The 144,179-nt window shown below is 38.6% G+C and overlaps 3 protein-coding genes and 1 long non-coding RNA gene across 5 annotated transcripts in view; 1 reads left to right on the top strand and 3 right to left on the bottom strand.

The window, feature by feature from the left end:
- CBX6 (chromobox 6) overlaps window positions 1-3,662 on the bottom strand; it is a 4,523-nt gene extending 861 nt beyond the window's left edge. The window contains exons 1-5 of the mRNA XM_070947057.1: window positions 3,572-3,662; window positions 3,372-3,415; window positions 3,076-3,141; window positions 2,776-2,842; window positions 1-108 (exon numbers count right to left, since the gene is read on the bottom strand). The exon at window positions 1-108 is cut by the window's left edge and continues 861 nt beyond it. Coding sequence (XP_070803158.1) covers window positions 1-108; window positions 2,776-2,842; window positions 3,076-3,141; window positions 3,372-3,415; window positions 3,572-3,640 — 354 coding nt within the window. The 5' untranslated portion in view covers window positions 3,641-3,662. The remainder of the gene's footprint in view (window positions 109-2,775; window positions 2,843-3,075; window positions 3,142-3,371; window positions 3,416-3,571) is intronic.
- Window positions 3,663-15,591: 11,929 nt separating this feature from the next.
- On the bottom strand, window positions 15,592-39,120 carry CBX7 (chromobox 7). The gene is made up of 6 exons (XM_070947132.1): window positions 38,741-39,120; window positions 36,850-36,893; window positions 26,849-26,914; window positions 25,475-25,541; window positions 24,448-24,790; window positions 15,592-21,554 (listed from the first exon to the last, which is right to left on the bottom strand). The coding sequence occupies exons 1-6, from the start codon at window positions 38,807-38,809 to the stop codon at window positions 21,397-21,399; spliced, it is 747 nt and encodes a 248-aa protein (XP_070803233.1). The 5' UTR covers window positions 38,810-39,120; the 3' UTR covers window positions 15,592-21,396.
- A 50,961-nt stretch (window positions 39,121-90,081) lies between these two features.
- On the bottom strand, window positions 90,082-124,229 carry PDGFB (platelet derived growth factor subunit B). The gene is made up of 7 exons (XM_070947549.1): window positions 124,140-124,229; window positions 104,526-104,622; window positions 101,657-101,746; window positions 100,902-101,107; window positions 94,368-94,503; window positions 94,048-94,215; window positions 90,082-90,402 (listed from the first exon to the last, which is right to left on the bottom strand). The coding sequence occupies exons 1-6, from the start codon at window positions 124,227-124,229 to the stop codon at window positions 94,079-94,081; spliced, it is 756 nt and encodes a 251-aa protein (XP_070803650.1). The 3' UTR covers window positions 90,082-90,402; window positions 94,048-94,078.
- Window positions 121,979-141,108, top strand: LOC139319626 (uncharacterized). 2 transcript variants are annotated; one of them, XR_011600631.1, is made up of 6 exons: window positions 121,979-122,109; window positions 127,465-127,618; window positions 131,339-131,730; window positions 132,609-132,700; window positions 139,771-140,008; window positions 140,087-141,108. It is a non-coding gene; the product is annotated as an uncharacterized lncRNA (long non-coding RNA). The 2 variants fall into 2 exon arrangements; XR_011600632.1 differs by having other exon boundaries at window positions 131,339-131,739.
- The last annotated feature ends 3,071 nt before the right edge of the window (window positions 141,109-144,179 follow it).

Below are 144,179 nucleotides of genomic sequence, written 5' to 3'. Positions count from 1 at the left end.
CCGGTGCACTGCAGCACTGGAGTGCAGTTTTGGTGAGGATGTGCTAGAACTGGGCTTGACAGAAAAATGTACATCCCCAATGTGTAGGGCCTCTGCTTGGGCCCGAGCCTGCAGTAGATGGGATAAAATGAAAAACATAGAGTTAGATTGGAATAAAATATAATCTATGTGCTAAAGTCCAGGATCCTTAGAATTGGGAACACAATTCTAAACACAAAGCCAAAAAAGATGAAGTGAAGAATGAGTTCTGGATTTCTAATACAGCTTCCTTGTAGTTCAAATTAACAAGGCAGTTTTTCCTAAACTTAGTCTAACCTAAACATGATATGGTTACACACAGGGAAATCCCAACAGGACTGTATGAAATATATTTTGATTTTTTAGCATACTAGGATGTTAAGGAACACAAAGAATCAAGGGTTTATGTTTACTAATTAAGAATGACACTAGATTAGTTAACTTTGATGCATACATTTGAACCCAGCAATACAGTACAAATTAGTTTGCCCAAATGAAAAAAAAAAACACAAAGGCTTACAAAATTAACAGTTCATAGGACAAGTAGTTTCTGTGAATACACTGTTAGCTAAAATATCCTGACATCACTAGTTTTCGTGTAGACCCTTTTTCAGACCATCCAAAGAAATCAGTGATCTTAACTACTCACTAGAGAAGTGAGACATAAAATATATATAATTTTATTTATTTATTATTTATACATTTATTTATTTATAAATTTATTTGCCATCTATCTCTCCGTGGGGTTACTCTAGGCAGCCATACTAATATCTGTTGGAAACAATGTCAAATTTGGATAAAGTCACTATTAAACAAGAAACAGAGTTTCAAGTAGAAATATTTAACCATTAAAATGTAATTTATTAAAAGAGCCTGTAGTACAGTGGATTAAACACTGTTATTAACATCTGCTGCTTGCAATTGCTGCAAGTTCAAATCTCACCAGGCTCAAGGTTGACTCAGCCTTCCATCCTTTCAAAGGTAGGTGAAATGAGGACCCAGATTGTGGGGGCAATAAACTGACTTTGTATAAATATACAAAAGTATGAAGGCTATTGCTTAATGCATTGTAAACCGCCCTGAGTCTCTGAGTCTCTGAGAAGGGTGGCATATTAGTTAAAGCGGAAAAAAAAAAATTATGTCATACAAAATTGTTAGGAATATACTGTAGGCAATTTGCTACAAATGTAAGATCTGGAAACTGTTTTGATTTTAATCAACAAAAATCTATTTGGACTCTTTGATCCATGGATGACTAGCAACAGGCCATAGACAGATTAAATATGATCTTCTAGATAGTGTCAATCATTATGATGTCTAGTCACTTGAAAATGAATCGACTCCTGCAAAAACAAGTAATGTAATGAAATGCACTTTTCCAGGATTTGCAAAAATATTATTTCTGATCCTAAAACATTGTAATCTACTTAGCAGCAATCATTAATCTTTTAGACAGATCTTCTCTACTTAATACTATGCTAGAAAAGCCACAGATTAGCATATAGAATTAAGACTGTAATGGCATCCAGTTAATGTTCAGGTTAAGTCAATTATAGATACTCCTCACTTACTGTTCAAAGTTATGATGGATCCCACAAGCTAGAAAGCTAGAAAATCCCCGCCACAGAAAACCGGTTCTGGAGTTCTTATGGTGCTATAAACCCTTCCCCTCCCATGGTCACATAGCCACATTTCAGGCATTTGGCAACAGGTTCACCTTTATGGCTAGTTGCAGTGTAGCCTGGTCACATGACTGCAATTTATGGTTTTGGCAGTTTCTGGCTTTTTCAGCCAGTTTCTTGCATAAAAATGCCCATAGGAATAAATGGATTTGCTTAACAATTGTAGCATTTGCTTAAGGATGCCATGTTCACTTAACGACCACTACAAAAAATATATATAAAATCAGGTTGGCCACATGGGTGTCTCGACTTTACAACTCTCATGATTAAGCATGGAAATTCTAAGCTCAATTACAGTTGTAAATTAGAGAGGGCAAGTCTGTCAAGATCCTTTTGCAAAGCTTGTCTTCTGGGGTTTTGTCTATTCCTGCCAGCTTAGTGTCTATTATTCCTCCATCTAAATCATTTATGAAGATATTGAAGAATACTGGGTCCAAGTCAAAACCTTGTGATACCCCATTGCTTACTTCCCTCCATGCAGTGGGATAACTTGTGAATGTTCAAATAAGTAGTAAAGACTTTAATTTATGCTGATCTATGACCATAATAAACCATTGGTTTTTTATTTAAATGATTTATAAAGTTGCCCATCTCACAGTAGTGCCTAAAGTAGCACACAATGTCCTTGTAATTTTCTTGACAACAAATAAAAATTATTTACTACTTCTGGCATTTTAAAAAATCTGTGGTTTTCTGGTGATCTCTCTTCCAATGATAATTAGGAGTAACTTCTTCACTTTTTTGAAATCAAACAGCTATCAATTCAAAATAAGGTCAATTTTTAAAAGGATGGCAAATTAAAAAGGATGGCTTATAGCCATTGGTCAGTGCCAGTTCAATGACACTGAAATGTAGGATTCAGTGAAACAAACTTCTGTTTTGTCATCACACCGATCACAACATTTAACACATGACAGTTTGTAAGATTTATCAGTTAGAGACTGTATTCAACCATAATGAAGAAGACCAAATAGCATTTGATTTTTATCTATTCCTTTTCAATTCCACTTTTTAATATTTAGACAACAGAACCCCAAAACCTTAATCAACCATCAAGTTATTAAACAGAAGTTACCTTTAGCAGAAAAGTTTTAGGTTTAGGTCCTCTCTTCTTAGGTCCATAAAGCTCACGCTCACGTTCCCTTGTTGAAGTGGGAAAAAGAAATGAAACTTTCTTTATATAAAAAAAGAGCCCAAACACAAACAATTAAAAAGCAAACGTTTAAAAAAGAGAACGTTCTTCTAAAATAAACATTTTAACTTCTTCGGGAGAAGGGCGGTATAAAAATTAAATAAATAAATAAATAAAACTTCCTGACTACAGGAAATAAAACCACAGCAATCCCTCCTCTGATTTTCAAGACTTCCAACTCACTTTTGCTCAAAGGCTGCAATCAAGCGAGAATCTAGGATATTTTCCTCGGGTTCCCAGGTGCTGTACCTGCAGAGATTCAGACGAACAGAGCGGGTGACACGGTGTTCGTGTGCACCGAGGAGTTTGCGGGGCGGATGGGGGGGGGTGGTGGAAGGGGGACGGGAGAAGAGACAGGCAGCAAACCGCCCACTGGCCCCGTGGCTCTGATCTCCAAGAGAGGAGGAAGGCAGAGTGCCAGTCCGGCCAGGCCCCAAGAGGCGGGAACGGGGCTTCGAGCCTGGAAGGTAGCAACTCACTTGATGGCCCAGCCTTTCCATTTCACCAGGTATTCGATGCGTCCCTGCAAAATACGTGGGCGGAAAGGTAGGTAGGTAGGTGGGTGGAAGGGAGGGAGGGAGAGCGGAAAAGAGGGGAAAGGAGAAGAAAAAAGGGAGCGCGTTAGAGAGGGTGGCAACGGCAGCGATCCCAAGACGAGCCCCGCCGGCCCGCAACTCACCTTACGGATCCGCCGCTTGATGATGGATTCGGCCGCAAAGACCCGCTCGCCCACTGCAGAGAGCTCCATCTTTGCTCAGCCTCAGCAACAGCAGCACCCACAGCCCATAATAATCCCGCCCGCTCCCTCGCCTTCCCTTTCTCCCTCTCAGGGCTGGCTGGCTGAGTGACTGACTGAGGCGGGTGGTTGGCGGCGGCGGCGGCGGCGGCGTTCCCGCGACAGCGGCTACTAGAGCGATTGAATCGCGCACACGCACGAGGGACGAGAATGCGCCGGCGCACGCGTGCAGGCCATCTTCGCCTCCGCGCGCGCCCGCCGAACGCACGCGACCAGGGACGCGGCGGGAGGAAAGGGTACGTGACGAGAGCCAAAAAAAAAAAAAAAAGCGTCTCCCCCCCCCCCCACTCCGTTTCACGTTCGCTGCCGCTTTGGAGAGTCCGTGCCTCCTTTCGCCCCCACCCACCCCGGGAAAATGCCGGCAGGGCGCAAGCGCGGGCTCTTAAAGGGTCCGCGCTGTTGACTTCCTAGCACAAAAAAAAAAAGAAAAAAGGAAAAAAAAGAAGGGGGACGTGGACGTGCGAAGAGCGAGAATAGGAAAGTACAGCGTGGACTCGCTCGCAGGGGTAGTGCCCCCTCCTCTCCCCCCTCCCCTCTCCCCCAGTAGGTTTCCTGCTAGTCTTTCCATTTTCTCAGCGGGCGCCTGTCATTATTCATAGCTGTCATTTCCTGCTCCCTCCTCCTCCCCTGTGCAGTGGTGATCTTTCTCCTGTAGCAATTAAAAAACAACTTACGTTATTCATATAAAATACAAATGGGTGTTAATAGAAAGTATTAACTACCAGGTAGGTCTCTGCTTTAGAGGCATGTAAACTTGTTCAACCCAGTTAGCCTGAGATTCAAACCATGTTTTCGATTCTCAGCTTGTCTTTGCCGTTCAGAGTCCCTGCCGGGAGACGAGGTAGTTGTAGTCCAAAACATTTACAAAATCGAAAAAAGTGGCTTCAGCAAAATTTATAACGAGCTTCAAGGATGGGATTTGTCATGTTGCCTACAGGTTTTATTTGATCTTGAAATTCACCTAACAAGCAAAACAAAGACCTCTTAGAAACCTGTATCACAGATATCGGTAAAAACAGAATAGCCTTGCTCTTACCACGTTGCTATAATACATTCTCTCTCCCTCCTAAATAGTAATCCCCCCCCTCCAATCCTACTTCTGGGCATTTATTTGCTGTATCTTTATTTGTTGGGCATTTATTTGCCTTATAGGCTGCATTGTGGGAAAACAGGAGAGAGAATAAAAACAACAAAAACAACAAAACAAATGAAGATTTCAGCTATTCATATTACTTTCCCTTTAGCCATCAATCCATAGTGAGTAAACCAGCCAACCATTTGTTGTTAAATAGCAAATTCTGTGCTTGGACACATTAGGGAAAAATGGAAAATAAAGCAGTGTAAATAATATCATTATATAAAAGTGCAGTGAGCCTTTATCTTGAATACTGTGTTTAGTTTTGAGTACTGCATCTGAAAAAGATCTTGGAAAGCTAAAAAAAAAAGGAGTGATCAACATTTTAGGATGCTCCCTTGTTCCTTGTATACTTTTATTTTTTTTTTAATCTTACTGTTTGTACTGTATGTGGGTATGTCATTTAGGATTTCTGAATTGGAACAAAAACCATGTAAATAACAAGTACAACCTTTAACAGGAAGAAAAAATAAGTAAGAGGAAATCTTGTATTTCCTTTTTCTTCTTTCTTTCCGGTTAAAAGCTGGATCTCTACACATTTGAATGGATGCCTTCAACCTCTACTTTGTTAAGGAAAAGAACTTATGTTTGTATACAAGTATACAAAATTAAATGTCAGAGATTCATCATTGGTAAAAGGTACAACTTATTTACATAATATATAATTTAGAATGTGCCACCATCAAATATAGTGATAAATGCCAATTTAGACTATTTTAAGGGGGAACTGAACAAATTTCAAAGATATGATTAATGTTTTAGTACTGTTAGCTATTTGTGGCTCCCAAAATTGTCGACAGCCTGGTTTGTGTTTGTGAGCTTCTTGACCTAATTGTCTATAGATATTTTGATCTATTAGGGCTACTCATAAGTCTTTAATTCACAACTGCCTTTTTAAGGTGTGTTTGGGAGTAATCTGTAGTAATAAAAATTCAAACAGTTTCTGATAGAATAGAATATAATTTTTTATTGACCAAGTGTGATTGGACACACAAGGAATTTGTCTTTGGTGCATATGCTCAGTGTACATAAAAAGACAAGATACACTCAGCAGGAATCACAAGGCACAACACCCAGTATGATCTATCATATTTGATTAATGCATGGACGTGATCAGATCCAGCATGTAATTGTAACCATATGCATCAAACTGGACACATCACATGGTGGATAAAGCTCTTTAAAATCCAATAGTGATCTGGTTACATAAACTACAATTTGTAATTCAGAAAGTGTCACCTAATGCTTAAAAACAGTACACACTTCTTTATGTATAATGAAGTGGTTACTGTCATGACTTGCCCAATTTCTTGACACCTTGTATAGCAATTAAGTGCACTGATATGCTTCAAAGATATTTGACTACATTGCCAAAGCAATCAGCACTCTGGAGAGCGCTTGGCACCTTGTTTTGTTTACAATCTGTAAATGCTCTAAAAAGAAAGCACAAAAGGAAATTAAACTTGCAATCACTGTAGTATGAAGTTGATGAAAGAATTAATGGATAAAGGTTAAAGGAGCTATTTAGGGCTTTGTACAGCCTAAAATAATCTGGAGGCCCTCAAATTCTTCACCTGAGGAAGAATCCATATACAATACATGGATTAAAAAAAACACCTTAAACGAATATGAAAAAAGAAAAGACTCAACAGGTCTCAGCAGGTACCCTAAGCCTAACAGCGCCAGGTTTAAGGGTCCTCCAGGTCTCTTGCAGCTATGCATAACTCCAGGGGGATGCTGTTCTAGAGGACAGGAGCTGTAATAGGATTACTGCAAGATTATTATATGTGCAGAGGTGGAAAGATCTGACACTACCCACTATGGTTGGTGAAATTTACAGATCTTGTTGAAATGGATAGACTTCTTTGATTAGAGAAGATATTATCTACATTTATTGGTGACTGGAAGCCTCTTACGCACTTTTCACATAAAAACGAATACAATGAAGTGGTGATTTATGGCTTTGATGATCAGACAGGCTAGATTATAGAAAAAAGAATATTTTGTAATTTTAGAGAGATTAAAACATACTTCTACTTAATAACTGCTATGCAGAATTTATTTATTAATTATTTATTAATTAAATTTCTATACCGCCCTTCTCCAAATAGGACTCAGGGCGGTGCACAGCCAAAGTAAAAAACAGAGCATACAAAATTTAAAAACAGTATTAAAATAATTAAATATTTTGGCCGTAAATTAAAACAACCCAATTTAAAATCAATTTAAAATTTAACTCAAGCCAGCCCAGCTAGTTGAAATAAATAGGTTTTCAGGGCCCGACGAAAAATCCAGAGGTCCGTTATTGTACGTAACTCTGGGGGAAGGTTGTTCCAGAGGGTGGGCGCCGTCACAGAGAAGGCTCTCCCCCTGGGGGTCACCAGCCGACATTGTCTGGCGGACGGCACCCTGAGGAGGCCCACTCTGTGCGAGCGTACTGGCCGGTGGGAGGCTATTGGTGGCAGAAGGCGGTCTCGTAAGTACCCCGGCCCTAAGCCATGGAGCGCTTTAAAGGTGGTCACCAACACCTTGAAGCGCACCCGGAAGACCACCGGGAGCCAATGCAGCTCGCGCAGGAGAGGTGTCACATGGGAGCGCCTCGTCGCCCCCATAATCCCCCGCGCGGCCGCGTTCTGGACCAGCTGGAGCCTCCGGGTGCACCCCAGGGGGAGCCCCATGTAGAGAGCGTTGCAGTAGTCCAGGCAGGAAGTGACTAGTGCCTGAGTGACTGTGCGTAGAGAGTCCCGATCTAGAAAGGGGCGCAACTGGCGTATCAGGCGAACCTGATAAAAAGCCCCCCTGGCCACGGCCGTCAAACGATCTTCTAAAGACAGCCGTGCGTCCAGGAGGACGCCCAAGTTACGAGCCCTCTCCGTGGGGGCGAGTGATTCGCCCCCAATAGTCAGCGATGGCGTCAGCTGGCTATATCAGGACGCTGGAAGCCACAGCCACTCGGTCTTGGAGGGGTTGAGTCGGAGCCTGTTTCTCCCCATCCAGGCCCGCACGGCCTCCAGGCACTGGGACATCACTTCAAGGGCATCGTTGGGGTGGCCTGGGGTGGAGATGTATAGCTGGATGTCATCAGCGTACTGATGGAACTCCACCCTGAAGCCACGGATGATCTCACCCAGCGGCTTTACATAAATGTTGAGCAGAAGGCGCGAGAGGACCAACCCTTGTGTCACCCCACAAGCAAGGTGCCTCGGGGTCGACCGCTGCCCCCCCGTCAACACAGATTGCGACCGGTCAGAGAGGTAGGAGGAGAACCACCGCAGAATATTGGAAGCCACTTCATATTTTTTTCTTTTCTACTTTTCTTCAACTTTTCTCTTTTCTTGTAGTTTTTTTCTTTTTCTTTCTTACTTTATATTGGTTTGTAATAGTTTTTATTTATTTATTTAAATTTACTATTTCCTAACCACCCATCTTTTATGGGGGCTTTTATTTTCTTGTTTAAGTCTTAATAAAAAATTATTTTAATTTTTAATAAAAATCATTTTCCATAGTGCTTCCCACTTCAAAAAAGTTGATAGCATTTCATCCTTTCCCTCAAAGTAATAGAACTTTCTTTCATAGCTTTCCAATTTTGTTTAATTCTACAGAATAAACAAAATTGTTGTAATAGAGCCATAATGGCGAACCTATGGTACGTGTGCCCGAAGTGGCACAGGGAGCCATGGAGCCTGGCATGGATGGCATTGCCCGTTCCTCTTCCAGGTTTCTGGCATACATGAGCGTGTGACGATCAGCTGGCCTTTTTGCATGCGTCAATGCCGGAAACTTGAAGAGCTGGTCTTCCTTTTTCCTATGTGAGCATGCACACTGGCCAGCTGATCGTCACGTACACATGCGCTCCAGAAACCCGGAAGAGTAGCTGGCTGAAACCGGAAGTTCATTTTTTGGGTGTGTGCAGCTCCTCTTCTGGGTTGCGGCCTAGGCACATTCGCGCTCCCTTTTCAGCACTCGGTGCCGAAAAAATTTGCCATCATTGTAATAAGGTTTCAGGTCTGGGCACAGCACGGAAACGGCATTGGTCGCGTTGGTCGATGATCTCTGGAGGGCTCGGGACAGGGGTTATTCCTCTGTTCTGGTCCTATTAGATCTCTCAGCGGCTTTTGATACCATCGACCATGGTATCATGCTGCACCGGCTGGAAGAGTTGGGGGTGGGAGGCACCGTGTTACGGTGGTTCTCCTCCTTTCTCTCCGACCGGTCGCAGTTTGTGTTGGCAGGGGGGCAGAGGTCGACCTCGAGGCCTCTCATTTGTGGAGTGCCGCAGGGATCGGTCCTCTCGCCCCTTCTGTTCAACATTTATGTGAAGCCACTGGGCGAGATCATCCGTGGCTTTGGGGTGAGATACCACCAGTACGCTGATGACACCCAGCTGTACATCTCCACCCCAGGCCACCCCAACGATGCCCTTGAAGTGATGTCCCAGTGCCTGGAGGCTGTGCGGATCTGGATGGGGAGGAACAGGCTCAGGCTCAACCCTTCCAAGACTGAGTGGCTGTGGCTCCCGGCATCCCGATATAGTCAGTTGACTCCATCACTGACTATTGGGGGCGAGTCTTTGGCCCCCACTGAAAGGGCTCGCAATCTGGGAGTCCTCCTGGATAGGCAGCTGTCTTTGGAGGAACATCTGACGGCTGTTACCAGGGGGACCTTTTATCAGGTTCGCCTGATTCGCCAGTTGCGGCCCTTTCTTGATCGGGATTCCCTGTGCACAGTCACTCACGCCCTCGTCACCTCTCGCCTTGACTACTGTAACGCTCTCTACATGGGGCTCCCCTTGAAGAGCACCCGGAGGCTCCAGCTGGTCCAGAATGCAGCAGCGCGGGTAGTGATGGGAGCAACATGGCGCTCCCATGTAACACCACTCCTGCGCGAGCTGCACTGGCTCCCGGTGGTCTTCCGGGTGCGCTTCAAGGTGTTGGTTATCACCTTTAAAGCGCTCCATGGCATAGGGCCTAGCTATCTCCGAGACCGCCTGCTGCTACCGATGACCTCCCATCGACCCGTGCGCTCCCACAGAGAGGGCCTCCTCAGGGTGCCATCAGCCAAACAATGTAGGCTGGTGGCCCCCAGGGGGAGGGCTTTCTCTGTGGGGGCTCCCACCCTCTGGAATCAGTTGCCCACGGAGATAAGAAGAATCCAGGACCTCAATGCCTTCCGTCGTTCCCTGAAAACCTATCTTTTTCAGCAAGCCGGGTTGGCTTAAGAAGAAATTTTTAAAATTTTTAAATCCTTTTAATTAGTCTGCGATTTTAATTTTTTTGGGCCAAATTTTATATATATTTTTAAATGTTTTAATATTTGTATTCTATGTTTTTTATCTTGGCTGTACACCGCCCTGAGTCCTCAGGGAGAAGGGCGGTATATAAATTCGAAATTAAATTAAATTAAATTAAATTAAATTAAATAAACCAATAGCACATTCAAATTATTTTGATTAGATATGATAGCTGACTTAAATAAGTCATGGCTTAATAGAGCCCTTGGTGGCACAGTGGTTAGAATGCAGTACTGCAGGTTAACTCACTGTTTACTCCAAGAGTTTGAGTCTCACTGGCTCAAGGTTGACTCAGCCTTCCATCCTTCTGAGGTTGGTAAAATGAGGACCCAAATATGCCGACTCTGTAAACTACTTAGAGGGCTGTAAAGCACTATGAAGCAGTATATAAGTCTAAGTGCTAAATGATCAATAACATCCTGAATTCTGATGTAGAAGATCAGTGATAGTTTTGTCTACCCATGCCAAAATACATTTTCATTTGTCAGTTTGTTCTAGTTCAGCAGGATTAACAAAATACTACAAGGGAAAAAAGGAAAGTTTTTTATTGAAAAAAGAAATTGGACAAAATCTTTTCAGAAAAATATCTAAGAGAAAGATGGGTCAGGTAGTTACAATACAATTAATTGGAGATTAACCCATATTTACAGTCCTAACTTTTGTGACAGGGAGTAAAGTAACATGTTTTCCTAATCAGAAGATCAGTCTTCTCCCCACCCCCCAAAGGAATAAAAAAAGTTTGCCAAATATGAAACTATCCATGTTTTAATTAATTGGTAGCTAGTTTGAAATATATGTGCAAGTACTGTGTTGCCTTAATTCCCCCCCACCCATTAAAAAAAATATTTAGGCTGCTGTGTTAATCTGATATCTCATGAAATTTATAATTATTTTGAAACAAACATCTACAAAGCATTTTTTCCCTTCTGTTCAGTCATGTTCAATTATCAGAGACTGCCTGGACAAGTCTGCAGAAAATGTGATAGCTCCAAGCTAAAGCATATCCCATGTCCCAGGTTTAATTTTTGCTACTGCCATATTTGTTTGGAGAAATTCCTGCCTGCATGTACTTCACATTTTACAAACATCATTGACAAAATGTAAAGAGGATAAAGAAAATGATGGGAAGATCTTTCAACTGGGTGAATTTAGCTTGAAGAACAGATTAAAGGAAGATACTGTTGATTTCAAATACATGAAAAATTGTTAATATACAAAAAATGAGCCAGGAAGCAAATTCCAGCTAAAATTTAGTGAAAACTTCCAGAGCGTTAAGAATTGCTTGACAAAAGAGTTGATGATTTTGGCATTTAAGTAGAGGCTGGAAAGCTCTAGTGAAGATGTAATTGCTAGAACTACAACCAGGTTGCTACCAGTAGGTTTGAGAGACTTGAGACTATTTCTCAAGCTTCTTCCAGTTCTGCAGTTCTATTGTAAAGATGCTCAGCTGCTTACTGAACTGTAATTTGCTGGCAACTGCTATTCAAAATTGTCATAAGGGCAATGAGACTTAACGGCTTCCACTTCTGCTTGGCATAATATTAACCATTCTATTATATTATCCTATTGTCTCTTCTTGTAAACATTTAAAGGCAGCCTATTTATTTTTATGTGATCAGTAAGTCAGATCATCATACCCAAGTTTAAGGTATCCAATCAATGCTTAATCATGAAGCAGATCTAAGGATCATCTGTTTAGTCATATGAGGTAATCAAGTAATTTCAGACCAAGTTGTATGAGTAAGAGATCCCCATATATTCATAAAATGTTATGCTCTTTTCCAGAAGAGGGACAAAAGCCACATTAGGTACAAAACTCTGGTATACTATTTAATATTACTGCACCAACTAGTAATGTAGGTTTTCTTGGCTAGAATAGCCAAATTTGAATAGCCATCTGACAGAAATGCCCACAAGATTGGAACTAAATGACATTCCGTGTCATTCACTGATAATTGGATGACCTGATCTGAACTACAATACTTGCTAAATTAGGCTACAGTAAAGCAGAGTATAACATCTTAAACCAGAGCAGGCCCTAAATTGTAATGGAACATATTAATCCAACTTTGTCTTCATGATTGGTAGAAAATTTACTTACCTCCACAATTTATCATCTCACATAGATTGGACAGAAAAGAATCTAGGATTAATTTCTCATTCTAATGTTTAAACATAGAAATGGAAAATAAGGGAGACCACAAAATGGCAATAGTTCAGCATCTTCCTTCCCCTTGGCCATTTTCTACTACCATGCTGAGGTTAGATATGATCACCAACAGTGTCTTTATTTGAAATAGAAGACAAAACAGCAGAAAATGTCCAATCAAGGCAGAGAATTATTATTAAGCTGCAGCTGAGTATGGTTTTGTTTTGTTAATTAATATATTGTAAAACCAGATTTGTCGAGCATACTAGATTGAAGAACTACGGTAGTTCAGTGTAGTGTTAAGAAGCTGGAGTAGAAATGCAGCCCATGAGTTCTTGTCTTCCATTAGGATTAAAGTCTGGTGGGTGACTTTGGGCCATCAGCCCATCCATCTCACAGAGCTATTGTAGTAGTAAAATAGGTGAAGGAAGGGTTATGTATGCCACTTTGAGTTGTAAAGAATAAATGTGAAATATAAATCTTAGAACTCTCGATTTTGTGGACCTAGTGTCTTCCTTTAATTTTGCCTCTTTCTCCAGCATGGACATCAGCTTTCACACAGACACCCTTGTTCTTTGTTTTGTCTTGATTGTCCTCCGTCACTACACATCATTTCACTTATTCTAAAACCTGGCCAAATCTGGCAATTGCAGAAAGTATACATCTGAAATCAATGCTCTACAGCAATTGTTGGCAAAGATAATTGTATTTTTCTCTTGAGGTGGGATGTAGCTTCCATTTGGCACATGTCTAAATATCAAGGTAGTGGCTTCGCCATGTGATGGGAATGTTGGAAGAAGTGTTCTGTGCATGTATTATTCAGTGGTGGTCCCGGTTCGCACTGGTTCCCGCGAGCCGGTAGCGGTGACGATATGATGTCATCGAACTGGTTCTCCCCCCGCCCCTCCACACACACACCCGCGTTATTCTTACCTTTTATTTGGCCCCACCCCCAATCTATTGCTGCCTCCTGAGTCCCAGCTGATGGCTAGAGGGAAAAAAACTGTTTAAACTCTTGCCACAGGGCTGCAAAGGGCCGCCCTACAGCTGATCAGTGTTAAAAGAAAACAAAGAAATAGCTATGCTAGGGAAAAAATGAAACTGAAAGTAAAGCAGGCTCTGCTGCAATGTGACAAAATGAGGCAGGGAGAGATTTCTTTTTCTTTTTGCTCACCAAAAAAGGTAGGTGCAAACAATGGGAAATTTAGGGCAAAAGAGGAGAATTCAAGATTTTAAAACACAAAAGAAAAAAAAGCTCTATTTAACTAGGGAATTGTAATAATTGAATAATTGAATATTCATGTTCATATTAATTAATATACAAAAAAGATAGTTATATAACTAATTGATTTATATTAAAATGTTGAATTTGTATTAAACAACTGTAATATTACATAATTAACCAATGTGACGATGGATATAAAAATAGACAATGGGCAGGGGTATAATATAGAATAGAAGGGAAAAATTGAATTTGATTAAGATTAGAGATGAGGATGAAGGGTAATAGTTTTTTTTTTTTTTAAAAATAGATGAGAAATAAATGTGGCAAAAAAGAAATATAGAAATTGTAAATTTAATTGAAATGACTAAACACTGTTTAAATTTGTGAACCGGCCAAATACTCTGTTCAAAGAAAATACATTGTATGTTTGTATGTGTGTTTCTAATTATTGCTATTTATTCATATTTGTTCTCTTTTATTCTTTAAAGTTTAACAATTCATTCTTTATCTTAATATCTTTATATTTGTTTGGGGTTGCCTTTCTTCCCTTTCATCTTTTTTATTGTACAGCAATCTTTCTCCTCAAACCTACCACCTCTCTCTTTTCTTTCCTTCTTACTTTCTCTTCCCCCCTCTTCTTCTCCTCCCTACTTCCTCTTCCTTTCTCCTTCTCCTCCTCTCTTCCTCCCTCTCTTACCCTCACTCCTATTCTAATTTCCCTTCCCTTTCTCCCTTCCTCCCCTCTCTTCCTTCCCTCTCTTCTCCTTCCTTCATCCCTCTCTATTGCTGTATCCTTTTGTGCATATGGATTACTCAGAGGGCTGAAAAAGTTATTTTTGACTGGTCCTTGCACTTTTGACCAGTCCTCGAACTTACGACTGTCTTCACATTTTACGTTTTTCGCCCTATCTTGTCACCATGGTGAAGAGGTGCACGGGCATAAATGTGAGGATGGTCATAAGTGTGAGGACCAGTCAAAAGTGTGAGGACCTGTCAGAAATGACTTTTTTCAGCCCTCTGAGTAGTCCCTATACACATAGCCATGACCAGCTAGCCACGCCCACCCAGTCACATGACCCCCCCAAGCCACACCCACAAAATAAGCCACACCCACAGAACCGGTAGTAAAAAATTTTAGAACCACGACTTCTCAATAATAAGAACTTCAACTGAACAATAATGAGTGAAACATAACTATAACATAAAAGGAAATTATTTGCAGGAAACATTGGAGTAGGCAAAATCTAGCACCTATCTAGTTACATGCTACCAGGAGGAAAGCTGAAGAGCATGTTCCCTGCAATTGTGTGTATGGGAAGAAAGGCAAAAGGAAACAATCTCCAATAAACTATCTCTTTACACAAAGAGTAGGCAGAAGAGAAAAACACTTAACTCTTTATCTGTGCCCTACTGCCCCCTTGTGGTCATGAGATGCTGAAGAGTCAGTTCCCACCCACCTTTTCCCCTGAATCTGGAGTAAAGTAAAAGTCCCAGAATTCTAAGATACTTGCTCATCCTAGAAATTAATGCCAACCTAAATAGATATCACTTGATTGGGAGATTGATATACAGAGGCTCAGTATACAACTATTCACAGTGTCCAGGGAAATGTTTGGAAATCCATGTTAAAGTAATCCCCTTTCCTTGGTTTTACTCAAAGACTGACATGATATATTTAGCATTTTCAACTCCTCCTCCTAAACCTCAAGTGATTTGCAAGTCCATGGCAGTTACCTTTTGCAATTATCATGCCAACCTACCACTTTGGATTTTTTCCAATTTCCACAGGACTTGAAACAATATGTATACAAATATTTCATACAAATACACTATAGAGCAGATTGGATGGCAAACAACTGTAAATGCCATAGCTTTGCACAGGAATTAAGTGTATGCTGCCTCACCTCAAAATCTAATACCCTCTAAATACGTTATATTGTCCTGGCACTATTCTACAGTATGAAGAGAAGACTGGCAGTGAATGGCAGTGAGAGGAAATAAGTATTATATACATCCACAATCCAAGTCACAGATGTTTCCAGAAAATTGGCCTAGCGTAGAACTGTAGACAATGGAGATCAAAGGAAGACACAGAAACAGGGTGTTAGCTAAATGTCAGTTCTCATTTAATGCTCTTAGATAGCCTTATTTGCAACATTTACCACATAAATCATCTAAATAAATAGATGTTGTACAGTCTTTTAACCATCATCGGTACAAAAATAAAGCCACACATTGCATCAATTAAAATTCGCTCTGTCCTCCTTGTTTGTATTACAATCTCTGTTTCGCAGCAAACACTCACAAAAAGGCATTAAATCTGCAATTTCTACATTTTTAATTTTTTGTTTGGAATTTGTTCCCTGAACCCTTCCCTTTCCAATACATTCAATTAGTCTGTACAAAAATCCCAAGAAGCTCATTCTGTGCAAAGGAAGCTTTTGTGTGCAAAGGTAACTTGGGCACTGGGGTCAGGAAAATATCAACTCAAGTACCATGCCATTAATAAGGGATTAACCTCCCCTCCCAAAATAATACACAGAAAAATAAAACAACACACCTGGCCTGTTTTTCTTCCATCCATCAAATACATTGCCATATCTATCCCAAAGAAAACAAGACTATAGGAATAAGCAATTAATTCAAGGCAGTCACTCTGACACATCAAGCAGTGCAAACAACAAGAACACAGCTCAAACCCTCTTAAATGGGATGTTCTTGGCACTAACATGTTTTCTAAGTTCAGTAGATAATAATAATGCCCTCTTTTGATATTTTAAATTTTTTCGATTTTGTGGTATTTCTGACCACACTTAAAAAAAAGGTTACCAATGAAAGACTGTAACAGCCATTAAGAAAAAGCTGCTGTTTATATCCCATAAAATAGCTGGATGCAGCCCCACATCTCTAATAAGTTATTAAAGTGCAATTTGTTAGGGAAAGGTGAACTTTGAAAAATATGCATTAAAATATACATCATATATACAGACATAAATGGAAGAGTGTCACAAGGCTGCATTTGACTAGTGCGCACAAAGCTGGAGGAATCTATCAGAAAAAACTTATTGCTGGTATCTGGAAAGTTTTTTTGAGTTCAAGGGAAATTTGGAATTGTTCTAAAGAACAGTCATTCTCTTTTTTCTGAAATGAGGAACCTACTGTGCAGTTAGGTCTGAAAGGCTAATCACAATTTATAAAAGGACAGCAGTCAGGGATCTACAATGGCTAATTTTTTGTCTTAATAATGCCATTCCTAAATATATCGAAATAAGCATTTACAGTGCAATCCTACATTCAGAAGGAAGCATCAATGTGCTCACTAGTATTTATTCCCAGTAAGATGCATAGGGACTGCACCCTTTGTATCAACTTTTGTGTATTTTAGATTGGTTTTGCCATAATACAAACCTGCAAATTGGTTGTCAGATGTACAGACACACTACATTACAGCCAAATAAAATCATTAGTGCAAATATATTTTGTATCTCTTCCCACTGAGGGTATGTGTGAAGTTTAGTTGTGCCAATTAAAATCTGTATTTTTGATATATTAAAATTTCCCTTCCTCCAATAAATTCTGTTCACTGTTAAGCTTTAGACTAGGGCTGAAGCCCAATATCTATATGGGTCTGAAATTATAAATTTTTCAGGATTCTTCAAATCTACTTTAAACTTGTATATGATTAATGTTTAGCTCCAGTAGGTGATGAAAATTTGCCTTTTTATATTAGATTTTTCATACTAAGGGGCTGTCTCTTTAAAGAAAGTTTCCTATTAATGGAAAGGAAAACCTAGTACATGTCAACATTTTTAATAAGTTCATATTTCCTAACATTTCTTAAAGAATGCCATACGGTCTTGTGCAACTGACAACCCAAGCTCATCATACAAAAATGATTGTATAGTCATATTACAGCTGCTTCTATTTCATCATCAATCTGCACATCAAGAAACATCAACATAATTATACAATAACTTGTGGTAGTCTTCAAAACTATTGCATTTTTTTCTTTAATCCTTCAGTGGCTTAAGGAAAAGAATCTTTCTCGCAAGGAACAGCATCTATTAAGGTACTATATTATTGGAGGATATCAAATTATACACTTATGTTAGATTTCCTTAATACAGAACTTCATCTCTCTCTCTCTCTTTTACATTTACTCATATCTCTGTTGTTATCTATCTTAAGAGGTTACTTTTCCAAATCATGCTGAAAATACAAACATGAAACATCAAATGATCTTACCTTCTCTTTGGCACAAGGCATTAAAGCATATGCACAAATAGCATATATACATCTTAGCTGCAGCAAATTAAATGGCCCTTTCTCTACATACTCGTTCTCACATAAAATACATGCACACCAAAAATATGAACAGCTCAACTATCTATGCATATAGGAATTATTAAACAGGAAAAAATATACAGCAATAGGATTAGATTTCAAACTGGACTTGGACTAACTTTGTGACCACTGAACAACTTTAAAAATGTTGGTACTATACTAATCACTTTGGCATATTTTTAAATGGGAGAAACTAAAGGATCAAAAAATCTACAGCCATAATAATGCTACATTTTGCTGAAGCAATGCATCTAATCCTGAATAGTATAGCAAAATGTTACTAGAAACTGAGAAGCTACAAATTTTCTACGTGTCTTAGAAACCAAAGAAAACATTACCAATGTAATGTACAATATAATGATATAATATGAAATGTATATTCATTAATCATACACATACATATGACAATGCTATTCTTGAAGATCAGCTTAAACTCAACTTATACTCAACTTTTTTTATTGGAGGAAATGGTGCATTTTAAGCAATGTAACATGAATTAAACTGCATCTTCTGCTCTCTTGAACTAACACCATTCCTTTAGCAACTGCATATTTACCAAAATTACTGTTATTTATTCCCTTAAATCATTAAATCTATAATAAATTTATGCCATCATCACATGATAAGTTTGAGTTGAAGGTGATCAGGTTTTATTAATTTCAGTTTCCAGCTTCACTCACATAACATACAAATGGAGTTTGTTTATCATGCTAAGCCATGATTCATTGCCTAAACTCTTTGGGGAAAGCATAGCTTTCATATTTTCTCTGGGACTCATATTAAGAGCTCAGAAGAATTGGGCTCTTATTATGTTAATGCTGCCTGCAATCTAATGTAGAATAAAGGAGGCTAAAATAGTTCAGAAAGGTGGGAGCTGAATATATTCCTTCCCCACTTTCAAGAAATCAATCTTCCTTTGTCAGTGTGAAATAATGTGAAACTATCCCAATTTACACCTTCTGACCCATAATGACACCTCTTCCTTTAAAACTTCTGAGAAAGAAAAAAACCAGCAGCTGTTGCACTGAGTATCAACAAATAGCTTCTTTGAATTGGCAAGTAACAACTTTGTCCAAATTACTCTTCCAGAATTTGACATCAGGTTGGTAGTAAAAGCCTTGATGGAAGACTAGTTGTAGAAGCCTCACATGATTTTAACATTTAACATTTCTATTTTTATAAATCTCTGAATTAATTTAATCAATCAAAGGGAAAAAGCATTTTTGTGGGATAAAAGTGGAGAGCAGTAAACAAATCAGAAATGATTAAAAGGTGCATTAGAACATGCTATACACATTGGTTTTTTGCTTTTAATCCTTACTCTCTCTCTCTCTCTCTTTTTTTTTTTTGTAAAGCAAGACATCTTCATTTCAGATGACTTAAATTCTTCAAAAACTAGGGTTTGGACTGCAGTTCTGCCTTCTACCATTCCACTGTCACTTTCCATAGGAAAATTATTTTCTAGAGTTCATCTGTTCAAGCAAACTTAAAAGAAGCACGTATTCACAAGAACATATGCTAAAGCTATACAATTTATAGGTACAACAGTTTCTGTAAAACAAAACAAAGCATTCACAAAGAAGTCCAGCACAAATTTCAAGGTACTAAAGTGCAAGACAGAGTCCTATATAACTGCAAGCAGCTTCTCCTGGCAGAGATCTTCATAAAATATTTGTACAGAAAAATATACAGAAGTACCAACATGAGGAAAAAATCAAATAGTGTAATTTGGAGAACAAATTAATAAAATTTTTGTCTCATACTTATCTTTCAATCCATTTCTCTGCTCTAGTATTTCTGATCCTGTATTGGATCAGTTAGCACAAAAAAATCAGTATCAATATGCCACTATTGATTAAATTTCTAAATAAAACTGGTAATTGTTTTGACTCTACTAAAAAATTCTTCACTCCATCAACTACTTCCACTTTTAACTCATGCAACATTTCCATATTGTAGATGCATGAAGTTCCCCATCCACTTGAGTAAGAACAGAATGTTAATGCAGTGCTCCTCAAACCATTTCAAGCCTAGCAAAATATTGTTTCATACACACAGTTACACACAGTCCAAATGTCCTTGTAAGTGTACATATCTTAATAGTATCAAACTGACAACCAGATGTCCAGTGAGGCTTGCCTAAAACAGAATCTGGTTTCAAAAAAAGTCTCCCAATTATTTAGCTATTTAAAGAGTTAAATACACTGGACAGTCCTTGTGTGCATGTGCCAGGTAATTAACTGCATAGGGAACAAGAAACATATATAAAGCTAATTAAAGGAGCGAAGTTCTTGGGCTCAATTTTTTATTTTAGAATGGTTGTATCTTTTCCTCTTGGGGTATGTTTGGTGTACCAAATCAACAATGCATGTATGCTAAAGCATGTCCACTCTTTATATCCATCTACAAACCTGTAAATGGATATAAGCTTGAGTTTCCAATAAGCAATTCAAATTTCATATATCAAGAACTCACTATATATCTAATTAGATATTAAGCCCTCCTATTGCATATTACAAAGGCATCTGAAGTAAGACAAAATTTTTGGGATCTGCAACAATTCCACCCAAGCTGTCTTCATACTCAAGGACACATGGAAACAAGTTTATGACTACATACTGTAGGGTTGCCAGTGATAATTATTGAGGAATTCCTATTCTGAAAAGATGCAGGCTTCCTAGGAAAAGACCATAAAAACTACTGGGCTTACCTCATCAGAGAAGTAACAAGCTAGGCTTCTCTTATACCTGTATGCCTGATTATAGCAATACCTTTTTCTTGTGCTCCTGTTACTAATAAACCACAAGCAAGGAAAAACCCAGCACAATTCTTTGGAAGCCCAGTATACCAGCTGTAGTTGCTTCTCTAAATTATAGCATCTCTGGAAGCGCTGTGGATGGCAGCAAGCCCCATCATTAACAGTACTAGTAAATGAAAAAGCATTAAGAACTGAAAGGCAGACACCCAAAAGAAAAAGGGGAGTAATATTTTTATATATGCACCTGGAGGGAAGCAGATCAGGGAAGCAGTCTGACCTAGAGAAGTTCACTTAACTTGGAAGAGGTCAGGGATATTTATATTTGGCCTCTTTCCTATTTCAGACACTGAGCCCTTAACTTTTGAGTGCAGAAGGTATATGCCATAACTAAGAAATTGACATCATTCCACAATGCACCATGAAAAAGAATCTTTGCCAGTGAAAAAAGCTTCAGTTTCCCAGACAGACGAAGCAACAACAAACAAGTAATATATCTATACACTCTTTTTCTATCTATAGTAACAAATGAAGGGGGGAAAGCACAGGTAATCCTCACACTGCTTTGTGTATTTGAAAGGTGAATATAACCGAAAAGAATATCAGTATGACCATTTGTCCAAAAAATTAAAATGCTTTGTAAACATTTGAAAAGGGATTCCCCCCCCCCCCCTCGCACTCTCTTTTTCTAAATAGTATCATTGAAATTGTAATGAAACCTGATTGGGAATGCAGGAATAACTCAAACTCAAAAATTCCCTTAATGAGGAAAGACCAAGAGAGAGAAAGAAAAGTTAACAAACAGCAGATTTAGAACTGGATGCTCCGGTCTCGGAAGAAGCCTTCTGCCATCTGAGCTTCTCTGAAAGTCACGGTAATGGAGTTTGCGGTGATATCTGTAACTGTCACTTCATTTGGGGGCAATGCAGGGCTCCAGGAAAAAGGACCTTCTGTTGCCTCTGGGCCCACTGTGGAAAAGGGAGAGGGCAGAAAAACAAATACTGTGATGAGGAGGAACAAACTGAAGGAGAAAAAAAAAAGGTCATGCCTGCTCATGAAACAGATCAACTCTTGTAGAATAGATACACATAACTCTAGGAAGGAAAAGGTAGCAGGATCACAATCACATGCCTGCACAAATACAACAAATACGTAATTGTGCAAATACTGCTATAATTCCAGCAATTCCAATCAAGGCAGTGCAATGCAATCAATTACATTAGCGTTTATCTATCCCCAGAGAATTTCCAAGACTTTAAAAGGGAATATTGTACAACTGAATTCAGATCCCACATACCTTCTCCCCAATCCAGTGATGCACTAGCAAAGTACTTTCACTCCAATTGTATTTATACTGTGAAACTAAACACCACAGGGATGTTTTCCAGTGTCTTCCATTAATACTTAATACAAGAAAACAGCAATTGCACATGAAGATCTAAAAGAAGGACTGTTTATTACTCTTTACAAAACTCTTAAAATGCTTTCTTTTTGAGGGTTAATTGCAAAGGCATAGGAATTAAACAAATTCCTCTTCACAGCCACAGCAAACTGAATTTACAATATGTTCTCTAGCCTTCTCTTGTTGGTCTTTATACAATGAAAACAAGAGAAGAGGAAATTTCTCATTTTCTGTTCTTTATCCATATTGCACCATTCAATTTTACTTGGGGATAGAATAAGAATATGCACCTTTTAAAATGGTATTTCTGGCTTTTCAATGGATATTTGACTGGGGTCTATAACTATATTTCTATAACTACCCTGAATTTTTTGGGCCCATTCCATCCAAGTGGCATCCAATGGCATTCCTTATGTCATCCCATCCAAACAGAGGTCAATTAAAAAATATAGTTACATATCTCTGATCATCAACTATACTGGAGATGCATTTCCTACTGATTTTTTGTGATTTTTTAAAAAAAGCAAAAGCAGCACAGATAGGATTTATGCACTTGTACGTCCACTGCCCTCAAACCAAATCCCAGCTCTGCCCACCTATACATAGTATAAAACATTAAGCTCTTGAGTTAAAATAGTTGACAATAGATAGCAGAACTTGATTGATCTTAGAGGCACTTGAATGAGAGACCTTAAGAAACAGAATTGTAGATCAGGTTGGAAATTGAATAAATGCCCAAGAAGAAAATAACGCCAAACCATTCTCACAAAGATGCCAAGAAAAAGCATGCTCAAAGGAGACTTTGCCTTTTAGTAAATTCTAAAATTAGTACAATTTCAGAAATACAGTTCCTATGGATATGAATGCAGACTTTGCAATTTGTGGATGATACCTGGTGAAGTAATTTAAGCATTCATATCCATATGTGCTTTTAAGCATAACCAATCAAATGACAATATCCAGAAAGCAACCCTGCTTCACTCATAATATAGCACGTTATCTTTGCAAACAGTCTAGGTCCTGATGTGAATATTTCATTTGAAATCAAAGTTATATGCATATAATAGCTTCACTAGGAGTTAATATACATCAGTCACTCAGTTGTTTCATACTTTGCATAGAATAATAGGTAATGTAAACATAAACACAAAACTGCCCAAATATAAAATGTCTTATTAACGAAAAGTAAAATTCATATATACCTACACTAAAAACTTTGAATGAACCATTTATAACATTCTTGATTCCTCACAAGCATAAACCTATAGTTTTGCAGAAGTGCTGATCCAATTATTTCAACCTGGAACTGTTCAGATGTGCTGGACATGCTGGCTGGGATATGGGAATTACTGTCCAAAGTTTTTGAGGGCATTTGGTCGGCAGCGTAAATACCTCAATGTTTACTTCTAGTTTTCTTTGACCATGACTTACAAATCTTTTAAGTTTTATGAGAAAAGGGAATAACTTTCGTAGGGTACATTAAAGAAGAGCTAGCAAAGAAGATCAGTGTATTTTGTCTGTCATATTAGAAATATTTTAGATAGAATATGCAAAATGGTGTTAAGAGCTCCTACCAAAAGTGCAGCTTGAATCATCCGTAGGAAAAAGCATTTGCACCTGTGGTATCTGTTGGCAGCAACTGCAAGGCTACTCTACAAATGTCACCTGACCTAGCAAGCAACTGGCTTTCCATCAGTCCAACCAACCTTGTTGACCTGATGCTTGGATTTAAAGGGCTTACAGCTCAACAATATAGACAATCCTTGACATACAATGGCAAATGGGACCAGACTTTCTGTCGCAAAGCGAAGCAGTTGTAAAGTACAACTGCATCACTTAGTGACAACAATCCCTGCAATCCTGGTTACCATTGTTAACCGAATCCTGCCAGCTTCTCACAACCAAAGTCAGTGGGGAAGCCAGCAAGAAATTGCAAATCCGAAGCCAGCAGGTAAGTAAGTGGTTACTGCCAGGTGGGAGAGGGAGCAAGGGGTTCATAAGAATGAAATGGCGTGGGTGCCCGAGAAGTATGGTGAGGGTTGGAGAGGGTGCACGGGGCTGCAAGGGTGCATGAGTAGCAGCACAAAGACAGAGGGGCTGAGGAAGAATGCACAGGTGGGGAAGATGTACCCCAGTAACTTGCAACCTTCCCTGCCAGCTCCCCTATTGACTTTCTAGGGGTGGCGTTACTGCAACAATCAGAACTCTTGAGGACCATTCATAGCTACCATTTCTTCAGTTCTGTCATAACTTTGAACAATTGCTGACTGAATTTGGTTTGGAATGACTCTTCTAACTCAGGCTGCCAAAGAACTGTGTGTGCCTAAGAGGTATGAATGGCAAATTAAAGATTCCGTCCCCATTTATATACACAGAATGTCTCAGTTTAAGAGAAAAATCACAGGCCACCCAGCAAGATGAAGTTGGTATGGCAAAGCTGGGGATAGTTCCAGGCTTACCTTCCTTGCTAGCAGGTTGCGTTGCATCATCCCAATCATTGGGTGGCTGCCTGTCCTCAAGGACCACAGGCTCCTTCAAGAAGAACTCTCGACGACGATTCCGATTCTCTAGGCTTGACATGCGGGTGAACTTCTTCCGTGAAAGGCGAAGGTACTTCTGGTTCTTGCTCTGTTTCCGAAGAGGAAAGGGCAGGACCGCTCCCCCACTCTTCTCAGACAGTTCTGTCTGCCCTCCCTTGGCCCCTGCCAAGTTGTTTCCTCCTCCCCCAAACCTCCGGGACAGAGAAAAGCAGAGTTTCTCTTTCCCTTTGTGGGCACTCCTCAGGTCCATGCTATATAGTCTCTGAAAATGAAGAAAAGAACGCTCAGCTCAAAAGGTCTGTGATGCAGCTTGGTTCACACAAGCCACAACTTGCAAAAATTCTAGGTTCTTCCAAGGCCCTGGGCTTCCAGCTCCCCAAATTCTACTCGGCCAAATGGTCTATAATTCAGTGTGTACATTTCATGAGCTCTACTTGAGCTTATTTCATGAGTAAAAGCATTAAGGTTTATCTGCACAAGAGCAAAAGCTTCCATTGGACAATGACTGTCACCAATGGAACATATAAAATTGCTCTGAGCTATGGGCACAGTATTTTTTTTAGTTAAGATGTAATTAAAATTAATTTTCCTTTCACAATGTATATGATTAAAATATAAGATGAGAGAGAAAAGGAAGGTTAGCTATCCCTAGAAATTGCTGGACTACAGCTCCTATCTTTCCTGTATATGTTAGTTAAAATTGAAAGAAGTTAAGAATCTAGTAATATCTGCCAAGATGAATCTTGTGATGTCCTATGTTTTCAGGACCCACAATCTATTTACATCAGATCCCAGAAGATTCTATTGCTTTTGCTGCAATAAGACTAGCAGAGCTTTCTCTCCAGCTCATGGTGTCTGGGAATTCAAAACTGGGAGAGGCTGAACTACAGCATCAATACTGGGATTTAGGAATACGCATCAACATTTAGTAAATCTGAAATATTACCTGCAGCAACAGGCGCTTAGGTTTGGGGCCTCTCTTTCTGTAACCTGAGGCACGTTCTCTTTCTTCCCTAAAGAGACAGAAAATGCCTAGCAGTTTTGTTTGTTGAAACAGCACAAATCCACAAAGCGTTTTGTACACAGATATTCCTTCACATTATTGACACATACTATATTTTTTGGAGTATAAGACGCACCTTTTTCCCCCTTAAAAGGGGGTGAAAATTTAGGTGTGTCTTATATACCAAATGTAGCCCCGCCCACACACTGGCCCTTACTCTTTGGCCTCTGCCTCCCAGCAGTTTACCTCCTTGCAGCAAACAGCAAGAAGAAACAGCTTGCTTCAGCTTCAGCACAGCCTAATTAGCACAAGTTATTGGGCCTCTGCTGCTTGCTGTAAGGAGGTAAATTGCTGGGAGCAGATTTTTTTTTCTTGTGCTAATCAAGCTGTGCTGAAAACAAAAATGAAAGTAAAGCAGGCTATTTGCTGTTTGCTGCAATGAGGCAAAATTGCTGGGAGGCAGAGGCAGATTTCTTTTTCTTGTTTTCCTCACCAAAAATGGTATGTACATCTTATAATCCAGAGCGTCTTATACTCCGAAAAATACGGTACTTCCAAGGAAATGCTGATTCAAGTGTAGATCAAATTAAGAAGGAGTTCATGTGAATTGGGTTGGTAATTATAGCGACTAATTTTCTCCAGAGTTAATACAATTGTTCATTATAAACTAAAAAGTGTTACTCAAACATGCTGATGATCCTCCCTTGTCAATAATTTAAATAAATCTAAAAGTGCTTTCAACAAAAAGGTTGACTAGTACATTAGCCTTCTTCAATCCAGCGCCCTTCAAATGTGTTGTACTACAGATTCCAGAATTTCCAGCCAACACGGCCAAAACATAGCAAATTGACGTTCTCATAAGAAATTAATAATCTAGGCAAAATGATGTATGGATGCCACTGACTGTTTTTATCTTGCTATCTATTCCTTATCTCGTATATAAAAACTTGGAAGATGAAGAATTCATCAGTATATGTTTTACTTTTATTATATTTATATTCCTTAATGACAGCTGAACTTTTGGAAGCTTTTCATTTCCAAAACACGCTGGGAAACCCTTTGTTCTAAGCTACACCAGGAAGTTCGTATTTTAGCTAAGGGTGTGACCTTACCTTGCCTAGATGAACTGAGAGAAACGGTTTTAGTCTATACGTTGGCTGGGAAATTCTGAGAGTTGAAGTCCAGACATCTTAAAGTTGCTCAAAATTGGGAAACACTGGTATAGCCATGCTACAACCCCTTTCCCAGAAAAGCCAGAGGTTTTGGTTTAATTTTTCCAAAATGGGGGGCGGGGGAGGGGGGAAGAAATGTTCTTACTTTTCTTCATAAGCCATCACCAGACGAGGGTCAAGAATGTGTTCCTCAGGTTCCCATGTGCTGTACCTAAGAGAAAAGTTAGAGAAATCAATCAAAACACTTTGGGTAAATTTGGGGCTTTTGTTCAAATGATCTACATTCTAGTATCTCCTTATTCATTACATGGAGTCCTGAGATAAATAAGTACTTAAAGCTTTACTGTATACTTCTAAAATGTTTTTCTTTTACAACATGGAATGGATCAAGAAAGACTGATCTCTTGAAACAAAAAAATAAAATAATATTCCCATTCATGGGCTACATTAAATAACTTAATTCACTTGTAGGTAAGAATTCCCTTTGATTGAAATTAATCTCTGGTACCTATATGGATACGGATTGATTACCTGGATTTTTTTTCCCCAATGCACTCAATCTAGGCCAAAGCCTTGGGATTTTTAAGCAGGCCGAATTTAACTTTTTCTACAGAAGCCAAGGTCAGTTAGGTTCTCCTACATAAAGTAACCAGGAAAAAACAGTGTTTCCACACAGACAACCTTTCTTTACAGTGATAGTAAGCAGGAAGAAGTTTATATTTTATAAACAGTTTTTCTTGCCTGCATTAACCAGTATGAAATATAAACTCATTGCTATTTTTAATTATACAAAGTGTAAAACTCTGAACATAATGCTCTGAGGATTTTAGCATACTTTTTGATTCCCTATAGATTCACAGTGGGACAGTTAAAACATTGAACATAATAAAGCCACTTTAAAAAGAATACATCTTACAGGTAGTCCACAATTTATAACCATAATTGAGCCCAAAATTTATGTTGCTAAACAAAACGTTTGTTAAGTGAGTTTTGCCTCTTTTTACAACCTTTCTTGCCACAGTTGTTAAGTGAATCACTGCAGTTGTTAAGTTAGAATCAAGCTGTTAAGTGAATCTGCCTTCCCTATTGACTTTGCTTGTCAGAAGGTTGCAAAAGGGGATTATATGACCCCGGGACACTACAATCATCAGAAATAGGAGTCAGTTGTCAATCATCTGAATTTTGATAATAAGACCGTGGGGATACTGCAACGATTGTGTGAAAAATGGTCATTTGGTCATTTTTTTCAGTGCTGTTGTAACTTCGAATGGTCACTAAATGAACTGTTGTAAGTCAAGGACTAATTATATACTGCTCAAAAAAATAAAGGGAACACAAGCAGAAGACCTCTGAGATCTGAATGAATGAAATAGCCTTATTAAATACTTCGTTCTTTACATACAGTAGTTTATACACTGCTCAAACAACTAAAGGGAACACAAAATTACTGTATGTAACGAACAAAGTATTTAATAAGGCTATTTCATTCATTCGGATCTCGGATGTCTTCTGCTTGTGTTCCCTTTATTTTTTTGAGCAGTGTAGTAAGACTACAGGTAGTCCTCAGGTTATGATCATTTATTCAGTGATCAAAGTTACAATGGCACTGACTTATGACAGGTCCTTGGAGTTCCAGCTGTTGCAGAATCTCTGCAGGAGTATGATCGCAATCTGAGCAATTTACACCCACTTCACGATTACAAAATTCAGTAAGATATGGTTACATGATCGTAATTTCCAACTTTCCCTGTCAGCAGCTCACAAGTGAAGTCAATGGGGAAGCTGGCAGGAAGTCGGAAGTTTCAATCACATGAAGTTTCCATTTAACAATGGCAACTGGGTCTGCTGGAATTGCCATCGCTAAGCAACCAGGCCATGTGAAGCTTCGTAACAGAATTCCTGTTCCTAATTGCCTTCATAGCCTGAAGATACATTTTAGAGTTTGATAGTGTCACATAACATAGGTTCTATAGGCAATGCATAGGCTTTTGGCTTCTGAAGTCATTCAAAGTGTTAGTTTTAACCTATTAAGCATTTGAAGCAGTGGTAGGTTGCCCCCAGTTCAGACCAGTTCACAAGAACCGCTAGTAAAACCGGTGGGAGGCTCCGCCCACTGACCCGGACGTCATCATAGCTGATCTGCGCATGAGCAGAGGAGTGTGCGTGGGCGCGATGCAAACCGGTAGTAAAGGTAAGTAGAACCCATCCCTGATTTGAAGGTTTAACACGTACATTTTTATAGGAATTCCTACTTCAGGGAAAAATTAACACCAAAATTGTCTATTTTGGTGTTTCTCAAACTCAGCAAATTTAAGCTATGTGGATTTCAACTCTTAAAATTCCCCAGCCATATGGAGTTGCAGTCTACAAAGCTTAAACTTGCTGAAGTTGAGAAACATTTGTCCAGCTTATTTAACTTTAATAGGGAACCTGAGAGTGCCTTGCGTGTGAGATCAAAGGAGGATAGTGTTTTTCAAGGCCTTAATTGTACTTCAATAAGTAGAAACATGCTGAAATCAGAGGCATTCCCTATATTTAAGGGTCTTAATCCATTCCATACTTGGACCAAACAAAGGTAATGTTAAAAATGACTATTTAATTTATGCAGCTTCTCCTAACCCAGAATGTCCAAATTGCCAAGAAACAGTACTAGGAATAAAAATTAATTACTAAAATGCCCTTTCAGTTTGCCATAAAATGTACTTTACATGCTATCTAAAGAAAGTTATTCCATTGGATAAAAGATGGTTCTTCTAAAAATCAACACCTTAGAACCAAGGTATTTGGCTCTATTCATCTGGACATGAATAAGATACTGGTTTCTTCTCTGCTTACAGAAGGAATTCTAGGAAGATAGCGTTTCTATATTACTATTCCAAGCCATTATGTAAATAAGTATTCAGACTATACTTATTGCATTTCATTGGCACCTGAAGATGGAAGATCATATTAGATTGTGCTAAGGAACACAAATTTCTTCCCAAAACACTACAGAGCACATGTGGGAGGAAAACAGGAGAAAAGCAATTCTACTGCATATTAGATGAAAACCGATGTTTACAGATCTCCATGTCTATAGCCATGGGAATGGTATATTGTATGCGTACACATCTAATGTGTCATCCGATTGTCATCCTTAAAAATACAACATATACCCTGCTGATAATTATATTCTATTCTCTAGCAATCTCCAGAGGAGAGTAGATAAATCTTTGTGTGGTTGGAACTACAATGTCACTGGCTCAAAGTATAGCAATAGCAATAGCATTTAGACTTATATACTGCTTCACAGTCTTTACAACCCTCTCTCTGTAAGCAGTTTACAAAGTCAGCCTATCATTTTACCGACCTTGAAAGGATGGACGGCTGAGTCAACATTGAGCCGGTGAGAATCGAACTGCTTGGTAGTCCGTAGAATTAGTCTGCAATACTGCATTCTAACCACTGCGCCACTCTGGCTCTTACTGTGCTACCACAGCTCTCATAAATCCATCTCTAAACCTTTTTCTCTTCATAATTTTAGAAAGCATGTTTTTAATTCTAGGATTAAGATATAGACTGATACAATCTATAATCAATTTACTGAATGTGTTTGACATTTCATCTGCAATCATAAACCTAATAAGAAATACATCCATGACTAACTAAGAATTTATTTCTGGGCCACTTGTACTTCTAGATTGCATTTCTAATAAGGTGAGTGGAAAAAAGGCAAAATTATATTGTGATACACATTCTGGGCCTGTGTATTAATAATTCAATAGCAATAGATGAAATGGGCCATGATCTAGGAAAATTTCAATTTGCAACTCAATTATTTGATATGATCACGAACATACAATATCAAAATAAAAATCACAGTCTAGGTTGACTGAGAAAATTGATATATTCTACCAATAAAAAAATTGAAAATTGATTTAGAAGAAAGAAATTGAATTTATTTGTACAATGCCTACATAATGTCCATGGATGGATTTAGATATTAGCATTGCAAAAGAACAACATATTCTACTTTCTCAGCAATATGCATAATTTTACCACCAAGTGTCATCATTGTAAACTGCCCAAAGTCACTTTAGATAGCAAGATGGGTTGCATATAAATTTAATTAATAAATAAAATTATTTTACAGAGGAGGAGAACATAGTGAAATAATAAGAATCTACTTGAGGATTTTAAACAAGGATTCCGATTCCCATATTCATGAGTTTAATAACAATCTAAAATGACTCCTTCAATCACCAAATAAGATTATTGAAATGAGGAAGTTAAGGGGTAAGCAAAGGTTGATTTGAGGGGAAAAATGTGTGTTCTATTCAATTTTGGTTTTCAAATAACTTTCCGGCTTAATTAAGCTTAATTTAATACCTGTTAGGATGTCTAATGAAAGAACAATTCTATAATTCTAAAATTTTCTATAATTTCTTTCAGTACAATTGTAAAGAAGTACAATTCTATAATTTCTTTAATTCTGTCCACTCATTTTATCTGTTGTTTTTCTCTTCTATTTACCCTGCCTTTATTTGTATAAATAATTCAAGGTGATGAAAATATCTAAGGTTCTTCTCTTCTCCTATTTTCTCCACAACAACTTGAGGCGAGTTGGACTGAGAGTGAGTGAGGACCCAACATTATTTTAGATCATCTGCAGATGTCATATTTGCAGAGTATGAAAATTTCTCCCTACTGAACATAATCTCAGTCTTCAACTGACCCAAAATTGACTGGTTCTTCTTGTTATGATAACAGTATCCTGGTCCATAATTCAAAGACATCTATTTTCTTTGTCTCACTATTCAGTGTCCAGTCGACAAAGCCATACATTACCAATATAAAGTTTTATTATTTTGAACTTCTTTTGTCATAAAAAGCATTCCCATTATTCATAGCCTTATTAAAGTTTTTTGCTGTACATTTTTTTCATCTTTATTCATTATTAAGCCTAAGGAAAGTAACCATCATTTATCACTATCATTTCTTTATATCAACTGTAAGTTTACTTGTTGGCATTATAGTAAGTTCTCGTTTTGCTTTAGAAGGACAGACTAATTTTTACTCCAAATACCTCCATGAAATAATGGGCAAAATCTACTGTATCTGAAATAATCTCGATGACTAATATAAATTATGTGATTTGTGTCCATGATGTGTCATTTGCATAATAACTTAATTACTAAGTGACAATTTATACAATTTAATCCAAACATAAATTAATGCCAGTGATGTAAATTCAGATTTAATGACATTTAGATTTAACATAATGCCTTTTCCACTGAAATGGCTCATTAAACTCAGGATTTACTGTACTTTTAATATTTAACTCAAATTTCATATTTTTTAACTTTTACTTTCATAGTAAGCTCTTCCAAGTATATATTAGTTTTCAGCTAACGAAGTGGTGTTATCTGCATGACTCAAATTGTACTATTTTGGCCTAATATTTTGATTCCGTCCATTCTCTCTTACAATGCCTAAAGAAACAATATGCATCTTTGTTTCATTCCCTTTCCTATCCTGAAGTAGCCTTTTTCAAGTCCAGTTTTTACAATAGCTTCTTGTTCATTGAAAAAGTTTCACAGAATAATAATCATGTACTCCGTCGTTATCAGTTAGTCTTTATAATATCCACAGTGTAACATGAGCTATAGAATTGTTTTTCAGTATCTTTTTCTCAGATTTTCTTTTAGATAAATACACTGAATCCTGTTCATTTTTCTTCTTCTACTCAATCATGTCAGATTCTTGGAAACTGGCTAAGTCCTGCAGTTTTTTTTAGCAAGGTTTTTCAGAAGTAGTCTGCCATTGCCTCCTTCCTAGAGCTGAGAGAAAATGACTGGCTCAAGATCATGACTGGCTTTGGGCTGGCAGGATTAGAACTGTCTCCCAGTTTCTAGTCTGATGTCTTAACTCCTGCACTAAGGACATACAGGCTGAAAAACAGCTATCGCAGAGCAGTAACTATATTGAATTCTACTGTATAGTGTAATATTAATGCAGTATCAAGGGTTTTCAATTCAATTGTATAGAATGTGAAAGATGTGTGTTGTTTTATTTTTATAGTTTTTTTATGTATGATATACACTGAAGATAGCATTTAATTTCGTACAAGGTACAATGACAATAAAGTAAACTAAACTAATCTAGCTCTCATACTCATTTTACAGTCTAGCTCTATATCATTCAGGTCCAATATTGTTGGCATAGTTGTGCTCTTTTTCTAGGCTTGTCCTATATATTTGATACCAATTATTCCTAGTTTCCATAATCTGTACCTGGAAGTGTCTTGGCTGCCTGAACTGCACTTCTCCATCTTCTGTTTCTTATTATATAGTTGATTTGACACTGATGTTGTGTATTTACTGATGTCCCGTTATAAAGCCTATGTTTATGTTGCTTTGGTATTAGCACCGCTAATCTCTTTTGAAACATACTGTACTTTATTTACCCAATCTAACTCTTCCTGTGATTCCAGATTTCTACCATTGCATCTATAATACTCACATATTTTATGGAACATTGGTATTTATTGTACAGCCACTAATTGTAATAGATGTAATTTTTCTAATTGGGCTTTGTTCCAGCATGTATGGACCAATAGTCTATTTTAGAATCTTGCTACATGTCCTGAAATTATACTGTGTTATCAGGACCACCTGAATTCATTTAGATCCGAAACATCCTGTTTAGTATGCTTCATTTCAGTTTTGACAATTTTCCTTTTCCCCGGTTCATGCATCTCACATTCTGCATTACAACTGTGTGTCTTTGAAAATAATGATTCTTTCAGCACTGGTTTTGAGTGTTTAACATTTTTTTTCCTAATAATTAAGAGTATTTTTGATTGGAATGCAAAGGTGATGAGACCCATACTTAAATATTTCAACCAATGTCACATTGTTTTCTTGGCACCAATGCAGAACTACTTTGCCTTTTTCCATATTTGATTTTTTCTCTCCTAAGTGGTTGTTTTTGTCATATTGTTTTCTAGCGCCTGCAGAATATCCCTTGGGGGATTTTTCTTAGGTTTCCCTCTCCAGTTTTGACCTACCAGCAAAGGTAACTCCATCAGGAGCTCCAGCTCCTATGGGTGTCACTCTCAAGGCTATTGAAGCTACGGAGTCCTTCATAACATTGGAAAGGTAATCTCCAGGGAATATAATCCTTTGTTATTCAGCTACTTGGATCTCCAATTCCTGTTAATCCTAGCCAGCCTGGCCAATGGCAAGGAGCTCCTGGATTTAGGAAATAAATTTCAGGGCTTTAGATTGTCTATCGCCTGATGTCAATTCAAATTCCAATCTTGGAGAATATTAAGCAGGTTCTTTCTTTTATTTGTGAATGTTTCCCTAAACGGGATGATGGAAAATCATGTTATGCAATAAAATATTCCAGCTCATTGCCTATGATATGAAATAGAAAAATAACAAGTTTTACACATGTCTGACTAGAAGACAAATGCAGCAAGAAAACTGTTTTACCTGCCTTGAGACTGAGGGAAAGAGATATGATATAAGTCAATACGTTTACTTTAAAAGATGCCTTTCAGATTCTGCTCATAGGAGAAAGACAAGGTTTAAAAATAGTTAACTTCTTCAGCTTCATTTTCATTCATCTATATTCTGTTCCCCTTTTTAATCCAGCCTTTTAAAATCCCTTCCCCCTCTCCCCATCTCTCTTTTGTGCCAATGTCCACAATGAAAAGTGATTAAACCCAAAAATGCCATTTGAACAAATGGTAATTTTGTTTCCTTCCTTTCTGCTGGGGGAGATTTTGGCAGCACTTTTAATCGGCAAATAAAGAGCAAGCTAAGAATTCCTGGGAGGAAAAGGGAGGTAGCACTGGGCGGTGGGGGGGAATCTTAGATCAGAATTTTTAATAAATATCCTATGGGTGTTGCCCATTCCTCTGCAGTTCAGTTTCTTGCTTGACTGCGGTAAGAAAACACTGCATATAGAAACACAGTGCACTTCGCCACACAAGACAAACGCATACACCACCACCACACAAACAGAAAGGACCAGACTGCAGCAGAACTGCAGACCACGCATTCTGGAAAATACAAGTCATATGATCACTTCTCTCCTTCCCCCTCCCTTCTTCTAACTCAAGTTGTAAACAAGCTTGCAGCTGACTCAGAGCTATAGCCAAATTCTTGGCTTCTGGCTCTGATGGGTGGGGCATGAAGGCAACTTTTAGAGAGGCACACAAATTATATTTGGGGGGGGGGGAGAGGAAAGAGTCACACACACACACACACACAAAAAAAACCAGCCAAAAATTCTTGATCTGCAGCCATTTGCCTCCTGTCTCACAGAATGAAATACCGTAGCCATTTATAGGTGCCATCAGAAATTAATTCCTTTATACAATTAATCTAGAATAGAGCCCAGAACAATGCATTTTTAATGTTCAAAGACCTGTATCAAAAAAGGGCAATCAAAGGGAAAACAAACAATGATCTGCAAGAGAGTTTCTAACAAAAATCAATGGTTAGTTTTAAGGCTAATTTCCAATTGATTCTGGCAGTACTAATAATCTTTCAGGGATCCCTCCCCCCAGCAGAATAACTAAAAGATCCTAATTTATTTGGGATTTATTTTATTAAAGTGAATAGGAATGAAAAGGGAATACAGCAAATGAAACTATGAGGTGGATTTTTGCTGCTTCCTGAAACTGTAAAATTCAGAAATATTTCTGATATAGTGGAAGAATATTATGAATTAAGAAATAATAGAGTGAACTTCTCTTCAAAGTAGTCTCTATAATGCACAAAATTAAACCAAATTTTAGTCTGATATTTAAAGGGAGGCTAAAAATCCAAAGAGACATAATCCCAACACATGTGATGAGAAACCTATTTAATACCTCCATGATTACACTAAGAAACACTATTAGTACTGATAAGAGAGAGTATAGTTTGGATATCTTCTTTTCTGTTCAAAAACTGATGCCCATTCAGAATCTAACTCCAGGATTAGCAGGAAACCAGTAATATCCTGGCAGATGATTTGTCTACAGCTGTGTTCAGTGGTGATGTGAGAACAAGATTAAGGAACCAAAATCTAGGGCCTTGAACAGCGAAATTTCTAAACAAAATTAATCTTCAAAATTACTAGCACATGCTTCATCAATAAAGCTGTGCCATCTAGAATCTAAAATCAATTGTGCCATTTGGCCCATTTTAACTTCCATTGAAATATGTAAATTATATTTACAATATAATTTGTTTTGGTAGAATAACGAAGATGTCCCTATGGCTTGGATTCACAGGAATATTTTTTTTTACATACATGATTTTATTGCTTCACACTACAGCATATTGCATAACAGATTACTACTCTGCCTGTTGAAATATAATTAACTTTTGGAAAGCACAACACTGCTAGAAACACCAAGCAACTATCTTGTAGATGCTTAAGCAATACAATGTTATCTGAATGGATGTTATATACTTTACATTCTAGGAAGAAATAATGTGGCTGATTCTATGCTATTTGAATTAGGAAGACAAAGGCATGTTGCCAGATATCTAAGGCTAAAATAAAATTGGGCACTGACCAATTTGCCTTCTTGTCAAGGATACATATACACACAAGCTTCTGGTGAACAACACCGAGAACCCAGCTCATTTCTACAGCAGTTTTCGATCAGTTAAATAGAAACTTTTCTAAACTGTACAAAAGAGACCTCTGCTATTCTCCATATCACACACAATAAGTGGATCTGCTTCTCTTTTCTTCGTCACTCTCTGCCAATGTCCACTTATTACAACCACCTCAAATAATGGACGGGTTGCAAGCAAATTTTTATTTATTGTTCAACTAGCAAAATCACAATCTGCTCCTTACTCATTCCATTTGGCCCCGTATTATCTCCAAGAACAATAACTCTTTTTATAACCTTTTATTTTTAAAATATATGTTTCATTTGGGACGGTGTACTTCTATTCTTGAACTATTTTCCACAATACCACAAGAAAATGTATTTTTTTTTAAAAAAACATATCAGTTGAACTCAGTTCAAAAGAATCAACTAGGGAAACCTAAATAGATCCTTTTCTTGAAGCTGAGGCCAACAGGGGAAAAAAAAATAAAACACAAGACAGATAATGGTTACAAAACCTTTCAAATATAATCCAAACTTACTTGGGGGGCCATCCTTTCCATTTCACCAGATATTCCACCTTACCCTATAGAAAAAGAGAAAGGAAAGGAAGTAAAATCAACAGTGCCATCAAGCCCCACAAAAACAGTTAGATCTATAAAATATTCTAACAAACAGCACCCTTCAATTTGCCCATTTCTCTGCATTTATAATTAAACCTCTCCACACTCTGAACTGCAATTCCTGGGCTTGCCCTGGAGGCATATCCAAAGGCTTCCCAGGGCACATAAACTGCAAAGCACCACAAGGGCAAGAAAACAACCCATCTATACATGATTAAGAAGGAATGTTTAGAAATTGGGAAGAAAAAAAATCCTGCCTGCTAGATAGGATGACTGATTTGAGCACCTTGCTACTTTCATCCCTTTGCCTGCAAGGGCTTCTGGTACATCACACAGGAGCTCTGCTTATAGCAGATTACAGTATAATTAATTAGGGGTCTTATGCAATAGTCTGAACACTGGGCTACAGGAATGTTTCTCAGATTATCTAAGGTAGTGCAGATAATTGCTGGAATTGCTGCACAAGATCCTCAGCCTCCTCCCCATCTATAAACCCGCACTCATTGGTTCACAGTACAGAATGCCAGCCTACTCCTTACTTCCATCAACTGAACACAAGAAATCATGGAGAAAAAGGCATACATGATTGCTTGTGTTTAGTTGATGGGAAGTAATGAGGGAAGTGATGGTTTCATCTTCCACCACAATGGAAGGCCATCACCATAGATTTTTTTAAAACAAACAAGTATGAGGCAATAAAAGCGTTGAGCTGATATACTATTTTCCAGTTTATTAGGAAGCACTTGATAAACTGTTGAGTGAATTCTCTCCTAAAATTACTGATATTGTGCTTCAAATTATTTAAAAAAATCCATACACTGTTTTTTTTTAAAAAGGATATAGTCTTGCAATCCTCAACTCATACAATAATCTGACATTCTTCACATCAAAGAAACCCATTGATTAGCACAAATTATCTCTGAAAGGCAGCTAAATCATGCAGGCAATGATGAATATTTATGGCCTAAACAACTTGATAAAAATGAAACAAAACCCCAAATAATCATATTCACTTCATCTTAGAACAATCTCAAATTTCACTAAAGCTGCTGAAAATAGCTAACCTTCTTCCAAGACATGCAATTCCAATTTCTCTGTTCATCAGGATACTTTTATGTCTATAGAGCAAAAACGTGGGCAGCAAGAAAAATGATCCAATCCGAGAGGCAGAGTATTTAAAAAATATGACGTCCACCCATTTTGACATATTTATTCTTCCTCTAGCAGAAACGTCTACTCTACTCTTAACACTCCCAACTCTGCAGCAATCCTAAATTTGCAATCCCAAGACACATTAGTTACTTGTCTGGAGGTGAGGTCTATTCAACTCAAGGTATTTTTTGCACACGAGTAAATCAGACCTAACCCCGCACTGGGGAACGCTGCAACAACCCTTGTGCACATTCCAACGGGGGTATCACCACGTGACAAACGTGCAACCACCATCATTTCTCTGCACTCTTGCGAGTCAGCCCTCTCTTGGGCTTCCCTGGCGCCCCCTGCCGGCGGGAAAACGAGAAGTTCCGCCACGCCCCCCTACTCGCACTACGGCGTGTGTACAAACTGGGGGGCGAGAGGATGATGTACTCTACTTCGCTCTCGCTGTACCGCGCGGTTGTTGTGTTGGTTTTTTTTTGGCGTTGGGAGCAGAGCAAGAGCAGCTACCGCTAGAATCACGGCTTGTAATTAAAGGTCCCAAGAGGAGGCTTAGCAATGGAAGAAATCCCGCCTTCCCTATCCTTCCTCCCTAAAACGCCGTTTACAGCCCTGCAGAATAAATGCGAAGTCGGCGCAGGGAAGCGGCACCCACCTTTCTTACGCGCTTCTTCCTGATGCTCTCCACAGCAAACACCTGCTCCCCAATAGCGGAAAGCTCCATACAGGGAGGAAGAAGGAGGTGGCGGCGGAGGCAGCGGCTGCTCGCAGATTGAGGGAAGTATCCAACTGCGCGCCGGCTATCGCTGTTTGTTCTCGTTCTTACTTACTCCGGGCGCCCCCCCCTCCACTCCAGAGCTCAATCACGCCGCCGCTAACGTTCCATTTTAGAACCTGCGTAACATTTTCCCCAGCGCGCGCGAGAGAGAAGAGCGAGCGAGCCCCCGCCCTCCCCTTCTGGCCAGCGCTAGTTTGTCAAGAGGAGCCGGGCGCACGGAAACCGCTCCTGCTTTAGACCTGCTCGAGCGGCGTGCTCCACCCCCAAGGAACCTGCGCGAGCGTGAGATAAAGTCCCGATTCGCACCGCAGGCCTAACACAAAAGGCCAGCCTTTGGACTTGGCGCGCGCGGGTGGGGGGGGGGGGAGACGCCAGGCTTTTTATTATGATTATGATTATGATTATGATTTCCTTCAGGGAACGGGAAGCAGGAGTGAAATAGCAATTGGAAATAGCTTCCCTCAACCTGCGAGGGGAAATGGGCGAAAAAGACCGCCTCCTTTTTCACGGCTGGTGTTTTTACCCACTGATGTTCGGTGTTGGCGCAGTAGAGAGATCAGCCCTGGAGCGATGGCCTCACAATTCTCACAAAAAGAGCGAAACGGCTGCAGGTTTTGTGCACATATTGGACCTGCGAAGTATTCCTTATTGCGCCGAGTTGTCCTTATTTTTGAGGAAGGTGCGCAGGAGGCGCCCTGCGTGCAAAAACACTTGCATCAGCGACACCTTATTCACGAAATCCCACGGCTCTACTTAAGTGAATGCGCTTTCCTCTCTGGCTCAAAACGCAAGGTTGTCATGTTACAACAGTGTTTTGCTCTGCAGAGGATAGCGAGTCGCCCATTCTTTAAACCAAACCTTATTCCGGTGTCTGTAATTGGCATCCGCAAGGTGGTAGTCGTGGGAAGTTTCTAGAACAGTATTCAAAATTGAACCCAAAGGGAACGGCGTCTTGTCAAGTTGGAGCTGCAAAAAAAAAAAAAAAAAAAGGCACCCTCCCTGCAGTGCACCAACTCCGTTAACTCCAGTCAGAAATCACACACATTTCTACCCCTTATTTTCCTCTTCTCGTCGCGCGTTTTTGCACTTTTTCAGCAGCTAAAGACAGGCAGAATTTCCCGGTCTCCCGAGTTGTTGGGAAAATCTGAACAGCGCGGTTTTATGTGGGTTTATTTGGAAGTAAATTCGATTAAATAAAAACGTACACATGAAAAGGATCGGTCCTAAATGTGTATCGGTGCCTGCAATTTTGCCTGTCCCCATCAGCATTTTTCACATTCGTCATAATCCTAGGTGAATAATGTAGGTGAAAAACAAAATGCAGTTTCTGCAGCGGGCGATTGTTTTCATATGACCGCCCCATTATATACCTTTTTCAAAAGACACCGTAATTGTTTTTTTTTTAAATAAAAGGCTTGCGATAAAGGCTGAAAGGCATCATCCTGCGATGTTTACAAAGTCGGAACTTTCGTTTTCAATATATCCTTTTACGTGCCCTTATTGGCCCTCATTTACCCGGAGGCCTGCCTTCCTAAGCCTTCATTGGCCTGGAGCTCCGTTTGTTTCCTTTCTTTGCACTCTAATTGGTCACGGACTAATTATTTTGGTTTAATTGAAAAATCCTCGACAGATGAACTCGGGATGAAAGTCAGGTCTGGCGCCACGCCCAAGGGAGATGACGAATGTCTCCTGGCTGGAGAGAGCTTGTCCTCTGCGAAAAAGGGGCAATAATGAGATATTTACTGAAGAGAGTCTCCTCGACCAGAGACTGCACAATTACAGTCGAGGCTGATATGTTTTGCTACTCTGAAATCTGTAGTTTATATTACAATGATTGAGTTTATATGCGTCATATTAAAAAACTACCAAGCAAACTCATTATAGCTTAATGTGATGTGTGATTCCAAAGACAGGACTGTGTGCCACTTGGATTAGAATGTTTATTATTCAAGGATGAACAAAATGTTCCTCAGTTTTTCTTCTCAGCACAGACTAGGACAAAAGACTTGCCTCTAAAAGTGAGATTCTCACTTTTAATCATAATACTCTGTATCTTCAACCAATTTGAAACCATTCTGTTTCTTCTAACCAATTTCTCTCGCTTCTTTCTGGCCTCAGTAAGTACTTACTAAAAATCCCATTTGTTTGGCTTTGATTCCACTGCATCTGATGAAGTGTATCTGGATTAATTTTATGTGAAAATAAATGTTTTGGTTTGACACATACCAGGAATCATGTGCTTGTTTCTTGTGAAAAACCAATATGGCAACCTCCTTTGGGAATTTACTTTTTGGAGAAGGGAGAATGCAGATAATTATTTGTTGCTTGTTTGAATTTTCACAGACATCCTAAAAAAACCACCCATGCAGGATTGATATTGACTAATCAATTGTATATAGAAAGCCACAAGCAAGACATGAATGGCATAGTTTAATGTGCTATCTATGAGAGGATATGGGTAAATTGGGAGGATTATCAATAATTCAAAATGTTGCATCCACATGCATTTCCCGTATGGAATCAGCACCAAGCATCCTGGGGGAGTTGATAGAGCTCAAGCATCATATCAAGGCCTACTGCTGATGTCTGTTCTACAGTAATCCATTCAACCCAGCACTTTTAAAAGAGCCAACAACTGGATTTTATTTTTCTCAAATTCCCCTAAACCTTATTTTACATAAAACATTTAGACTGCATGATTGATTATGTGCCATCAAGGCATTGATTCCTAGCAACCACATAGTTAGATTTTCTTTATGAAAATCTATCCCTAACCTGGTCTTTCAGGTCTCCCAACAATGCACTAATAGCCACTGAAACTGAGTTTGTCCACTTTGCTTCTTTTTGTCCTCTTCTATTTCCTTTCACCTTTCCCAGCTTTTCCAGAGAGCTAGGTCTTTGCACAATGTATTCAAAGCAATATAATTTGAGCTTGGTTATTTGTGCTGATATGTTCGATGATCCATTGTTTTAATTGATTGGTTGTCCATGATATTCTCAGGACTCTTCTCCAACACCAAAGTTCAAAAGGGCCAATACTCTTTGTAGCCTGCTTCTTTAAAGTCCAATTTTCACTTCCATATAATGTTACAGGAATATCATGGCTTGCAGAATTCTGATCTTTGTAGATATAGACACATCACAGCATTTGAATATCTTTTTCCAAGTCTCCTTCATGGCTGCTATGATTGTGTTACTTGTTAAAGGCTCCATTGTTTATTTAATAGCCCAATTTTCTGGGTTCATATAATACAGCTGGCAAAAATGTTTCTGACAAGTTTGAGGCTCTCTTTGTTGTGCAAGTACACCTTACGGAAAGGATTTTACAAAATTAATAGTTTGATCTTTTTTCTTTTTTTTTAATTTGATTTATATGCCGCCCTTCTCTGGAGACTCAGGCGGCTTACAATGCGTTAAGCAATAGCCTTCATACTTTTGTATATTTATACAAAGTCAGCTTATTGTCCCCACAAACTGGGTCCTCATTTCGCCTACTTTAGAAAGGATGGAAGGCTGAGTCAACCTTGAGCCTTGGAGAGATTCGAACCAGCAGTAATTGCAGGCAGCTGTGTTAATAACAGGGTGCTTAGACCACTGTACTATCAAGGCTCTATGTGGCTAGTGCTACTGGAGCGTGCCCTTTATTGGTGGAGTGTCTCACTAAAAGGTGTGATGGAATGCAAACTTGCTAGTTTCAGAACTATCAACTATTATACATCTCTAGATTGCCTGGTAAGATTGAGCATTGCAGACAATGTTTTGCATTGATTCCAGTTCTTCCTATTGTGCCATGTACAGAAAATAAAGCTGAGAGAAGATAGCTGCTGACTTATGGTGCCCTGTGTTTTCATCATGTTTGTCATTCTGTTCAACCTTTTGATCGAACCATTTGGGGAGGTCAACCAGACTTGTGGGGTGCTCCTTACCACCCATCTCTAAGGAAGTAGACAGAAACTCTGAAAGTTGCCTAAGTTTGAGAGCAGGCTGAATGAAAAAGCTAACATTAAATCAAGAATGAGGTGCTAATCAGTCAAGGTTGTGTTCCCTTTGAAAGTTCCTTCGTTATTATTGGATTCCAGATGATGGCTGTGCCAAGGAAGCTTGGACGAATTATTCCTGGTTTGCCAGTTGGAAACCCTCCTGAGCTTCTCAGATTTGTTGATGTGTTGGTTTATCTCATCTTCTGCAACATGGGGACACTAAAGTAAGTGTCTGAAAGCTGCAGTTGGTACAAAATAGTTCAGCTAACCTTATAACTGGCCTCATATGATGCAAAAATTTGTCCTGATTGCCCAGAGCACTTAATTGCTTATGTGTTACAATTGAAGGTGTTGATTCTGATCATGAGGGGTCTTTAACTTACTGACATTTCAAGCCCTAAATAGTGTAGAATCTGACTGAAGGATTTTTAACTTCCCTCCATTGTTAATAGCCCATCTTTCTGGCAGACCAGAAAGGCTTTGCCATGAGTTGCTCCCATGCCATGGAACACATCAGCTTTTACCTTCCATTCTCTCAGCATTTTGGAAATGTACAAGACATAATCTCTTTTGCTAGATTTTGAATGGTTAGGCTATTTTAAATCAAAGTATTAGTGCTTTTGTTTGGTTTTTAAAAGGTTGGTAGTCTCCTTGAGAACTTGCCAGAATAGAAGGGTGGGGTATAAATAAATAAACAGTTCTGGCATATTCAGTAGAACATGCAACTTTTCCAAGTTTATTGATAAGACAATTTTTATGAAGGAGGTCTCCAGCATATACACAAGGAGCTCTCTAGCTTCTTGTCCTACATCTTTTAGGCTTTTATTTCTGTGCAATGATTTCTACATGCTGGAAGAGGGATGGGTTGAACAGTAAATGATTATTTGGTTTAATATAAGGCAGCAGAAAGTTTACATCCCATTTATTAGGGCTGTGCAAGCTTCGAAACTCACTTGGAAGTTTTTGATCTACAAGCACAGTACTTTTTACTTATTCCTTACAACAGTCATCTTTTCTTCTTTTGCACAAGGCTGAAAAAAATGCTACTTGATAGATGTCCTGTCTTAATAACTTGATTCATTAAAGCAGGGGCTTCTTTCTTAGGCTCCTGCAGAAGCCTAAAAAAAAAGAAGAGGGTTATTTTAAGGAACAGCAGAGAAGGCATGTCCTTGTAAATGTGTGAGGTCTGAAGTATTTTTTCCAAACCATTGTGAAACCCTGCATAACTAAGATTTATTATGCTGTACTTAGGTTGAGAGTAATAAGATTTGTAACTAAATTAATAAGGTTTCCAAGTCATAATTATGGCTTGACATGGTATGTGGATCCGTCCAGTTATGGTATATTCAATAAGTCAGGGTTAATCAACCTATGACTTAGTGTGATTAGTCAAGTCATAAGATTATTTATCCATTCATTCATTGTTTTGATTGACTGCTCAGTTCCTAAGGACTCTTGGTGATTGGTGAGATACAGTTCCTGAAAAATCATGATTGAGTAATGTATTGCGTTGCCCACTAGATGGTACTTTGTCCCTTTGTGTGGCAGGCAGGCAGCAGCTCTCGTCCTTATGTTTGTTCTGGTAGTGGCTGCTTTGCTTTGTGCAGAAGCTTCCAGCGATGGCGCCATTTGCTCACATCCAAATGGCATCCACCCATAATAGTGCACATCATCAGGAGGGAGAGGAGAAAAAGGAAAAGTGGTTGTCATTTTGACTTTTCGTATTAGGTGCAGAAAACTCTGTAAAACAGAACACAGCCAGAGTTCCAAAGAGAAGAACTATGTGTTCCCCGCAGAAAACACTTCAGGCTTATTCAAAGACATTGTGAATTTATGCTGCAATTTCAGGGTACTTTTTGCATGACTATTCCTGCAGTTCCCTTACAAAGATTACAGAACACCAACAGGGTTTTTTTAGCTTTATCTAGCCTAACTATTGTTTTGAACTCTTAAAATAAATAATGATTCCTTCAAGTCAAGATCGACGCCTGGTGATTTCATGAATGCACAGAGTATTTTTAGCAACAAAAGGGAGATGGTTTGTCTGTGCCCTGTTTGGGGATGTTTTTCAAGTGTCTCTTGCAAATCTTGGAGGTCGCCCAGCTCTATCTTAACTTCCAAGCCCAGATGTAGTCACATGGGTGCTAGCACTTTTTAGAGAACAGCAAAAACAGCCTTAGAGAAGAAGAGCAGTACAGCTTTCAAAGTATGAAAGAAAAAAGAGTGCAAATACATTCATAAAATGGCTTGGGATTTCTGTGACTATTAATATGATCAGACTCCAGCTGGGTTTAAAAGCTGGGAACAGGATGATCAGAGCCTGATCATATCAGGAAAACTTTAGAAAAATACAAACGAAGTGAGAGGTCCTTGGTGCTCTCTGAGCTTGTTTGTTTTCTTGCAAACATTTCATTGCCCAAACTAGGTAACATCATCAGTGCTGGCAAGAAAGCAACCAAGTGTCTGCAAGAAAACAACCAGGCTCAGAGAGCACTAAGGACCCTCCTCATTTCAACTCTAAGCTACAAATATTCTCCTTTATTGGTACAAATGAAGGTGCTAACAAGTTGAGGCTTATGACAGTTGCACAAAGACATTCCTTGCAGTGAGCTATATCCAAAGTTGAGTGAATAGATTCTTGGGAACATAGCAGGAATTCCTTTGTGCTCCCTGTCCTTGGACCTGCTCAAGCCTAAATATGCTCTATTTCTATAAGGACTGTAACTACTGCAGACTCAGAGGATATTTGAAGCATGCCCTTTCATGAATGCATCAACTGGGGTTAAAAATCTGATCTGCAGGCAGAACATCATTCATCAATATGAATGACAAATTGAATATAACAAAATAAAATAAAAATGGATACAAAACTATTGACATTAATTACACACACACACACATGTGCACATACAAACACAAATTAATCGGGTGTAATTTGTTTGGTTTAGCTTATTGTGTGAACCTGGTGATTTAACGATACTACATGTGTAGATTCAGTCTCTGTGGCTTGCAAAACAGGTCTGAAAGAAAAATCAGTGCAATATATGAGTCCAGTATACAGTTTTGAGAAAAGGCAACACTGCTAAACACAGCACTCCATTATATATGAAGATGTTTGGGGTGCCTGAGACACAAAAATGAGGTAGTCCTCAATGTATGACCAATTGTTTAGCAACTATTCAACGTTACAAAAAATCCCTCCACAAGCTACTTATCACCCAGTTTCAAAGTTACTGCTGTTGCAGCACCAACAGTCATTCACCCTTATAACTGACCGCAGAGACACTGCTGTGGGGCCCTCCCACCTACCTGCCCCTCATCCTGCTCCACCAGGTCCCTACAGTACTTGGGCCTGCTTTCCCCTATGGGTCCCTGTGGGGCTTGGGCCTGTTCCCTACCCACCATCAGCCATAGTTTATTCTGCAAAGGAAATTCCCATCTCTTATCATGAGACAGACCTTTGCAACCAGTGTCACTGATTACAACACAATTTTGCAAATTTTATTTGCCAAGTTCCCCTTTAGTGGTTTATTTGTTGCTATTTATTTACCATACTACGGTAGTTAATCACTCTTCAAGCAACCCCAGAGCATTCTCCCAAGTGATGCTCAGAGGACATGGATTGAACTTAAATAGAATTATTGTTTTCTTTGAATTTCTAACACATAGATATGTCTGAAGGGCAGGGGGGAAGGTATAGGATGTCCAGTTATTCGCATAATTATTAAACATTGGATATTTATTCCATTTCTATCTCCACAAAATCCAGAGAGTCTCAGTGGCAATAACGACTCCAGTAGCATTATTGTGGCTTCTACCAGGATCTAACATCTATCTTTTTTCCAAATTAGAAAATACTCTGTTTTATCAGCCAGAACATCTGCAGCTTTCTTCCATTCCATTATGCTGGATATAGATTTTCAGCCACATTGAACATATTCTTTATTTAATGCATGTTTATATTGCTTCCTATGCAAATACATTTCAAAGTGGTTTACCAACTATAGAACGCAACCGTAAAAACAATCGATTGAAGGAATATATCCAGTAAAATGTATTCAACAAGAAGGAAAGAGAATTCAAAGACACATTCGTGTTGGCGTCTGATCCATGTGGGGAAAATCCCCATGAAGATACAAGTCTTTAGTTGTGCCTAAATAATAAAGAATCACAAGTTTCAGAGGGAATTTATATTCCAGAATATAAGTGCCCCAATCAATTAGACCCACAAGTACCAGTTAGTTCTCTGTGTCTGTTGTAGAAGATACATGAAACAAGGGCAGGGCTTCAATTGTGCATTTGCCATTAAGTTTTTGATATTTCCTTTGCCTTCTGATGTCTCTGGTCCAGTTGACAGCCTGAGAGGAAGCTTTCCCATATAGTCCTTTCATCTGTCCCTGATCTACAGTCTCAAAACCAGAGTTTAGACATGTCTGATATACACATGACTCTTTAGACACTACAGGTAGTCCTTGACCTAGAACAACCACACAAGACAGTTAAATGAGTTGCACCCCATTTTATGATCTTTTTGCTACAGTGGCTCAGCGAATCACTGCAGTTGTTAAGTAAATCATGCCGTTGTTAAGCAAATCTAACTTCTTCCATAGACTTTGCTGGTAGGAAGCCAGCTGGGAAGGTTACAAATGGTGACAGTGTAATTATCATAAATACCGTACATGCTAGTTGCCAAATGCCCAAATTTTGTCATGTGACCATGGAGGATGCTGCAACAGTCATAAGTGTGAAAACTGGTCATAAGCTATTTTTCCCTGCCATCATGACTTCGAAGAGTCACTAAACAAATGGTGGTAAATCAAGGATTACCCGTATATCCATTTCCTGCTTTGGGGCAGTCCTATCTGCTTATTGTTTTCGATTCTGTTCCATTCTTCTTCAGTTAGCCCCATCCTGAGTCTCTTAACCTCTAGTCCAACAAATGTATGGGTGGGTGGCAGGGTAAGGAAAAGGAATATTTGAATGGTGCATTGTAATAGGTTGGGACATGAAAATATTTCATCTGCATGTGTGGAAAAGCTTTTTGTTTGGTTTAGGAAGCAATTAGGACTAAAAACGTTACCATATTCTGAGACATGTGTGTCTTTCTTTCTCTGCGTCTGTATAAATATAAAACCAGATTTTTTTAACATCATATTTTGTCACAATCAATAGTTCATGTTGTTTCCCTCCATGTGCTGACATGTCTCAGAGAGGATATTTGATTGTATCCTTTAACTTTTAAGCAAAAATTCAGTCATTTGTGAAAGACAGAAGTGGGAAGAAAAGGAAACCAGCTTTTCTTAATGAGAAAAGTGGAGTTGGGTGCCAAATGGATTTATTCATAAACATTGTTAGGCAGGAGAATAGAAATTGTTACGTTTTCTAAATGGGAAAACATGGCTATCTACATGGTTCTTTATAAATGGGGTAATGCTATAGCATTATAGCTATTAAGGGGATGGGTCTTTGGAGGAAAAAAAAAAGCCCAAAACAAAATATGGAATTAGCATTTTATTAAGTCCAACAAACATACAAAAATTGTGCAAGCTTTTGAGGTTCAAAAATCTCTCCTCTCCCCCCCCCAAAAAAAAGAGGTGAAAGAAAATAAATCTATGGTTTTAAAGCCCAGGGAGCTTTTATGTGTACATTCTGAGTCTTAATCAAGTAGTATTAGATTGTGATAAAAAAATTCTAGGAAGAAACAACAAAGAAATGAAATTGAAATAATGTTTTAAGAATACCAAACACTATAACAGATAGATTACAGCCTGTAAATTTTTAATCACAATCTTGACAAAGCAATTTGTAAAGTAAAGAACAGTAAAACTGCATTAATCAAAAGTAGACTTTCAAGGTTCTAACAGGCTCTACTTCATTAATATAACTGATGAAGCCCACTGTTGTACTGCAATATGTTCCTTTACTTTGCATCTTTAATCATTTTCCTAGTTTAGTGTACTGGTTAAGGTGTTTATCTTTGATTGGGGCGTTTCAAGTTCAAATCTAAAAGCAGCCATGGAAAATGCCTTCCAGGATTATTATTATTATTTACTTTATTCATTAAACATGAAACTCAGTCAACCGAACATTCAAAATGCATCACAAATACCATTGACTGGTGCTAATGGTTGATTCGGGTTGTTGCCAGTGTCCTAGGTATGATGATGATGATGATGATGATGATGATGATGATGATGATGATGATGATTGGTTAATCTTTAGTGAGATTCACAGCCTTTGAGGCTGGTTAATAGCTCAGCAGCTCGAGTCCTAACCAAGGACCTAGGAACTGTTAAGGTATCGTTGGAGGATGTAAGCTGTTCCGAGTAAGGTGGTTTTTTGTAGAGTCAAAATGTTCAAGTCCGGCAAATTTAGAATTTCTAAATAGCGGGGTAGCCCTTTGGGGATTGCTCCAAGGGCTCCAATTACAATCGGGACAACACACGATTTCTTTTTCCACAGTTGCTCAACTTCAATTTGCAAATCACTTTGTGATTTTTTCTTGCTGCTTATCTTCAATCCGTGCATCACCAGGTATTGCAATGTCAATGAACCATACTTTTTTCTTTTCAACTATTGTTATGTCAGGTGTGTTGTGGACCAAGTGCCTGTCAGTCTGAATCCTAAAGTCCCACAAGATCTTGAGTTTCTCATTCTCTAAAACTTTCTCAACCTGATGTTCCCAGTGGTTTTTGCTGTACTCAAATCCAAACTTCTGGCACAATTTCCAGTGAATTATCTTAGCAACACGATCATGGTGTTGTAGGTAGTCAGTTTGTGAAATTTTGCTCCACCCACTGATCAGGTGGTCAACTGTCTCATCTTTCTCATTGCAGAGGCGTCATTTGCTGTTGGTGGTAACATGTTGAATTTTTGCCTTCATGCAGTTTGTGGCTAGGGCTTGTTCTTGAGCTGCCAAAATAAAGCTTTCTGTTTCTTTTTTCAGTACTCCTGATCTTAACCAGTTCCAAGTTAGTTTCTGGTCAGCTTTGCCTTCAATACTTTTCAAGTATTGGTCATGCAGAGCTTTGTGTTTCCAATTTTCAGCTCGCTGCTCAATTACTTCTTTCTTATATTCTGCTTTTGTTTTAGTTGTCTTTAAAAGGCCTCCTTTATTTACTTCCTTAATCATTGGTTCTTCATTTTTCTGGGTGTAATCATTCAAGCTGCATTTTTCTTCTTCCACAGTCTGCTTTACTTGTAGGAGTCCTCGACCACCCTCTGCTCTTGGTAAATATAATCGGTCAACATCACTTTTAGGGTGCAAGGCATGATTCATTGTCATAAGCTTCCTTGTTTTTCTGTCCAAATTGTCTAACTCCATCTGGGTCCAGTCAATTATTCCTGCAGAGTATCTAATCACAGGTATAGCCCAGGTATTTATGGCTTTTATGATGTTTCCTCCACTCAATTTGGACATTAATATCTTACGAATTCGCCGAATGTACTTGGCTGAAGTTAATTCCTTGACTTTATTATGCATTAAGTCAGAGGCTTCTAAAATCCCCAAGTACTTGTAGCCTTCTTCTGATTTTACTGCCTTTATCATTTCTTCATTCTCTAGTTCTATTCCATCCTCTTCTATGATCTTGCCTGCTTTGGTTGCTATTGTTGAACATTTGTCAATTCCAAACTGCATACCAATGTCTTGGCTGAATTCTTTTGTGTTTTCAATTAATAAATTCAGTTCAGCTTTTGTTTTACCAAACAGCTTCAAATCATCCATGTACATCAAGTGCGAGATTTTTAGTCCTTTCTTTGCAAGTTCGTATCCACAGTTCATCTTCTTCAAAATGATTGTCAGTGGTAGCATTGAGAGTATAAAAAGTAGGGGTGAAAGGGAATCGCCCTGGAAAATGCCTCGTTTAATTTCAACTTCACCCAGTTCTTCTTCATTAGCCATAAGTTTCGTTTTCCAGAGGTTCATTGAAGATTCCATGAATTTTTGTATGTTGCTGCTGATGCCTAATATTTCCAGGCATTTCTTGATCCAGTTATGGGGAATTAAATCAAACGCTTTCTTATAGTCTATCCAAGCCATGAACAGGTTGGTTCGTCTTTTCTTTGAGTTCTTTAGGATTAGCTTGTCGATTAGCAATTGATCCTTTGTTCCTCTTGAGTTTTTGCAGCATCCTTTCTGTTCTACAGGAAGCAAGTTATTTCTTTCCAGGTATCCATAGATTTGGTTTGCAATGATACCAGTAAGAAGCTTGTATGTTGTTGGCAAACAGGTGATTGGCCTATAGTTTCCAGGATCCTTTCCTTTTTCTTTATCTTTTTGGATCAAAAATGTCCTTCCAGTTGTCATCCATTCATCATTTTCAGGTGTTTTTAGGATCTGGTTCATCTGGGTTGCCAATCTTTTGTGCAGACTTGTAAGTGCCTTTAACCAGAAGCCATGCAGCTCATCTGGTCCAGGTGCACTCTAGTTCTTCACTTTTCTTGACTGTCTTTGCACCATTATTATTAACCACCATTATTATTATTATTATTATTATTATTATTATTATTATTATTATTATTATTATTATCTATTCAATAAACATGAAATTCAGTCACCTGAACATTTAAAAATGTATCACAAATATCATTGACTGGCTCTGATGGTTGATACGGATTGCTGCCATCATCCTAGGTATCAACCAAGTACCTTCTTAAGATGTACAATGTTCTGAGTAGCGCAGTTTTTTGCAGTTCCGCTGGTGTTATTGCAGGAAGCTGCAATTTATTGATGTATTTTGTAAAATTCTTGGACATGATATCGATGACAATGGGTATCACTGTTACATGTTTCATCCATAATTGCATAGTTTCGATGGCCAGGTCGTGATATTTTGTGATTATTTTCCAGTTCTTTTTCTTTGACTCTGGCGTCTCCTGGTACAGCGATATCAATAAATTGTACGCATCAGTTTTCGACAACTGTGATATCTGGCATGTCGTGTTCCAAATGACAATCTGTCTGTATTTGAAAGTCCCACACGATCTTCACCTTCTCATTTTCGACAACTTTTTCCACTTTGTGTTCCCATGACTTGCTGCTGCTGTTGTTGTTGTTGTTGTTGTTGTTGTTGTTATTATTATTATTATTATTATTATTATTATTATTATTATTAGTGGGTGAGGAAATGAAAGAAGATCCCCTGTATGCCACTTTGAGCATGTGGAGGAAAGAAAAAATGTAAACCTAACAAATAAACGAATGATGCATGCATTCATACATGCAGGTAGTACAGATGAAACATTCATAGTTGGCTGTAGAGGTATTGCAGATTTCCAATAAGCCTCGGTAGATTCCAGTAGAACAGAACTTGATTTTAATGTAGTCCATAAGAAATAGGTGAATATGTTATATTCATGAATTCCTCAAGTAAAATTCTGACATTTATAAGTCAGTTCTGCTTGGGCTCACCTACACTCTCCTAATTGCTCCTGCATGTAAGTGGCTTTTAGTATAAAATTTCTCTCAGTGTTAACACAACTTTTTATTTTAAGACCTAACATCTTTCCCTTGTTTCTTTGCCACAATTTTTAAATAGTAGACATAATGCGTCTTTCCTTTTCATCTACCTAATGTATTAAAATAGCTGATACAGAACGGTTTTGGCTAGCTGTCTGGATCCTGCAAGTCTAAATGACCTCCAAATTTTTATTAAAGTCTAGGTTCTGCAACAGATGCTCACCTTTCTCTCTCCCTGTTTTAGTTAGTATGTCAGGTATTTCACCTAGCCAAGCCATAGGTTACGAATCAAATACAGACACTCCAAAATCCAGACAGAGTCTGGTTTAAAACAGATTATAAGACATATTGCAAAGACTTACAGCAAGGCTGTTCAGTGGCATCTTCAGATAATTTGCTTCTTAATTGATCCTTGACTCAGATTGACTCAGATCCTTATAAATAGAGCAAGGCATAAATGGCCTTCCAAAATTCTCCACCAAACTTTCAAAGAAATTAGGTGGATGATTTCTTAGAATTTCTCCAACAATTTCTCAAGGGGGAGGAATGTCATTTATTGCAGTAAAATTCTGAAATCACCATTCCTAACATTCCTTGCTATTAACCATAATGGGTAGGATGACTGTTGTAAGATGTAACAATACCTAAAGGGTCACAGACTTTATAACCAGTTTTCTTATCTTAAAAGTCTTCTTTGTTGTATTTAGTCAAATAGTCACTTTCAGGATTCAGGTTACAATGCTATGTCTCCATGCACAGATGCATTGTGTAGTAGTCTACTAAGGCTACATATTAGAACATTTCCACTGATGATAAACTAGTCTTACTACATCTTGCTGATTAAGTCTAATTTCAGACCTACTGCCATCCCTCATTTGGGCAAGACATTGGCCAATGTATGGGTCTCCAGAAGTTGTTCAATTCCAAGATTCACTAGTTCTAGCCACCATGGCCAACAATAAGGGATATGGAAAGTGAGCTGAATTTTTAAAGGCCACATGTTGCTCATCCTGAGAAAAATATGACTGATTATAGACAGCAGAAAACAGGGAACATGTATAATGCCTTGACTTTGGCATGGATGCAACATTATAGAATAGAGGTTTGCCAACTAGACTGGTATAGACTATTCTAATGTATATAACTCCTTAGTTTCTCTATGGCTCCCCAAAATACCTGTGAAATTGACTTCATATCTTCCGTTTAATCTCATATAAATAGAGACAGAATTGGTAGAAACCACCTTTCTGTTTCACTGTTTTGATCCAGGATATCATACATTTTCACTTATTCCCCCCTTTCCTTCTATAAAACTGAATGCAAGTATTCAAGGAGAAAGGAAGAAGAGGAGGCAGCTGTCTATGGATAAACATCTAAACAAAACTCCTAGAATAAAGATGTACACAAAATGGAAAGTGTGTTTTGTTCCAGACGTTTTGCCAAAATCTTCTGGATTATATATGGTTTACCAGGAACAAAATCTGCAACATTTTTATGTTTGGGATTTTGACCATAATAAAACCTACAGGAGTCTTATAGTGATTTTATGAAGAAGGTAGGATAAGGTAGGTGTGCATTGCCTACCCTACTCCCCCCCCCAGCCCCCCACCCAGTCCTGCTCAGGAGCTTTCAGTACTGTAATACCATACCCACAGGTCATTTGCCCCTCAGCCTGCTGTTTCCCTTACTATCCCTCTTTTGAGGTAGACTCTGCAGCAAATCCAGAATCTTGTATTACAGAATCTTGAAAGCCTGCCTCAAAACTTCACTGCCTGTTTTTAAGGAGACCAATTTTAAGGCAGAACTGTTCAAACTGTTCATGCATTTTCACAGTGCATCAAGAGGTAGATGTCTTTTTATACTGCCATTTAGTATCTATGATTGAAGTAGTCCACAAGCTTAAATAATAAACAAAATGATAAGCAACAGGACTAAGTAATAACCAAACAATAGCAATAAACAACCAAACAATAAACAAAGTTAGCCACAAGGATTTTCTTGGCTTTCTATTTAGGCAGAATGCAAGAGAATAAGAATTTGCCATTAAAGTTTTATCATTAACAAAAAAAACCCTGCACTGCTATCAGAAACACTGTTTGCAAACAATCTCTGTCTTTGATATCAAAGAACATCTGCGATGGAGTAATAAGCACAGTTGTAAAAATAACAGGCTTTGATTTCACTCCTCAGTTACGTAAACATAACCACCTCCTATATCCTTGAATACAGTATATCACACTTTCTGGTGCCTTCTAGCCAGTAAAACACACACACACACACATACACACACATACACATACACACACACACACACACACACACACACACACTTTTCCTCCCTCCCTCTCTCTCTTATATTTCATTAATTTTATGTATGTTTTACTATGTGGTGTCTGAGATTTGAGATGCATTTGTTGCTCCACTCTGTATCTGAGATCCCATTTATTGAATAGGATTTGTTCAATGTGAACAAATTAACTGCTTGGGTTCACATAATATATAAAGGGAAACTCAAATTTCCCTTTTTGGCTTGTGCAATGGCTGTCTATCTCTCTTTCTCTGCCTATCTCGCTACCTTACTTGGTTGCTTACTTTACAGACAGTATTTGTAATCTTCCCCAGTTATACTGACTCCTAAGAAATGTCTACTATGAAAATAGAGTGTAATGAAATAATAACAGAGGCAGTCACCCCCAACCACCTAAAACTAAACGCATGTTTGAACAGTTCAGCTTTCAAGTGTTTACAAAAAATGTTAGGAGGGGTCAAGGCCAAATGTACCTTTTAGGAAGAGGACACTAAGGCAATCTGCCCATTCTGTGCCAGCTGCAGTTTTCCACTCACCTTCAAAAGAAGGCCTACATAACCATCTGTAGCAGTGGTTTAGCTACATGGTAATCAGCCATAAATTACCACTGCAAATGAATCCTAGTCTAGGTAAGGCACCCTGGTTGGAGCAACAGGTCTTACCTTCCACTTCCTGCTCCAGTAGGAACCATAAACCCTGGGGAGGGGGGGTGTCCCCAAGTCTCATTAAGAGACTTACAACCTTCTTCACACTATAATATTTTTAGTATAGTGTTTTTTTTTATTAACAGTGCATTTTCATCTGAATTCAGTAGAAGCAAAATAAAAACATAACGGACCAAAATCAACAATAAAATAATGTATAACATTTCCAGATCCTTGTACACTTAATTTAAAATCACCAATACATACTTGCCACTGCAAAGAAACCTATTACCGCTTCATAAAAATCCGGTAGAAGGAATGTTTTAGAACCCCTTTTGACCTCAGAATGCAAACATAGTTCAAGTAGGAGTTGATTTTGAAGGACAGCAGCTAGATGAGAGAAAGATCTAATATATAAAGTGGCCATTCTGTTGGAAGGAAAAACTAACCAAACCTGATTTTATGAGTGAGACAAGCTCAAAAGAACATTAACAGTAATCAAGTTATTCAAATAACTGGGTGTTCCTGTACAAATGGCTCAAAGGTTAGCATCAAAATTTTAAATTGGTTACAGGTAATTATCAAGACCAATGTTAGTAGATTACTGAAAGGTTTATGGGTATACAGCAGCTTTGTCTTGGTAGGATTTAATCTGTTTCTCCCATACAATTCCTAACCGCCCTCAATAACTACTACAGAACGTCTACATCTTGGGCTTGGTCTGAGATGGAAAAAGTCACCCAACTGATAGCTGACCTTCCCTAGTGATTTCCTGCAGAAGTTGCATAGATTGTGAACTTGAAAGCAGGAAACTTTTTATTGATCTATAAGCCAGATTTAGACTTTTCCAGGTGAATGGCAGAATATAAATATTTTAAATAAAGTAATGAGAATAAAGTTCAGATTTTGATTCTGCCCACAGTCTCCATGGTCTACCTATGTCTTACCTTGTTTTATCCTTGCTCTCTTTTTCCTTTTGGGTCAGAAATCTAAAAAGAATATCAAAAGAATACAAACAATAAAAAGAATCCACCCCTCAATGGAACTTGGTCTAAACAGGAAATTGGCCTACAGGACTTCTATGAAGTACTGCACTTAAAATCAGGAGAGAGAGCAATATATATCAATATATCAATTGATATCAATATATCAATTCTTTTTCTCTGCATTTGCATTGTAGTTTTAATGATGTCACATAAGCTTTGTCCATAAGCAATAAGTATCTAGTTTATCTTTTGAATGTATGTGTGTGAGGATGTGTGCACGCCTTTGAGGTAATGTTGACTTCTGGTGACTGCCTTGACTAGTCCCTGCAGTTTTCTAGGCAAGGTTTTTCAAACTGGTTTGCCATTGCCTCCTTCCTAGGGCTGAGACAGAATGACTGGCCCAAAGTCACGAAACTGACTTTGTATTTAAGGTGCATTTAGCCTCCTGGTTTCTGTGCTGGCACCTTAATCAGTACAATATGGCTAACTGGCTCTCTTGTCATAGTAGGGCGCTTCTTACTGTGTTTCCCTGAAAATAAGACGCTGTCTTATATTTTTTTGAACCCTGAAATAAGCGCTTGGCCTTATTGCCATGTACTCAAAAGCCAGATTGGGTTTATTATCAGGGGATGTCTTATTTTGGGGGAAACAGGGTAATAATACTAATAGTAATTCTTTAGGAACTCAGTTTTCCATTTTTTGCAGGGTGCAGTCAAAAGAGTCAAGTAAGTGACTGTGATTATGTACTTGAGGCTGCCATCTTGAGTCTTTTGACCGGTTCTCCTTTGATGCCCTTCCTATTGCGTTCTTCAGTTCAGTTCAGGCCAGGGACTAGTAATTTGAAATAGCTATTGAGTGCTAAATAGCACTGTTAAGGCCTCAAGGATAGGTGTGCATCAGGGCTTCTAGGCAGGAGAAGAAAACAGGGAGAGTGGAGGGTGTGGATTATGCTAAAGGGAAGAGTTCACTGCTAATACCGGTATAGCAGTGATAACAGGAGCAATAATCCAACCCTTCGGTGCCTTTAATATAAGCAAAAGCCAGTAAACACTTCTGATAATAACCTTGAGAAATCAAGAACAGGTTGGCGCAGACAGAAGGATTCTTTCTAGCAACAGAGGGCAGGGAGCTTATGAAATACCCCCCTGCTTTCTGGTTGGCAGGAAATCTTTAATATGCATTGTTCTGAGAAACAAAACAGAAGGTCCTTGGCCTTTATCCCGTTATTTGGCCTTTTTTTTCCCCTTTTGTTTTCTCTAATTGTTTTTGTAAGTCTATGTTTGTGCTTGAAAGACCTGACAATGCCCATGGCAATTTCTCAACACACTTCCTGTGTTTTGGCATGTAAAAAACCTGGTCCTTAGGCCTCACTTCCCGTTGCAGAGACAATTTCTGGAACAACAGAAGAAGATGGCTGTCTGGGTTAGGAGCAGAGAATAGGTTACATCACCACAATGGCAGGAGACTCTTGTTTGGTCTTGATTGTCTTCAGGAGAAGAGGGGGAAGAAAGAGAAAGCTGGTGTCAGGAGCAGTAGAATTGGAGTGACTCAATACCAAAAAGCAGCACATTTTTGAAAGCTGACTCATTAGCTATTAGGAAAAAATTCCAATCACATATTTTCCCAGAGAGGTAAACAAGGTCATCACAGTTAGCAAGATCCTGTTTACCTGAGAATGGACATGTTTTTCATAGAGATAAGAATACTCATAAAACCTGGTATGAGTCAGTAAAGTAGAGGTGTTGTATTTTACCTGGGGAACTGAAAGTTTAATTCTTTGTCAGATATATTTCATAAAGAGCCTTGTTTCAGCCAAATTCAGAAAGTACTATGAACATAAATACAATATGGACCACAGGTTTTTTTTTTTTTTGCATTACTCTCATCTTATTCTCTTGCATGAACAAGGAAAGGGAATAAATATAGTTTATGTGTAGTAAATTAAGTCTTATATTAAAATATGATCTGAGTTTTGCAGATTCTATTGTTGGGGCCTAACTAGACACAAGAGAGTTGGGATAATGTTTCTCCTGCTTTTTAAAATATAAAATAAAAAAACCTCACACACACAATTTTATACGAGGACAGCCTTATTACTACTGTCATCCTACATCTGACTGAAGTTAGTAATGGACAACAGGGAGTAAAATATTACATGATACTCTCCTCTCTCATATCCCACTTGACATTGATGATAAGTTTTGCCATAAAAATATAAAAAAGTTTTGCAAATGAAAAATGGGCACCTTGACATATGAATAAGGATTTACATGGAATTACATGAGAATTTACCTGCTACACAAAATAACTGAAGATTTTTCCTTTTAAACGCCCTTAAATTAAATTATTTCAAAGATGCCTTATAATGTGGAGTGCTTCAGTAAAGCAGCTTTCCCAAATCTTTGTTCTCTTTTGTATACTGAAAAGAAATTCTGAAACTGTAGTTAATTACATTAGTAGGACATAAGATTGGAGAAAATTTCTTTACTGAAATATTCCTCTGCACAAAACCTGCATTCAAATAGGTTAACTATATTCTCACCTAACATTTAGTAAGGATTTATTAAACTATGATTGAACATTGGGCTCTTCCAAATGATGGTCTCTCTGTCTATCCTTCTAAAACAGGACTGTCAAACTCCTGGCCCGTGGGCCAGATGTGTCACATACTGGCCACGCCTACACCCAGTTTAGCTAAAGGGAGAAAAAGTCCCAATACGTCACATGATGCTGCCGTGACGACATGAGTTGTCTGTTCTAAAAGGTCAGCAAACTAAAGGTTCAAATTATAATTTATTATCAAAAATAAATCTTACCTCCTTTTACTGAATGATTATATTAGACTAAGGCTAAGCCAAAACTCAAAATAACAGTTTACATAGATTAGTGTTAGTCACCAGTCAGGCCACAATGTCTTCTTATTTCAATGTGACTGATGCTTTTGTTTGGATAGCAACATGTTTTGTTCTCTGCATTTATACATAGAGATTATCTATGAGTTATGAATAATCTGGATAAACATTAGATGGCAGCAAAGAGAAAAAAACAACTCTTGGCTGCCATCTCATGGTTGTCTAGATTTTTGCAGCCCATGTATAGTAGCACATCTTATATTCCTCTTTTATGGCAGCTAACAGTTGCTGAGCCCTGGCCAAATACTTTTACCAAGATAATATGTCCAGAGTTTTAATGATCAAACTGATTGCCACATGATTCATCAACATCTAGACGCTGACTGGGTGTTTTTTCCTGATAACAAGACTTGCCTCTTCTATGGCTCTGGCCCCCCTTGTTGGTGTATATCCTGTCCTTGTCCTCAGTTCTAGCTGGAGCGGGAAATTGTAGAGTGACTTCACATTCCTGGAATTTTTGGCAGACAGTCAAGGACCTAACTATAGCTAAGTGGCTTTGCGGGGGACAGTGTGGCACACCACAGCACTAACTAGATGTACCTGGAAAAACAATTTGCCCTTGAGTGACCAGTGACAACTGTATGAGCCATTATTGCCCCCCTCAAAATGAGAATCCAGCTGGAAGGCTATAGAGTTGTCAGTGCTGCAAGCAAGTTGTATAAATTGTTCAAAAGAATACTTTTCATATGGAACCAGTCCACAGTGTGTACCTGATATTTGTTTGCTTTTCAATTGAGGAAATATGTTATTTTCACTTCGAAGTATGAAATTAAGTGCCGAAGAACAATTAACTATGGCTAGTCTTAGTGAGATTTTGTGAGATTTTGATGTTCAAACCCAGCAAGAGTCATTGCTTTTGCGCTGCCTGATTCTGCATAATGCTAAGAAGAATTACTGTAATTTCAGATGTTTAACATCTGCATTTATTCATTTATATAGATTCAACAATTATAGAACCGAAGATGGGTGGACTTCACTTCCGGCTTGCTGCTTGTCCCCGCTGGACGCTCCTTTGGGATCGTCGAACCCACTGCCTGTAAGAGCCGCCTTTTTCAGCGGAATGGCGGCTCGAAAAAACTCCGTTTCCATTAGGAAACGGAGATAGAGCCGGCTGGGGTGGGTAGAGTCCTCTGCCTAATCCCAAAAGTTTTTTATTTACTTTTGGGAGGGAGCGGAAGAGACTCCCCGTATCCCCAGCCGATGCTCCGGGCTCTGGGAAATCTCTGCTACACGCAGAGCTAGGGGGCAAAAGCAAGCCTGTAAATCTGTCAAATAAATTAATTAAAGAAGATATGAGCTGGACCTCTGACCCTGAAGCGCAAGTATTCTTTTTATTCTATTTTGCCTAAGAAGTGAAGTGAAGGGAAAAAAAGTTTTTTTTAAAATGGCGATTGCTGCTGCGGCTTGAAGAGAGGCTGAAAGGGAAACTCCTTCCGTTTTCAATTACAAAGTAGCGGAATGAATACTTTTGGCTGTAACTGAAGGCAAAATCTCACTCTCACTTCTGTTTTTTTTTTCTTTTTTTTTTTTTTCTCTTTGAGGATCTGATATTGATCTTGGTTGGAAAAAAGTTTTTTTTTTCTCTCTTTTCCAGTAAATTTTGTCTGCGTGGAAAAATGGCACTGAGACTTATAAAACTAGACAAACAGGCAGTGGGGGGGGATTCCCCCATTAATAAATTACATCAACAAGTTTTAACTCTCCAGTCTCAGAAACCTGACTTTAATATAATAGAATTTCTTCTTGAGGAGATTGTAAGAAGGGATGAGATTGTGAATCAGCAACTTGAAAAATTTAAGTTGGAAATCAAAGAAATTGGTGAATTGGTGAAATCTAAGTTTGGCTTTTTGGATCGAAAGATTTTAAAAGTAGCTAAAGGCTTAGCAGACTTTATGACTCAGTTGGAAGCAAATACTAACTCTAAAATGAAAGAAACTGAGGAGAATTTGGATGACAAGATCCAAAAAATTAAAAAGGATTTGACAAACATTCAGGATAATAGTTCAGAAGACAAACTTAAAATGGAGGCTGATCAAAAGTCTGTTAATGAAGAAAATGTACAATGTATAAATGTACAACAGAGGATTGAAAGAGAAGTTTTAATGATCCAATACAATTTTACAGAATATGCAATTAGACTGAGAGGTTTGCAGGAAGATGACAGAGATGATTTAAGGAGGATATCTTCTGAAATTCTGGCTGGGATTTTAAAGGTTCAACCTGATGAAGTGTTTTGTAGGATTGACAGAATTTATAGAATAAACTCCTGGTTGGCAAAACAAAGGCAATTGCCTAGAGATGTGGTGATTTATTTTACAGACAAAGAAATTAGAAATAATATTGTCCAGAATTCTTATGATTCTGCTTTGCAATTTCGTGGAAGAAAGATTTGGATTTTTAAGGAACTCCCGCCCAAGATGTTAATGGAGAGGAAGAAATTTGGTTTTCTAGTGAATGAGTTAAAAAAAAGGAATATTTTATTTAGGTGGGACGTCCCAGTTGGTTTAATATTGAGATACCAAGGAGTAAGATACCAACTGAATACTGTCGAAAAAGCGGAAGAATTTTATCAAAAAATTTTAAAAATAAACTTAACATCTTTAGGCATAACACAGGACAAGCAAAAGGAGTTGGAAATAAAGGGAAAACATCAAATTACAGAGGCTGTGGTAGATAAACTGTCTTTGGACTCTTTGGATACCCCAGCTGGACTGTCTATAAATTTGAGAGCAGTGTCATCTGATTCTAATGTGATGAACTATCAACCTACAGACAAGTGCGTAAATCAATTAATTGATATACAAGTGATGGATAAGACATATGAGATAATAAAACAAAACCAACAAGATCAATCTACAAAGCAGAATGACAACCGAATAGCTGATACACAACTTGTAGGAAGGAAATCTGGATGGAAATGCAACCCGCAAAAGAAAAAGAAAAGAAACAGATCTCGTAGAAATAGTAGTTTCTAAACCAAGCAACAGTGAAGCCAGGGATTTTAAAAAAAATAAATAAATGAATATGTGAAAAGATATTGGTGGCGAATTATTGTTTAATACTATCTTGAGGAAAGTGGCAGATCTCTGCAATGCCGTGATTTTGGGATGTGGAAAGAGCCTTACACCGTTGGATTTGAACTATCTATTTTGGATTTCTTTTACCGATAAATATATTATATCTATTTTGAGTTACAAGGCAAGAGAGTCATGCTGGGGCATGCAGAAGATCTGGCTGTTACCCACTAAGATGATGGGGATTTATAATCCTGATGAAAACCACAATTACAACTATATGGAATATAATTATAATGTCACTCGGGTGGTTGTTTTTACTTTTATATATACATGAGGATATTCATTATTGATGGGGGCAGAAGATGACTGAAGATTTTGAATAAACTGTTGCACCAGGATGCTATGTTACCCTATTATGGATGACGGATTTAACAATCTAGTGGAAAGACATCAAAGAAGATACTAAATGAATTATAAATTTAAAGTTATTGTCTTTTCTTTTTTTTATAAAATGGAACGTATATATAGACATATGTATATTTTAGCAGAGTGGGCAGTGGATTATATTTAGAATTGTAGTGCATGGTAATCTTGCAGGAAACTGGGTTGAAATAGGTTAGTTTAGTGATTGATTAGTTTAAGAAAAAGGATTTTTAAGTTATATATTTCGGGGAGTGGAAGAATTGGATAGAACTGAATAAATGTTAAATTTGGAGAAGGCTGCTTTGAAATGTTAAATTAATATATATAAAAGTAAAGGTCATGTTGTTGTAATAATAATAATATTTTATAAGTTTGGGGGAGGAGAAAAAGGGTAGATTGTGAAAAGCGGAGAAAAGCGGAGTTATAAGAACATTATGCTAAGGGTCAGTATTTTGAGGAGTAGTAAGGGCATGGTAAAATATTATGTAATTAATTATGAATTAGTTTATTGTTGTGAAGAAGAAGTCACAGGGGGGGATGGGTGGTGAGGGGGGGTTAGGGAAGAAGGGAGGAAAAGGGGGAAAAACTTGTATTCGAAAAACTTTTTCAATAAAAAAAAAAAACAATTATAGAACCATTTTATCTTTTTTTTTATTTTTTAGTTTTTAGACAAACATTTAATACATCAGTTTTCTCTTCCCTGTGATATCTTGGTGTTATCTTCCAAAGTTCTTTCTTTTTCTGTATAGTTGTCATTACTTCTATCTTGATCCTTATCCACTCCACTATATCAATTCATCACTATCAATTTTCAATTATCAATTTTTGAGAACAGGTTTGTAAACTAGACCTTATACTAAGAAGCTGGATCTACCTATACTTAAGTGAGAGAGATTTCCTACTAGCAGTATGAAAAACTGATAGATCTTAAGCGGCTTCTGTAAGACTGAATTCGCAAAGGAACAGGGTTAAATTGACTTTGTATACAATCCACATCATGGTCCCTGGCACCAATGACATCAACATTGATAACACTTTACAAATGTAAAAAGTATCCCCAAAAAATGCCTATTCACTTAAGGAGAGTCAATTCTCTATTTCAATCTTGGAAGAAACACCAAAAAGCTTGAACTGAGAATTAAAGGGTGAATTTATAGTTAACTCTTAAGTTATTTGGTTTGGTTGTAGGCTCTTTGAACCTAGCCACCTGTGATTTTATTCAGTAAACTCTGCTTAAACAAACTATCGTTTAACACAACATAGAAACCCACATTAAAGATAACATTGTTCATTAATCAGAGGCTGAACATGATGTGTGTAGAGGCACAGTTTAGATGCTGACCATGAGGACAAGTAGAATGCTTGATTACAATTTCTTTTATTAACAGTTTCATTCAATAAAACATTTTTAGCTATACCAGTAACAATGGAAAATATAAAAACAGAGCAAAATTTGGAAAGATAGCAATAATTTTCTTAAAACAGGAATGGAGAGCCTCTGAACCTTCAAATATTAAATGCCAAATGGCATGGCCACTTCTCAGAATTGCAAAGACAGTGAAATGTGAAAAATCAAAGGTCTACTCATATATGATTCATAAAGCAAACCATCCCTCAATCTTAATAATTTTTGCTCATTTCTAAGGGGAAGGTCACAGCATACTGAGACCACCCCCACCTCCATGCCAGAGAAGAAATACCTAGTTATAAAACTCTTTCTTTCTGGTGAAAGAGGGTTACTAAGAGCCTGCCTGGATGGATTTTAGAAATATTCTATATAGAAACATCCATCAGGGGTTGTCTAACAGTATTAACTAGCTAGCATAACAAAGTTGGTATGGGAAATCTAAAAGTAATACTTTGTGGGATTCTAATGTGCATGCATTCCATTGTATACTTTCTTAAAACTCTCTTTGGATATGGAAAGAAAAGTAATTGTCTCAATAATTTGACATTGAGGATACAAGTAAAGTGTATATTGATTCCTTTCAGTTTTGAGAATTCAGAAAGGGTTATTTCTATCAAACATTAATTAAATATTAATGATTACATGGATTTGGCTTTTTGATCTATTTAGAATTGCACTGATGCCTGTATCATTACTTATGAGGGTTTTAAACAATATCATTACCAATAAAATACATAATGCTGATATTTTTCACTCCAAAATAGCTATAGTGAAGAAATGTATTTATAGCAATGCTGATGCATGACTATATATTTATCTGTTATTGTGTTCCTATTTAGCATGCCAAAACCACAGCAAAAATTCTATTTCTTTTCCAGTTTTGTTCCAAACTGGTGTTTTATGCCTAGATTATAATGTACCTAATGCCCTTAGATAATGATTAAAGAAACCTGCAATTTTGGGGGATAACATTTTTGTAATACTGCATTGCGACATAAAATAAACTGGTGTCAAGGGACTTGGATGGTTTAAAGCTGCTGGTAGTTGCTAGGCAACAGCATTCTGTTCACAGGCTGATGGATTGATCAATTTCCTTAGTGATAGTGTTGCAGAGCTAAGAACGTGTTTGATGGAATAGGTGATCATTTATTAGCAGTTAGAGCCTTGTTTGTAAATAAACAATTTCAAATATCAGTACTTTGCTTTAGAGAGCATTTCTCTTAAATAGGCAGGTATTCCTTGAGAAAGCTGCCTCAAACCTGACTAAAGAATTCTGGGAATTGAGGTCCATGCATCTTCAAGTAGCCCAGGTTGAGAAATAGAATAGGCAACATGGCGGTCCCACCTCCGGTACCCCCCATACATGCGACCAAGAATGCTTCATCCTAGTCTGAATTACAGTTTGAACAGGTCAGGAAGATTGACCACAGAGATTTATATTTGGCTCCCCACAATTCTGCTGGGCCATATTAATAAGAACAGTTTCAGCCCTGTTAAATGTAAAGGTGTTACGCAGCTATAGAAAATGAAGCTGCTTTTCACCATAAACCAAAAGCAAACAATAATAACCCCTCCTGAGAAATCCTTTTGGAATGGACAAATTAAATAATTTAAAAACAGAAGTGATATTTTCTGTGGCTTATTCTGCATCTTCCTCTTTTAGACAAATCTTGCTTCCTTGCTCTCCTTATGTAATTTTAGTAACTTTTGGAATGAAAGGCAGTTTCCTGAACTCTTGCTATTTTTAAAATATGTAGAGAACTAGAAAGTGAAAAAGAACTAAATTGTGTATTCACCAGTTGCAGGTCTTTGTATTTGCAGAGAAGAGGATATGTAACAAAAAGAAAAAGAAGGATTTTAAATAGTCATGCAGGAAACAGGATTTATAATGAATTGAAAACATGATTTTAGAAATCTCCACTCAGAAAATGTTCATGATGTTTTAAGAGCACTTCTTAATGGCATACGGCTTTGATGCTGAATAATTGCTAAATCTCTTATCCTCAAAATGCAATCCAAGATGATGCTGAAAATATACATATTTAAAAAATCAAAAGTCCTGAATTGCAGTAGGGCCCATCAATTCTAAAAAGTGTGGTTACCCTAGATTTTCTCCTATTCTTCTCCTGTATTAGTTATTTTGGGAAGAAGAAATTTTGTAGTAGTGTTTTTTAACTTTGGCAACTTTAAGATATGTGAACATCAACTCCCAGAATTCTCCAGCCAACTTGTGTATTGAATTCTGGAAATTGAAATTTATATATCTTGAAATTGCTAAGATTGAGACACACTCTGGTCTGTATAGGATGGCATAGGTGAGGGTTCCAGACTGCCTTTCTCTCAGGAGAATGAAGCAGATCTAAAGATGATTCCAGCATTTACCCAGGTTTTTTTTGTGTGTGTTTGTGTGTGCAGGTATGGAAATTGGAGTTGGGTCCTTTGTCCAAGATGCCAAAAGGTGTGACTTTTCATTGTTTCTTTTGCATTTTATAATTGAATTGTAAGTCTTCATTGTTTGCTCTACTTTCATAGGCTCTTTTTAACCTTCTATATCTGAGAAATAAGAACACTTTTCCAACTCCAGATTAAATGAATAATGCTTAGGATCACTGCAGACATTTTGTGTCTCAATCGGTGGTATTCTGCCGATTCTAACTGGTTCGGGCGAATCGGTAGCAGCGGTGGTGGGAGGCCCCGCCTACCCACCTGGACATCATCACTCTCACTCTGTGCATGCACAGAAGGTCTTGCGCATGCACTCACATTTGCGAATCGGTAGCGAAGTAAGTGAATACCATCACTGGTCTCAATGTATATTTGCAATGCTTGCAATACTTGGTATGGGTTCTATGAAACTGTTTTTCTTGGATGTAGATAATTATCCTATCTCTTTTTTCAAGACTTTCCTTTTCTGTGTGTTTTTCCTACCTATGTTATTAGTTTGGTTTTTGGAGAGCTGGGCAGGGGGAATAATGCTGAAATATGCATTTTTTCATTTGCATAATCTTACACAATTTTTTGATCACTTTATTCAACCATAATTCTGAAAGAAAATGTCAGAAGGTACTCAGGTACATAACTTAGCTGATTTTATCATGCTACTAGAATTGAGGAAGGAAAGAAAAAGGATTCCATGTATAGAAATGGATGAGACTCATGACTGAATTTTAGTTTATCATCTTCAAACATATATAACAGAAAAACAGAGTTGGAAGAGGCCTTGGAAGTCGTCTAGTCCAACCCGCTGCTCAAGTGGGAAACCTACAGTATATCATTTCAGACAAATGGTTGTCCAATCTCTTCTTAAAAGCCTCCAGTGTTGGAGCACCCACAACCTCTGGAGGCAAGTCATTCCAATGATTAATGGAGCCTAGCACTAGTTGACTTGCCTACAAAGCCTGATTTTTAAACAGAAAGGGACATGGTAGAAGTCAAGAAAAACAACTGACAGTCCCCCTTTTTCCTGTATACTATCTTCAAAGGCCTCTGAAAAATATGAACCCAATCTGAGCAGTCAAAATAAATGGGACTTAGTTTTGGTTTCCTCAAAAACCTATTCAATGCAACCCCATTTATATCAAGGGCAAGGCAGAATTAAGAAAATTAAAATGTGTCTTTATAATTCCATCAAGACTCATTTCCTGGATTTAAGGTCTAAATATATTCTGATTTGCTAGCCACACCCAGGACTTCATAGATGGAACATTGTTTTTCTATGGCTGGTCTCCCTAAACAGGTTGATTTTCATTATGTCACCCAATCACATCCACATTTCATAAAACTGGGAGTAAATGCTGAGAGAAGAGGCAAAAGAAAAGAAGGAACATCACCGATATTTTACTTATGAAAAGTAACAGGAGGCCCAGATGATCTTTCTCAATCAATCTATCACTGCCCTGAATACGGATGTGATAGCTGGGCTACAAAAATCTGAACATCCATTAGATTAGATACTGAAAACTCCAACTCTGCCAATTAGTGGTTCACCAGACATTTGCAACTCAGCTATGAAAATGTTCTGAAATGTATTCAAGGAAATTACAACTAACTTAGCTAGGATGCTTGTACTGACTTTATTTTGAATTCTGTGCATTTTTATTGCTTTCCCTTGTTTTCCAGTGAACCCGCTGAACAAGATGCCTGCCAGGGATATTTTAAATTATCTCCCCTTCTGATTTGTAATAAGGTGCTCCAGCAGCTGCCATTTAAGGTAACTGCATCACTCTGCTTAATAGTATAACCAGCCTTTTATTAGGGAGATCCTCCTTTTTCCTCTTCTGTGTTTTTATGTAAACATTTCCTGAAAAAGGAACAACAACAACAACAACAACAACAACAACAACAACCCCAGGTGCTTATTTGGGGTTTGGGGTTGGTGGTTTTTTTCTTCCCCTTTTTCAGGAATTGTTTACATGTTTCCTCCAAAGAGGAAAAGGATAGATGATTTCCCTAATAAAAACACTTTTGCAATCAAATGATTGAAGTTTTTCAAGTTTTTAGCTACTTTTTTTTATCTCCAAGAGGCAAGATTAATTTAGGTGATGCTGAAAAAGACAATTTCTGTAAATTGAAAGATATATGTTAGCAAGGACATAAAGTGGGAGAAACGCTTTTGACTACTGATGTCATGATCAATAGATGGCAATGATATTGTATGAAATCATAAATCAGGATTTCTAAACTCTTCAGCTCATCGACCCCTTCATAAAGTTTCAGATTTCTCATCAATTGTCAAACATTACTTTATTATATGAAAATAATTTAATAAATATTATTTTAACCATTACTACTGCTACTAATAATAATAATGAAAACTCAAGATCATTATTGACCCCATGAATAGTCCCATCAGTATTTTGGGGTTGATATTGGCCACTTTGGAAAAACCTACCATAGAGCATATGGTACTGATATGGTACTAAAAATAAGAAAATAAATAAATATTGTTATCTATTTATTACAGTTTTATGCTATGAACAAGGACATCCATGGGGATCAGAAAAAAATCAAGATGGCAGCTGCAATTGCACGAAGATCTACCTCTTTTTGCATGTATTACCTGTCTAGAAAACAAGCAATCCTCACATTTTATCCTGTAAAATTCTGTGGAGTAAATTAGGTTGTGAGATAGTGACTAATCTAGAGTCATTCATGGAGCTTCAATCATAATTCCTATTGACTCCCTAGACCGGGTGTTTCCTTTTATGGCATGTCTGATTTCTCTGGGTTTCCTCTTTCTTCTGAACTATTTTTTTCCCTTTCTCTGTGTCACTAATGGTTTTCATGATGCTAAAATTAAATATTAGCTAGTACACTTATGCAATGACCATGTTGCAATCTTCACTGATTTAATTATTTGCTTTTCTGCAACATATAAAGACACTAGCACACAGAAACTGCTTGGGTTGAAATTTCCTCTTTCAGTTCTGCAATCGCTTCTCGTACTGATTCAATCCTAAACAAATAGGAACAATCCGGAATGAGGAGGTGGGACTATGGTGGAGTTTCATAGGAAGAAGAATATTCTGAATGTAAAAGAGAAATAGCAGAGGAACTCTAGCAGGTTCACAGTCAGAGAATTTTCTTTGTAAACTTTTTGCCCTTTTGGCAATGTCTGATGCCATTCACATTTATTCCTTTTTCTTCCCTCCTAGACTTAAGATGTAAGGAAATTAAGTTTGGGAACTTGTTAGAGAAGAAACTTCCGTGATAAAGATTCACCATAACAAGAACAAGTATAAAGACAAAAGCAAATCAAAATTGATTTCTGATAACTACATGGATACCTCTATGCTATTTTCTTGGTGCTTTTCTTTACAGAAGTAATTTGTCATTGGTTTCCTCTGGAACATTATTTCAGTGTCCTAGCCTATAGCAGGTGTTTATGTAACAAACCACAACAAAAAGACACTATGGGTATTCTGATGTCATTGTGCAAATGCTGCAAATATGCATTGTGTCCTATGGTCTAATGCAAAGGCATAAATCATAGCAGTTGTATGATGATGTCACTAGACACATATCATTTGTCCCATACTTGCCTCCATTGTGGATGCCCATGTTCTACAGTTTGGGTTTTTTTTTCTGGTTTCCCATGTAAATAACAAACAGTTCTAACCCAATATGGCTTTGTTGAGTGTAGCCAAAGTTAGCTAAATGTTACTCTATAATCTGAGCAAAAGCTTCAATGCTGTTGACGTGGCACCCCCTATTGCCATGATTCTATTTAATAGAGAACACCCTATTGCAGTGCTCTTTGAAAACCCATGACTCTTGCTTAATTACACACAGGGTGGATAAATTGGTAGAATTTTGGATGATTTCATTTGGTCTGATTCTTTATTTTTTTAACAAGAGCAGTAATAAAAAATTTTGGCCCATCACTATTCCTATCAATTTAACTAATGCAGCTGAACTGAAAAAAGCTGAGGATATTCCAGAACAGAAATATACATGAATTACTATGACTACTAAAAATGTGATAGTTTTCAGTGACTGCAGGAAGTTTAGCCAGTTTAGCAAAGGAAGTTTATCCTTTGCATAGGTATAAATTAGTATAGAGAAGCTGTAGTAATGCAACCTAGCAAGGAGTTCCTACTCAGGTCTTAAATTCAGTAGAAAAGATGTGATACCAAGTGGCTGGTTTTCTCTCCAGCTCAACTTCGAGTTACACTGCCTAGCCTTCTTTCTGCTGTGGGATGCCTCTAGTTCAATTGTGACTTTTTCCTTCTCAGCCAACACCTACTTTCTATTTCTCCCAGAGTCCTTGATGGCTGCTACCTCCTGTTAGGCAAAAGAATGCAGTGCCAGCTCAAATTGTGTGTGATAATTTCTAGCATTGGCTCCTAGGCATTATACAGATGTTTTCAAAAGATAAAATGCAAACAAATACCTAAAAGCACAATATAAATTCTACCACAATAAAAATATAGATGTAAATGCAAATCCAACCCAATTCCTTGTACTGTTATAGTGCGAAGTCAATCTGATAAAATTAAGAGTGAATTAAGAGCTAAAACCAGCTGAGAGATAAAATGACAAGTAATTTTTCTTTCCTCCACCTGCAAAATATATTAAATTTAAAACCCTATCCAAGCCTCAGTCATTATTAAACGTGTTTTCAACTTTTAAATTGATGGTTCCAACAGTTTGGAGCTACGTGGAAAAGAAAAACTTTAGTGAATAGGAGAGGGAGCTACAAAGTATAGGATTAATGTTAATGTTACATTATCTGACAATGGAGCCACTTTTCCCAGCTTTGGATCTAGGCTGACTTTGCACAATCAATATGTGGAAATAAAAGTTCCTGGCTTTCAGGTTTGAAAGGAGAAGACTCCATGGGGCCCGTTTGTTCTTTTTGTGATGCATTCATCACTTTTTTTGGTGAAAAATGAAGTTACACACAAAATGTACTGTAATCCCCCATGGAATTAACAGCGGGAAGGGAGAAAAATAAGAGAGAAGCCTTGTCAAGGGAAAATAGCTAAATCCCTTCGGTTGCTCCTTTCTCTTTCTTGGAGTACAGTTGAAAAGTACATAATTGGACTATTGTACTATTCTTACCCTTCATATCTGAGCCAAGGAAAGGTTTTCTGTGCCAGAATTGAAGATGGCCAACTTCAGCTTCAACCTCTGAAAATGACTGGCTTTATTATTTATCCGTGACATCCCTGTCAAGATGTTTTGGTGAAATTTCTGTAATAAGAGATTTCAAGGTGCAGTTCTTGAGTATCGTGGCTCTGTCACATACAGAATTAATTATTAAAATAAATGTATGCATTATTAATTTGAGCATGTAATGAAATCAATGTTTTTCAAGTTTGGCAAGTTTAAGAGGGTGGACTTCAACTCCCAATATCCACAGCCAGTGCCAATATCTTTACTGTCCTTCCTGCTTCTTCACTTCCATAGAGTGCCATAAGAATATCATGGCATGTTTAGAGATCATGGCATATGAACATCTTTTCCATAGCTGTTCTACCAAGTGCTAGTGTGAAGAATATTTCTTGATTGCTTGTTCTTTTATTGTGGATGGTTGATCTTAAAAGGCAGATTCTGTCCATCGGTACCTTCATTGTCAGTCCTAAGGTTGGTTGTTCTATTCTTGTCATTAGTTTGGCCTTCTTTATATTTAATTCAAGTCCCATTCTTTTCACTGTGCTCTTTGACCTTTATTTCCAGATTCCTGCATTTTGGCTATCAGTATAGTGTCACCAGCATAGAGCAGGGTATTGGTGTTTTTTCAGAGGTGGGTTTCAGTAGATTCTGACCAATTCTGGAGAACCAGTAGCAGAAATTTTGAGTAGTTCGGAGAACCGGTAGTAAAAATTCTGACTGGCCCCGCCCCCATCTATTCTCTGCCTCCCGAGGCCCAGCTGATTGGCAGGGAATGGAGTTTTTACAGTATCCTTCCCCTGCCACGCCCACCAAGCCATGCCACGTCCACCAAGCCATGCCCACAGAACCAGTAGTAAAAAAGTTTGAAACCCACCACTGTGTTTCTTCCTTCAGTTTTAAACTCACACTCTCCTCCTTCCAATCTAGCTTCTTCTAATATATATTGAGCATTTAGGGTGAATAAGAGAGAGTATGGAGCCTTGTTTCATTTCTTTGCTAACCAGGAGCTAGTCTGTTTCACTATGTTCAGTCCATACTGTGGCTTCCTGACCTGTATATAAGTTTCTCATAACGACAATATAATGTTCTTGGACTCCTAAATTGAAAATTAGGATATCTAAGTGCTAATTTTGGCTAATTTGAATTATGGCAACTCTTCTTTGATACATCCATTTTGTCTATGATACATCCTGTACATTTAAAATCAATAAATCTTAACCTGGGAGTAGCAATGAGAACTATGCCAAAACATTCATTAATCTGGAAGGCATGCTCATACGTTGTAATTCACCATTGTTACAAACATTGCTTCAGGCTCTCCAGTTCATAGTTTATTTAGGTTAAAATGTTTTGCCTGTGGCTATCAAGTTTATGGGACATCAGGGATCCCTTCTCTTCCGTTCCTCCTCCTCACCAGACAGAGGGTTTTTGTTGTTTTATTCTTTATTTTCTTGATTAATGGAAAAATCTGTACATGTAATGTGGAAGGAAGGTATTCTTTCTTTCTCTTCTTATTAATTAGTAAAACAAACACTTTCCATTATAAGAAGGAAACACACTCTTTCCATGTAAATCGTACTCCATCCAGCTTTAAAGAAACAATTCATACTTTTGCACAACTCCATTCTATTTTCTCTTAGAAATTATCTGACAGTCTGTTGTAATGATGCTGTTGATGGGGCATCCTTTTTGTGTGGTCGGTTGTTCATAGCCTGAATCTAGCCACCATTGTTGTTGAGCTTTCCATGTACATTTCCAGATAGTTTCAATCTAAACATTGCATTTTATTTTTGAGATAAGTACAGAGAGAAGTCCTCTAGCAATTTCAAGGGTGTTATGTTAAAGTAGCCAGTAAAATACAATTCCCTTGATGCATCTTCTGTGCCGTTTCTTGTTAAGCATATTCTGGGTTGTTAGTCTTTTCTTTCCTTCATTTTATTCTCCAATGTTTGTGGCTAAGAAGCTATAGCAGCTTTCCCCAATCTGGTGCTTCTGGATATTTTGAACTAAAAGCACCATCAGTTCCAGTTAGCGTGTGATTAGAGTACTAGAATTGTGATCCAAAACATCTGGAGGGCACCAAGCTAGAGAAGCCAGGATTATGGAACATCTAGGCCCCTGGAGTGAGGTTGGCTCCAACCCTCCTGACCTTCCACAAGAGCTTAAACACCTGTCTTTGCCAGTTGCGTTAGAGCTCCAGTAGGGCTGCTTCACATTGGGCATGGTTGATAGATTAATAACAGATCACCCTCCCTGCTCATCCTACTCCCTCTCTCTGTCTTTTAGTTAGCGCTGAGTACTTATTTTTAATAATATTTTGTTCATATTGTGTATAGGTTCTGTATAATCTTATCCTTTTAATATTGTAAGTCACCCAGAATTACCCTGTGGTAAGATGGGCAGCCAATAAATAAATAATAAAATACTACTAAAATGGGCAGAACTTCATATCTCTCTATCTAACTCATGAGTTTGCTTCACTGCAGTTTATAAAGTACTGAACAACTGCTGTGGGATTATGATGTTTCATTAGCCAGGGCTCCAATATGCTCTTTTGCATACATGATGGGTTTGTCAACCCAGGTGACATGCTTGTCTTTTGCAAAGATTGAAGATATTACATGCTATTGAGATGGTAGGTAGTGCTGGTAACAAACCAATGATTGTGTTGCACATTGGTGCTAATGGCATGAAAGAAATTAATCAGCCAATTTTAAAAAGTCAAATTTAGGTTGATGGATAGAATATTAAAATCTATAGAATATTAATATTCAGACTATCAAGGGGACTTTCTCAGAAATGCTCCTTGTGCAGAGCTAATTAGGCAGAGTGAGCAGTCTCAATGCATGAATCAGTTGATGATGGCAGGAGGATTACTTAGATTGGTGAAGCACTGGATACTTTTCTAGCCAAACAATAAAATGGATAGGCTGCACTTTAACCTGGAAGGTGCATTAGAACATCCATCTTTTAACTGATTACAGTGAAAAAAGCCAACAGACTAAAAAGCACATTTCATTGGAAAAATCACTCCTGAAGGATGAAGGTGTAAGGGACAGTATCAATCTAGGAAATGATATATCCATTTTCACTGGAAGAGGGTTGCAGGAGGCCATGGCAGCCGAAAACGGCACTCGGGAACCCGTTTTCACTGGTAGAAGCACCACAGTTCGGTTCTTTGCTGTTTCTAGACTGGTCTCGCGGGCCAGATCTAATTACCACATGGGCTGGATCCGGGCCCCGGGCCTTGAGTTTGATACCCCTGATATACACTGTCAAGAAGCCACACAGGCACATAGATAAAACCACATGCACACAAAAAGGGTAAGTTTGCAATAGGTTCTTGTATGCGAACTGCTCCAAGCTAAGGTGGGAATGTAGAAAGACTAGATGGTAGATGGAAATATAGATACAAGCATGAGAAACCTGGTGAAGTGGATATAAACAGTGGGATATAGTTTGCTCTGGATATAAATTCACCTGAAGAGGCAAGAAAGGGCATGCTGGGGGTACAGAGTCTCATAAACCAGGACTTAGAAGCAGGGATGAAATCCGACCAGTTTGGACCGGTTCGGATGAACCAGTAGCAGACATTTGGCCTGGGTCACTGAACAGGTAGCGATCACTGGCTGGCCACACTCCCAAACTGGTCACCGCTCACTCGCCCTGCCCTGCCCAGTCTGCTGTGCAGCTTGCCTGCCTGAAGCGCTGCACCCCAACTGAGCGGTCCTGGTCTGTCTGCCAGGTAAGTCTGCGAGTCAAGGCATAGCTAGCTGCCCCTGCCCCCCCATCATCCCAGCCTGTCTCTCCTCCTCCCTTCCCCATGGCCCGCAGCCCTGCCATGCTTGCCTGCCTTCCACGTGGCTTCCTGGCATTTCCGTTGCCAGCTTGCTCTGGGGTTGAGAGGGGTGGCGGCGGCGGCGCTCCAGGAGATGGTGGGAGAAGGAAGAAAGCAAACACCGCCGCCATGGCGGTGCTTCAGGAGGGCAGACAGATGTCCTGGGCACATGCTGTGCATGCTGCGCACATGCGGTGCACATGTGCAGTAGCCCCAGGACATCTGCCTGCTCTCCTGAAGCACCGCTGCGGCAGCGCCATTCACTTTCTTCCTTCTCCCACCATGAAATGAAAGTGAATGGTGGCGGTACTTCAGGAGGGCAGACGGATGTCCCGGGGCTGCTGCACATGTGCGCAGCATGCACAGCATGTGCCCAGGACATCTGTCTGCCCTTCTGAAGCACTGCCATGGCGGCGGCGTTTGCTTTCTTCCTTCTCCCACCGTGAAACGAAAGCAAATGGCAGCGATGGTGCTTCAGGAGGACAGGTGGATGTCCTGGGGCTGCTGCACATGTGTACCACAAGTTCAGCACCAGGACATCCACCTGCCCTCCCAGACTGCCACCGCCGCCCCTTTCAGCCCCAGAGCAGTGACTGCATCTACACCAAGGACCGCCCGCCATCAGCCTTACCAATGCGCTGGCTCCATTGGGATGATGGGCATGCTGAATACACTGGCGGAGGATATAGAAGGTAAGGTCGACACTGGCAGCGGGGGAGGGGAGGGAGACCCGCTGCGCTCAGCTGAAGAGTTGCCTGGGGGGGCATGGCGAAGCTCGCTCACCTTTAGGGCCTGGTGCGCTTGGCTTCCGCGGGGCCTTTGGGCGACTGCCATCCACTTGCCTTCCCCTCCACCTCGGGTCCCTTTGCCCGCATCCAGCCCATGACAGGATGCACTGCTTCCGGGCCGTCTGCCCTCCCAGAGCACTTTCTTCCTTTTCCTGCCACCAAAAGAAAGAAAGAAAGAGAGAGGAAGGGAGGGAGAGAGAGAGAGAGAAGAAAGAAAGAGACAAGAAAGAACGAGAGAGAGTGAGAGTGAGTGAATGACGTCAAGTTTGCTATGCCCATCCGGTCATATGACCACCAAGTCACACACACTAAGCCACACCCACAGAACCGGTAGGGAAAAATTTTCGATTTCACCACTGCTTAGAAGTTGATAAACCGTTTCACTGAATCACTGCAGACATCCACATTAGTCCCTTAAACCAAGTTAACAACATACTATCACTAAGTAGCTAAAGTTAGCTTACAAGTGGAAAATAAAATTAGAACGTGACCTAAAAACAATAATAACAGTAATGGGCAAATTCAGTGCCCTCAGATAGCATGGGATAATGCATGTTCTGGACATGACTTTTTTAAAAATTTAAACATGAAATCACTGATAAATATGCAATTTCTAACCTTGCCCTAATGTTTGCAAGGACCAGAAAATAGCCAGTTTGACCTATAATTTTAAAAAGGGACTTTGCAAGGGTAAACTTTATTGCATTAACTTTCTAGAATGTTTTGAGGGTGTCGGCAGGCGTATCGACAGAGGTGACCCTTTAGATAATTGTATACTTGGATTTTCAAAATGCTTTTCAAATATAGGTCCTCACCAAAGATTCCTAAGCAAATTCATCTGCCCTGTGATAAGGAACTAGGTACTCTTGTGGTTTGGGGACAGGTTTAAAACAGGAGGTAGAAATAAATAGGCCATCCTATATTAACAAGATATGCCTTGTTAGGTCTTACAGGGATCATACTGGGGTTGTATATAAATGATCTGGAATTTGGATTGAGCAGTGAAGATAATACTAAATTGTTTAAAGTGGTAAAGTCAGGAAGGATTATGAGGAGTTCCAAAAGGAACTGGCCAAACTATGTGAGTCTACTTCAAAATGGGAAATGGAATTCTGAATAAACAAATACAGAGTTGAAATAAAAAAGAAATTCACATTTTATTGTATACATTAATGGGAACTGACAAGGAGCCAGTAGGAGTCATGGTGGGCAGCTTGATAAAAATATAATACCGATGTAAAAAGGGGGGGGGGTGATGGCAAATTCATGCTTGGAGTCATTAGGAAGGGAAGCGGAAATAGAATGATCAATACAGGTAGACTACAATTGGGATCAACAACTCAGTCATTAAGGAAGTAGTTGCTTCAGCTTTCCTTTGCTTTACAATTTGTGAAGGTCACCCTGGGCTACCAATTCACACAGCCAGGAAGTTCCTCCTGAATCCTGCTCTGAACCTACTTTCCTGTAATTATTCCATGAATTTGGTTCTACATCCACTCTCTCTTCTATGTGCTAACCCTTCAGATATATGAAGCTGTTATTTTATCTTTCCTCACTCATATCTTTTGTAGGTCAATATGGATGGTTATGTAAGAAGTTAGCACCCACCCCTTTCCTAGAGGAATGAAATATTTTGGGAAATATTAAAAAAGCAGAATATTATGTTTCCCTGGATGAGAAATGGAGACGCATGTTTTAAGGACGAAGCAGCTCCCATCTTCCTGCCCCCACCCTTTTTAAAGGGGCCAGAAACTCTATCTTCGTCAATGAACCATCATCTGCAACACAATAGGACCCATCTAGCAACAGAAACTCACCACATGGCACCTGGGAAGATTACATCAGCCAGCAAGGCTAGCTAAGACCCCCACCCCCTGGGAGTCTGACAACCAATCAGGATACTCTTTCTGGGCCCCAGGAAGTTCAAAGCCAGAGAGGGCATAAAACCTGGGGACTTGCTGTGTCTCGCCCCTTTTTCTGTTCAGGAACTCAAACTATGTGATCCTGTCCACCATTAAACCATCTTTCCAAGCAGTATCCATGTTTCCAGTGTCTTTTTCCCCACTTGGAGCTGAACACAGAAGAATATTTCTTCCTACAGTTATAAAAGGAAGCTATTTGCAGATCAGGTCATCAGCAGCTAATAATATTGATAGCTGTTTGCTACTCTCCAAATCATTAAAGCATCCTTTTAAGTACAGTTCATTGGGAAATAAAAATGGAAAAAGAATGCAGTCTAGGATTGAGAACAACCTGAATGCATTTAGTTGACCGCTCAGAGACACAGAAAGCTGAGCTAAAAGGACATATACCCTGATCCATGGAGCTCTTCTTATGTTTGTATATCAGACCAGCGTCTTCTTGAATCAATCAGGGTTAAATGAACCATAGTTTAGTATAAAGGTGTCCAACAGAAACCTTAAAGCCATGCAGCCTTCAAAAGCCTTGAGTGGAATAGCTGCAGAGATCACTAACTCTGAACTCTAAAAGGTGAAGAGGAAAATGATGTAATGTATGATTGGAGAATAGTCATATTAATAATTGCATTATCTAAATTAAGTTTTAAATAAATATAAATGTCAGTGAAAGCAAATCTTTTCATTTTTGCCTTGACTAAATTCTGCCTGAAAAGAGTTAAGCAGTCCTGGTTTGGCAGGATACAATAGCTTTTTCTATGTCTGTCTGTTTAGCCATTTATATATTCCATAATCCTCTAGAGTGTTTTTTTTTTCTTCTTTAGAAAACAAAAGGCCATGAACTTGAAAGAAAACGTTTTGATTCTTGTGGAAATGGGAAAAGTTTAATAATAAACAATGCATTATTTTTTTTCTTTGGAATTGAGCATTATCTTTGGTATTTCCCCAACGAATCAGGAAATGTATCAGTACATACTCCACCCCACATGTACATATTGTAACTTTACATTGGCATAGTAAAAACAGCTCTGAGGTTCTCAGGAATTGAAATGCTTTTTCAGATAACAGTTTCCAGGTAGAGATTGAACAGGTAAACTAAGCTGGCAAAAGTTATTTCAATATCTGTGTTGAATAAATTGGACAGAATATTGGCTGACTAATTTAGAATATTACACCCTGGAAAAAAATCATGGATTTGTAACGTAATACATTATTTGCGCATTATTACTAATGGGTTGTAAACCCATTAGTAATAATGTCCCTTATGATTGTGGCAGCCATCTTGATTTTCTTTACTCAACAATCCCCCGGTGGATATCCTTAAAAGCTGCCCTATGTACTTCTATGTTCTGTTCCTTTATTAGTGATCTGCAGATATATGGAAACTCCGCAAGCAGGATTTCCTGCCCATATTGAAACGATTCAACTACTTTGAAACAATTCAGATTTCAACAGTGGAGACATTGCTGCTCTTCAGGCTCAAAATGTAAATGCAGAATTAGCATTTCATCTTGAAATGTGCCTCATTTCTCTATGACTTCAGACAAACTTCCTCAAAACTCAATAAACATTTGAAATTAAATAAGAATTTAATCAGTGCTCTAGTAACCTTTGGGCTACCAGGTATCCATGCTTAATCGCTTCCAAATTCTTATCCAAAGGGGGCATCATCATACAGCATGCATTGTAAGCTTCTGCTTATTTAGGGTTCCCAAAGGGAGTGTGCAACCCAAGAAATGAATCCCAAGATCTACTAAACTAAAGTTACTGTCACTCTTTATTTATTTCTAGAGATGGCAGAAGTACAGCTTCTAATAGAGTGGCCTATCATCTTATTGATCCTTGAGATATACAGTGTTTAAAAATACAAACTATCACTTCTTTCTTGGAATGGTTTTATATACCGTACACTACACCAAAAACAATCAAGCTGCATTATAGCTTAATATTATGTGTGAATCGTGGCCATATGCTGAGAGTTCAGGCAGAGCAAAAAGTGGGGTAGCAATAAAGCAATAAAGAAAGCTGACACAAGGCTGACCAGAAAAAAAATTACAATTTATCTCCATATGTCAAGCCATTGATAAGTCTTTGGACAAAGACTTCAAAAGCCTTAACACTGGCCTATATTCAGGATGAATCTGGACAAACAAAAGAATAGAAGTACCGTGACTCAGAACTATCTGGCTGCTTATAATGTAACTGTTTGCCAACAGGCAGTCTGATGTAGACAAAAGAAGTCATTGTGACTCTGCTGTGAACTTTATGGCAAGGTTTCTCAATTCTGTTATTTTTCTCACTAGAGCTCTGGATTGGTCATTCAAAAGTGTCTTGAGTGTGTGATGACTCTAGTAATCCACTGGGACTTTCCTATCTATCCATCAGATGGTGGAGTGGGATGGGGTGGGGTGATGGAGAGAGATGTATATCTTTCCTAATTCACTGAAGGACAGCCATATTAAGCCATGGCAACAAGCAAAAAGTCAGAAGGAGCCTGAAAGTACCATTTCCAATGAACACATTTTAGTAAAAGGCATATGCTTTGGTGAGCTGCAGCTCTCTTCCTCGGATGCAGAAAGCCACTAGATTGATGTAGTAATAATATTGCATTCAAATTGCAGCTAACTAGCAAGGTAATGGTTAGGGTTGGGTTTTCCGTTTTGCCAACTCTGCTTATATTCTATTCTCCTAACTGATTTTATTAACAGTCTCTGTAATGGAGAGATCACTGATAAAATCTAGTAGTAAACGTTTGAGCTAACGGGATCACCAGGACACACAATCATTGTCATTTTAGCTTCAGTTCCTCCTTTCAGAGGAATTTAATATCTGCACAGCTCATACATTTATCAGGCATTTGAGTGTGCATGGTTTCAGATGCAAAGCAATCCACACATATATGAAACAGAACACTCAATCCAATTTATTCCCCTGTTCTTGAGAAATCTTTCTGCACTGCACTTTTTAAATTTACTGTCCCTAAAACTTTATTTCATTTTGAAATATGTGCATGCAATGGATATTATATGTTCTATTGCCCTTCGCTGTCATATACTGTAGGTAACTATTCATCCAAGATTAAAATGATCTTGGAGAATAAGAGCACCTCTAGCACCAGCAGTGGCAGACTAGGCAAGGTCAGATAAGTAGCTTAGTCCACAGAAGTAATGAAGGCATGGCAAACATCTCATAAGGGACCCAACCTGATTTCTTGGACTGTAAAGGCAATGGGGGAGAAATGTACTTTCACACTTTCAATGTCCTGTTATTGTAACCTTACAGTAATGGTAGTAGTGTAAGTATTCATGATTGGTGCTTTTGCCTGGACTACCTCTAATGGCTGACAAAGTTGTAGATTTATTCAAGATGTAGACTGTAGACATATAGATCATTTGGGTGAATACTTCTTATAACAGAAGACTAGACAGTGCCACATACCATGTAGATGAGTGAACTTGCAAGAAGCCAACGTATCCAGGGCTCCTCCTGGGAAAAACTATTAATTGTTCCCCAACTCCATTAAAGGAGGGGAATAAAGGATAGGAGATGCTATATTTCCATTGTGCCCAGACATTGTGAAATGGTCTCCCCTGCAAAATTGTATTTGTTCTTTAATATAAGGCATTCTGGAAAGGGTTAAAAATAGAGTTTTTCCAATGCACAATTGTTGTCACAGATTTATTTGGATTGTTCTGGATGTTATAATAATTGCTGGAACAGTTGCTGGAACAGTATAAGAATTGGTGGAACAGTTGATAGATTGGTGGGTTCAATGATTTTAACTTTTGCTGTGAATGTCTGAGCATTTTGCATCTTTTTTATGCACACTAATATTTATTATTGTAAATGCTGGGTATCTGCGGTTGATTAGGTGAATTATAGATGTAATTAAGAAAGAAACCAGCAAAATATCTGCTCAGTTACCTAAACTGCTGTGGAATGGTGGAGGCAACATCTTATCAATCCTCTTGGTAGCAACATTTCTTGATGTGCCTTAATAGTGGATTCCTGTATAATCCCTTTTCCACCTCCTTCTTAAATACATTGTTGTACAGTTGCTAAGTCATGTCCAATTCTTCGCAACCCCACCATAGATGGCTAAACTTTTCAGCACCGAGTGCCAAAATGTGAGCGTGTGTGCGCGAGCACTGGAAACCGGAAAAGCAGATGATTTTTCAGTTTCCAGCACGTGCATGCGCGCCAGCCACCTGCTCTTCCAGTTTCTGGCATGCATGCACACGTGAAACCACCTGGCTGGTGCCCATGCACTGGCTCCGCCTGGCCTTCTGTGGGTCCTCGTGCCTCCCTGCCCTCCCTCTGCCTCCCATTAGGGTGTTTGGGATTTGAAGACATCCTTCTTGAAAGCATCAATTCTTTGGTGCTGTTGTGGCCCATCAGCGACCTGTGCGGATTGTAGCTGATTCTGACAGCAAGGAGGCTGGTGTGGTGCTGCACTAGCACCGTGTGCAGCTGGCACTCGAGTCAGACAATGAGGAGGCTGGAGAAGATGTGGTGCCAGAGGCAGGGATTCAGCCAGGGCCTTCAGAACTTCCAGAAGCTCCTTTAAGTGAAGAGGATGAAGAAGAGGAGCCTCTTCTCGATGCACAGGCGCGCAGAGCTGCCAAAAGGCAGGAGTGGCTCCTCAGGAGGAGGTCTCCTCGAGAGTAAGGCTTGGGGCTAATTGGCCACTCTCTTAGCCTATTTAAGGAGGACTGCCGACTGAAGCAATTTGTAGTGAACAACTTTAGTTCATTCTCCTTCGCGTCTGGATTCTCTGCAAATTGCTTCTGGGCTTTCTGCCAAACTTAGTAAGATTGTGATTACCCTATCTTTGGTTTCTTGTAGGCTGTTAAGAAAGTTTATTAACAGCCTTTGTTTTGAAAAAGACTGAGTTATTTTAGTAAATTAAGTTTTGTACAAACTTTGAGTGTGCTGCGTTCTTTGGGGTCCGTAGCTGGGGCAGAACAGGTGCACAGCCTTCCTTATGGCCCAACTCTCACAGCCATACATTATTACTCGGAAGACCATAGTTTTGACTATACACACCTTTTTTGGCAAGGTGATGTCTCTGCTTTTTAATATGCTATCTAGGTTTGCCATAGCTTCCCTCTTAAGGAGCAAGTATTTTTTAATTTCCTGAGTCCTTCGGAAGAAGGGCGGTATAAAAATGAAATAAATGAAATAAATGAAATGAAATTTCAGGGCTGCAGCCATCATCTGCAGTGGTCTTGGAGCCCAAGAAAATAAAATATATCACTGCTTCCATTTCTTCCCCTTCTATTTGCCAGGAAGTGATGAGACTGGACGTCATGATTTTAGTTTTTTAGCGTTTAATATTTTTTAATAATCAAGCCAACTTTTGCACTCTCATCATCAAGAGCCTTCCTCTTCACTTTCTGCCACTTTCTTAGGTTGTTGGTATTTCTCCCGGCAATCTTAATTCCAGTTTGTGATTCATTCAGCCTGGCATTTCAATGATGTTCTCTGAATATAAGTTAAATAAGCAGGGTGACAATATACAGCCTTTTTGTACGTTGCCACTTTTCACAGGAGATTAGGCATTCGAGATTGTGAGTGAAATCTCTGAGAAGGTACATTGACAGATTTCTCCTCCCATTTCACACCTTCTTGCCTCGGAGAAGCCAGTACATGCTAAATCTTTGCCAGGAAATTTGGTTTAGTCGAAACTAAGACATGTAGAGCTTTAAAGATACTCACCAGCATTTTGAACTGGATCTGGAACAAACTGAAAGCCAATGCAGGCATCTAGCCTTAGTGTGTAGTATTAAATATGCTATTCTTGATTAGCAAATCCATTTTGGACCAGTTGAAGTTTTCAAGCCTCAAGTGCCTGGGAATGTACAATGTCATTGTCTAGTATGGACTGTAATTAATAATAATTGTTATTAATAATGTCTTATAAATAACAATTAATGCTGCAGTGGTTAAGGCATCAGACTAGAAATCGGAAGATCTTGACTTCTAATCCCGCTTTAGGCACAAAGCCAGCTGGATGACTTTGGGTCTGTTACTTTCACTCATCCGTAGGAACGAGGCAATGGCAAAACACTTCTGAAAAAACATGCCAAGAAATTTCAGATCATTTTGAACAAGTGTATTTCATAAAGTTAATTTCCAGAATGACTTTCTGGACAAATTCCAGAAAGGTAGCCATATTAGGGAGTTCACATATACGGTATATTCATCATTTAGTACTTCATCAGTCAATGCTAACTGTTTCCACTTAAAAATTTTAGGCTGGATCCAGACCAAGATAGTTTCTCTTTATTTCATTGAAATCTGTAAAACAAATTAGCCATGGCTAAGTCACACTGAGTTTACAAGAATATAGTTCAACAATAACTTAATCACAATTTAACCAATTATATTTTAGGTTTATGAAAACATTTAATACGTGATGGCATTCCTCATAAATCCTACATCACCTGATATTGGCGTCACATTAAAGGAATGGACTTACTCTGTGTCACAGCTGGTATTTTGCAGATCTGAGTTTCCATCCTTAATTCTGGAGTGTTGTCTAACCAATTTATTGAAACTGGAACTATATTTTTCTGCTTATTCTGGGCTTCTTTCTGAAGCTTGTCACAGGGTATCCTGGGGACTGGGACTGTGCATTCACTCTGGCCAGGCTGTTGGTTGTGCCTCCTGTATTTTTTTCTTGCGGGATGGGGATGGGGGCTCATGATAGGAGGCCAGGGCAAGGTGCAGCTTAGAATAACAACACTTTTATAAAAAGTGTATCTAGTTCCCTTATATTGAAGTGTGAATGACGAAAAATAATTCTGTGCTTGCAAATAAGGAGAAGGGAAAATGGATCTGGATTGGCTTTGTTTAATGAGATGTATGTGCACTCTTCAACAAAATGTTACATTTCATTTGCAGACAAGGGTAGGAAAAAGACCTGCAACAAGTTGTTGGAACTGGTTGTTGCCTAGATCAGAAACATTGGCTGGCATACAGATGCCAATATATGGAACTACATCCTTTACATAGCGGAAAGAGACACAACATGGACTTCTGAATTCAGATGAGCTGATTGTCTAGACTCTAGACACTAAGACAAATGCACTTGCTTGTTTGCGAGGCTTTAAATAATTTAAACAGTAAAAGAGACAGATTTTCAGGACTTTCAAATACTAGGGACTAGAATGAAAGAAGTGGCTATTTTCCTGAGAGATGATATGAAAAAGATTATACAATAGTGAAGATATAGTAGACTGAGGATTTTTTTTTTATTGTCATTTCAATTTAGATGTATGTTTTTCAAATGGTCTTTTAGGCTTTGAGCAGTGGTGGGTTGCCCCCGGTTCGTAAGAACTGGTAGTAAAACCGGCGGGAGGCTCCGCCCACTGACCCCGACGTCATCATAGGTAATCTGCACATGCGAACCGGTAGTAAAGATAAATAGAATCCACCCCTGGCTTAGATTGAGGCTCTTCTAAAGCTGGAGCTCACAGTTGCATTTGAGTGTGAGATAGAGATTGCCATTTAAGAATAGTGTACTAAAACTGATTTGGCTTCATCACATTTAAACTTAATTAAAATGTGTAATATATAATTATTCTCTAGCTATGTATTTCAGAATTTTATCTTACAAACTCAGTGGATTTGTCCATGGCTAATTTGTTTTACAAATTTCTACACAAATAAAGAGCAACTACAAAGGGTCCTTGGTGCTCTCTGAGGTTGGTTGTTTTCTTCCAGATATTTCATTGTCCAAACTAGGTAACATCATCAGTGCTAGTCTAGACAGTGCTAGACTAGACTAGCACTGATGATGTTATCTAGTTTGGGTAATGAACCGTCTGCAAGCAAACAACAAAGCTCAGAGAACGCCGAGGAACCTTCATTTCAACCCTGACATACACATATTCTCCTTTAAAGAGCAACTAACTTGGTTTGGATGCAGCCTAATATTTTCAAGTAGAAACCAGTATTATTGGTTCATCAAGTACTAAATGATGAATATATATATATATGTGAATACCCCTAACATGGCTACCTTTCTGAAATTTGTCCAGCAAGTCATTTTGGAAATTAACTTTATGCAATACAATTGTGCAAAATGATCTAATCTTCTGCATGGATAGATCCATCAGTGATACAATGGTTAATTCATTCTGTTGTACCAATGGCTTGTTGCATATTGAAGCATTTTTATAAGAGGTCACAATTATCATAGGTTAAATGAATACACTGTGAGCTCTGCAACGTTATAATTCATGATGTGACCAAATCATCCTTAACTCACTTAGTACAGCATTTTTCCTTTGTTGGCTTCACCAACACCAATTTCCAAATGCCACTGGTGTGCTGGTGATATAATAGTCGTGTACTCAGTCTTTTTGGAGAACACAGAGGAGTAATTTTTATAGATTTTTTCCCCCATTCAGTAAATTCAATTTGCGAATGAAGCAAATATGAAATACGGCATTGTGATATGTAAGCATTTGATAATCAGAAACCTACAATACTAAGACCTGCATTTCCACACTACTTTGGCATTTATCACTGATGCAGAAAAAATTCCATCAGCTACTACCTTCTGCTGTTGGTTGTAAACATTAACCTCTGGAGATGATGGAGTGGTCCTAGTGATTTGGATTATAGAAAAACTGTTTTCACCACAATGATAGAAGTTGGATGGTGGAATTCTCTTTATTTCAGCTATCAGATAGCTGTTTAGCAGTACCCTGTGGGACTATCTAAAAAAACAACTCAAAATGGTGGCCACAGTGGTACAATTCAAGCTCAATCTATTTCAAGACGACAGCAGTGATATGCATAAAAACGGATAGAGCTTTAGTTGTACCATTACAGCTACTATCTTGATTTTTTTCCCCCATTCCTTATGGACACCCCTGCATTTTGAATTTGAACTTGAGAAAAAGAATGACTAGCAATAAACAATAATGTTCAATAACTTCTAAATGTAAAATGTATTTCAGCTTCTAAGACTTTTCACTTTCTCTTCAACCTGCATAGTGGAATTGAATGCCAATGAAACATAAAACCATTAAGACTTTGGGTTTTAAGATTTTTTAAAAACAATTTTAAATACGATACAGAGTATAAATTAATTGTACATAAAATGAGGGATGATGAAAGACCTCTCCCACCTTACAAATAAAAGTATGCAAAAAAACCAAAAACAAATGGCCTTTGAAAACAAAGTGAAATAGGACTGAATAGCAAGTATTTTAATGTCAGAAATAAACCATTGAGTATAAAGTGAGTAGACAGGAAATGCATATTTCCAAACTGTTTTGAGCAGATTTTTCATATATCTTGGTGCCATGGAATTATATTAAGAGACCACAGCTATAGTATTAATGCTTTTTTCCCCTTAACCAGTACAATCTGGCTAAATACAAGTAGTTTATTTATTAATGACCTCAAATCTCAGTCTTATTAGGTGTTAGAGAATCATGGATGTTTTCATATGAAAAAAACTGGGCTGAAGCAAGATGTGTCATAAAAAATTATCTAGGGCACCCAAATATCAATAGCATCAGTCAAATGAAAGTCAAGAAGGAGATTATTAAGCCCCATTCTCTTTGGACAACAAAATCTGAAATTGGAGGTAAAGTAAGTATTCCAACTAAATTTTCTATTCTGCTTCTATAGGGAGATGGACTGAAAATGGAACAAGAGAGGAAAAGGTGCATTTTAAGAATCCTTCATTAGGCATGGGAACATGACAGAAAACAGTTTTCTCCTGTTAGAACCCTAGTTATTCCACATCTCTGTAGTAACTATTACTTAGTTTGCCCAATTTTAGCATCTTGCCTTTTGCCTCAACTGGAGTAAAATAGACTGTTTTTCAATTTGCACATCATACAACATTATTAGGTGGGTGGTTGCATTTGGCTTTAACATGTTGCACAGCCACTGTAATCTATAAACCATGGCTAATAGCTCAGAGCTAGGAACAAGCCCAAATGTGGCTCACCCAAAAATACAGAATTACCACCTGAGCTGCAAAAATCTGGGTTAGATAGCAGTAAAGACAAATGACAGAACTCTGTTCTACCATTTAATGATCAGCTGGAATTTTGCAGCACAAGACTGTTAATTCTAACCAACCATGGTTTGCATAGCTCATTTAACCTGTTTTAAAGATTGCAAAAAGCCTTATTTCTTGTCTTGATGCCTCCTTACCAAGAGCTTTTCACAGTTTCAGCTATTTAGACAAGATTCTCTTAACAAAGATATTTGTATTACTGCTGGATTCTGTCACATGTTCAGTCACTGAGGATAAAACTAGAATGCTTTCAGTTAAAATGTAAGCACGTTTTTCCATCATGAGGTGGCCAATAGTATAGAAATTATAGAGTTGGACCTTAAATGCCCAAACCTTGTTCAAACTCTACCCAACTATGACCTCAACAATTTTCTTTTTGTCTTTCCTCTTTTATAACAACACAGTAAATGATCAGGGCTAAAATGTAATTCGAAAAGGGGATATTACACACTCACATATCTCTTTCTTTTTTTTGTTCAGTATTCTCTCAGTAAAGGTCCATAGACAATTAAACAACTTTCTTACTTTCTTTCTTTCTTTCTTTCTTTCTTTCTTTCTTTCTTTCTTTCTTTCTTTCTTTCTTTCTTTCTTTCTTTCTTTCTTTCTTTTTCTTTTCTTTCTTTCTTTCTAATAAAGTGAATACCAACAAGTTTTTAACCACTGATTCCTGGAAGGCAGGCTACTGTCTCGACAGAAGACTCAGTGAATTTTGCATTTACTGACAGGGAACAACTTATTTATCGTCTTTTCAAAGAGAACAAATCCCAAGCTGGAGACCCAAAGAGAGAGAAGTCTGCCATCTCCATCAGATGTTACTAATTGGACTGGGATGAAGCCAGCAGCACTTTGTGTAATGATATTCAGCACCACTTAACCTTTATACATATTCAATACATTGTGCAGCATTGTATGGCTTTTCTGAGATTTTACACAGCTTGGTTTTCATAAGATTGGAAGATATTAACCTGAGATTAGTGCTGTAAGACTTGTGGTGTCCAGGATTGGGGTGGGTCAAGATGGCAAGGGCAACTGCCATCTTTCCTTTTTTTTAACTTCTGATCCCTTACAACCCATCTACGCCCCTGTATAAGACTGCATCTGGGCATAAATGACTATGCTAGAGAAAAAAATGACATACAAGTGAAGGCTGATGCTATATACTTGTATCCTAACAATGATTGGTTGAAACAGCTGCTATTTACCTGGAGTAGGAAGAGCTTTTGTGGTCTTAAGCAGAGACCTCTTGACCTCCACTGGCATTTAAGATCATTTATAGAGATGCTGATGCTGATTGCCTGTATACTGCCTAATCTTAAAACAACATGCTGAAACATTGCTGTGGCCCTGCTTACTAAAAAGCAATGCTTTATTCTAGCAACTACGGAGGCAGTGGCTGCAAAAATAGCCCAACGGGGGTGCTAGAAGCCCCAATTTGTCCATGAGTTGCAAATTCCCCATGCAAATTTATTAACAGAAACATCTCTAAACTCTCAATTAACAGGAGGAGCCAAGTCTTTCTTAACATCACTTTCAGAAATTACTTCTTTGACCCATGAGGAAGCTTTGAATGGGGATGGGTAAGGTGGACTCCCAACATAACTGCTCCCTGCCTGTTTTCCAGAAAGGGTCAGGAATGGGTATTTAGTATTGATTGCTTCAGTTCCCCAAGGCATGGTATGAAAAATGAAATATACATGAAGACATTAAACATATCAGTGGAAACATGACAGTAAAAGTCCTTAGTGCATCTGCTGTCACAGTTTGCCATACTGACTCTCTTGACATGCCCACTGCCACAGTAAACAACCTGAGTCCAGTTAAATCCAAGATGGGGCAAGAAAAAAAAAGGAAAAAATAATCTTGTTATATTCCTGTTTTCCACAAACCCACCACTTCCAAAATGCATTTGAGCCACAAGTCTTGCAACATTTCGATAGTGTTTGTTGCAGCAAAAAGCATGTTGTCCATCCCCATTGCTGTCGTTTCGCTCTTTATTTCCTCTCTCCTTTTCTCTTCTTCAAGAGATGGATGTAATGCCATTATGAACTTAAATGGCAAACTTTGGTGAGAAAACATTCAGCGAATGAGGAATTGGGAAGCACCGTTGGCCGTCCAAAAGGGCATTGAGGCAGATGGACGGAGAGAAACTTTTGATAACCCCATAGGGGCTATACAGAAAATATATTAAATAAACCTGAAACATAAGGAAAGAAAAAAAAGGAGGATTAGCATTCCATTCCAAAGAATAAGTCATCTGCTCATGGTGCCTAAATGATGTTGGTTGTGGTTTTCTTCACATTTTCATATCTAGAAGATTTCTGCCCTGACAGCTAAATTTGAGGATTGCTTCCATACAAAACACAATCACTAGGTGGGCGGCATATAAATTTAATAAATTCATAAAAAAATAAATAAATCTTCATTGCTTTTCCAGAAGTCCGGGATTTCTTTTGTTACAACTTTTTAAAAAGTACCCATAAAAATCAGTGTAACTGCTGGATCGAACCACAACATTTTGTGTTCGACATTCTGCCATAATAATAGAATTGTGTGGTGACCTAGTGGTAAAGACGCTCGCCTCCCACTTGGAAGGTTGAGAGCTCAATCCTAGGCAGTGACAGATGTTTCTCTTGCAGGGCGCAAAGAGAAAATATCTGCGGCATACTCTGTGTAGGTATCAGGAAGGGCACCTGGCCAGTAAATGCTCAACTCCATCCAGTCACTCCAACTCTACTCTGAATTAAGGGATTACTTAAGGGTCGCAAAAATAAAAAGAATGATGTCATAATACACCATCAGATGTCTACCACGACATGATTGTGGGGACACTCTATAGAAATTCATACTGAGTTTCATAAAATCTGATAATAAAAATCCTTCAAGAACATCCTAACAATGTTGGTGCCAATTTGTAGCATTCTGGTTTTCCTAAACTGTCTTGTCATTTTTTCAGTTATGATTTATGACAGGATAATTTTGAATCTTTTAAAAATAGCACTTTTTAAAGCTAAAGCTAAAGCTTTGTTTGATCATTGCAACTTTCTCATGAATTATATATGAATTTCTTGATTTGGGCTGGGTGGGCTTTAATAACTGGCTTCATTTCATATCACTTCCCACAAATAAAGCTTGACACAGTAATGGAAGATTCATCACTATAACTTTACTATGCTGAAAATGTTGCAAATAACATTGCACAGCATGTTTGTTGAATGGCAGTATTTGAATATTGTAGAAATTTGATCACCTCAGGGGCACTGCTGGGCAATTGATTGGCTGTTTTGGGTCTCCTGACAGTACATCATTTTGAGTGTCTTGAGTGATGTGATTTACTGTTGTTTCTCAGGTTGTGATTAGCTTATTTTATCCATTTCTTTTTCCTAGTACAAGCATGGGAAGCACTCATGCTTCCACTGTAATAGGCCAATGCTTGACAGGTTGAGGAGAAAGCAACAATTGAAAATGTGGACAGGCAGAAGATAGCTTGCAACTGCATGCTGCCACCTGGACTGGTAAGTTACAACGTAAAAATGTTACTGTACGGCAGGGGTGAAATCCACTTACCTTCGCTACTGGTTTGCAAATGGGAGCACTCGCGCATGCGCGCTCACTTCGCTTGTTCGTCACACCCTCTGCGCATGTGCAGGACCTTCTGCACATGCGCAGAGCATCAAAAACAGGACGTGATGACGTCCGGGCGGGTGGGCGGAGCCTCCCGACCCCTACGCTACTGGTTCACCCGAGCCGGATAGAACCAGCTACATTTCACCACTGCTGTACTGGGAATTTAAAGTATCTGTGGGTGGTTGGATTAAATCGTGTTGGTCTTTATTTTGCAGAGAGACTATGCAAAGGTGTCTTTGCAAGCACATGCTACTATGCTTCAGATACAAGTGTTGATAATAAAGTTTTGTACATGCAAAGAGCACTAATATAAAGTTGGCTTGGTTGGGCTGTTAAGCTTTCATGTGCATGCATGCTTTATATTTTTGTGTTGGATTCTTGAGCTTTAGTGTGTTTGTTGTTGCTGTAATTTTAATAGAATTTCTGCAGTAAATTTTTGCAGCAGCTTCCATCCTCATTTGTAAACAAGGAAATCAAGGTGTTCATTTTGCTGAGGTTATATCTGGCAATGAGGCACAAAAGAAAAAAGATGTGCCAAATCTACTGATTTATCTTACAAAATAGTTGTTATAAAGATTATAATCTAAATTAAACTTGCAGTGGCTAATTGCAAAGTTAAATTCCCATTGTTTGCTTTAATAATTTCAAAAACATTTCAAAACTCATCTTTTTGGTTAATTTTCCTGCAACTTAGCTAGACAGAAGGTGACACAATATATTGTCCTCATAGTCTTGTGGATCTGGGATGAGAAACACTATTAATGGGACTTTTTCCAAATTCACAGTGTTTCTTATATTCCTATAAATATAATATTTTATTTGTTTTCATTTTAGTTCAGCTGAAACACAGCCAACTGTTTCAGCAGACTGTTTCAATTGGGACTGTTTTGTCTCAGACTCATAATAAACACACATATTTTTGCACTCCCCAAATAAAATAAGGAATTCGGTCATCTGAATTCCTTCTCCAGCCAACTGTGAAAAAACAATGCCCCAGTAATTCAAATGGATTTAGTGTGAAAATAACCTTGGCTAAAGAGGCTCCCAAAATACAGCAGCCAAACAAGACAGGTACAAACTCCAATGTACAGTTAAGACTGCAGAAAGAATAATTTTAACCACCCTGCCTTCCATAGAAGATTTGTATCAGGGGTGGGTTCTAAATTTTTTTACTACCGGTTCTGTAGGCGTGGCTTGTTTTGTGGGCGTGGCTTGGTGGGGGGATAATGTGACTGGATGGGCATGGCCAACTTTTTTTTTTTTACTTTTAAAAGCATTTTTTCTACAACCTTAAGAGGTTGCAGAAAAAAATGCTTTTAGAAGCCTCTGACGATCAGGCAACTCAGCTGGGATTGCCAGAGGCTTTTAAAGGCAATTTTTTTTTCTACAACCTCTTCGGCCGAACAGGTTGCAGAAAAAAATGCTTTTAAAAGCCTCTGACGATCCCAGCTGAGCTGTGCGATCATCAGAGGCTTTTTTTTTTACTTTTAAAAGCATTTTTTTGGCCGAAGAGGTTGTAGAAAAAATGCTTTTAAAAGTTTTTAAAAAAGAGCCTCTGATGAGGTGGGCGGGGTAAGCGAGCGGTGGGGGCGTGGCCAGCCAATGTTATTACCGGTTCTCCGAACAACTACAAATTTTTACTACCGGTTCTTGTGAACCGGTGCGAACTGGAAGCAACCCACCACTGATTTGTATATTGTGTGGGTCAGAAGGAGGGCTGAGTATAAGCTGTTTCAACTCCTCCCCTCAGGATGCCATTATAGGCCATTGCATGCCAAACAATTAGACAGAGGGACATTTTTTTTCCCTCATGTCATCACTCCGCTGAACACCTAATTCTCACAGTGCCATCTAATGTCTATGTAGATTTACCTATGTAATATGGCTGTAGTATTATTATTTATCCTTCTTATCTTCTCTACTCCCCCTCTTATTGGTATTATTATTATGATTATTACTATTCTATTGCTTTGCATGTGCACTGAGTGCTTCTGTACTGGAGATAAATTCCTTGTGTGTCTAATCACATTTGGCCAAATAAAGTTCAGTTCAGTTCAGTTCAGTTCAGTTCAGTTCAGTTCAGTTCAGTTCAGTTCAGTTCAATTCAATTCAATTCAATTCAATTCAATTCAATTCAATTCAATTCAATTCAATTCAATATCAATCCAATCCAATCTAATCCAATTTAATGAGTTATTATATTTCGTACATTTACCTGACATTTGTACTTCTGCCTGCCAGCATTTTTATGCTGGGAAAATTTCTTTCAGTGCTTTTTTATCATGTACGTGTTTGAACTTCCGATGCTTCCTCTTTTGTGGCAGCAACCTGTGTGCTCTTGCCCTTGCTGGAAGAGAAGTTACAGCACTTACTGGGGACTCACCTGCCAAAAAAAGAGGGTGCACAATAAACATCAGTATATAAAAGCTTATTGACACTGACAAACATATTTTTAAGGAATTCTTTCTACTTATTATTTCAGACTTCTCTTCATATGTACCCAATTCTCATAAGCATAAATTCCACATTACTCACCTCTGTGCTCACGTGAATTTTCCCGACTGGGAAGTCTGGGTGACACTGGGTCACATCGACATGCCAGGTGGTCTTCTAAGGCTACAATTGCTTTATTAAAGACTGGCTTTTTTTCAGCAACTTCAATCTTATTTACCTATCAAAAAGAGAGTAAGAACAAACTCTGTGATACATAGCATTGTGAATTCATCTTAATTCAGCCAGCATTATTACTATTAAAGATTTTGCTTGTACATTTTAAAACTTTTCCATTGCCTTGCGATAAAGCCCAGGTGTAGCATGATTTATCCCAGTCAAAATAGCATCTTAGATTATTCTATTAGCATATCCTAATGAAGGACTGAAGCTAAAGTCCAAACTAGGAAAATTGGAACGTTTCACTCAAACTATCAAATTCCCCAGAAATTATCATCCATTTACTTGCCTGTCACCTCCTGCCATCTGGATCAAATTGCAAGTTGCTGTCACAAGTGTAACAGCAGATTTCTTATCAGAAGACAAAGGAAAAACTCTACAGCAAACTACTCTAGCTAATGGCTGCTGTTTTTCTTAGCATTTGTTCCATAGCATTGCAGGGTCTACCTGTATTTACACTATACTTGTGTAACTCTTACAGAAAAGCATTCAGTGCACGATACAAGAAGTTTCTTTTCTTTATCAGCAAGCCTGTCATATTGGTTAGGGCTGAGAGGGAGTAATTGGCCCAAGGACCATCCAGCTGGCTTCTATACTTAGGACCTCAATCTTCCCATTCCTAGTCCAGTACTTTAACTACCATACAACAAGGGATCTCTGAACTGCCCCACATAAGGGAAAGAGGGTTAAATCTGTAGGGTGACTGTGGGCTAAAGAAATACTTTTGGGAGGAGAAGGATGCAGTTCTACTTAAGTCTGTTTTAAATGTGAATGTGGCTATTATTTGCACAGCACTTTTGTGCTGCAGAAGCATTTTTGGTCCTATGCGCCAGGGAAACCCAGTACTAATCAATTCAAGGTTAGAAGGAGGACCATTTTAATCCCCAAACTTGGAGTCAGTTGCTACTCAAAGTATATTTTTGGATAAGATAGTGTCACACAAATTCAGAAGGCCAGAAACATCTATACCAGTCAGTCAGTCCTCCAAGAAATTGAGTCCAAAGCACACAATTCTGAAAAAGCAACATGCTGCATTACAACATTCACTGGCAAGGTCTGACAGTCACAAAACATACTTTTAAAACAGTGAATGTCTGCAGCATGTGTGGCTAATAGGGAAGCAGCCATGAATGTAATGAAGTTTTGCCAACATTCTCCTGGCATAATGGGATGGAAGAAGTGGATGGGATTCCTGTTCCTCCAGATGCCAATCCTTGTACGAGGTTGTGTGACTGACTGGTGCCCATCTAAGAATAAGGAACCACAATTGTGTCTATCTGGTTGACATGCTATGCAAATGCAGACATGAGTATGATCTTCCCAAGAACCTAGCAGTGACTGAATATCCCCTCAGTTTAACTTTCTGAAAAAGCCATATTCTACTCTAGCACACAAATTGCTTAGTAGACACTGTTTCTGAATAAAAAATACAGGCTTTTCTATTTTCAAAGAAACCATTTCAGGATCACATTCATGAACTATCCTCTGAACTGTTTTTTTCCACAACACTGCCACATCCCTATCATTCCACCCAACTTCATTCTCTTCTGCTTCATAACATTTTATGGAGAAAGGAATTTCCCACTTAGAAATGGTGTAACATTTTCCTTCCTTTGTGCACTGTTATATGAAAAAATCCAAGGAATTTGTTCTCATACAGATGTCAAGCAAGGGATTTGTATTTTAAAATGCTTTGTCCAGGAATAAACATAGAGATCCATATTGACTGGAAACTGAACAGCACCAGAAGAGGTAATTTGCAAGTTACCTATTTACAATGCATCCAGAGAAGATAACTTAGAAGAGCAATTGGGAATATGATATTTGTTAAGTGCACTAGCACAATAAAGAATCAAGCTGTTTGTTAGTATGTATGTTAGTAGGCTCATTTCTGCCAGTTCTACCACTGGACTACTGGATTTTATTATTGTATTACATGTTAAAGGATAATATGTTAGACTGAGTACTCTTCCTTCTTCAGAAAACTTAAAAGCCATATTCTTTTTCCCTCAAACTTGACAATCATATTAATTTTTATGGTCCACTTGCATTATTTGTCCATAATTTGTGACTTTTTGCTTGCTAATCATTATCTGTAGCAAACAGTTTTTCTTTTCATGACCTTTCTGCAACCTATGGCACTCTTAATGACTGCCTGCAGGCTCATAATTCAAATACAACTATCTTCTTTCCACGTCATTTTCTCAGTGTTCACAGTGGTACAATATTTGACTTTCATAGCACTGGGGAAAAAAACCTGTTCCTATATCTGTTGACATAAAAAAAATCCCCTAAACCTTAATGATCCTGCCTGAGTTTGTCTTTGCTTTCCTTCTTAAAGATTAATCTATTTTTCTCTGTATACTATCCATATTTACCTATTCTTCACCCAAAAAATCCAGAACTATCTACCATATCCGTACTCTACCATACCTAATGCTTCCATATGTTTAACTTTAGTCCAAATCACTATTTTCACTTTCCTAATAAGTTCTGCTGTTGTTTGTATATCTCAAATTCTTCATTCAGTTTCCAATTTCTACAATGTCTACTGTCATTTCTTCCAATTCCTCTAATAATATACTTGCTGTGCAAGTTTAACAAATAAGGAGTTAATAATATACCATACATCCATTTCCTCCATCTTTTTGAACTACTCTATTTTTCCAAATTCAGTTTTTATAATAGCTTCATTGTGAAATTTATTCAAAAGAATGGCATTCTGACATGCCCAATAGCTATAAAATGTCCCATTGATACGATCTACAAAATAAAAAAAAATCCTTGTTGTAGTCAAGGAATAAATCTTTCTTAAACATTAGATATATCAATATAGATGTGTATTTTCATTTTCAAACGTTAGGTCTCACAAATATGTCCATTATTTGTTGACTATAAATTCAACTCTCTTTTCCCTGAGCCTTTAAGCAGTTCAACGGGCATTTAATTTATATCTAATGCTTTTCTGTTTGACAGTGTTCTGTTGCTTTGCATCTTACATTCTCATTGAGTTGTTTCCTAAATATATTATCTCCCTTCAAATATTTCTATCATATCATAATCCCATTGGTAAAGAGTTTAATTAATTTCTCAAGCAATTTTAGTCTCATTTATTTCAATTAGATCCATTGCATAATTACTCTTCCTATAACCTTGAATTTTTCTATAACCTTGAATTTTTCTATGAGTTCTCTTATTTTCTTAAAAGCACCTCTCATCTCTCTTTTCTTGTTATTTTCCTCTTTGGGTTGAAATTCTTGATTGATATATATTTCCTTGTCCTTACTTGCTTGATGTTGGAAGTTTGCGATTAGTTGCTGTACTTCCTTCTTGTTGCCCAAGGCTTTCATAATGTCTGCCTGTCAAGATAACTTGTTCTGGAAGTCATTTGGATTCTTGACATTTTGAGAATCTTTTTTCTATATAAATTTTTGTGACTCTTATTTCTTCCCATAGTTTCTCAGTTCTTTTTGCTATAAGTTAATCATTACACTGATCTTAAGCTCTAATTGTACTAGGTCATATCCTGTTGGCATAAATGGTCTCTTTAATTTCCAAGGTTTAACTCATATATTTGACATAATAATTCATTATTGGTTCCTCAACATGCACCTGGAAGTTCTGGCTGACTGGCTTGTACTTTCCCATCTTCTGTTTCCTATACGTAGCCAATTTGATTTCAGCGATATTTTTCTGATGCTGCCCAGGTGTACTGTTTCAGTTCTATTGTTTTAAACAGGTGTTGGCAAATGAACAAAGAATTATCTTTGCCAAACAATATTAACCTACCTTCTGCATAATTTTGACCATACATTGTCTTTTTGTTCTTTAAATTTTATCTTATTCTTTTGAAGGTCTCATCAAGGCCACTCAAACATGATTCTTTTGCCAGGAAGCAGCAACTTGCAATTCTGATTCTGGACAGAATCAGAATCATTCTGGACAGAGAGGAACGCTGGTTTGAAAGAGGGGTCAAAGAGCCCATTTACAATAAGATTGAACAGCATCTCTCAACAGAGGGGGAAGGATATGACACCACCTATTCCCTGTTTACAACACAATCCTTTTAACAACTCCAAGAAGATCCCACATCTATTTGCACTATTCAGGTGACCCTGAGGGTACAGATAATCCTCCAAGTGGCCTCAACGATTCTCAGAAAGAGTGCTAACGACCAGATGACTGCAAGGAATATAAATCTTTCCATCTTCCTCCATTCAGTCAGAACCAAAGAAGCTTCTTGGATGAGAAGTGAAATATTTTCAAGGAAAAATGAAGTCTAGCTTTTTTGAAAAAGCTCCTTTGGGACAATCATGACCTGGATGACTGAGAATCTCCATAGACATTTAGCTTGCAATCGTCCCTGTCTGCTTCCCCATTGATTTTCTGGGGAAGCCAGCAGAGAAGATTGCAAATAGTGATCACATGATTGCAGGATGCTAGGCAATCAGAAGTACATGTAAACAGGTTGCCAAACACTCATATCATGATCACGTAACTGTAGGGGGTGGGGTGTGATGTTTTGAAATGGCCAAAAGTGTTTTACGGGGCATAAAGACCCATTCTAATGCTATTGCAATTCTGGACCATCTTAAAATGAATGGTCATAAGTTGAGGACTAGCTGTATTACCTGTTACTTGTCTATCAGCAGCTGCAAATCTTACAAATTCTCCATTCATTTCCCCATGTTTGGAACATAAACACGATTTGTCTATTTTTTTTAATGCTATGTGATTTGCCATTGTATCCTAGGCTTGCTTTTAAAGATCCTTTTACTGTGTAGGAAGTTAGCATCCACCCCTCTCCTAGAAGAATGAAATATTCTAGGAAATATTAAAGAGGCAGAATATTCCGGCTGTTTTTGGCCGGGAAAACGGCCTGAAAACAGCTCAAAAACAGCCCGAAAAATAGCCTGAAAAACAGCCAAAAACGGGTGGGGGCGAGGCCAGCCGGTGGTCCAATTTGCCAGTTCTCCAAACCGTGCAGAATTAGAATAATCGGTTTGGGCAAACCAATCCGAACCGGCATCAGCCTGTCTCTGCCCACTGTCCATTTCTTGAAGGCAGCAACACACAGTGTCATCCTCTCCCAGTGTACCCAGGCCATCAAGAGGACAACTTCTACCTATCTGTCATTTTCTCCTTCTAGTTCCAGTGACAAGAAAATGCCATTACTATGGTATTCTCTTCCCTTCGGTTCCCTCCCCCTCCCTCCCTTTCTTAGCGGCATACATCAACCAGAGGTTGTGGTAGGTATAATGCAGATAGAATATCATGCTCTCGTTGTGGTCAAATAGAGTGAAGGAGCTAAAGAGATTTCTCAAGCCTCATTCCTTATCCTGAGCATGTGATGAAGTTTCCAAATAATTGGAATGAGGTTTACGAAGGATGAGAAACAGATACTAGCATGGAGAAGGGTGTGAGGTGGCTTGGAGAACAGTGTTCATTTGTCAGGAGAAAAATGACTGAAAATGAGTGAGGTAAAACAGATCTTGTGGAGTTCAGGATGGTGGAGGCAATTGGAATGTGACAGAATGGTGGGGCTGAGGTGTGGTGCTTGAGGCAACATTTCTCAGTGGAGCTGGGAGCTAGACCAAAACTCTGACCTGAGGGAAGTAGCAGCTGGCTAAGATAGCTGAAGGCCCCAGGCCTTAAATCAGCCCCTGCTCCAGTGCTGCTGACAGTGAGTGCCACTATGCAGGGTGTCCAAAAGGGCATAGATCATGGGGTAGACAGATGGGTGGAGGAAACTGCAACACTCCTGCAGTCATAAGTGCTGGGGGCCGGGTAGACAGCTGAGGCTTCCCAGGTCGTGGCAACTTTGTGCCATGTTGGTGTGTTGGGTGGGTGGCTGTGGTATCCTGGGTTGCAGAAACTTTGTACTGTGCTGGTAATCTAGGTGGGCTGCTGAAGTTTTCTGGGGCAGCTGCAGCTTTGTGTTGCAGTACAGTCCCCTTCAACTTGTATGAAGCCTATACTGGGCCTCCCCCAACTCTCTGGGGAACCTCTGCACTCCTTACTTAGGACTCTGACTGTTTAATGACCAGCAATTCTTACTTAACAACCACAACTAGGAATGTCAAGATTGTGGATGTTGAGTGAAGTGATCACATGACATCTCACTTAACCATTTTGGTCAACAACTGAGATTCCAACACCAATTCTGTTTGTAAATTTAGGACTGTCTGTATCTTATTCAAGAAACATTCATAGCCATTAAAACCAAATTTGTTCCAACACTAGGAGATAATTTAGGCAGGGTTCAGGAGCACAGATACTAACCTTGTTTTCAAAAGATGTCAGATAGGTTTATTGCACTTTATCAACTTTAAAATGAGATAAATTAAGATTCAAAGAAGATTCAAAAACTGGGAGAGAAGAACAGAGATATCTGTATACCTGGATATGTCGCACCCGAACTTGTGTGGGACGACATTGCATCGCTCGGGTATTGCAACAGCCTGTGCACCGTTGCACTTCTACACAGGGTGGCCACACAAGAAAATTGGCATTTGTTGAATCCACCATGCTCCGGGAGATTTCAAAGACTTCAGATCGTGTCTTGCACTCAGCAATTACTGCTGGCTCAATAGGTTCTGCTCCGGCTAGAAAAACCCAGAAGAAAAATTCCTGGTGAAATCAATTTTGAAACTCATGACTGTTTTCCTTATTGCATGTTTTACTGTGTTTCATTTTATTCAGAAGTGTTTGGGGGCATTTCTCCTATATATTTTGAAGCTGTTAGAGGAGTCTTTGTAAGCTTTCTATTGGGCAGGAGATGAAAATATTTCACCAAATATATATCTTAGTTATTTACCAATTATCTTACATATCCCTCCATTATAACCAAATTTATTATTCTGCTCCCTTAAAAAACAAACTATTTTAATTAGTTGATTCACTTAAAGGATTATGATTTTCCATCTGCAGAATTTAAGATTCTTTTAAATGCATGTAATTAACCAATATTCCCATCTCTAAACTGGCAGCAAAACAGATTCCAAAGATTGAAACTGTAAAGAAGACTTTATTTGGTTTGGTAGAAGATAGGGCTGGTTTATATGTGCAAAAACTAAAATTTAAGTCTTTCTGGACTAAATCTAATCCCATACTTTACTTGTTGAAATATAGTAGCCAGCATGTCTACAGCCTACCTAAACTTCGTCTTCCACGGGACAAAGGAACAAGATTTTCACCACCATGCATTTGGGTAAAATTCATGTATGAACTAGAGGTATCTTCATCTGCAAAAAGAGGGGGAAAAAACAATTATAAGTAAATTAGTATATAAGTTGCATCACTACAGCAAATACCTGAATTCCACATAAGTATTTTGAAATAAGGAGGTGAAAATGTGCAGGCATTTTCCCCTGTAAGAAGGAATTATAAGTGATAAGCAATGATATACCTGTAAACTGCAGGGAAAATACAGTGATGCAAAGGTAAGGATTCTCCCAACCTTAAAAAATGAAATTCTTTTTTCCAACATGACACAAAATGTATTTCTAAGCAAGGAGAAAAATAAGACTGTACGTTTTGGATTTTCATTTTTCAGCTACAAGATGAGACTATAATTCTGTAGTAGAAGCCAAATTCTAGCAATCTGAAATTGTGACAGTGAATCTCAAAATCTGTACTTCTTATCATACCCCTTAATAGCCACAGTGGAAACTATTTGACAATTTATTTCAAGTTCAGATAATGTGGTGCTTAACACCATTAAGACCATTTCAATGGAAATTGATAATAAATAGCACAGCAAATTAATTTGATATAAATTGTACAATATATTTCTCTACATTCTGTGTTTATTTCCAGATATCCTCAGGTTACATCATATTTCCTATTATGTTACATTTTATATATTTTATACCCAATAAATCATTTTAATAATAACATTTATTCTTTAGATTTTACCTGTAATCAAGTGTTGCTTGCATTGGGCATATTTTAGGTTTTTTTTCAAAAAACCCCCACAAAATTGTAAATATGAATAAATCTGAATGGTAAAATAAATTATTTGATTGATTTCAGTTGCCTTTGAACAAATCTGGCTATTTATTCATCTGTTCAGGTCTGTACTTTGTCAAACTAATAGAGACACTTCAAGATCTCAGGCCTTTGTAATTTTATCCTTCCAAAGTGAAGATGTAGGTAAGTATAATAGTTCTAAGGAGGATGTATTCAATTTTAGCCAATTGGGTCTTCTGGGGGGATGGGTAAAAGATAAGGCTGCCAGCTTTCTTTATAAACATTCTCTAACATTTTCCCATAGGAAATGCTGAACAAAGCAATTCCCATCACATCAGCCAGAGCTTCCTTGGAGTCAACAAACCCCTCCAGATTCCAAAGTCAATGGCAGTATTTGAAGATAGTTCCTACACAGTTGTAGGCTTTTCATTTATGAACTACTTAAAAGTAAAGCAGATATTATTTCTGGGGAATAATTCTGAACGTAAAAAATAAGTAATAGAAAGCCTGTAAGAAAAAAGGAGAACGAACACAAAGTTTCTACAAGCACTTGACTGAGTTCTGTGTTTAAGGCTAAAAGAAATAAAGCCTCAGTTTTTTTACAGCGGATTCTGCAGATATCAAGACTTGATATATTGTAGATTCAGCGCCCAACTATATAAATTTTGATTCTACAATATTCTAAAAGGCTATTATTCCCAGATTCATTGTCCCTAAAACCTCCCAACTCCCAAAGGAAAGAGCAAGATGAATCATGACATCAAAGCTTTATCACTAATCCATGGCACTGAACTTAATTGGATCTTCCCATCTTCTTCATCCATCCCCCATTTTCTGGAATTTTATCAGGGCAGGGTGGGGGCTGTGATTGTGCAAAGGTTAAACAGACAAGGGAAAAAATAGCAATGCTGTTGACTTGAAACAAATCTTCTATTGAAAAACAGAGGTCTCCAGTTAACCTCACCCTTCCCCCAAGGGTGTCTTTCCAGATAGGGCAGTAAAGCTACTGCTGACCAGGGCAACAGGCCCAGCTGTGGAAAAGCCAGTGCTGCTAATTTTGGAAGGCACCCTATTGTATGGGTTGTGTAGCCGGGACAGGCGGGTGGAGAAGCCAAGCAACTTTAAGGGAAACAATAGCAGAACACAGCTGGTGCCCTCCCTCTTTTTTTCCCTCCTCCCCTTACAGGCATTTTGAAAGGGAGCGGGAATGCTTTTGAGAACGTGCCAGTGGTCCAACTGGCATCGGAAACAAAGACAGGAAATTCTGTTCCCCCGTAGATAGTGTCTCGGCAAAGATTACAAAGCTACCAATAGACAAACACAAGAGAGAAGGCAGGGGATGGGGAGGGGACAGGCGGGAGCAGAGGTTGGATCAGAATGGAATCTGTGAAGAAAATGTTTATAAATACATTCCAGGGCCAACCCAATGGCCATGACGCGTGCTCACATTCCTGCACGTGCCAAAGCCTATTCAATCTGGTCTGTGACCTCAGTCCTGAGACAGGTATCCCCAACTCTCTCTGCAGCCTGGTCCAATCACCACAGTAAAACAAAACATTAACTCTCCTCTCATTACCTGATGTCATTCATTTTTCCTTTTATACAGACTAAAAATCAAAAGCCAGGGAAATGAATAATGGATGACTAATATCTGATTTCAAGCACAGAAGATTATAACATCACAGTCTAATTTTTTTCAAACACTAGGAATTATTACAGACTGATTAGAAAATAATAAACATTATTTTGTTTATTTAATATGCCCCTGCTACATTATGAATTGCATGTTAAACTCTGTTCAAGCCAAACACTAAAATATGCTATAGAATTATTCTATGGGTGAACTGCCACATACTATGGGGAAGAAGGAGCTTTTCAAACCAGATGTAACCTATGGTTTTACTGTGTGTAATCTGAATCTAGAAAACACATAATTCACAATGGCAGTTATCAGGTGGTATACAAATGCATTTGTTGTTGCTTCACTGTTGAACATATCTCAACATATCTGTTGAGATTTATTAAAGAGGAACATTTGGTGTGGAAATTTACCTACGGATTCTATCTGCAGGACCTGCTGGAGGTCTCTGATGGAGCGCACCGAGCTGTCACGCAGCAATTCATATATTTCTTCAGGAATGGGGTCTCCCTGCCAAACCAAAAAGAAAAAAAGTTATGTTAAATAGCTCTCCTGTGACAGTTTTGTACCAATTTTATACATTTCTCACAGAGTAAATTCTTATACACCCTTTTCCAACCTGGGACCCTCCACATTTGTTATAATTACAGTTACGAGATTCCAAAAGTGGAAAACTTTATAGTCTCATTGCACCTGGAAATTTTTTTTGATTAAGACAGGCTGAATTAGCCAAAAAAGAGAAGATAAGGAGAAATGTGCACATATTTTAAAGTGCAAACATCAGGAATAGTGTGTTCACCATCCATGTAATAATCTTTCACATTTTCTCTTTAAGAAAAAAAAAGTATAACTTGGGAGACCTTTACTGTCATACATCCAGTATATTCTGAATATTCCATTAATCAGCTGATCTTGAGATTGTTCCAATCACCCTTTATCTGGAAATGGTTATTATAGTATAATCTTATGCATGTTAATATAGGTCTACCTATATTTATTGGAGTTTACTTCCCTGCTTAATACTGCAGCCTTGTTATATATCTGATATTAAAGCCAATAAATAGTTTTTAATCTGCAGTGCAACTTGATGTTTGCATTAAACTGTTGAGCCATTGAGATCATGCACTATTAAAATTAAAACAGTACCTATTACATTAAACTATGCTGCTTCTATCTAAAATGCTATCATATACATTTTATCAAACACTGGACTGTAATGTCAACAAAGCTGGATACTCCTTTAATTAAGGAGCAAATTACGTATGGGAAATGCAGCGTGATTTGTTTAAAAGAAAAGCAATTTTAAGACAGAGCAATGGAGAGTACAGGATAAGCTGCTGGAGTGTTACATTTTCTCCCAGAAAATTTCTTCATTAATGTTTTTACCAAATCTCATTAAATTTCAAGTGCAAAATACAAAAAAGCAAAGAAAAAAGAAATAAAGAAAAGTGAAAAAGCAAAATTGGGGAATGTGGGCAAAAAGATGAAAAAAACCTATGACAAAAATTAAATTTTGATTTTCTTTGATACAGATAAAACCTAAAAATCAATGAGCCTTTAAACTGCAATAAATCATGAAAAATAGTACTATCATTATAAACAAGTCTAATAATCAAAACTCAAAGGTAAATTTTCATTTCTTTCAGTTTCAAAGAAAAAAAAAATCAAAAAGTGGTTTCCAAGTTGAAAATCTAGATAAAGCTTTAATCCAAGCTGTCAATTTTGCCATTCCCACCAACTCCATTAATTTCATCATCCAATCTTGCATGAAATTAATCCTTCCATCTTTAGACATAGCTAAGGCTTGCTGCTGTTGTCATATATATGAACAAAGTTCCAAGTTTTGTTTATTGTTCTTTTTTAGAATTTCTTCATTCTAAACAATAGTTGGTAGTTCTGCTCTCCCCAAGAAGTTCTTCCAAATTAAATGCACATTCATGTGGTATCACTGGGATAAATTATTTGAAGTGAAAATATGGAAAATGGAGAAAGGATTAAATATACCAATGTTCTTCTTTATATACTACAGTTAGCAGCTACACAACCTGTTCTGCATTTGTCAGATTATTGTCAAATGCAAATCCTCCCTCCCATTGCTTCTAGTGTATTAGCTGTAACAACATTCTATTAATACAGCTTTGTATATGCAGTACATGCAAAGTTTTTACTAGTTCCATTCTCAGCATTGCAGACAGTATGGCTGTGCGTACTTCATAATTTTTGAACAAGTGCAAGCACAGCATCTCTCTATGATTCAGAATTGATAATACATGACTTCTTTAGGCTTCTGTCTGCAGCTAAGAAAAGATGTGGCTGCTTTAAAAATCAGTTTGATAGTTACTTTAATGAGTTTATTTTGAAAAAAGACCATGTTCCCTTAATAAGCAGCAGAGAGGTGCTACATTCATCTGTGCCCAAAAATTAAACTGTAATGCAAAAACAGCCTGAAGAGTGTTGCAGTTTAACATGATGGGACAACTGAATACTTTTATAGTTAATAAAATGTTCTAAAAATTGACACAGCTTAATTTTTTCTTCAATTGTTAACATCTAATACTTTATATAGCACAAACCATTCTAGATGGTGTTTTGGGTGCACCAAATTAATCATCACCTTGATAAAGAGGGGATCAGAAATCCCTAGTTTGTGATATCAAATACAATTTTGTTTTTAAAAAAGGAACCTAGTCTTCTTTCAAAAATCATCATCATCTTTTTTTGGTAGTGATTTGAAAAAGAAATATAGCTGTCAGACAAGTGAGGTTAGGATCAAATGGAAGCACTTCAGATGCCTACTTTAAAGACTTTAATGTCCAAACATATTGGGCTTGACTCGCTAAGTAGTTCTGCTCACCTCAAAATTGAAATCTATGGAAGCCACTTAAAAGATAATGCTTCTGGTCAGTACTATGAAGCTCTACCAGGATATAGGTGGAAGGAGAAGTCAACTTGTGATCTCCCTGCCAATCACACTCAGTTTTTTGCAGTCTCCAGAATTCCATAATCACACTGGCAAAATACAATGACAAATGGTGATTTTTGAATGGTGCTATTTTTTGGTCTCTAAAAAACGATGAACTGTAATAAATCTGTTGCATTTCCAGGAGACTTCATGTATCTGCTTTTCTGTTAAAATGTTAATTCTGTGCTCTTTAATGATACCTTCACATCACTAACAAAGCTCCTTGTAGCCCTCAAGACTAAAAATAACTTTGGAAATAGAAATGCATCCTCTGGAACAGCTGACTAGCTCTGCATTAAAGCTTGTATTGGAGAGCCTCCTGTTATTTTGCAATCATGGTCAATAGCATAAAACCCAGTATCCATAGGAACGTCTCTTGTGCTGAATCAGATCATTAATAACCCAACAGTAACTATTTAAATTTTCAGACAAGAATCTTTCCAGGAACTGAGCCTCGGACTTTTTGCATGCAAAGCATGTGCTCTACTACTAAACTATGGCATCTTTCCTAATGAATAAGTCACCAATGCTTTTTTCTTTTAAGAATGCATTGCATTAGTTTTAACCTTTGCTTTAATAATAAATTGAGATCTATTTTTATGATACAATCCTCACAATTAGAGGCCCAACCCTGATGTATTAACCATAGTTAAAGACTGACTGCAGAAAACAATAAGGAAACATTTCTGCATAAATGTTTACTTATGATCACAGTACTCCCTATTGTTTTCCTTAACTGAAAAAACAATGTTTTAAGTGCTGTACTGGGATGTGAATGCTGGGGATTTTGCTGCTGCAATTCAGGATGTAGCATATGGATTAAACTAAAGTACTCTGTAGGACAAAATGGGCTCCATTCAAAAAAGACATTGCCTATATCTGAGTACTATTTTTAAGAATCTTTCCCATTTTCTCAACATTTGGCTAGATTATAATTGGAAGTACATTAGGTGTGGAAATGTACAGGATGTCATCTGTTCATCATGTTTCCTTCATAAATCACCCTCAACTCCAGATACCCGAACTTAAAGTATTAATCCAAAAATAACAATCTGGGATCATTAATTCTTGTTTTGCATGTATACGTTGTTTACAGCCTTCCAACAATGCTAACGTTTGAGCATATGCATGTAAAATATTAGTTTCTGGACATACTTTATATGTCTGAATTATATATTGCATTGTTTTGACCTTGATTTGGAGATGAAACAAAAGTATGTTTGAGACTGCTAAATTATTCAGGAAGCATTTCCCTCTCTTCAACAAAATCAGACATCTTTTGGTCTTTATAACAAGATTGTTACTAGATTATTTAGAAACAGGAACTTTTTATTTTAAATATAAAATAGGACTAGGCATATCTAGTTCAAATCTTTACTTGGATATGATGTTTCCTGAGTAACCTTGAGCCAGTTATTAAGGTACCAGTCTATTATTTTATTAGGAGGATAAAATGGGATGAAATGGATAAAAAGGCATGTATGAGATGACTGGAGTGATCCTCCATATATTATTGAACTACAGTCAGCATTACAAATAGATACTATGAGTTTCAGAGAGCTGCAGGATTTCAAAGGATTAGTTTTACTGTAGTTTCAAATGCAACACAGCTGAGCCAGAAATAAACTGGCTCAATTCTCATATATGCCATTATTGTGGGATAAGAATAGTCGAGAGTTGCTTTCAAATTGTTGGAGAATCCATGGGCGAAAGGTTTTCAGAGTCATTGTTTATTAATATCTACAGAACCACAGATTCATCTACCACTGATAAATGCCATCTTGAGCTCCATGGATGAAACACAAAATATAATTAACTGGTCAGTCAAATTAGGGGTAATTTAGATATATATCTTCCCTTTTCTATAATAGCTTAAAGCAGCTTCTATGGGGATCTCCTTTCATTTTATTCACTGAATAACCTCATCGATTGTCCTATATTCTAGAAGATAGTCCTCTGAACATTTGTTCAGCCAAAGTATGATTTAAAAGTAAAGAAATAAATTAATAGGGAGAAATACACCCTGAACTACCCACTTGTAGTTAGCATCTGGACAATAAACTGATCAGATGAGCATTCTAATCTTATTTACTATAGTTAAAAATCAATTGTGTATGTGTGTGTATCCATCTGTCCATACAACCAAGAGCCAGTTTGGTCTAGTGGTTAAAGTACCAGGCTAAAAACCAGAGACTGTTTTAGTTCTGCCTTAGACTCCTTCCTTCCTTCCTTCCTTCCTTCCTTCCTTCCTTCCTTCCTTCCTTCCTTCCTTCCATCCATCCATCCATCCATCCATCCATCCATCCATCCATCCACCCATCCATCTTTGTTTTCAGTTCAAAAATTAAGCCTGCATTAGCTTAATAAACAAGAATGCTTACAGGGTATTTACCTAGAAAGAAGAAAGCAATCTTCTATCCCAATCAGCTAAATAAAATATTATGGTTCCTCAAAGTATTGTGATTTTTCCTGTGAGTTTTTTTGGACATTCTTAGATCCATGTTTATTGAATTTTTATCCTGCCTTTTCCTCTGGGAGTTCACCATGGCATAGGCAGGTGTCTCTATTTCATACCCACAACAACCCCCTAAAGTAAGCTGGAAATAGTCTGACTGGCCCAAAGCCCCCCCAGTAAATATCATGCTTGCCTAGGGGCTTTAGAAACAAATAGACACATCTGGAATTTTAAGAACATATGGTATGCATTAGGGCTATGCAATGCTTTGGATTTGAAGGAGAAAAACCGTTTCAGAGCGTGCATGGCTGCACACATTGCACCTGTTGACAACTTCTTAAACTAAATGACTTTTCCCCAGGATTATGCTAGACATATGCTCCCAGGAAAAGACCCAGCTGTTTTAAGGAATTGTCCCCACCCCCAATCTGAAATACCATTTTCCCTTCAGATCCAAAGCCCTGCACTATCCTTATGCAAGCTCTCACAAAATGATTGCCACAGATGACTTGCCTATTTAATTAAATGCACAGTCAGTCATAAAGCATAATTTTACTAGAAAATAAACTATTGTCCCCTGACCATTATATCCTATCCTCTAGGTCAGCTTAATTTTGATTGTGGCAGCTTCATTTTGTGTTAAAAACAAAGTTTTCAGGCAGGCAGGTATATAATTCTCTTTGTAGCACATGGTGGCAGTCATCAATGGGCAGCTATGGAAGAAGGAGCCTAGCCAGTTGTGTATTAACCATTAAGCAGACTAAGCACGTGCTTAGGGCACCAGTCCCAAAGGGGGTACCACAAAGTTGAGAAAGAAAAAAAAAAACAATGAAGATTTGTTTCATTTGTATAGTATGTACAAAGGAGGGGGCACCAAGATTTGTCAGTGCTTAGGGCACCAGTGAGCCTTAATCCGCCACTGAGCCTAGCCTGTTAGGGAGCAAGGGTTGCTGAATGCCATGCAGAAGAAGCTTGAAGAATATCATTAGCCAGACCAGCCAGATAGTGAAGCACGATATTGAGTTGTTGGAAGGGCTTATGCCTGGGGGAGGAAGAAGTTAGTCCATGGGAAGTGAGGCAGGATAAACCAGGCAACATGTTGGTTGTGTTGGGCAAAGGAGATATGGCAAGTGATAGGAGTGGACAAAGGTGCTTGGCAGGGTGCATGAATGTGATCCTGCAAAGCCATGTACATTGGTATCCATAGATAAACTTTCCCCCTTGGCAACATTATTTTTCTCTATTGTAAAATTCCCTGGGACGTAAGAATGGTAATTAAGAGAATAAGACTGGCAGCCTTGGGGCCAACTAACATAAGTATCAATAGAAACAAATTGGAAAAAAAGTTTGCAGAGATCTGAAACATACAGTACTGATTTGAAAAGAAAAGGAGGGCGTTATCAATTAAGGTTACTTAATTGGTACTACAGTGGTTTAAAGCACCCTGTTATTAACACAGCTGCCTGCAATTTACTGCTGGTTCGAATCTCTCCAAGGCTCAAGGTTGACTCAGCCTTCCATCCTTTCTAAGGTAGGTTAAATGAGGACCCAGTTTGTGGGGGCAATAAGCTGACATTGTATAAATATACAAAAGTATGAAGGCTATTGCTTAACGCATTGTAAGCCGCCCTGAGTCTCCGGAGAAGGGCGGCATATAAATCAAATTAAAAAAAAAAAAAAAAAGGTTTGGGATTATGCTGTTACTGGTGAGTGTTACGATGGTATAACAATTGTTTTTGCCACTTGAAATAAACAGAATAGTTCTGAAACTTGTAAGTAAATTGTGTGACCACATAAAAGACACCAGACCATCAAGATACTTAATAGACAAGACAGAACATTAAAATCAAGATACTCACAAATGCTTGTGTTGAGTGCAAAATGATAGAAGTCAGGTGACAAAATGCATTGTAATAAAGGGAACTTGACAAGCATTTATAGACCAATGCTCAACTGCAAACAAACAGATCATTAGAAGGCAAGCTTCTGAAGAATAGATTATAAGAATAAGCTCCACTCCCTGTTCAGAGAGGTATGTTTAGGTGCCAACTTTTTCTTGTCAGAGATGTTATCAGTTGGACCAAAGCATGACAACACACCCATCTTGTAAAGTTCTTTATCCTCTGCCTCAGAGAAGGGTGTGCAGCCCTGGGGTACAATGTCTCTTTATTCTCTTTTTGGAGCAGATCTAATGGTTGAAGTTCTCTGTGCTCATGTTCAGGTGTACCACTGAATACAGATATTCTTTTCAATAAACAATACATTAGAGGTTAACTTGTATACATTTTTAAGGTTCTCTGTACTTAGCAGGAAACTGGTCCACTTTAAAGTGGTTCTGGGAAGGGACATAGTCAATTTCAGAAAAGGGGCTGTTTGCAGGAAATGATATACATAAGCTCCAGGCAAGGAGGTACTCAACTCTAATAAGGAAACATATGATCTGCAAATTACCATTGGAAAAAAGGTAGAATGGGAATAAGGAGATCTACCCATGAACCAATTGGAGTAGTAAGAGATATTTTCTGCTCAGATGCTATGAGGGTAAGGTTGCATATAGAGTAGGTTAATAATCTCTTTTTAACTGTTAAGGAGTTCAAAGAAGGGTCTTGCCTGCTTAGTTATCCAATGCCTTGGAGCTGGCTTTGCATCCCTGCAGGGCTATGGATGCCTATCCCAGTAGGCTTTGTAACTTCTTTTATCTCTTTACCTTTCCTTCAAAACTTTCTTGTGGTTTTCCTGTGAAGAGGGTCTACTGGCATGCCCACAAGCTAGCAAGCACACACATCCAAGGGCATGTGTGCACACCAGAAATGGCTGTTGGGCTTTACTATTATAGAAGTCAATACCTGGACTGCAGCATGTATCTCCAGTAAATTGCTTAGTTTTTGAGTTTGAATCAAGGTAAAAAAAATTCATTCCGTTTCAGCAGGCAGAGATTCTTCAAACAAGGACAAGAATTCAATTACGAATCAATTTTGGTGTCAAGTCTTCCAACAGGTCAGCAATTTTTTCATTCTTAAGGGGGGGAGGGGTGTTGAGCCAGGTCGTTATTTCTTTCTTTACTTATATATATTTTAGATTCACAAATAATTCCAAAATATGACTTATTTCCTTTTGCTTAGTGCATTGTACAAATTCAGTCAATGAAATTCAGTCTGGAAATGCCACCTTATCACTTAGCACAACTGTAAGTGTCAATACAGGCATTCTAGTTATTCATTAACTCATATTTAAAGCATACCTTTTAGTGTATTGTGCGTATCCCACAGGCTGACTTCCTCTACTCATTCACACACATCTAGCTCATCAATGTAATCCCTCCCACTCTTCCATAAAGATATGCATAAATATCTACTTTTCCTTAACTATTACACTTGTTTATGCATGATTGTATGATATGGAGATATTTCACTGGAATTGCAAGGCAATTAAAAGATTAAATTCTCGTTTATTGACAAGAGTCTTACCGTATTCCAGCCTGAGTGAAGCCTATGAAGGCATAAGAGTCACATAAAGGCCTGGTTTATACATCACAATAAATTATAATTTGTACTGTATGCAAAATCATAATGATACAAATGCTGCACAACAATTAAGTCCCTAAATATATAAATGACAGAAATGGAGAATAAGGTAGATCTGTTGAAAATCAACTCAACAGAACCTCAAATTTGGCTTGCCTTCCCTCCTTAGTTGCAAATAGTCTGTACAATTTGATTCCATTTATTTTATAAACATTATTTTTGATGGCACAGTTCTAGGAATGACACACAACTCTTTTAACTTAACCAACTTCTGTCCTACCACAGCCATTGCAATTTTAGCTCTAGGGTATTTTTTTTCCCATAGGCAGACTTTTGCCTAGCTACATGAAAACTTGCTTCCTGGTTTATTTAAATCAACTCTAAGATGCAATAACTTGATAGAGACTGGCTGCATGTGCAATCTTTACCTAATAGTCAAGGTGGAAATAAAAAACCCTACAACTACATTTCCTCTGCTCCCACTAATAAAAAATATAACAACAACAACTTGCCATTGTTTTATGACCACTCCAATTCAGCTGCCTAAAGTAACTACTTCCTTCTTTCTTGTGGTAGGGCCAACCCTGTATTTTCATTCTCCATCACTCCCTGTAAATTAGGTATCCCAGATAATCCTGAATATCTGATGTGCAAACAGGAGAGAAAAAGCACTCTGCAGGTATGAAATAAAGGCAACAGTATGGAAAAGACTATGAATTGCCTTTGCACAGGATTTATATGAAAGGTAGAACATTAAAAAGTACTGGATACTCCCACTAATCAAAAGCATAAGCAATAGTACTTCAAGATTCCTCTAGATTACTAAAAGTTCAGCAGTTCCTTATATTTATTCTGAACTTCCCCATCGAAATATATTTCATTCCTACATGACTCCAAGGAAACATAACGAAACTCAAATAGGTTGGAGATATTTTTAAAGATGCTTCCCCAAAGGTTATTTTTGGATATTGTTGGGACTGGTTTTGAATTCTTAAAGCTATAGTCCTAACAGACTCCCAAAAGGTACCCTGCTGGGGAAGGTTTTAAAAAAGAATGATACACAACTGTATTTTAAACTGTTTTATTTGGATACTGAATCTGAATATCCAGCATGCCAAATCAGGGCATGGAAGATAACAAGGAAGAAAATAACTTTAAGTTTGTAAATTCTTCCACTCCAGCTCCTTTTCTGCCCCCCAAAATAGAATTATTTTATTATCTCATTATTGAAGTTAAGGGAAAAAGATATTAACAGAAGAGCAAAAACTGGTTGCAAATTAAAGCAGATCAATTTCCACATACTTTGATGGTACCATGGTATTAAAGGCTACCTATAATGATAACTTCTTTTTTTCCAACAAAACAGCTCATCCATAATGTTGAATAGTCCAAATCCAACCTTGAAATCCAATTTGACATTCACTCATTCTCTTGTGCTATTCAAATACTTTACAATATTTTGAAAAGGGGTGGATTCTTGTTAAGCCAACACATTTCCATTCTTCAAAGGAAAATAAAAAAAAATAAGACTGAAGAAAGATGGGGGCTGCAAAAAGAGGACAGAACACAAAGAATCAAGCATGAAATATTATCCAGACTTCAATATATGCAATCTATTAGCCTATCTGCCAGGTCCCCACCAAACATATGTGGACCAGAGTTCCTTACAATAATTAAAAGTTATGGCTTTGTGCTAGACCAGGCTGCAATGGGTATTATACACCTGCATAAAGAGAAAAAGAAAGCAATAATATATGATATATATATATATATATATATATATATATATATATATATATATATATATATATATATATATATACATACATGCATATGTTTGCATAGACACAGATGTAAGATGCATATGTTTGCATAGACACAGATGTTCTTCACTCTGAAAATTGTGCTTGAGGTGGTAGTGGGAAAATACCATGACATTCCTCAGCATGGAGTAACATCAACGAGTCCCAGCAGAACCTGACAAGAGATACTTAAACTGTCTTAACCCCAAGGGCCCCAGTTTCCATGGCTCAAAGCATGTCTTTAACTCTTCTGTTGCCATAACCAAGAAATGGTATCCCCTGAAATGTTAATATATTTCCACTCTCACATATTGGTGGACAAGCCTTTGTTTTTTGACATTTTCTTCCATGAGTATGGAATCAAACACCATTTGAAATGCTATTTTTAAAAGAATACTTAAATTGAATTCTTCTATGGCTTTATGTGATTATATTCATCCAATATACTGAACCACAAACTAGCTAATCATCTTTTACCGTAGTATATTGTATGAATCTAGCTCATGTGATTATATTATGTTTCACGTATCACATGAATGCAGAAATATGTGGCTAAGCTAAGTTATGGAAATTCTAACTTTTACTCCCCTTCTGAGATTATCAAGAAAATAGTTCCACCCTGCATCTTTCAAGGCACAGTCCAAATAAAAGCAAAATGGAGTGTCTTTCTCAAAAGCTGGATGCATACATATGAAACCTGGCAAGAATGTCATTCTCAAGGGCTCATCACATTCAAGTGCAACATGAATTTGTTTTGCAACCTGCTATTTGCTTTAGGATGCTGCAGGCCCATTTCTTTTCCAATCACTGGGCACTCCATGATCATTTTACTTGGGTTGCTGAACTCCCGGCAGATGTATCTACCTATCTAATGCCTGAATGGGATTACAATGGGCTCCTTATATATGCCAATTTTGTACTTCTCTAGAAAAGTGCTAGACTTGTTTTTGATTACAGTTATTCACCTTTTGAAATAATATTAGCTCTTTCTTTAAAAAGATGTAGCAGCCTAGCCCATTTAAACCATGGTTCTGCCAACTGTGATGATGGTTCTATCAGCAATAAGTGGATTACAGTCTCTCTCTCTCTCTCTCTCTCTCTCTCTCTCTCTCTCACACACACACACACACACACACACACACACACACCAACAAATGGCTTGTACAGCCATACTTACTGCTACTTTGATGGGGGACACCATTTTGCGTACCTCAGTACCTTAGATGCTACTTCCAGGTACAGCCAGCTGTAACCCTTCACTTCCAGCACTCCCATTCTCATAAGCACTTGCCAATTGGGATACTTAGGGGTTGGGGTGGAATTGAGGGAAGTTCTACCCCTTTCTGAGCCCAAGTGACAGGTCAGAGGTACAGCAGGGTGGCATAAGATGAAGCAGGAAGGAGATCAATGCAACCCTCCAAATAGCCACTGACAGGTTAATAGATCAGAGTTGGGCACAGGATGAAACAGGAGAGCTTCACTTATCTCTCCTTCTTTACTCCACTATTAAAAATCCACCAGTAAGAGTCCTCCAGACCATATACTTATGTTCAAAAATCATCCAAATGACAAAGGTGTTTCTTCAAAAGACAACAGGACTATGTTTCTTCCTTGAGGAAGAAGACATTTTGCTTCTCGTCTTCTTCTTCGAACAAATATAGTCCAGTTGCCTTTTGAAAAAGCACCTTTGAGACAATGACCTGGATGACTAAGAATCCCCATAGCTATCCAAGTGACAAGTCACCAACACACCACCAATGACCTGTTAGTTTGGATAATTTGAAAGGTGTTTAAAGTTTCTGTCTCGGGCACCAACTCCCAGTTACCAAGTGTGGCCAGTCACATTTTCAAGGCAGTGACTGGAAGTTGTTGGTTTTTTTCTTGCTGACAATTGAGGTTGTATGGGAGGAGAAACATAGGCCGAAGAATCTATCAACTGCTGCCCTCATCTTATTCCACATTAAAACTAAGGGCAGCATCGAAGGACAGTTTTGCAACAAAGGCAGTAATTTGACTGTCAGAGCCAAGTAAATTATGATGAAATAGTTTTGTGCTGGCTCAAGGATGGGAGGAGGCACATTAATGTGATGGCCACAAGGAACATTCGACAGAAGACACTCAGACAGATATATGAATTGTCTGCTAGTTTACTTTAAGCACTTTTCTCACACTTTGATTGACAGAATCTCTGCTCTTCTTCATATATAAGACTGGAATCTGCTCTTCTTCATATATAAGATTGGAATCCAAAATGTTTAATAAATATACATATAAGCAAATTTTGCTCTCTGAACATTATTTTGCCCTTCATCCTAAAGGTACTCAAAATCCTTCATTTAGCGCTCTCTCTACACACACACACACGCACACAAACTATACTCCCAGAAGAATGCCATCAAATTTGCAGAGTCTGAAATTTCATTCAAAATGCAAAACCTGTAAAATGTAGGCATGATTGGAGCAGCCATCAAGTCTTCCTCAATAAAAACATTCAGACCCTAGCAAAGTAAATTTAGACCCTAGAAAAATAAAAATAGACACAAACATTTCTTATTCTCATCTATGCATTGTAACATAGGACAGTTTCACCACAGACTTATTCCTGTGAGAACTATGTGCAATTAAAATAGCAAGTGGCAATGGAAAGACCTTCACTGCAGCGAACATAGAACTCTAGATAGCCTTCCCTGGCATACTGAATGAAAGTAGGGATTTCCTAGTGGGCAGATGACATTTTGGAGCAAAGGGGTAGCATACACTGGGATAACATATACTGCCAAGGACTAGAATTCCTGCAACCCTATCCTGCACACAAATACAAAGCAGCACATGAGCAAGCATCTGAAGGTACAAGCTTAACGCTGATCTGTGTGATTAGCCAAATGCTATGGAGAATCCTGGTTTCGAGACTTGCACTTAGACTACAAGAACAAAATGGAAACAGGAGAAAATATAGTTGGCCTATATGTTCAAACCAGTAAGCCCAACTCTTTAACCACATACCCTTTATGGATTGAGTAACAATGAAATGACTCTGGAAAGTTTCACAACCACTTTCTTGCGGCCATAAAGGACTTGTCTAAAAGGAAGAACTGACGTAATTCTATAGAATTTTTAAGGAAGGAAAATCCTATATCCAGCATCCACTTGTTCCCACACTCTGCTTTACTATATCTTCATATCCCTTGAGACTGTTAATTGTAGTACAAATATAAACAGCTGAAGTGCACTTAGGATTTTCAAAGCCCAGGACAAGAGCACCCAGGAAGATTTTTAAAAGAAGAGGCTATGCAACTTGCAGACATATATTCCACAAACCTTTTATTATTATTTTTTCCAGCCCCTACAATTACTGTATATTCTTGTATGCTCTTATATAAGTATCATACACACTGTATATAGCACTAGCACTGTAGCATTTAGACTTATATACTTCATAGTGCTTTACAGCGTTCTCTAAGTGGTTTTAAGGGTCAGCATATTGCCCCAACAATCTAGGTCCTCATTTTTTTTTAAATTTGATTTATATGCCGCCCTTCTCCGGAGACTCAGGGCGGCTTACAATGCGTTAAGCAATAGCCTTCATACTTTTGTATATTTATACAAAGTCAGTTTATTGCCCCCATAATCTGGGTCCTCTATAATTTTACCAATCTTGGAAGGCTGAGTCAACTTGAACCAGTCAGGATCAAACTCCTGGCTGTGGGCAGAGTCAGCTTGCAGTACTGCATTCTAACCACTGTGCCATCATGGCTCTTATATATAAAAGAGTAACAGTGCAAACTCTTGGACAATGCCATAATTTGTTGGCAAGTACTATCTGGAAGCCAAGCAAATGATATATCAATCGACATGTCAAACCTTTGGATAGGTTTAGCCCATTTTTAATTAGAAGAATAATCCAGAAATCCTCAAAAATAATGGTGGGGGGGGGACCCAGTGTACCCACTGGCTGCCCCATCTAATCCAAGCAAGCAATCAAGCAAGCAACCTCAAGCAAGTTCCATCTCCTCCTTAGGAAGCCACAAGTTTAAGGAGTTGGTAGATCTATCCGACAGATTTACAAAGGTGTAAAGTCACAAGTCAAGAAAAGCTCAAAAGGAGTCAGTGTTTCAATCAGGACCAAACAGGGAGTGACCAAATCAATCTCATGTCTATATCGACCTCAGTACAAATATAAATAGCATGAACTCTATCCTTATTCTGAAAAGCATTGCAATAGACTTGTAAACTTTGCATCACTGATTCACGTGTGTAAACATGCTATGTTCCCCCTAAAGAAGATGTATTCCTGCTTGAACTGATTGGAAGGCTGTTCCTCCCTTCAGTTTAGGTTAAGGGTCGGCAATTAATTCTCCCAAGAGACCACATGAGAAACTGGGACTGTTGTGGAAGGCTGAACCAATAGGGCTGTGAATGTCTATAGGCACGCACACACATGTAAATTGAAAAAAAATAGCAGTTGCCTTCAAAATAAAAGCAATACAATTGTATTGAGTGCTTGGCATACACTTATTTACATTCAATTTCTAATTTCTGATTGATTTCACACAGGCTGGATAGGGACAGCCAAAAGGCCAGATGTGGCCCAGGGGCCATAAAATGTCCAGGTCTGATTTAGGTGAGCGGCTGCCCTACTATGTAGGGCTTTTTTTTTTCTTTCCTCCACTGCTCAGATCTCCCCACCTTTTTATCTCTTGAAATAGGCAAAGCTTTTTTCCCCTGAAACTTCTTTTAATGACAATTGTATGTTCCTAAGGGCAGGGACTCTGCCTTTACTTGTCTCTTGCATATTCTGGGATACTTAAAAGCAGGATGCACATGGTACCCGAATGCAGGTGTTTGATGGAATATCATTTACCTAACTATAGACAAAATAGATGGCTGATTTAGCCTTAAGCAACTCACATGTATATGTTAGAGTGATATCCAGCTCTGTCTTCAAGAGATCAAGGTGGCTTATAAGGAGATTTGATTTTATCCAAACAACTACTGTGTGAGGTAGAGTAGGATATAGTTAATTCAAAATTTCCATACTTTTTTCCATGGCTGAGGACTATCTTGAGCCGAGGTGGTGCAGTGGTTAGAGTGCAGTACTGCAGCTACTTCAGCTGACTGCTAGTTCAACAGATCAGTGGATCAAATCTCACCAGCTCAAGGTTGATTCAGCCTTCCATCCTTCCGAGGTTGGTAAAATGAGGACCCAGATTGTTGGGGGCAATATGCTATTTAGTATACTGTCTTTGCTGTAAGCCGCCCAGAGTCCTCGGAGAGTGGGTGGCATAGAAATATGACTAATAAATAAAATAAATAAATAAATATCTTGAACCTGGGTCTCCCAAGTTCCATTCTGATACCTTAACTATCACTTTGGTTCTGTTGGTTGTATTTTACCAGTATTAAAAACAAACAGTTTTATCTGGAAATTTTATTCTTTCTATTGCAACAGTAGCAGCAGCAGAATACTTACCTGTTCCATGAGCTAAGCTAATTTATCTGTCAACAAATAAAAGGGAGGCCCTTTTCTACTGTTCAAATACAAATGTAATTTTTATTCTTCAGAGCACATACAATCAAATCATAGCTCATATCTTCAAGAGAAAGGGTACAATTTATACAAATGTACCTTTTATAAATTTATGCTGTTTTGCACCTTATTCATGCCTTTAAACAAAGTCGTAGCTACTCTTAACTATGACAACTTCATTTGAAAAACACCAGCTTTCCAAGAGAAAACAAGGTAAATTACAACACTTTTATTCATAAATCAGTCTACCTTCTCTCTATAGCAAGGTTCCAAATGGAATTTTAAAAAGGTCAGTCTACAGTACTTTTTTTAAAAAAAAGGCACAACACGTAATAAAATGTATGATAGCTATATCATTGCATTGCAACCTAAAATGCATATATTTAGAAGTATGTAGAAGAGATGCAACACTAAAGCTAGATACAGATAGTTCTGAAGCATATTGTGTAGTCCTTGAAGAGAACTTATCAATATGCTACCCCTTTTCTTACCAATTCTGCTCACAAACCAAATTTTATTATTGCTAATTGTTGGAACAAATGGAAGGAAAAACATGATCAGCAATAAGGTGGGCATACTCAACTACAGCGGCAATGGATGCAACCTTGGAAAACCTGGAAAGCCAGGTTAGAGAGAGATGTCATGGAGAACATCTATCTATATGGTGAGATTCCACACCAAAATCAGGAGGGTCAAACTGGCGGCCTGCAGGCTGAATGCGTCACGCACAGGCCACACCCACCCCAGCTCCGTGAAGGGGAAAAACATCGTGAAATGTCACATGACGGCAACATGACACGATGTTGACACCCGGGATACAGAATCCACCAATGTCTAGACAGGGCGAGAAGGTCCTTATCTGAAGGCCAGACAAGGAATAATGGATGGAAACTGAACAAGGAGAGATTCAACCTGGATAAAAGGAGAATTTTTCTGACAGTGAGAGCAAACCAATGGAACAGAAGTTGCCTTCAGAAGTTGTGGGAGCTTCATCACTGGAAGCTTTCAAGAAGAGACTGGACTGCCATCTGTCAGAAACGGTGTAGGGTCTCCTGCTTGGGCGGGGGTTGGACTAGATGACCTACAAGGTCCCTTCCAACTTTGTTAATCTGTTAAAGATCATTTACCGCACAGCAAGGCTCTAGGAATTTTTACTAGCCCCCTTCACTACTGGCCTTCACCTATTGTTTGCTCTACCGTAGTTTACATTTTTTTTAATAGGTCACCATTCAACTTGCCACTCCCTGCAAAGAGAGGCGCAGCCGCCAAGCTACTGTATTGCTGGATACTTAAAACCTCAGGAATCACCGCTGCAGACATTTATGCCAGTACTAACGGGGAATCTCTAAGGAGACCAAGAGGACTGCAGCAAGGACAACAGCATGGGGAAGTGCTACCCACACAGGTTGCCTGCCACTGGAGGCCGAGACGGCTGCGAGAACATTTCTTCCCCCCCCACCCAACTCCCCCAAAGCTGTTTCGGTTTAGCCCGGGAGAAGAAGCGAAGAAGGGCCTGGCACCGCCCGCGAGCAGCGAGAGGAGGGCCCAAGGTGCGCCCGTCCCCCTTTCCTCCCCTCCGGCTGGATAAAGCCCGGGCGGGTCCGGTGGTTTTCGCTGCTACGACCACCTCCAGCGGGATTCAGAGGAGGCCGTCGAGGAGCGCGTGACGCACCTCCTTCCCCCTCCCTCCGCTCTCCCGGAGAACAAAAGAAGAATTCTTTGCACAGGTTTGTGGGCACACAAGTAACCTGAGGTTTGGCAGCCTCCCAGATATTCTCTTGCTCAGGAAACTTGCATACCGATTTTTTTTTTTAGTCTCTAAAACAAATCATCTGGTAGGGAAGCCTCTGTCGCTCTAGAAAGGGGGGAGGCGAGCCGCAGCGACCCCCGGAGGAGAATTTCCCCCCTGTCCGGGTTCGCTTATACAGCATTTCATTAATTTCTGGGCCGGTCTTAGTAATAGGTACAAATTAAGGGCAAACGCGAAGTTTTTTTTTGTTGGCTTCCTTCCACCTGCTTTATTTGGCAAAAAAGGGGTGTGACCTTATACAGGTTTATTTGAGCCTCTGTTATTCTCTGCAAATGATATTGCAAGATTGCCTCTTTTCTCCGAAAATGGAGGCAGTTTCCATTCTTTAAGCAATCCTATTGTGCGGTCTCTCCCTTAAATTAGGCATTTCCAAATCGGTGGCACCTCTCTTGCTTGTGTGCTCAAGACCCCCTTTTGATTATTAACTCTGCCCATACCTGTGTGGGTCTAGATTCTAGGCACACAGGTATGGCTTTGTGGCAGGATAATGGTAATTATCCTTGCCATCTTTGGATTTGTGAAGGCAGCACACCTACTCGGCATTAAGGAACTGGAGCCTGCCTCTTAAATTGATATTTGGTTCAAAGCAGTTGGCTGTACCCTTTTTTCAAGAAAAGGTCCAAAGAGTACCCCCCCCCCCAAAAAAAAAACCCCAACCCCCACCTCAAAGAATTTGATATACCCCTAAGTGTCAATGAAGCAAAGCTGAACAGGACCAAAAGTAATGCATATAGAAATTGCAGGGACTTTTCCCACAAGATCAAAGGGAAATCCAGCAACTCTGGCCCTTTAAGAACTCCTCCCTACCCAATCTTCACATTCCCTGTCTTTCCTCTTGGGCATTTGTTTGGAACCGATACAGGATCTCTCCCGTGGCAGCTCCAACTTGGAACAGCTGGAAGACTACATCCCCAGCTAAGTATCCCCCCAGTTGGAATTCAGCTGCCAGCCAATACTCTGGCTTTTCCAACTCCTTTTAGTTTGACCCTCCCACTGTAGGAGTGTGAGAGAAAAACCTTTGCTTGTTTCATTCAGACCAGCTCCCTTTCGCATCATAAGAAATATGCCAGGCTTCCTCCATTAACTGAGATTCTCCCTCTCCCACCCTCTGTATGGCAGCTACCTGGCTGAATTCCCAAGCAGAGTTCTCCAATTTCATCAGTGCCCTATGTTAGGGATCTTGCAAGATAATCTGTACAAGATGCTTCTTACCTTTCAAAAGCATAACAAACCATAAGCATTAGATAGCAGTATAGCTGGAATACACTGGAAATGAGAATGCCAACACTACTTTTTTTCCTTCAGTATTTGAGAAATAAAAATCAGTGGTTATAAGTATATCAATCAAAGAAGGACAAACGGGTGTCACAGCATCAACATTATGTTCTCATGTAATATGATATTGATAGCTTAATTTAAAATCTTGGCTTGCAAAAAAAAAGGTTTTCTACTTCCGACAAACAGGCTGTAGGTGCATTTTTTCCATGTTAGGAGAAAATGAAAAGGCCACATGGACTGTATTTATCCAGACTGGACAACCATAAACAAGGCACTTCCAGGAGCAGCTGTTTGACAATTATGATGATTAAAGTCTAATTGTATTAACACTTTCTGGGGAGTAAATCACATTTAATTTCCTGGGAATTCCAAGTAAACATGCATAAGATTGTATTGTTTTTCTAAATATTGGAATCAGTAACTTCCCCCCCAGAGAATAATTCTTTCAGGATTTTTTTCCCCAAGATGTCAGTTTAATTTAATGGGTCAGAATTAATTTCTGCACTCTATAAGGGAAAAAGAGGGGATATCCCGTGGAAACTCTTTTGCGCTGACCTCTTGCTGGTAATTACCTACTTGTGTTTCCTACCCTTTGCATATACTTTTATCATTACTTTGATGTTCACCAGGAGGTTTTTGTTACTATTTTTTTAAAAGGCAAGTACTTACCTCACTGCTGATGAGTGGCAGGTAACAGAGAGACACGAAAAGCAGTCCAAAATTCATGCCGACTCCAATCCCCAAAAGTTCCAGACACATTGAAGGAGAGTCTTTTTTAAAAAAAAAAAAAATAAAGAATTGATTTCCCCAATTCAGGCAGACTTGAGAGTGAGGATCTGCCCTTACTGTAATTGGCTATATATCAAGTGTAGAGTCCTTCACTGCCTCATTTCAGTCCCCATAAACTTTCTCCCAAAAAAAATAATACATACTCTTAAGGGGAAAAATTAACAGTTCCAGAGTGGAGGGGCTTGATTACTAGTCTGCCTTCTCTGTAGAGAAGAAAAAGGTATTTGTAAAAATAAAAATTTAGTCATGTCCCCATCAAAATCTTAGCCATCCAAAATCAGTCTCTTCCATCTACATACCCCTAGTAGTGCAGTGTAAGGTCGGTTTCCCTAGATTTGGCAGTTCACATGAAATCAGGTCCTCTTAAAAGATTCTTTAAAAAAAGTCTTCTGGCAAAAGCAAAATTATTTAGGCTGCTTCTTCAAAGCATTAAACTTCAACCATTGAAAACCATACAGGGAGAATGAAGATCTTCAAGTCCCTCATTTTGACTTACACTAGCCCTTTGCTTGGAATCATTTGGCTGTGCTTCCCCGCCAGCTGTCTTTCCATAGAGCAGTGGTAGCCTTGGTTGAGGAAGAGTTTTGAGGCTTCAGTTGTTATGTTTGCAGACAGGTGAGCAAATGGTTCTTGCTGCAGCAAATATGTGTGTAAAGTCTTGCAAAACCTCCTAGAATTGCTGCAGTTGCTCTCGCTGATCCTTGCACTCTGTTGCAGCAAGGAAGCAAAAGGTCCGCGCTCTGGTGGAAGCAGACACAGCACCAAGGAGAGAGCAAGTTTGGGTCTCAATTTTAGTCTGCAAGAAAATAAGGTGCTAGTATTACAGTTCCTTCTTTTAAAGGAGATGAGGGGGAGGGAGTGGGGGAGGAGAGGGGGAGGAGACAGGGCTGCCAGAAACTCCTCTCTTGGCTATGAATCAAGGGGAAAAAAGAGAATTTAGTCTCAGTAGAATTTTTCAAAATCTTTAGCTAACAAACACAGTGCGAATGGAGAAACACCTCTGCTTTCTGAAGAGAGAACCTGGGAGATTCTGTTCCTTCAGGGCAAAGAGAAAAGGGGGAGGATAGTTCTCAGGATAGCATTGCTGTGTTGTATTTTTGGCTCCTAATATTCTCTGTTGAAGCATAGGTACTTGGCGACAAGATTAATATATGTTGTTCTAGCTCTGCCACTTCAGTGAATCTAAAAAGAAAGAGCTTGAATATCTTTGATCTGCTTGCAGAAGCAGCTAAAAGAAAGCCAAAAAGATATACATGATATTAACAAAAGAATCTACCGAAGTTGGCACATGTCATTGCCTTCAGTGCTGGAAGGCAATTTGTTGTTATAGTAATAATTTCCAGAATGTAATAAACATCCAAGCTTCGGAAAATTGAACAGGAGACATTTACTGAGGGAAGTTGGGGTAATTAGTTGTTAAATGAAAACAAAACGAGAGTCAACATTTTTTATTAAAATAAAAGCATAGCCCATCATGGTATGGAAACTATATTTGATGTTATTTCTTTTCTACTCGCATTCCAAATCCCTGCTCAAGAGGATTAATTCAGTTTATACACGTTAAGCCCTAATATGGGTTTATTTTGGCTTACGATACTATATATTATGAAAATCCAGCCAGTAGCTATCCACTTGCAAATCAGAGTGATTCGTTATGTTATGGGAAATGAGCCAATGGTGGTTTCCTTAAACCGCAGATTAAACCACTATATATAAACTTGGTCATAAAAAGCAGTTGTAGACTCTGCTCTTATAACATAATGCTGGTCATAACCTGTGCATCTAAATTCCCTCTGGTAAATTTGCTAAGATCCTTTTCTGCTGTGTCCAGTTATGTAATGTTCCCCAAGAATAATTTGTTACACTGCAAGTAAATACATTGAATAAATAAATTTGGTGCCTTTTTGCAAACTTGAGGCTTTCCTTGATCTATGATCTAACTTAGTATTGTCTGCTGCAACAGCTGCTGCTCATGCAGAACCTCTCTAAGTGCATCTGTTCAGACTCTTTAAACTCAGAGTGTCCAGGGTGGGGGATTCCACATACAATATATATGCTGTACTATTGGGCTCTGACCATTCTGCCTGTGAGATCCAAGGTGCTGTTGCTCATTATTTTTCTGGCAGTTTCATGATGTTTCAGGGCAAGTGATTTCAGAGCAGCCCCCCCAGCCAAGCCCCCACTGGTATTTTTTAAGACCAGACATATGCACATAAATTTTATATTATAAAGCTTCTCAGCATTGGAACGAGGCATGAAGTCTCTGCTGTAAAAGATTGATTAGATGCAGAAACCAGGCATCATTGCTGCCAACCACTTTGTTGCTCTTTAAATGGAACCATTTTTACCCTGTCATTCCTTTTTCAGCAGATGTCATCCTAAATGTTTTCTCATCAATATGTCTGGATCTGAGTGCAAGCGAGCGTATTCCAGTAGTTCTGCCTTCTCTCTCCTGTGAAATGATGTAGCTACCTACATCTCCTTCCACTGGATGTTAAAAGGGCCAGGCCACCCATTAGCAGTGAGCCATCCTGAGGATGATCATTTTAGAGATGTGGTGCTATGGCAGCCAACAAACTCACTGAGAGGGTTTATTTATAATAAAGACAAACTGCATAAGAGCAACACAGAAAAAGTAGAACGATTTTGATGGTAGCCTGAAGAACCCATCTATTAATCAATGGTTCTCAGGATTTTGATTCTCCACTATGGATGTTCCTAAAGATTTGCAGGAAAGGGTCAAGGGTGAAACAGCTGGAAGCAAATGGATTATATAGTGCTTATTTGATAGGGGGCTGTATTTAGTCCAGATGTTCCTCTTCATGTGTAGATTCATAACAACTCAATAAACCAATTCCTACGGTACAGCTCAGACATAATATATAATAAGTGGCATAATACAAGCCCCCATTCTCCTTCTCCATCAACATATTGACTCTTGTAAGATCATAGAATATGCTCTAATGTCAATTTATATCTTGGGATTTAGACATTCTTTACAAGGCAGAAAGTAACGTGGCAGAGAACAAAGCCAAGTGAACGGAGAATCTGCAGCTGTGGCAGGAGTTCAGTTGTCAACATCAGTTGCCCATTTTGTTAAAGCTTTGGGATTGTCCTGTTACCTATGTAAAACTCCAGGACATTTTGTTTTTGTATTAAGGTTTTTCTTAAATGCTATTTATGTGAGCCATTCATTCTTTCGTAGGCTGTATTGTGACTTCACATACATAACATCTAGAGTTGCCCAGGATTCAGAGATTTGCATGATCGTACATGTCATAACCGGGTGCATAGCTGCTTCATAGAACCTCTGATTGTGGAACGGAGCTCAGAAGGAAAACTCTGCAGTAACATAAGAGGTTGGTTTTGCACTGTAAATGAACACATTCATGGCTTGCTTAATTATAGTTTGATGAGTAAACCAAAATGTGCTGAGCTCAGTCTCCCCCCAGCCCCCAAACTCTTCAGCTGCAAAGTAGCTTCACTCCCAGAATTTCCCATTAGCAATGTTTGTTAGGAATGCTAAAAGTTGTAATCTTACTATGTTTGGGAAACATTTCTAGTATTTTGACCTTGAGAAAATTATGTTGTCTTCAATTTGCATTTTAGTACAGTAAAAAAGCTCCAGCTGGCCATCACAATGATTGCTATTTAAAGTATGTAAACGATACAATTGGCACGTTTAGTTCCATGCAGTTTTGCTTTGAGTTGTAGAAGAGAATCTTGGGTCATTTAATTTCTCACCACTTTGCCCCAGCTGCAGTGGTTAAATTTTATGTACTTTTAATAGGCATTTAGGATGAAGAGATGACTAGCTTTCCAAGCATTGGAATATCCCCTAGAGGTTACAGTGGAAGGGATTCCCTCCCACCCACCTCCTCCAGAAGGAAAGAGCAGCTGGTTTATTGCCCACAAATATTGGATATTTCACAGTACCGGAGAGAACATAGCCCTTCACAGAAAAACAAAAAGTTTCCTTGACCTTGCTTGAATATATGTTTAGCTTGAATTATTGATGTATTTCCATGTTTATTTCCTAAGCTGTGGGCATCTTCTGATCAGCAATGATAGCACCGCAACTTCCAGAAGTCCCTAAAACCTAATTCTAAATAACAACAAAAAACAAAACTTTTTTTTAATGTTTCCTTACATTGCATTCCTGTGGACCCACTGAATGTAGTAGGACTAAATTACTTTTAAATTCAACTTTATCGGACCACACTGTTAAGCATCTAGACATATTTTCTAATCTTCATAAGTGTATGCCACCAAGATCAGATGAAAAACTATTTTTTCATGGTGTGAACTTCATAATCCCTTTTAAGTACATCAAAGTGAGAATGTGCAGAGTCTAGGGTCAATATAGTAGGAAGAGTGATATTTGTGGCATGAAAATCCCAAGTTTTGTTTTGTAAGTCTTTGGCGCACTGTCTTTTCCATATCCGGCTAAATTACGTGAGATCTAATATAGGGGAAAAGGTTATTTATTTATACTTGGATGATGTGTGGCAGAATTTTTAGAATCATAGCTTTAAAGGCAAGCTAAATCTTAGCAATTCAGACAGTGAGGAAGAGGATGTTTAGAAAAAGACCTACAGTTCTGGATGGGTCTTGAGGTAAATACAATTCAAAGAGCTTAAGCTTTCTGTGGCTATTTATTTATGTATTATTTAGTGACTGTGTTCAGAATATAAAAGTGGATATTTATTGAACATGAGAATAAAATACATCATCATTACCTGTAGGAAGATAGATGCTAAAAATCAGTTGTTCTTGAAGAGTATATTGTAGCTTCTCCAAAGCAAACTTCTCAAATCTGGTAGGTTCTATTTGGGTGTGTGTGTGAAATTTTAGAGCAAATGTGTCAACGTCTTTTAGCCTAAAGTCCTCACATGGCCAGGAGGTTAGGCCAAAGACATGGACAGAGTCAGGGGAAAAATAAATTTAAAAATAAAAAATAAGTAAATTAAAAAATTAAAAATAAATAATTTTTATATAATTTGATTGTAAATCAAGTTTATAATTTTGATTACTCCTATATACTTTATTTCTTCTTACCTCATATGAAAATAGAATTTTATGCCAATGGGGAACTCTAGGAACTGCATGTTAAACTACACCAGCTATATGTAATAATAATAATAATAATAATAATAATAATAATAATAATAATAATAATAATAATAATAATAATAATAATAATAATAAAGTTGAAAAGTTAAAATGAAGTTGAGCGACTGTGGAAAAAGAAATCGTGTGTTGTCCCGATTGTAATTGGAGCCCTCGGAGCAATACCCAAAGGGCTACCCTGCTATTTAGAAATTCTAAATTTGCCGGACTTGAACATTTTGACTCTACAAAAAACCACCTTACTCGGAACAGCTTACATCCTCCGACGATACCTTAACAGTTCCTAGGTCCTTGGTTAGGACTCGAGCTGCTGAGCTATTAACCAGCCTCAAAGGCTGTGAATCTCACTAAAGATTAACCAATAAATAATAATAATAATAATAATAATAATAATAATAATAATAATAATTTTATTTATATACCACCATTCTCCCAAAGGACTCGGGGCGGTGTACAGCCAAGATTAAAATATAAATATACAATATCATAGTTAAAATTAATTAAAATCATTAAATAGTTTTGGCCGAATTTTAAAACCCAATATTAAAACCCAATTTAATGGGTTTGTAGAAGTTATATTAAGACAGAGTTTCTCAGGACCAATATGTTGGTTATGTGGTAGAGCCATGGTGGCGCAGTGGTTAGAATACAGTGTTGCAGGCTAACTCTGACCACTAACCGGCTCAAGGTTGACTCAGCCTTCCATCCTTCTGAGGTCAGTAAAATGACAACCTAGATTGCTGGGGGCAATATTCTGACATTTGTAAACTGTTCAGAGAGTACTGTAAAGCACTATGGAGTGATAGTTAAGTCAAGGTGCTATTGCTATGTCAACAGCCATTGGTCACTAACCTCAAGACTGAGAAACTCAAGACAGAATGTCTATTAATTTGTGGAACAGGCAGGGTAATGAAGTGCCAAAATGAAACAACTCCAGGTATAAGAAAGTCTCCACTTTTATGTTGACAGAGAGTGTTATAACTTAAAGATTAAGTTTTATATACAATATAAATTCTTATGTAGTCTGACATGACAACTGTTTGGATAGCTTCTGCCAAGTTTAAGCCAGAGGATCTGACATCACATGTGTTTCTGAGACCCAGACATTTGTAGCTAGCTACAGTGATGCCAAAACGACAAAATGTGTGTCAGGACATCACAAAATAAGCTCTGCCCTTTCATACTTGTGAGTCTGCATGCAAGTATGTAGAAGGCACAATTTCTGACACAACATAGCTGTTGTCAGTTGGCACCTACTTATTCCCCCACTGCAGGTGCTGACACATCAGGTTGTGAAATCTCTTCTAGAATATCACAGTTATAGCCATGGTGAAAGCAGATGATTGAATCTCTTGCAATTGAAGTCCACATAAATGAAAATGTGTTTTTTCAATCCAATATTGTGGTTTGGTTTCTACAACTAATAACCCCCCCCCATGCTTCTAGATAAGGTATGTGGAGGTGATTAAGATAGTGATCACATTAATACTCTTGAGCAACCTATTCCAACCTGGTATCTTCCAGTTGCTTGGATTATAACTTTCATAATCTTCATTTAGACAACCTATAGCTGGAGATGAAGAGTTATATAGACTAGGAGCTCTGGAGGACAATGAGCTGGAGGAAAATGAGCTCCTGCTTAGAAAACTGCATTTTAAAGAAGTGTGGAATATTGGCATGTTGGATTAAGAGATTAAAATATCTTGGCACTGAGTAATCTGTTTTTGTGCTGAAATCTAGATCCTGGAAAAATGAAGGAAGGCTTTGGGATCCAAAATCTTTCCAAATGTTAAAGGAGATGGGCATTTGGAGCAATGTGCCATAGCATGGCAGAATCTGTCATTCGGAGTTTCTGTTTCTACGTCATTCATCTGACATGAAAAGATTTAGCAGAGAAATAAATTGACTTGCACACACCTAAAACTTGTATCTTTAATTCTACTTTACAGATTCAACAGGATATTTAGGTTGGTGTTAGGGAATTCTTCCTTAATATAGTGAGAAGTCATTTTTGCCTGTCCAGCAACAGAAAACATCACAAGGATCAGACACCAAAACTATCTCAAGCCCACTTGAGAACCAATGACCCATATGAACTAAAGCAATTGGAAAACCAATTTCAATTTCTCGGAATGGATTTGGAATTCCAGAAGGGGAAAAATATTTTAAAGTGGAAATGGAGAGAGAGGAGAAGAGAATTGGAGTATGAGGAACAATTTCGAACTTTGGAACTGGAGAGAATGATGGAATGATGCTTATCAGTTAGGAACTGAGAGGTAAACAGAGGAACATCAATCCAACATTTCCCGCTGCTCCTAAGGAAAACTGGCAAGTTTCCAAGGTGAAATTAGTTAAGTGAACTTTACTATTGTGAGCCTTACCAGAATTTGAGGGTGAAGAAAGAGGGATGTCCCTTATGTAACTACTGTATGTGGGTAGCATATCTTTTCCTTGGTACATTTTGGAGGTGGTGTGAGGGCCAGTGGAATATATTTTCCATTTTATATCAGCTATATTTTCGGAGTGTTTAGTTTTCTCCTCTTGAGAATGTAGAGGATATAGTGGCCGTTGCATCACCACAGTGGTGGCATGTCTCCACCCCCCACTCCCTTTCCAGAGTTACTGAAGGATGAGATTGCATGTAATAGTTTTGTGGATGTAGAAGGAAAACACAATGCCTATCAAAAGTGAGAAGAGAGGAGAGGAGGAGTGAAGAGAGGAGGAGAGTTTTCCTCAAATGTATCTTCTGCTCTCATGTCTCCCTGTTTTCATCAACAAAGAATTAACAGCATTCCCCCTTAGAAAGTTATGCATGATTCTACTTTCATTTTTCTCTTTTAAGCTTCAGGACAGAATGGAACTCTTCAACCATGAAGAGCATTTGCTCAAACAATTTTCTATCACTGCTAGTTATTTCCTGTTTTGATGGAATGAAAAAATACCCAATTTTCCTTCTTTATTTTTCCAAAGAGCCAAATAACACTGGAAAAGAATATCTCTCACCTGCTCTCCTTTCTATATTAATCCGAATATAACAATAATTTATGTTATTTGTATGTGTGTATGTTAATTTCTAATGTACATCACATGCTATTCCTTTGGGATCTTAGCATATTAATTTTCTTGATTTGGGGGGAGGAAGTATTTAACTTCCCTTTTTCCAGTCTGCATCACTCTCCTACTCCTTCTACCCCCATTCTTCATATTTGTATTCTGTAGAAGCAGCTGAAGAAAGGAAGCCTGCTGTACAAGAGTAAAAATAGATCCGGCAGTTACTCAGCTCCTGAGAACATGATGGTATGACTCACGAGGTAAAATAAAGAGATGTGAAAATCAAAAGCTGTTGCATTCCCCCCAAGCATTACACACATATCCCCCCTCATTTTTCCTCCTACCTGGAGAAGTTTGTGGCACCTGAAGTCTAAAAAAACCCAAAGGAAAACAAATTGTTGAAGTTCCAGGTAAAACCAACTGGGTTGGAAACCCTAAAATCAGGGGTGAAATCCAGCAGGTTCTGACAGGTTCTGGAGAATCAGTAGTGGAAATTTTGAGCACTTCGGAGAACCGGTAGCGGAAATTTTGAGTAGTTCGGAAAACCGGTAAATACCACCTCTGGCTGGCCCCAGAGTGGGATGGCAATGGAGATTTTGCAGTATCCTTCCCCTGCCACACCCACCAAGCCACACCATGCCCACCAAGCCACGCCCACAGAACCGGTAGTAAAAACATTTGGATTTCACCGCTGCCTAAAATCCATCTACCATATATTTCTATACTCTGCTTTCCTGCAAATTCCATGGTGTCTTGGAGGAAATCATGGATGAAAGGATTCATTTACTTTTGTTACAGGGTCCTTTGTAATTAAACCAATGGTTGTTAGGATGGGGACTTACTGGGCCCACTTACCTGTCCCTGTATACTTTGTCTTGGAAATGTATAAGATGATATGCCTTACTTCCAATTCATGGAGGTTTTATGCCTTTGTTTGTCAAACTCGGCAACTTTAAGATGGATAGATTCCCAGAATTCTCCTGCCAGCATGCCAAATTTGAAAAACAGTTTTACACTGTTTCATTGTATGTTTCAGAGGACTGAAGCAGTTGAAACATCCTTTTATATTCGCACAAAACTGCTGCACTCTGGATCACAATTATAGTACCTTTTAAAAATAAGTAACTATGATTAATAACTAACATGAAAATAAGTTTGCAAATTTGCAGGACATATTTTACCATCTCAAAGTCATATGTACCTGGAGAGCTTCATATTATTATTAATGTAGTTTTCCTTTTTTTTTTTAGTTTTAAAAACAAACTTTAATAAGTTTAAAAATTTGAAAACACAAAAATATACAAATTTTTCTCAAATCATAAAATTACATATACAATACACAACCCCACAAACAAACTAAATATATGTAATTGTATGTACGCACATATATAAACAGTTTTCATAATGTGGTACCCTCTATGTGAATTGAATACAGTTCTATAACAGGCAACCTAGTGCATGGGTCTCCTCCTTTTCCCCCTCCCCGGATTGTTTTCTTTTGGTATGGGCACTGATTAAAGGTCTGAACCTTTTGATTATTCTATAAACTAAGCCATAACTTGTCTAATGATAATGTATTGAATTAAACTTGGTAGAAGACACTAAGTCATAATTCCTGTTTTACAAACTGCATCGCCATCATATACCAAAATACTATATTTCAGATGTCTCTGTGAACCTAACTATTATTATATGCTGGTTACATTTTTGTCCTTTTCTGATGTTTTCTCTCTCCATGCACCTTCTTCCAGAGGTCTTGCACTACAAAACTTCCCAGCCCATATAAGTTTGCAACCCATGCAAATAAGGATTACAGTACACAGTTGTCACGTTTTTATTTTTTGCATTTTCTTTTCTTTCTTGACTTCAGAAATCCACCTTATTTTTTGAAACACTTTTAGAAACTTGAAGATTTGCAACCTCTTTCATAAACGTATCTCAACTTCCCTTAATAGAGCCTGTAGTACAGTGGACTAAAGCACTGTAATTAACACTGCTGCTTGCAATTACTGCAAGTTCAAATCTCACCAGGCTCAAGGTTGACTCAGCCTTCCATCCTTTCAAAGGTAGGTAAAATGAGGACCCAGATTGTGGGGGCAATAAACTGACTTTGTATCAATATACAAAAGTATGAAGGCTATTGCTTAACGCATTGTAAGCCGCCCTGAGTCTCCGGAGAAGGGCGGCATATAAATTAAAGCAAAAAAAAAAAAAAAGGCATTTGCATTAATTAGGAATTTGGATTTCTTTTCCCCCTGTATGACTAATAGAGATAATTCTGCTAATAGACTAATAGAGAAATCCTGTCTCCCATACATTCAGCCCTTAATCTTCCTTGTGAGAAGCAAAGTAGCCTTTTTGAGATATAGTCATCTTTCAGTAAGTTCATCATTCCAGAGTCATTTTCACACCATCCTCAATTACACAAATGAAATACCTCTGCTGAGAGTAACAATACTGAACTTTGTCTGTAAATCCAGTGAGGATTCCATCTATCCCTATATATTCTGTGTACATTCGGTTGATCCTTTGTATCTTTCAAGTGATCTAATCATCACTTAACATTTTTTCTTTGGTGAGTCTGGCACTATTTTTTGTAGCTGAAGAAACGGGATCCAATTTGTAAAATGTAAACTGGTAAAGAGACAACTTTTCTACCTTCTGCTCCACCCGAATCCTTTTTAGCCATTTTGAGAACAATAGCCCAACGCATTCAGCACTTCCAAGTAGATCATCTGCTCAAACAAACTGCCCCAAATGCACATCCATCCCATTGGAGTGGGCTAGCATGTCTTACCTCTCCCTCCCTGGCTCCCTGGGCCCAGACAAAGTGGCATCTCTGCAAACAAAGACTTTCAATAGCTGTCCTGCCCTCTGCCCTCTCCCAAACAATGCAAAGTTACAGAATATTGTCCACAGCTGAGTAAAAAGCCCTAAATATAGAACCTCTGATGTATTCTTGGTTTCCTGCCTGTCGGGCGTCCATCTCCCCCCCCTTTGCTATTGGCTATACTGTCACTAATCTCACACACTCACAACTAACACAAAGGGAGTGAGATCACCAAGACCACCTCCTCTCCACCTTAGAGACATAGGGGATTTCCAAAGTTTTGCCCTTGCTTTTAAGCCAGAATTGGAGTGGGAATAAATGTCACCGGGCACAAGTACTGCATGCAAGGCAAGCTCTCTCTCAAACAGGGAGCCTTTCACTCCTCTTCCTCTGCACCCGTGTTGAATTCTGGACCACCCACATAGTCCTGCCACGTGGCCTTTAAGGTCTGTGCTGGATCTCTGCTCCATTCTGTCAAGCCACGTTTGCTTTTTTTTCCCCTTCCTGTTATTGTACTCAAGTTGACATTGACAAATCTGTCATACCAATTTGAACTTTCCTCTACTACAGTGGGGCATGCAGGTAATAATATCAAGGAATAATCATTTCACCCATAGCTCTAATCCCTAAGGCTACTATATACAGGCAAAAGTAAACTCGGTATCGGGATCACATGTCACACTAAGCCAGAAAGTGTTTTGTTTAGTTTTGAGGTAGTATAGATGAGTCCAACCATTGACTTGATGCTCAACATGTGCCAACTGTCATTCGTTCAACAAATTGTTATTTTGGAAAAAAAAATGACATTGTTTAAAGTGAAAATTCAATTTATGAGTATAATTTCTTATTTACTTGGCAATAGGCTGAGAGTGCCCCAAAGACGTCTCTGTAGAGAGATTAGAAAATAACCTGCTAATGGATATCTCTAGTTTGGAATAGCAGAAAATATTCCCTAAAGACAGTCTGAAAAATTCATCATATGTTGAAAAACCCAAATAGAAGGAATTCAGTTTTTGTTGTTTCTCTGCCTCTGCTCTCCAAGTTTTTGTTAGGTGATTTTATTTGAACAAAAGCACAAGTGAAAAATCAGACCACACCTTTATAATTACTGTAATTACAACAAGGATTGTTACAAAGATGGATTTAGCCCTACACAATTTATTATTTGCTGGGTTGACTCAGGACTTCAGAGATGAGCATTCTACTTCATTGGGAAGTCAGTTTCCCAAAGATGTTTGGGAAAGATGGCTTTCATTTAAATCGGACACACCCCTTTTGTAAAACTGAGAATAATTACTTAAAAGAGCGGTGGGCCTACCTACAAATATCCAACAGGAGGTCCAAATGGCATCTTTCTAATTACCCTCTCTTTAATGAAGCTGTGTCTGTTCCCTGTCCATCGCCTTTTCCCCAATGCTGGTTTCGGAAGAAAATTCTCATTACAATATTTCCCACATGCAAGGCTGCATGTTTACAGAATTGGCATAGGATTGATCCAAGATTGTTAGATTCTGCATTTCAGGGCTGAAGGGAGTTCTGCTAAGGTTTAAGGGTGGCTATGGAACCTACAGTGGTTGCTGCTGAATAAAGAAAACAGCATTATGACATAAGAAGACAAGCTCCGCCCCTTTGAGGTATGCATGCAACATTGCAGTGCAGGTAGAAAAAAGGGCAGGGCCTGCATGTGATGATGCTGCAATGCTCCCGATATCAGGCTGCCGGCCTTGTCTCTTCTCTTGCCACAGATGCTGCTGTGTCTATGTAAATTTAATTGAGACGGTTGAGAGAAATGCGGCTTTAATGGAAGAGGGGGACTTTAGGGATATGTCTGTCTCTCTCTATATATATCTACATACTAATGAACTTCTGAAATATGTACATTCGCACACACATGCACACACAGAGTATGTATATGCATATATATATATGCATATTCTTTCTAGCCAGGTTTTACCTATGTAAACACCTAGTTTACGTAGGTAAAACCTGGCTAGAAAGAATATGCACATAAAAGCCTACGAAAAAGGAAAAAAGACATATATATATATATATATATATCATACATACAGTAATATATATGTGTGTGTATGTATATGTGTATGTATATGTATGTATGTATGTATATGTGTATATACATATATTCTGAGTTCATAGGTTCTGTGTATGCAATGGGATGCAGACTTGTGCATATTACATAGGTAATTGCATAAGTAATTCTGTGCTCTTGATGGCTGAACATGACCCCCACTGATAATTATATTGCCAAGTCAGTGAATTATTCAGAGCGTCGTATGTACCATTGAGCGTGACTGCATCCATGATTCAGATCACTTTCTATGGATCAAGGGTAATAATGCATGAGAATGCTGGAATTGAGGTATCAGTATGTGAACCAAACGCTAGAACATTAGAGCTATTTGCAATTTTGTCCATATTGCTTGTGGAATTCATTTACAGATCATTGAAAGATGACTCTTTACATATCTAAAACAATCATCCAAGCCATGGCTACAAAGTAAACGTGTTTCAAAGCACTGTTGTTCATGGGAGTGTTAAATCAATACTTCGTTGACAAATGTACCACCAATATTTTGCAGTTACAGAGGAAAAGACTTTGATGGAAAGGACTTAGTCTGTAGTACTCCCCATCTTCTTTATCGTGACAGTTTTTCTGGTGAGGAAAAATGGATAGAAAATTTGTATGGCTGGAGGCAGGGGTGAAATCCAGCAGGTTCTAACAGGTTCTGGAGAACCGGTAGAGGAAATTTTGAGTAGTTTGGAGAACCGGCAAATACCACCTCTGGCTGGCCCCAGAGTGGGGTGGGAATGGAGATTTTGCAATATCCTTCCCCCAGAATGGGGTGGGAATGGAGATTTTGCAATATCCTTCCCCTGCCACGCCCACCAAGCCACGCCCACAGAACCAGTAGGGAAAAAAAAATTATTTCACCCCTGGCTGGAGGGTATTACTTTAAAAGGGGTGCTTTGGAAAGCATGTGAGTGAAGCACGCCTCCTTGAAGCATACTGTACATGCATAGACAGTAGTCCTGGAACCGGCTAAGACACTGAGCTTGTCGATCAGAAAGGTCGGCAGTTCAGCGATTCAAATCCCTAGTACAGGTCTCGTGTGTGAGCAGGGGGTTGGACTAGATGACCTCCAAGGTCCCTCCCAACTCTGTTACTGTTACAGTAATGAAACAAACTGCCTATATGTGCAATAAATAGAGGAAACCTTTGAAATAGTAACTGGGTTTTCCAGAAGATAAGGCTGCTTTAATGTTTGAAGGTAGGGGGGCGGGATGCTTTGCTCATGCTACCATTGCAGCATCCCCATGGTCACGTGATCAGACTTCCAGGACTTGACAACTGATATGTATTGACAACAGTTACAGCATCCAAGGGTCATGCGATCACCATTTGCAACCTTCCCAGCCGTTTTCTGATCAGCAAAACCAAAAGGGGGGAAACCAAATTTGCTTAACGGCCGATATTGATTTGGATAACAACCATGGCAAAAAAATATATGGTTGTAAAATCAGGCATATAACTCACTTAACAAAGTTTGCTTTGTTGGAAATTCTGATCCCATTGTGGTCATAAATGGAAGACGACCTGTAAAGCAAATCATTTACTAAAATAACTGAGTAATTCATAGCCCCGGGATTGCATTAGGCCAGGGGTCTCCAACCTTGGCAACTTTAAGCCTGTTGGACTTCAACTCCCAGAATTCCCCAGCCAGCTTTGCTGGGAGTTGAAGCCCAACAGGCTTAAAGTTGCCAAGGTTGGAGACCCCTGCATTAGGCTCCTGAGTCACCCAAATTGCAGTTCCATTTTTAGCCATAAGTGGGAACAGATAAAAACTCTGATGTATTGCCCTAACAAAAACAAGAAACAAAAGGCCCTTTCCATATGCATTCCTACATAATAGTTTTTCCAGATTCACTCTCACCCATATGTGTGATAGCCCCCACTACTCTTCATTAATGTAGAATGTGGTCCTTGACTCCCCAATTGTTGTCCATTCTTTTCTTGACAAGTCTACTTCTCACTGGTGAAAACAAGTTTCTAATTACACCGACTCTAATGAAAAAACAAAACAAAACAAAACCACAGGTTAAAGAAATTAAAGAAGTTGCCATATTTTACATATGCATCACCCACTCAGCTCCAAATGCCAATGGGTAATGCACTTTCTTTTACAGATTCGAACATTTGGAATTTTTCAGAACGTTTCATCAAGGACTTTATAAAGAGGAGTGCATGAGTTCTGTTAAATAAATACAAAAGACTGATTACCACTTTTTAAAAAAACAAAAAAACCTTCTTGTTTTGGCAACTGTAGCCAGGACCAGCCTATTCCACTCTTTCCCCACTCCCCATTCTGTGTTCATGCAAGGAACAGGTGAAACATGCTATGCACAGTCTGTTTTTTTGTTTTTGAACTGTAAAAGCTTAACATTTTCCTCTCTCTCTCTCTCTTTTTTTTTTTTTTTGCCAAGAATGGAAAAGGGAGGGGGCATTCCTTTGGAATGTGGCTTCTGTCTCCCATGGTAGTTCATTATCCATTCAGCAGAAGCATGGAGGTGGGGGAAGCACCAGATCTGTACTATCCAAGAAGCGGGGGAAGAAGAAACAGCAGCTACAATCTGAATCACAGATGGAAAATAAATAACAAAACTGAGGAGCAGAAAAGGGAGGAAATGATTTCCTCTAAGTTAGGGGAAGCTTTTCAAACAGGTAAAGAGATGAAAGACAATTCACCCATGGGCTATGCAACCAATGATCCATGAATCACGGTTTCTAATTCTATCCCAGACAGAAAAGGAGGATCAGGCGAGCAGTGATGGAGAATGATGATATACTGTAATGAGGGATCAGTGGTGGAGAATGAAAACTACCGCTTGGAGAGAAATTCTTTCAAACTTGGACGGAGTCCTGGAGGAGATTTGATGCACCTGGAGGTTGCCCTTCGAGCTCCAGTAAACAGACTGTTTCCCTCCCTAGATAAGATCCAAGTCAATTAGGTGTCTGCTGATTTGAGATTCTCTCAAATCCACATTGAATTTGTGGACAATGGCTGAACCTTTATTCCAATGTAATTTAGAAAGAAGGGAGTTCATGTGATGCATGTTTTCCTAGGAGGTAAACAATAAGTGTTGCTTCTCCTTCCAGACCCTTACCTGTAAAAGATGTACAAAGGGTGCCACATCCACTGAGCTGCAAATCCAAGCATTGTTTTTATTCAAAGATATGAATTATTCTGCAAATATGCCAAGGAAGAAAATCTGCAAACTCATTGCAGCTGCACACTGAACATCCCAGTTTAAAGTGAAATAAGTAAAACTAAGAAATTTTCACTTATTATACTGATTGTAGAATTTGCATTCTCCTTGTGTGTCTACAAAACAGGAGCCACTTTTCTCTGCCTCCTTTTCCATGTTGTTTGTTGCTTGTCAATCAGATGTTTCATGTAAAGGCCATGTTCACTTGTTCAGCAGCCAGAACAAAGAAGAAACAGCTAGTACGATGCATTTGAATTAATTATTTTTGAGTTATATTTCCCTGCCTTTTGCAAGATGCTGGGTTCCCCCTACTAAAATCCATGCTATGAATTGTTTGTTTTTAAAATTACAAACAATAAATGATAGCTGTTAAGATCCTGAAGGAAAATTATATTTACATTTTAATCAGCTTCTTTGAGTCACTTTCCCTTCCCATCATTCATTAGCAGGCATAGGTGCCAAAATTACTCTAATGCCTTATCTATCAGTGGAATAGCTTCTTTATATTGTGGGACACCTGGGATTTATTTATGATATAATGGGTGCTTAAATCTATTATCACAAAAAACTCCAACATAATATATCAAGTTTCTGAACTCACATCTTTTTATTTGTTTGTTTGTTTGTTTGATTGATTGATTGATTGATTGATTGATTGATTGATTGATTGATTTCAGCACTAGCTGACTCCAAATTCACTTGGGCAGTTCACACTATAAACAAAAAATAACACCCATATTATTTACCTGAAGATACAGAAAAATGCAACAAAATAAGATGGAAATCTAGACAACCAACATCAAAATAGAGTAAATGCCAAATATGTCGGATAAAAGCTTCCATCCACTACTACCTCAATGGCTGGGAGAACAGCCAGGACTTCAAGACTTTCCAGAACACCATCAGAGTGGGAGTCTTCCAGATCTCAGAGAGTGGGGGTTGTCCTTCAGAGAGCAAATTAAATTAAATTAAATTTGGAGGTAAAATGTGTAGTAGGCTATCACTGCTATAATTGAATGGTGTCACCTTCTCCTTGTGCTGATCTTCCAGCCTCTCTCATATTATGAATATATGCATCATACAAACTGCATTAATGCTACACCGTGCATGATGACACCCACTAACTTTTCTCTCAAGCAAGACTGGCAAACAAACTTTGACAATTTTCTCTGTAGCTTCTGTAGCACGAATGGCTAAACTGGTTTTTTGAAATCAATAGTTGGTATCAATATCCTGAATAAGTGTTCTCTTGTAGCTAAAGACCACAAAATACGTCTAAGCAAGATGGGAGGTATCAAGGAAAATATTCATAGCTCAGGGTTGAAATGAGGGGGTCCTTGGTGCTCTCTGAGCTTGCTTGTTTTCTTGCAGATGCTTCATTATCCTAACAGCATTGATAATGTTACCTGGTTAGGGTAATGAAATGTCTGCAAGAAAATAAGCAAGTTCAGAGAGTACCAAAGACCCCTCGATGGGAAGTATATAAAACCGTGATGGGAAACCATGGCACGTGTGCTGGAAGTGGCACGCAGAGCCATTTTTCCAGGCAATGCGAGCTGTCGCCCATTTCACCTGGGGCATACACGCATGCCCCAGCTGGTGTTCAGGCCTCTGGTGTGCATGTGCGCAATTCAGGGGACCCAGCTGGTCTTCGGAGCTCTCCTGCGTATGCGCGCGTGTTTGAGCAGGTGTGTGAGAGTACTGGTGCCCAGCGTGTGCATGCACAGACGGTGTTCGTGTGCATGCATTGCACACATGAAAACCACACACATCCACAGATGGTGCGATTGTATGCGCGGCGCACAGGGCACGTGCATGAAAGCTGCACATGCGCAGATGGTGTGGTTGCGTGCACAGTGGGGGTGCGTGCAAAAGCTGTGTGTATACATAGATGGTGCATTTGCGTGCGCAGCATATGGGGAGGAGCTGTGCCTTAGCGCGGATGGCACGTGCATGCAAAGCGCTCAAAGCACGTACCTGTTCAGCACTTGGTGAGTAAAAGGTTCACCACCACTGATATAAAACAGGTGTATGGATTAATCTGTATTATTGAAACCCTGTTTTAGATTCTTGTGGAAGTACCCACCCACTCCCCAGAAAAACAAAACAAAATTTTGTACTGCCACATGACCTATATCATGTTTTTCAATCAGAATGGAGGCACATTTGATCTCAACTGATTCCTTTTAAGTGCAGTAGCTCCATGTGAAAGCTGACCCATAATCATGTTAAGACAATGGCAGTGTTATATTGAAATCCAGGACACTGGTAAAATTTATGGCTTTCTCTTTTTGCTGATGATTTTATTCTTTCCTAAACTTGGCCAGGCATTTGACCAAATCCACACCTTTGCCAGGCCTTGCTGTTCCACTTACATCTGTTCATTGCATCTTCCCTGTCTTCTCTGAGTATGCAAGTAGAACTAGGAACTGAAATAGCATCTTCCATTCACCTGGCCTCCCCAGAGAGAGAGGCTCTGAGTCACAGATGTGCTATTTTTCTCAGCTGGGGACCACACTTGACATTGAGTGCCATGGTGGGCAATGTGCTAAACAGGAAAACACTGTGGGCGAGGTAAGATCAGTTAAATCTAACATTTAATTTACAATTCAGGAAAAATAAAGTTGAGATGCTTAGTCCCAATGTGTTCCACAATTTTCTACTTCTACCATATTAAAAACATACAATTTATTTCTCATCAGCTGATGTCTCCAAGTCACAATTGAAGGTCAGTTTAGACGCATAGTATCGGCTCCTGCCACAACTATGGAAGGAGTCTGAATAGGTCACTCTTATCTCAAGAAAACATAGTGGTAGCCAAACACAACAACTAAGTCAACTAAGTCCCTGTGCTTGTCACCTTCTCCAGCCTTCCTTACAAACATACTTGTGCCCTTTTCCCTCTTTTGTTGCATGGACTTCATCATAACAAATCCTTTGCCACACCACCTAGCTGGTGAGCAACACCAGTGAAACAAGTGAGAAAAAAGACTCCTTGGGTGGGAACAGTCCCAATACCCCTCTTGGAGTCTGGCACCTGCTCCTCAGTTATCCGATAAAAAAAAAGCCTCTGAGCAAAATTCCTCAGCCAACCCAAGAATGCCATTTGGAACAAGGGAGGAAAGGCTGGAGAAGAAAGTCATGCAAATAAATGAATGTTTGCACTCTCAAAACAAACACATGTCCTATTCTTGTTCTAAAGGAAGAATATTTTCTGATCTTCTTTTAGGATTTAATTGAAGCCTGAGAAGCTGCAGATTCATGGAGACATGACTCTAGAATAAGAGGACATTCACATGTGTACATCAGAGATGGGTTTCAGCAGGTTCTGACCAGTTCTGGAGAACCGGTAGCGGAAACTTTGAATAGTTCAGAGAACCGGTAGTAAAAATTCTGACTGCCCCTGCCCCCATCTATTCTCTGCCTCCCAGGTCCCATCTGATCAGGAGGAAATGGGGATTTTGCAGTAACCTTTCCCTGGAGTGGGGAGGGAATGGAGATTTTACAGTATCCTTCCCCTGCCACACCCACCAAGCCATGCCCACCAAGCCATGCCACTCCTACCAAGCCACACCCACAGAACTGGTAGTAAAAAAAATTTGAAACCCACCACTGGTGTACATCCC

Source organism: Pituophis catenifer, unplaced genomic scaffold (assembly GCF_029215685.1).
Source record: "Pituophis catenifer annectens isolate HBS135680 unplaced genomic scaffold, rPitCat1.0.hap2 SCAF_7, whole genome shotgun sequence".
Lineage (NCBI taxonomy): Eukaryota > Metazoa > Chordata > Lepidosauria > Squamata > Colubridae > Pituophis > Pituophis catenifer.
Note: the sequence above shows the minus strand (reverse complement) of the source record. Positions and strands in the feature narration are given on the sequence as shown.

What these genes read in the sequence shown, in the direction of transcription:
- PDGFB (XM_070947549.1), bottom strand. Translation starts at nt 124,229, where the DNA reads ATGTGTCTGGAACTTTTGGGGATTGGAGTCGGCATGAATTTTGGACTG. An exon ending in CCTGCAGATAGAATCCGTAG is followed by an intron (nt 101,747 to 104,525) that starts GTAAATTTCCAC and finishes CTCTTTTTGCAG; the next exon opens with ATGAAGATACCTCTAGTTCA. An exon ending in TTCGGGTGCGACATATCCAG is followed by an intron (nt 94,504 to 100,901) that starts GTATACAGATAT and finishes TCTTTTTGATAG; the next exon opens with GTAAATAAGATTGAAGTTGC.
- CBX7 (XM_070947132.1), bottom strand. Translation starts at nt 38,809, where the DNA reads ATGGAGCTTTCCGCTATTGGGGAGCAGGTGTTTGCTGTGGAGAGCATC. An exon ending in GGAAGAAGCGCGTAAGAAAG is followed by an intron (nt 36,894 to 38,740) that starts GTGGGTGCCGCT and finishes CTTTTTCTATAG; the next exon opens with GGTAAGGTGGAATATCTGGT. An exon ending in TGGAAAGGATGGCCCCCCAA is followed by an intron (nt 26,915 to 36,849) that starts GTAAGTTTGGAT and finishes CTTTTCTCTTAG; the next exon opens with GTACAGCACATGGGAACCTG.